Source organism: Pristiophorus japonicus, chromosome 6 (assembly GCF_044704955.1).
Source record: "Pristiophorus japonicus isolate sPriJap1 chromosome 6, sPriJap1.hap1, whole genome shotgun sequence".
In the NCBI taxonomy this organism is placed as follows: Eukaryota; Metazoa; Chordata; class Chondrichthyes; family Pristiophoridae; genus Pristiophorus; species Pristiophorus japonicus.
In genome coordinates this window covers 103,190,406-103,320,949 of record NC_091982.1, presented here as the reverse complement: position 1 = coordinate 103,320,949, position 130,544 = coordinate 103,190,406, and the positions used below count along the sequence as shown (strand labels likewise).

At 45.0% G+C, this 130,544-nt stretch overlaps 1 protein-coding gene across 2 annotated transcripts; it reads left to right on the top strand.

Moving 5' to 3' along the window:
• Positions 1 to 30,049: 30,049 nt before the first annotated feature.
• Positions 30,050 to 108,409, top strand: LOC139265195 (sodium- and chloride-dependent neutral and basic amino acid transporter B(0+)-like). 2 transcript variants are annotated; one of them, XM_070882121.1, is made up of 14 exons: positions 30,050 to 30,121; positions 30,375 to 30,528; positions 44,475 to 44,606; positions 46,725 to 46,892; positions 51,863 to 52,001; positions 54,311 to 54,443; positions 55,108 to 55,248; positions 56,390 to 56,618; positions 70,464 to 70,589; positions 73,266 to 73,384; positions 82,586 to 82,685; positions 83,699 to 83,808; positions 83,916 to 84,086; positions 108,272 to 108,409. In XM_070882121.1, the coding sequence occupies exons 1-14, from the start codon at positions 30,050 to 30,052 to the stop codon at positions 108,407 to 108,409; spliced, it is 1,932 nt and encodes a 643-aa protein (XP_070738222.1). The 2 variants fall into 2 exon arrangements, with proteins under 2 accessions (XP_070738222.1, XP_070738221.1); XM_070882120.1 differs by having other exon boundaries at positions 30,050 to 30,125; positions 30,349 to 30,528.
• Positions 108,410 to 130,544: the final 22,135 nt, after the last annotated feature.

Genomic DNA, 130,544 nt, shown 5'->3' with positions numbered 1-130,544 from the left:
TGGACCTGGGAGGTCTAAAGCATTTCGGGGCCTCCGAAACAGGCATTAGATTGGTCGTCCAGCACCATGTAGTCAAGGGTATGTTTCGAGGTAGATTCAACATAGAACGATCTTACAACAAGATTGTGCAAAAGGGCAAGCCAGGTATCTGGTGCACTTTGTGTTGGCCTCGACGGTCTTGTGTTCCTCTACTGGCTTCTGGCTCTCCCCGCCATTCTGTCTTGACATCGCGTGCATGAAGGTGGTATGCTCTGTGCCCTTGCATTTCTTGCATTGCACGCAGGTCTCGCAATCTTTTATTCTGTAATTGTTACCGCACTTGAAACACAGGCTTTTGGATTTGCAGAACTCTGTTCTCTCTTGAATAGGCTTTCTGCTGAAGGCGATGCATTCGGACATATGATGGCCCAGGCTAGCATGGTCGAGGCATTTCTCTGTGGCTGGCAGTGGGGTTGCCAACTTGGTAGGTACAGATGTTGCCAAGACGCGAAGGGAAGAGCTGTGACTTCTGCTCATTTTTGTCCTCTTCGAGGTTGACTGACAGTCCTGGCTCAATAGGCATGGTTCGAGGTCACCGCGGATCGTTTTTCAGGAATTTAGCCATCACGGCAAAAGGAGGGTAGCTGCCATTATTGGTCTTATGTTTTGATACGTGCTTCCTCCATGCATTGCATATGATAGTGGGGAAGTTAAACAGCCCAAAGTTGGGTAAGTCGTCCATCTGCGCTGCAATGTCCAAAGCCGGAATACAGGGCAGACTTAACTGACCTGTCTGTGAGGTGCCGAAATTATGAGGTATGGTCGTTTGAAGCCTGTTCTAGTGAGGTTCGGGCTCAAGGCCTCCGTGCCCCTTGCTTGGCTCGCTGCATTTCCTCTACCCTTGCTTGCTGTACAGCGGCGGTTTTCCTGGCTTGAAGTATCTGGAGGTCTGCCTTGGCCTTCACTCCTGCAACTTTCGACTCACCCATTTGTCTCGCTATGACCTCCTCAAAGTCTGTGTTCTTGGTGGCAGCGGCGGCATTGGCTCGAGTGTTGATCAAGGTAGTCCGACTTGAGGACAATGTTCTTGAGCTCATTGTCGAGTGTCCCGACCATCTGCTGACGGTTGACCTGATGCTCAACCGTGATTCTAGGGCCGCAGGGTGGAGCCGCTCCATCATGTGGGCGATGGCACTGTTCGCGAGTTCACAGTTGTCTAGGAAGATTGATTCAGTTTATTGGGCATCTTCCTTGAACGCTCCTGTTTTATCTTGTGCGTAGGGGTGGCTGAGCGCAGACCATAGCTCCTCATACATCCGGAGTGACGAGCGAGCCTCGTCCATGGCTGTTTGAAGAGTGGTCTCATTGCTTGGGGCATCTTGAAGTTCTTCAAGAATTGGTTCAGTTCTCCACCAGTGACGATGTAGTTTCTTATTTCTTGCTTCTATGTCATTGTTGAGGGCTTTTAGGGTGGGCTGTTTCTCTCTCCATGATCGACTTGGAGGATCTGGCTCATGGGGAGAGGTCTCCTCAAGCTCTAAGTGTAGAGTTTCCTCGTGGAGGGTGTTCACGCTATCGGGAACACCTGACATGCTGATCTTCTGCCTAGTGACCGGGATGATTACTCGGGGTAATTCTTAAGTCGTGTTTTAGTTACTTTTACTATATTGTTTCTGTCTGAGTGTAGCTAGCTTCAACACTACACCAAGAAATATGGCCATAGGTCAGAGCTTCAGAATCCAAATCCTTTAATAAATTCAGTGTAAAACTGTTGGTAAAGAATAAAGACAGATCTAGAATTTTTGTAATATAGCAGTAACAATCGCAGTAATATAGCAATAAAGAGAAGTTACTTATCTCTTACTGTACATCAAAGATAAAATACATTAATTCCAGAACGATTGGATAAGAAGTTACTTACATAACTGTACTTCTAGAAAGGTTCGCAAATACAGAAGATTTGTTTCTGATTAACAAAAGTTAAATATTGTTCTAGCTAAAATGGATGCTGGCTCCCTGCTTCTCTTTCTCTTTGTTTTCTGCCTGTCTGTGTCCAATCGGAAAACACCATCCAGTGGCGGGAAAATATCAAGACTGCTACAGTGGTCACAATCAGTCAAGAAGCTTCAACCATTACAAGGCTGAATATAAAAAGTGCAGAGGACATGAAAAAGCAAATAAGAGGGGCAAAGATACAGTACCAGAATAGATTGGCGGCTAACATAAAAAGGAATCCAAAGATTTTCTATACATATATTAACAGTAAAAAGTTATCAGGGGAGCAGTGGGGCCGATTAGGGACCAAAATGGAGATTTATTGGTGGAGGCAGAAGACGTGGCTGAGGAACTAAATTAATATGTTGCATTGGTGTTTATCAAGGAAGAGGACTTTGCCAAAACCATGGTAAACAGTGTATGAGATAAAAAATAAAGAGGAGGTGCTTGAAAGGCTGACATTACTTAAAGTAGGTAAGTCACCCAGTCCAAATGTGATGCATCCTAGGTTACTGAGGGAAGTAAGGGTAGAAATTGTGCAGGTGCTGGCACAATCTTCCAATCCCCCTTAGATACTGGTGCAGTGCCAAGAACTGGAGGATTGCAAATGTTACACCCTTGTTCAAAAAAGGTGCAAAGAATAAACCTGGCAATTACAGACCAGCCAGCTTAATGTCGGTGGTGGAGAAGCTTTTAGAAACAATAATCCAGGAGAAAATTAATAACCACTTGGACAAGCAGGGACTAATAAAGGAAAGCCAACATGAATTTGTTATGGGATAATTGTGTTTGAGCAACTTGATTGTGTTTTTTTGATGTGGATAAGGGCAGTGTAGTTGATGCTGTGTATAAAAGGGGTTTGATAAAATACCACATCCTAGGCATGTTAGCAACATTGAAACCCATGGGATAAAAGGGACAGTATCAGCATGGATAGAAAATTGGTTAAGGGAAAGAAAAGAGTATTGTGGTGAATGGATGTTTTTGGACTGTAGGGAGGTATACAGTGGTGTTCGCCAGGGTTCAGTACTAGGATCACTGCTGATTTTGATACAGATTAATGACTTGGACTTGGAGGTGCAGGGCAACATTTCAGAATTTGCAGATGACACAAAACTCAGAAATGCAGTAAATAGTGAGGAAGATAGTAAACAGATAGCAAGAGTTTCTATAGGTATATAAAAAGGAAAAGAGTGGCTAAAGTAAATGTTGGTCCCTTAGTGATCGAGACTGGGGAATTAGTAATGGGGAACATGGAGACAGCAGAAACTCTGAACAAATATTTTGTATCAGTCTTTATGATAGAGGACACGAACAATACCCCAACAGTGGATAGTCAAGGGGCTATAAGGGAGGAGGAACTTAACACAGTCACAATCACTAAGGAGGTGGTACTCAGTAAGATAATGGGACTAAATGCGGATAAATCCCCTGGACCTGATGGCTTGCATCCTAGGGTCTAAAGAGAAGTAGCGTCAGGGATAGTGGATGCATTGGTTGTAATTTACCAAAATACCTGGATTCTGGGGAGGTCCCAGCTGATTGGCAAACTGCAAATGTAACGCCCCTATTTAAAAAAGGAGGCAGACAAAAATCAGCAAACTATATACCAGTTAGCCTAACATCTGTGGTTGGGAAAATGTTGGAGTCCATTATTAAAGAAGCAGTAGCAGGATATTTGGAAAAGCATAATTCAGTCAGACAGAGTCAGCATGGATTTATGAAAGGGAAGTCATGTTTGACAAATTTGCTGGAATTCTTTGAGGATGTAACAAACAGGGTGGATAAAGGGGAACCAGTGGATGTGGTGTATTTGGACTTTCAGAAGACATTTGACAAGGTGCCACATAAAAGGTTACTGCACAAGATAAAAGTTCACGTGGCTGGGGGTAATATATTAGCATGGATAGAGGATTAGCTAACTAACAGAGAACAGAGAGTCGGGATAAATGGTTCATTCTCGGGTTGGCAATCAGTAACTAATCGGGTGCCGCAGGGATCAGTGCTGGGACCCTAACTATTTACAATCTATATTAATGACTTGGAAGAAGGGACCGAGTGTAACCTAGCCAAGTTTGCTGATGATACAAAGATGGGAGGAACAGCAATGTGTGAGGAGGACACAAAAAATCTGCAAAAGGACATAGACAGGCTAAGTGAGTGGGCAAAAATTTAGCAGATGGAGTATAATGTTGGAAAGTGTGAGGTTATGCACTTTGGCAGAAAAAAAAATCAAAGAGCAAGTTATTATTTAAATGGAGAAAAATTGAACGTACAGCGGGACCTGGGGTTACTTGTGCATGAAACACAAATGATTAATATGCAGGTACACCAAGTGATCAGGAAGGCTAATTAAATATTGGCCTTTATTGCAAAGGGGATGCAGTATAAAAGCATGGAAATCTTGCTACAGTTATACAGGGTATTGGTGAAGCCACACCTGGAATACTGCGTGCAGTTTTGGTTTCCATATTTAAGAAAGGATGTACTTGCTTTGGAGGCAGTTCAGAGAAGGTTCACTAGGTTGATTCCTGAGTTGAGGGGGTTGACTTATGAGGAAAGGTTGAGTAGGTTGGGCCTCTACTCATTGAAATTCAGAAGAGTAAGAGGTGATCTTATCAAAACGTATAAGATTATGAGGGGGCTTAACAAGGTGGATGCAGAGAGGATGTTTCCACTGAAGGGGGAGACTAGAACTAGGGGGCATAGTCTTACAATAAGGGGCCGCCCATTTAAAACTGAGATGAGGAGGAAATTCTTCTTTCATAGAGAGTTGTAAATTTATGGAACTCGCTGCCTCAGAGAGCAAACACCAAGGAGTTGAAATTCGGTTTCTTACTGAAGAAACGGTTTTGTGCCCTATGGTTTCGAGCCGGAGAGGGCCTGCTAACGGGCGGCTAAGTACATACCGTCAGCGCCGACCAGGTTCCTGGGCTTTCGGAAGATTTAGCTGGGCAGTGGGGGCTGCCATCACACACGTGGTGATGTCATCGAGCATGCAACGCCCCCTTGCCACCCGCCGCTGGGAAATTAGGTGAGTACGGTGGCCTTTGCGGCAGCCATCCATACAGCTTGGGTAAGGTAGTGGGACATGGGGGATTCTGGGACAGTAGTGTCCAGGGATCAAGGTAAGTGTTTATGTTTATTTTTGTTAACCTTTCGGTATTAATGGGATCAGTGGGGAAGTGTGGATGTGGGTGAGGGAAAGTGTCGGAAACTTTTTTTTCCTATTTTTTTAAACTCGCATGCTGGCAGCCTACCGATGGGAAATTCAGTTGGCCTCCTGAGATGCCGCTCCATTGGCGCCCGAGGATGAGTGTGCAATGCCACTTTTAGCGCTGTTCTCTCATCTTTGGGCGGGAAAACTGCATTTTGTAGTTTGAGGCAGCACCGATTGTCTGCCGTTAAAATCAGCACTCAGCCGGTGTCACCGCCTCAAAAATGGCGGGACCAAATTTCAACCCCCAAATTAGCCTGGCACTAATTTTTTCAACTTTTAAAAGATAGCACCCCAAAGTAGCGCTCCTGAATTTCTCCCCATCGAGTACAAAAGCCATGAGTTCTGCTAACCTATATAAATCATTAGTTCAATTCCAGCTGGAGTATCGTGTCCAATTCTGGGCACCACACTTTAGGAAGAGAGTACAGAAGAGATTTACTAGAATGGATCCAAGGATGAGGGATTATAGTTACATGGATAGACTGGAGAAGCTGGGATTGTTATCCTTAGAGCAGAGACAGCCAAGAGGAGATTTTACAGAGGAGTGTAAAATTATGAGGAGTTTAGATAATGTAACTAAAGAGAAAGCTTCCAATGGCTGAAGGTTCGCTAACCATAGAGCACAGAATTAAATCTTTACCTGAGCATCTGGGGGAAGCACATGGGCTGCATAACGGGTCCCCATCCTGAAATTTTCAACAGCATGTTCTGCACTGTGTGTTTGTGTGATATATTCTGACGACATCACTAACAAACTGACTCTACAAGATGGCTCCAATACAGAAAACCTGTCATCATGTGACTTTGTTACGTGACCTTTTTATTATTTACATCAGTAGTTGCATTACCACATTAGTCCACTTGCAGGAGCTCTCTATTGCACTTCTTCCTCCTTAATGAAGAAGTAATCATAACAAACTAATCATTAAACATATCTTGCATGGTTATACACAACAAAAGATATGAGGCTAGATTTTCCACATTTTTTGCATGCTTAACACCCACTTAACGTCCATTTTACCGCTGAAATGACGTATAACACCCATATATCGCCCATTTAACCACAAAATGGAAACTGATGGGCATTTTTCAGAAACTTATCACCGAGCGTTACTTTCCCCATGTGCGTAACACCGGGAATAATACCGTCTGCCCACTTTTTTTGGGCAGAATCATCAGAATGGGCAAAATCAACACCCATAATATTGTCCAACGTTACTTTCCACACGGAATTAACGCCGAGATTCAATAATACCACCCGCCCATTTTTTTGATGTAAAGATGTAAATATCACATTTGCCGAAACTAACGCCCAGGAGATCGCCCATTGTTACTTTCACCACGTCGAACACATATCGCCCACAATATTGCTCGCCCAAAAAACCGCCGGGAAAAAGTGGAACTGTTCTGAACTAAAGCCAGCGGTGTTAGTGCCATTTTTAAAATCGCAGGTCGCTTCATTCAAAAGGCTGCTTCAACTTCGGGGGAGTTTGGATTGACTCTGGAGTTCTTCTCAACAGACAATTTTTCAGAATCTGGACTATTGGGGGTTTACTGTAGGTGCATTTTAGTGAGGAAATTATTGCTTCTGATCAATCGCTATTATACTTTGATTGCAAAGGGGCCAGCCATTTCTCAGCCTGCATCGATTAATATGCAGATGCTGCAGAGTGCAGATGGCTCAATGTGTGACGCACATCATTATGTGCCCAATTTAAGATATACAAGAATGAGGAGGAGGGCCAGACCATACACACCCCGCACTTACAAGGGAAGAGGTCTTACCTTGTCATGTCCGACCACAACTGCCTTTGGAGACTGCGCTTCCACAAGGTGGTGATCAATGAAATTATGTGAGCTCATCAGGCCACATATGCAGCCTGCAATCAGGACATCAGTGTTGGTCGAGGTCAAGGTCACCGCGGCACTGTCTTTCTATGCGTCCGGTTCCTTTCGGGCCTCCGTGGTCGAGATTTGCCCTCTGTCTCACCATGCCACCTATCGCTGCATTAGACAGGTCACAGAGGCCCTGTATGCGTGAAGGATGGACTTTATCAATTTTCCCATGACCACGGAGGCTCAGACTGACAGGGCTGGAGCATTCTACTTCATTGCTAAGTTCCCCAGGATGAAGGGAGCAATACAGTGCACTCACATCACCATGCGGCCACCTTCCCAGGACCCGGAGCCTTTTCGTAACAAAAGGATTTCACTCCCTGAAGGTCCAACTAGTTGTCGACCACAACCACATCATAATGGCAGTGAATGCCAAATGTCCGGGCAGCTTCGATGAGGCTTACATCCTGCGTGAGAGCGCTGTCTCTGACATGGTTAAGAGTCAGCCACAAGGACAATGCTGGATACTTGATGATAACCGATATGGCCTAGCCACCTGGCTGATGACCCCCCCTGTGTGACACCCACACTGAGGCCGAGAAGCGATAGAACCAGAGCCACAGAGACACACGCAATGTGGTCCAGAAAACAATAACTGTGCTTAAGCAGTGCTTCAGATGTCTGGACCACTCAGGAGAGGAACTACAATACAACCCTGAGCAAGTAGGTAAATTCGTGGTCGTGTGCTCCATGCTGCACAATCTGGCTATCAGGAGGAGACAAGAATTGCCAGAAGAGATTGATGCTCCGCCTTAGGAGAGAGAGAAAGAGGACAATGAGAGGTTTGATGCTGACCTAGGGCCAGACAATCAGGCTGGCTATGCAACCATGCCCACTGTTATATATGAATAAAGAGTCTGACTGGATATTGTAAGCTCAAAGTAAAGTGTGACCGTAGTCTTTTATTGCAGGTCTCCAGAGTGCCTCTCTAGCCTGAGGCCTCCTTAAGTACCTGTGCACCCAAGGGATTGTGGGATCCCTTGGGACTCCAGGGGATGAGCCCTTTGGTGGCTGTATAAGGTATATACAAGTTTACATACATAACAACACTCCCCCCCCCACAAAGTCAACAGTGTAACTATTTATAAGGTGAGTCGATCTAGGACCTTTCTTTCCCTGGTTGATCATCTCGGTGCAAATAGTGGTTTTGGTGAATCGTTTTTTGGACCCTCGCTGGGCTGCTATGCAGCTGGCCTTGCTGGGTTGCCTGGTGTGGTAAGTCCTGCTGGGCTGTTGCGGGTGATGGGTTCTGCTTCGTGGAGAAGCGTGGTGTCGGTTGTCACTGGTGTGTATGTTGGCGGGTCAAAGAAGGTAGGGTCCAAAGTGGGTTGCTCAGGATAGTCCGTGAATCTGAGTTTGATTTGGTCCAAGTATTTCTGGTGAATGAGTCCATTCGAAAGTTTGACCCGAAACACCCTGCTCCCCTCTTTGGCCACAATAGTGCTGGGAAGCCACTTGGGACCTTGTCTATAATTCAATACAAATACAGGATCATTGATTTCAATTTCGCATGACAATTTGCGCTATCATGATATGTACTTTGTTGAAGCCACCTGCTCTCTACCTGTTCATGTAGATCAGGATGAACGAACGAGAGCCTTGTCTTAAGTGCCCTTTTCATGAGAAGTTCAGCAGGTGGAATCCCAGTGAGCGAGTGGAGTCTCGTGCAGTAGCTATGCAGAACTCGGGATAGGCGAGTCTGCAGTGAGCCTTCAGTTACCCTCTTCAACCTCTGCTTGATAGTTTGCACCATTCTCTCTGCCTGACCGTTGGATGCTGGTTTAAAAGGGGCAGATATGACATGTTTGATCCCGTTACGGGTCATGAACTCTTTGAACTCGGCACTGGTAAAACATGGCCCATTGTCGCTCACAAGGACATTAGATAGCCTGGGCGTGGCAAACATGGCTCGCAGGCTTTCAGTGGTGGCAGCGGATGTGTTTGCCGACATTATCTCACATTCAATCCATTTGGAGTACACATCTACAACCACAAGGAAAATTTTAGCCAAAAACGGGCCTGCATAGTCGACATGGACCCTGGACCACGGTTTGGAGGGCCAAGACCATAAAATTAGTGGCGCCTCCCTGGGTGCATTGCTTAACTGCGAGCATGTGTTGCATCTGTGAACGCAGGACTCTAAGTCCGCATCGATACCAGGCCACCACACATGGGATCTGGCTATCGCTTTCATCATTACGATGCCTGGGAGGGTACTGTGGAGGTCACTGATGAAAGTGTCTCTACCCTTCTTGGGGACCACTACTCGATTGCCCCACAGAAGGCAGCCTGCCTGTATAGACATTTCATCTTTGTGTCGCTGGTACGGCTTTATCTCTTCCTGCATTTCCACTGGGACACTGGAGCAGCTCCCGTGAAGCACACAATTTTTTACTAGGGACAGTAAGGGGTCCTGGCTCATCCAGGTTTTGATCTGCCGGGCAGTGACGAGTGATTGCTCACTCTCAAATGCTTCCATAACCATGGCTAGATCTGCGGGCTGCGCCATTTCCATCCCCGTGGTGGGCAATGGCAGCCTACTGAGAGCATCGGCACAGTTTTCTGTGCCTGGCCTGTGGCGGATGGCGTAGTTGTATGCGGAAACGTGAGAGCCCATCTCTGGGTGCGAGCCGATGTATTCGTATTTATCCCCTTACTCTCTGAAAACAGGGATATTAGTGGCTTATGGTCCGTTTCCAATTCCAATTTTAGCCCAAACAGATATTGATGCATTTTCTTTACCCCTTGGACACACGCTAACGCTTCTTTTTCAATCATGTTGTAGGCTCTTTCGGCCTTAGACAGACTTCTGGATGCATAAGCAATCAGTTGCAATTTCCCAGATACATTAGCTTGTTGCAATACACACCCGATGCCATACGACGGTGCATCACATGCTAGTACCAAATACTTACATGGATCATACAACACAAGCAATTTGTTTGAGCATAACAATTTTCTAGCTTTTACAAAGATATTTTCTTGGCCTTTGCCCCATACCCATTCGTCCCCTTTACGCAGTAAGGCGTGCAGTGGTTCTAACAGTGTGCTGAGACCCGGTAAGAAGTTACCAAAGTAGTTCAGGAGTCCTAGAAACAACCGCAGCTCCGTCACATTCTGTGGCCTCGGTGCATTCACGATTGCCTCCGTCTTCGATTCGGTGGGCCTGATGCCATCCTCCATGATTCTTCTCCCCAGGAACTCCACTTCAGGCACCAGAAAAACACACTTCGAGTGTTTCAACCTGAGCCCCACTCGGTTGAGTCGACTAAGAACCTCCTCCAGGTTCTGCAGATGCTCGACTGTGGCCCGATCTGTAACCAAGATGTCGTCCTGGAAGACCACCATGCACGGGACCGACTTCAGTAAGCTTTCCATGTTTCTCTGCAATATCGCCGCAGCTGATCGAATTCCAAAAGTGGCATCTGTTATAAATGAAGAGATCTTTGTGTGTGTTGATGCAGGTGAGGCGCTTCGATGATTCCTCCAGCTCCTGTGTGATGTAGGCCGAGGTCAAGTCCAGCTTCGTGAACGTCTTTTCTCCTGCCAGCGTAACAAAAAGGTCATCAGCCTTTGGTAGTGGGTATTGATCCTGCAGGGAGAAACGATTGATAGTTACTTTGTAATCACCACAGATTCTGACGGTGCCATCTCCCTTGAGGATTGGAACAATCGGATTGGCCCACTCATTGAATTCGATCGGCGAAATGATGCCTTCTCGTTGCAGCCTGTCCAGCTCGATCTCTACCCTTTCTCTCATCATGTACTGTACTGCTCTCGCCTTGTGATGGATGGGTCGCACCCCCGGAATCAGGTGGATCTGCACTTTTGCTCCTTGGAACTTCCCAATGCCTGGTTCGAACAGCGAAGGGAACTTGTTTAAGACCTGGGCACACGAAGTGTCGTCAGCGGGCGAGAGCGCTCGGATGTCGTCCCAGTTCCAGCGTATCTTTCCCAGCCAGCTCCTGCCGAGCAGTGTGGGACCATCGTCCGGTACCACCCAGAGTGGTAGCTTGTGCACCGCTCCATCGTAGGAGACCTTTACAGTAGCACTGCTGATTACGGGAATCAGTTCCTTTGTGTAAGTTCTCAGTTCCGTGTGAATGGGAGTCAAGACTGGCCTTGAGGCCTTGCGGCACCACAATTTTTTGTAAGTCTTTTTGCTCATAATGGACTGGCTCACGCCCGTGTCCAGCTCCATTGACACCAGGAGTCCATTTACTTAAACCTTCAGAATTATCGGGGGACACTTTGTGGTAAATGTGTGCACCCCATATACCTCTGCCTCCTAAGCCTGAGGCTCTGGTTCATCGTGATCCGCCGTGGATCTGTCCTCCTCTGCAACATGGTTGTTTGCAGGACTAACAGGGTTTTCACATTCTTTGGAGGTGTCCCATAGTTCCACAGCCCTTGCAAACGTACCCCTTGAATCGGCATGAATGGAACAACAATGTGTAAATGGCCTTGCATTCATCACCCTTGATGGTGGACTCTGAGACATCTGCGGACGTGCAGCTGCAGGCAAGTGAGGCCTGCCCTGTGTGTTACGATTCAAAAACCATATCACTTTGCTCATAGTACTTGTAGCAGCACTTGTGTGCTGAGAGATTTGCTTAGTATTGTCACTGGTGGCAATGAATGTCTGGGCTATCGCTATGGCCTTACTCAAGGTTGGGGTCTCTACAGTCAAAAGTTTGCGAAGTATCACTTCATGGCCAATGCCAAGTACGAAAAAGTCTCTGAGCATGTGCTCCAAATGTCCTTCAAATTTGCAATGTCCTGCAAGGCGTCTTAGCTCGACGACATAACTTGCCACATCCTGGCCTTCAGACCTTTTGTAGGTGTAGAACCGGTACCTCGCCATCAGAACGCTTTCCTTCGGGTTCAGATGCTCCCGGACCAGTGTGCACAAATCATCGTATGATTTCTCTGTGGGTTTCGCTGGAGCAAGCAGATTTTTCATGAGGCCATAGGTTGGTTCCCCGCAGATAGTGAGGAGAATCGCCCTTTGTTTGGCAGCGTTCGCTTCTTCTTCCAGCTCATTGGCCATGAAGTATTGGTCGAGTCACTCCACGAAGGATTCCCAATCATCTCCCTCTGAAAATTTCTCCAGGATGCCCACTGTTCTCTGCATTGTTGGATTCGTCATCTGTATCTCGTTGCCAGTTGTTATATATGAATAAAGAGTCTGACTGGATACTGTGAGCTCAAAGTAAAGTGTGACCGTAGTCTTTTATTGCAGGTCTCCAGAGTGTCTCTCCAGCCTGTGAGGCCTCCTTAAGTACCTGTGCTCCCAAGGGATTGTGGGATCGCTTGAGACTCCAGGGGATGAGCCTTCTGGTGGCTGTATAAGGTATATACAAGTTTACATACATAACACCAATGACCCCCGCCAGACCGCAGGAAAGGGCCCGTGGTAGCTACATAGCTGCAAGACTCTTACGTGAGGAGCTGATATCTGAACGATTTGCCTGAAAGAACGTTGCTATGCGTGACAACGCTGACTCACTGCTGTGTGTGTGCAGCTCAGACATCAATGATGTCCATCACCTTGGTGTCAGTTAACGTTTATGTTGATTGAAGTTAAGTTTTATTTAACCCTTTCATGTTAAGGAATCACCAGTGTGTAATGGTCCAGCTATCTGAGACAATGCGCAACAAGGTTATGTACAATAAAACATTTTTTATACCAACATTGGTCTGAAATCATAAGTATCACGGCCAAAAACACCCAACCCCCGCCCACACCCCACTTTTTCCACCATTGACTTCAATAACATGTTCAACATGTCCAGCAACACAGAATACAAAGGCAAAGCAGGAGGGTGGTACCCAGTCCCCATACATTACAACAAATTGCATACACCCAGATGGAGATATAACACAGCCATCACCTACGGCCATGCACCATACTTTCCTTCCCCACTCTCCTTCTCCCCATCTCTACCCCTTCCCCTCCTCGCTCCACAGCGCCTGGCTGAAGAGCTCCTCAGGCGGTGCCTCATTGGGGGTGGGGGATGAAGGCAGAGGCAGTGGTTGCACGGATACGGGAGCGGGGGTGCCAAGGGGACAACATTCTCTGATGCAGAAGCAGGATCTTGGTCCTGCCTCTCATCTGTCATTCGCAATGGTGGTGCGGAACCTAGGGGAGGATGCCATGCTCTGGGACCACTGGGAGGCCTGTGCCAGCAGTGTTTCTGGCTATCGCCTCCAAGGCCTCTGCCATCCGTGAAACGTACTCAGTCATGGTGGCCAGCTGTTGGGATATGCCCCCCCCCCAATGCTTTGAGAAGCTGGTCGCCAATGTCTACAGTCCTCCTGGATAACTTACCATCTCTTCGCTCTCATGTGGTGCTCGTGGACCAGACCTGCCGCATCCACAAAACCTCCGTGGGGTCGGCGCCACCCTGGGGACAAATGGGGTGCCCTGCGGTGAGGTGCTTGGGGCTGGTACCTCCAGAGTGGAGGCAGGAATGACCAGAGAAGCACTAGATGGCCTTGGGGTGGAATGGCTTCTAGAGCGTGGCGATGCAGGTTCCTCGAAGTCGGTGCTCTCATCCGTGGCTAACAGACCCAGTGGATTGACGGGTGAGAATCGGAGCTCCTCAGCAGATGTAGAATCGTCCAGCGAGTACGGCCCCGCGACCCGCCTTCTGGCCTCTGTGATCTTGCCTTGGGCTGCGCTGCTGGCTGAGCTGCAAAACACAAATGAGGTTATTAGAGGAGAAGGGGATGCTAGGTTCACAAGGTGATTCCAGTGCTACACACAGCATATGCATGACAAAAGCACCACTGCTATCAAAATCATCACAGACATCACATTTCATGACCATCAACACATTTGCATTGCAATGATTTTAATTAGGCCAGCCTTATTTCTAGGACAGTTTTAGAAATCATCTATCGTATATTATTGTTCGGATATGAGTGGGTATGGCATCTATTGACTTTACATCATGCAATGGTGTAAACTTTACTCACATCACTTCACTTCAGGGTCTGCAGATGCTTCCGTGGCTGTGCGGGTGTGCTTCCCCATGAGTACCAGCACCTGTTCCTCCATCTCAGTGATGTCGCTGGGAACTGGTGGCCCCCCACCTGTTCACCTCTGCACGGACCTCATCGTCGATAGCTTCTTCTGTAAAAGGTGACAGGATGACATGGCTTGAGACCATTGCATGATATCATTGCTAGGTACTGTCACAGAGACTGATACAACTCATAACCGACAGATGTAATCATGGTTATTATGATTATTATCATTCTTTACCTAAAGACATACACTATGACCGCAGGCTTTGACCACAACATTCCTGGTGAAAGTGAAAGACCTCACATCTGCTGTTAGTCACTCAAGACAGTTACAAATCAAATTATATAAATACATAAGCACATGTAAATAAATGTAATACTTACTCTTGCGGACCGTGCCCTCATGCATTTGGTTGGTCGCCGACGAGACCACTTCTGCTGTCTCGGTCCATAGCTTCTGGTCGGCCTTTGAGGTGGGCTTCCACGCCCTCCCTGTGTCAAATCACCCCAGCATAATTTGACCTCCTGCAGGAGGGAGGCATTTGCCTCGTCCGAGAACCTCCTCGCTCTTTTGCGCCCTCCAATGTACTCCTCTCCCAGCTCACTGCTCTCTCCAGCATCAGTCTCCACAGTGTGCTGTGTTGCCTCCTCCTCTCCCTCCATTATAGGCCAAATTCGGGCAAATATGTGGCAGGTAACAGCTAATTTTTGTTTCCCTATTTGCTCTAAAGCTCTAAACCCTCCCTCCTTCCTCCCAAAGCAGCCACACCACACCCACACACGCCTTCAGTCCCTCTCAGCTCCCTCTCTCTCTGTCTCCTCTTCTGCACATGTCATGATGACCCTTGACCTCTTGAATCGCAGGAATCGATCGTTGCCATGCCATTGCTAAGGGCGGTGACACTTTACGGCAAAAGGTCAGAGAGATTTAATGCTACCGCCTATTTCATATCGCTCACGGTAATGCCCAATTTCAAAAATGGAGACGAGATGCTTTGAAAATGGGTGAGAAGCCGGCGAGCTGAAAACCCATTTTTACCGCCCACGCCGGAAATAACGCCATTTTTGGGTGATCTGCACAAAAGTGTAAAATCCAGCCCATGGACTTATTTTGCCATATTTACAAATCAATACTAATCACTGGTTTTCTGTTTCGAAGAGGATAGCTTTGTCCTCGAACAGAATTTTCTAAATTTGGTGTCAAACTTAGACTCATTCTAGGCTGAGCCTGAGGAGAGTTTTTCTCCAAGGGCAACCCTTGAACTACATCTCTACAACTTCAAGCTGTTTGTTTGCTTGACTAAGATCCAGACTTAGACTTTAGTGCATCTGATGTAGGATTTACTACTAGTAGTCTACTTGTAACAAGACTATCTGACTCACCAGAAATAATCGAATCATTCCAACTTTCAACTCCTTCCACAGCTGTAGGTAAAATATGATCACTGTAAACAAACCTAACCTTCTATGATCAAACATCTTGACCAAATATGTGCAAGGACCACATATCTTCACTACTCTTCCTGATAACCAATTTAATCATTTATGGTGAGGATTCTTTATTTTAACCTTCAGATTCAATTTCACACTTCTCTCTCTTACTCTACCTCTATCCTGATTCTCTTTCTGTCTTAATTGTTTCTCTTCGACTGACTGTACCAAGTTTGGCTTTAACAACGAGAACCTGGTTTGTGGCATCGTTTGAGAAACAACTCTGCTGGTGTTGTACCAGTAGTTGTATGAGGAGTTTTACGATAAGTAATCAGAAAATTTCCTAGATTGTGCTCCAACCACAACTGCCATTTTCTTGGATTTGGAGCCAACATTTGCTTGATGAGGGCACGTTTTACAATTAGCTCTGCTGCACCATTTGAAGCAAGGTGGTACAGTGGAACTTTAGTATGTTTCACACCATTTCTGCTCATGAATTGTGCAAATTCTTCTAAACAAAATTGCGGCTCATTATCAGACACAATTTCTGCTGGGAGGCCATATGAAGAAAACAATCTGTGCAAATTGTCGAGTGTTTTACTTGTTATTTTCCACATCGGAAACACCTCTACCCACTTTGAATGGCTATCAATCACAATAAACAATTGTCCTTCTGGCTCAGCAAAATCTACATGTAACCTTTGCCACACCCTGGGAGGCCATTTCCATGGCTGTAATGGTGCTGATGGTGGTTTCTTGCTCACCAATTGACATGTTGTACACTGACTAATGATATACCCTATATCTTTATCTAAACCTGCCCACCATAAGTAACTCCATGCAAAACACTTGGTTAAGCACATTCCTAAGTGCTGGTCATAAACAATTTTAAATTGAACTTATTTGGAATAACTACTCTTGCACCCCACATTATACAATCTTTATCCACTGACAATTCATTCCTACAAATGGATGAATATCTTTCTCTGATACCTGGTTTGGCCAGCAATTTGCTACGTAATCATACACCTTTGACATAACTCTGTCACGCTTGGTTGCTCTACCAATCTCTTCAGTTGTGACTGGCAGTTCATCAATTAATGAAAAATAGAACACTTCTTCCCTATTGGGTGTAACTTCTGATGGGGATGGCTCCCTGGACATAGAATCAGCTTTACTGTAGTCAGCATTACTTAGATCTACCTCAGTTTCTAGTCTTTTGAGTTCTTGCTCAACTTTCTCCTTGAGTGCGTGTGGTACGGGACGTGGCTTGCAGTAAACTGATCTAGCATCCTTCTGCACTCTGACTCTCGCCTTGAAGCCTTGGATCGGATTGACTGTTTTGTGGAACACCTTCGGATACTGCTTGATGACCTCATCTTTCGATGCAAATTTAGTTTCTATACGAAAAATCCCAATCCAGCTTCAGTGATCCAAACCAATTTCTACCTATCAAGGCAAGCTTGGCTTCTGCATTACTATGAGAGGCAAGCTCTGAAACTGATCCTTATGTTTCACCGGTATGGTGATATGTCCTACAACAGGGCTTTGCTCTCCTGATTAGCCTTGCAGCTGTATCTTCGATTTCTCCAGTCGAAAAGCATTCAACTTGTCGAGGGTGCGGAATTATTAAATGTATTCAGGAGAACTTCTTTCGCCAGTATGTAACAAGCCCAACAAGGGAGGGGGCGGTTCTGGACTTGGTTTTGGGAAATGAAGAGGGGCAGGTGGAAGGGGTATCAGTGGGAGAGCATTTTGGTAATTCAGTAAGATTTAGGGTAGTTATGAAAAAGGACAAAGGTGGACCTGGAAAAAAAGTTCTCAATTGGGGTAAAGCCAATTTTGCTAAGCTGAGATGGGATTTGGCCAAAGTGGACTTGAAAAGGCGATTTGATGGTAAATCAGTGTCGGAGCAGTGGGAGGCAAACAAGGAGGAGATCCTGAGGGTACAGAGCAAATATGTTCCCTTAAAAAAAAAGGTTGGGGCAACAAGTCTATTGTCCCCTGGATGTCAAGAGACAGACAGATAAAGGAAAAAAGGGAAGCTTTTGACAGATACCGAGAACTCAATACTGCAGAAATTCTAGAGGAGTATAAGAAATGCAGGGGTGCAATTAAAAAAGCTATCAGGAAAGCAAAGAGAGAGCATGCAGGAATGTTGGTAAGTAAAATCAGGGAAAACCCAAAGATGTTTTATAAATACATTAAGAGCAAGAGGATAACTGGAGAAAGAGTGGGGCCTGTTAGAGACCATGAAGGAAATCTGTGTGTGGAGGCAGAAGACGTGGATATGATTCTTATTGGGGCAGAAATCCCAGCCTCCCTGGGACTGTACGGAGTGTGTGCAGACCCGGGAAGGCATTGCAAAAGCTGGTTTTCGGCGCGCATGCTCTGGCTTGACAGATCGTCCATATTCCTACAGCCAGGACATTCACACGAGCAAGATATATTTACCCATCTCTTGCCCAGCAAATGTCCTGAAAACTCTTGTGCCTGGTAAAAGCAGGCGTATAAGCTACTTTTACCAGCATAGAGACATAGAAACATAGAAAATAGGTGCAGGAGTAGGCAATTCGGCACTTCGAGCCTGCATCACCATTCAATGAGTTCATGGCTGAACATGCAACTTCAGTACCCCATTCCTGCTTTCTCGCCATACCCCTTGATCCCCCAAGTAGTAAGGACTACATCTAACTCCTTTTTGAATATATTTAGTGAATTGGCCTCAACAACTTTCTGTGGTAGAGAATTCCACAGGTTCACCACTCTCTGGGTGAAGAGGTTTCTCCTCATCTCGGTCCTAAATGGCTTACCCCTTATCCTTAGACTGTGACCCCTGGTTCTGGACTTCCCCAACATTGGGAACATTCTTCCTGCATCTAACCTGTCTAAACCCATCAGAATTTTAAACATTACTATGAGATCCCCTCTCATTCTTCTGAACTCCAGTGAATACAAGCCCAGTTGATCCAGTTTTTCTTGATATGTCAGTCCCGCCATCCCAGGAATCAGTCTGGTGAACCTTCGCTGCACTCCCTCAATAGCAAGAATGTCCTTCCTCAAGTTAGGAGACCAAAACTGTACACAATACTCCAGGTGTGGCCTCACCAAGGACCTGTACAACTGTAGTAACACCTCCCTGCCCCTGTACTCAAATTCCCTCGCTATGAAGGCCAACATTCCATTTGCTTTCTTAACCGCCTGCTGCACCTGCATGCCAACCTTCAATGACTGATGTACCATGACACCCAGGTCTCATTGCACCTCCCCGTTTCCTAATCTGTCACCATTCAGATAATAGTCTGTCTCGCTGTTTTTACCACCAAAGTGGATAACCTCACATTTATCCACATTATACTTCATCTGCCATGCATTTGCCCACTCACCTAACCTATCCAAGTCACTCTGCAGCATCATAGCATCCTCCTCGCAGCTCACACTGCCACCCAACTTAGTGTCATCCGCAAATTTGGAGATACTACATTTAATCCCCTCGTCTAAATCATTAATGTACAATGTAAACAGTTGGGGCCCCAGCAAAGAACCTTGCGGTACCCCACTAGTCACTGCCTGCCATTCTGAAAAGTACCCATTTACTCCTACTCTTTGCTTTCTGTCTGCCAACCAGTTCTCAATCCATGTCAGCAGACTACCCCTAGTCCCATGTGCTTTAACTTTGCACATTAATCTCTTGTGTGGGACCTTGTCGAAAGCCTTCTAAAAGTCCAAATACACTACATCAACTGGTTCTCCCTTGTCCACTCTACTGGAAACATCCTCAAAAAATTCCAGAAGATTTGTCAAGCATGATTTCCCTTTCACAAATCCATGCTGACTTGGACCTATCATGTCACCTCTTTCCAAATGCGCTGCTATGACATCCTTAATAATTGATTCCATCATTTTACCCACTACCGATGTCAGGCTGACCGGTCTATAATTCCCTGTTTTCTCTCTCCCTCCTTTTGTAAAAAGTGGGGTTACATTGGCTACCCTCCATAGGAACTGATCCAGAGTCTATGGAATGTTGGAAAATGACTGTCAATGCATCCGCTATTTCCAAGGCCACCTCCTTAAGTATTCTGGGATGCAGGATTGGAACTGATGTCCTAGGGGTAACATTGCTAATGCAGTTTTGGAGTGTTTAAACTAATATGGCAGGGGAATGGGAACCTATGCAGCGAGACAGGGCGAAGTAATATGGAGTCAGAAACAGATGGTAGAAAGGTAAAAAGCAATAGTGGAAGGCCAAGTAAACAAAGGCAAGAAACAAAAAGGGCCACACTACATCATAATTCTAAAAGGACAAAGGGTGTTAAAAAAACAAGCCTGAAGGCTTTGTGTCTTAATGCAAGGAGTATCCATAATAAGGTGGATGAATTAACTGTGCAAATAGATGTTAACAGATATGATGTGATTGGGATTACAGAGACGTGACTCCAGGATGATCAGGGCTGGGAACTCAACATCCAAGGGTATTCAACATTCAGGAAGGATAGAATAAAAGGAAAAGGAGGTGGGGTAGCATTGCTGGTTAAAGAGGGGATTAATGCAATAGTTAGGAAGGACATTAGCTTGGATGATGTGGAATCTATATGGGTAGAGCTGCAGAACACCAAAGGGCAAAAAACGTTAGTGGGAGTTGTGTACAGACCTCCAAACAGTAGTAGTGATGTTGGGGAGGGCATCAAACAGGAAATTAGGGGTGCATGCAATAAAGGTGCAGCAGTTGTCATGGGTGACTTTAATATGCATATAGATTGGGCTAACCAAACTGGAAGCAATATGGTGGAGAAGGATTTCCTGGAGTGCATAAGGGATGGTTTTCTAGACCAATATGTCGAGGAACCAACTAGGGGGGGAGGCCATCTTAGACTGGGTGTTGTGTAATGAGAGAGGATTAATTAGCAATCTCATTGTGCGAGGCCCCTTGGGGAAGAGTGACCATAATATGGTGGAATTCTACATTAGGATGGAGAATGAAATAGTTAATTCATAGACCATGGTCCAGAACTTAAAGAAGGGTAACTTTGAAGGTATGAGGCGTGAATTGGCTAGTATAGATTGGCGAATGATACTTAAGGGGTTGACAGTGGATGGGCAATGGCAGACATTTAGAGACCACATGGATGAACTACAACAATTGTACATCCCTGTCTGGCGTAAAAATATAAAAGGGAAGGTGGCTCAACCGTGGCTATCAAGGAAAATCAGGGATAGTATTAAAGCCAAGGAAGTGGCATATAAATTGTCCAGAAATAGCAGCGAACCTGGGGACTGGGAGAAATTTAGAACTCAGCAGAGGAGGACAAAGCGTTTGATTAGGGCAGGGAAAATAGAGTACGAGAGGAAGCTTGCAGGGAACATTAAGATGGACTGCAAAAGCTTCTATAGATATGTAAAGAGAAAAAGGTTAGTAAAGACAAACGTAGGGCCCCTGCAGTCAGAATCAGGGGAAGTCATAACGGGGAACAAAGAAATCGCAGACCAATTGAACAAGTACTTTGGTTCGGTATTCACTAAGAAGGACACAAACAACCTTCCGGATATAAAAGAGGTCAGAGGGTCTAGTAAGAAGGAGGAATTGAGGGAAATCCTTATTAGTCGGGAAATTGTGTTGGGGAAATTGATGGGATTGAAGGCCGATAAATCCCCAGGAGTTTTAAAACATAATAAAAACATATAAAAATAAAATTTAAAAACAAATTTTTATGTTAAAAACCCTGCCCACGAAGGTAAGTTTATTTTTAACCCTAATTACTGAACTTTTTTAAAAATTGGAAAAATATATACTTTTTATAATACATTTATGAACTTTAAGTTCAATTAATTTTAATTAGGTGAGGTGTGTTTTTTATTTTTTATTATGGTGTTTGGTGCGTTTGTTTGTTTTTTCTCATTAATAGCAATGAGAACTCGTAGATATGGAGTTCTCAATGCTATTAATGAGAATGCTGTGGAATACTTTACCTGATTGGCTGAATAGTCACACGTGACTGCACCATCTGTGCCCAAACCTCGAGGACGGGAGCAAGCTTTTCAGCGCGGGAAGAGAAGACACCCCCACCAGAATCCGAGGTGCCTCCGGGACCACCAGGTGCTTTCGTAAAAATTCTCCGGTCGGAGGCGTTCGTCCGAAAGAAGCTTCCGACCAGAATTTCAGGACCAATGAATATTTCGCATCTGTTTTCACAGAGGGGCGATGTAGACTTTGCAATGAGGGAGGAGGAGTGTGAAATATTAGATGAGATAAACAGAGTGAGAGAGGCGGCATTAAGGGGCTTAGCAGCTTTGAAAGTGGATAAATCCCCAGGCCGTGATGGAATTTATCCCAGGCTGTTAAGAGAAGCAAAAGAGGAAATAGCAGAGGCTCTGATTATCATTTTCCAATACTCTCTGGCTACAGGTTTGGTGCCAGAGGACTGGGGGACTCCTAATGTTGTACCTTTGTTTAAAAAGGGATAGACTGAGTAATTACAGGCCAGTCAGCCTAACCTCAGTAGTGGGGAAATTATTGGAAAAAATCCTGAGGGACAGGATAAATCTTTATTTGAAAGTCATGGATTAATCAATGACAGTCAGCATGGATTTGTTAAGGGAAGGTCGTGTCTGACTAACTTGATGAATTTTTTGAGGAGGATACCAGGAAAGTCGATTAGGGCAGTGCATATGATGTAGTGTATATGGATTTTAGCAAAGCTTTTGATGGTGCGTGTCTGATGACATCATCGATGACCGACACGGACACGATGGGCCAAATGGCCTCCTTCTGTGTAGTAATTTTCTATGATTCTATGATTCTATGACATTTCCAGCATTCATATTTAAAGCAGCCTTGCACTCAACTCATTTGAAGGTTGCTAGAGGAGGGTGGGACCTGACAAACAAAGGCCTGATTACTGTTATAAAGTAGTAAGGGCGGATAGCCAAAGGCAGAGGGCTGCACCACCCTTTTCATACTCATCGCTGCATACTCTGGTGAAGGCTGGCAGAGCACACAAGGAGGTCCTCTTCTCTGCTGATAGGTGCAGGATGCTCCAAGTTCTGCTGAGCTGCATACAAATGCTGAACCTCGAGGGCCAAAGAGAAAGAGGGTGATCTTGGAGGAGCAGCAACAATTGCATGAGGTTCTGGAGTTTTGTAACTGCGATGTCTGCAAATGTTCAGAAAATGGAGAAGTTCATCCCCAACATGAGCACCACCATGTCGCAGGTGATGGCAACAATGTGCTTTTCCATGGAAAGAATGGCCACCTGCATGGATCAGCAAATGTGTCACTCACATGAGCACATGCTAGCTGTGGACAACTGATGGCAGGCGTCCATTGACCTCATCTCGAGGAGGGATATACATGTAAACTTAGGCGTTCATTGACCCATTAATATGCAGCAAGGTGCTCTCCAGCTCCTTGAGAGCAGGGAAGTGCAGGTGGCCCATGAGAGGGATGATGGTGAGAGGGTACATGGAAGTGGCAGTTCCTCTCAAAGCGCTCATAGTTCTCCCCTGTTGCCTACCCCTCAGTCAGAGCCCCAGATGCTTCCTCAGATCCCGATGGCTGTCGCAGGAGGAGCAGACTTTGGCGGGGCCCTCACAGGCTCCAAAACCCCAGAGGATGTCCGCCAAAAGTGTCTAACCAGTCATAGCAGGGAAATGAGCAGCCTGCCTCTACCTCTGCTGAAGCCACAGGGGTTGCACCTCGTAGAAGCACTCGGAAAAGAGAAGTGAAACCAAAGAAGATACACACGGGTATGCACATGAGTGTATGAACAAATGTTAGTGTCGAGTTTCAGTTATTTTAATGACATATATAATTGTTTTTCTTTGCATCACTTTCTTGTCCATTTTTGTCTCAAACCTTGGATATAGTTTTGTCACTTGGAGTGAATGGTACAATATTACTTAACCTTGAGCAGTGGGGCTTTGGGTGAGAGGAATGGCTTGGTCATTGGTCACTTTATTGTTTTGTTGAGTGGGGGGGGGACTTAGTACAGCATGTGGCAGGCAGGTGGCTGCATTGGAGCAAGCTAAATAAATCTGGCCATGATGAGGACATCATGGGCCTCCTGGACTGCAATGTGCATTACTGCTGATGGCATCTCCACCTCAGAGTCCTCCTCCTCCTCCAGTTCCTTGTGTTCTACCAGTTCCGCCTCCTCCTACTCCTTTGAAGAGGCTGTGTGCTCTGCACTCTGCTACTCTTGCAGCTCCAATCCTTGCTGCTGCGCTCTGTGGTGCAGCAGACGGCAATGATTCTGGAGACCCTGGCTGGTGCATACTGAAGGGCTCGGTAATATAGAGCTCCAACTAGTGGACTACTGTGGTGATGCAGCCACTACGGTATATACAATAAAAGCAAATTACAGATTGAAACCATCTTGAGTGTGTGTGCTTTAGTAATGTCGTAAGAATATATTACATTAGTGACCGAAGATAGGATTTCTAGATACCCCAGCTGAAATTTTGTGTTGGTGGATGATTCCTGCCAAACAACAGAGAGACTTGCAGAGGTTCTTTCTTTTGCAGCACAACTAAAAATCCAAGGTAAATTTCAAGCACACTTGGCTGAACTGAAGAGTCCAGATGGCTGCGCCTATGGGAATAATAGGGCGATTGGGTGAGGTCCATCGTGACCAAAAGACTTTTGGAGTGTATGTGGAGTGGCTAGAAATGGTTTGCATTGCAAATAGTATCGTCAAAGTCCCCGATGATGAAAACTGTTACCGGGTGCTGTTAGAAAGAAAATGGGCTATTTTCCTGACTGAAGCAGGCCTCGAGGTTTATGAAAAATGTGTTTGTTCCCGTCAAGCCAAAGGACATGCCACTGATGGAGATTCTCAGTACTACAGTCCTGAGCCCCTGGAAATTGCTGAAAGTTATTGTTTTGGAATATGAGATCAGTTAACCGACAAGGGTATCAGTGAGTACATTGTAGCTTTAAAAAAGGTATCTATTCACTGTCATTTCGGAAACTTTCAGGACCAAGCATTGCGTGACTACTTTGTCTGTGGGATGAAAAATGAAGCAATCAGAAGAAAGTTGACTTTTGATTTCACTTGTCCGACTGCTATGTCGATGGATATGGCCGACCAATACTCCCGAGAATTTCGTGCCATTTCCAGTTGTTTGACAACCGAGGTGAATCGCCTGCAGGCTAAAAGTAAAAGGCAGTTGGGCCCCAAAGCCTCAGCAACTGGCCAAGGTCACAGTGCATTGAAGTCGTTCTTTTGGTGCTTGGGACAACATATCGCTCAAAGCTATCCATATGTGAAGACAGAGTGTTTCTTCTGCAAGAAAACTGGGCATCTTGCGAAGGCATGCCAACTGAAGAGTAAACCGATGTTCAATGCTATAAGTAGAAAGCATCAGACACTACATAGCATTGAAGGGAAGCAACAGGACGAAGAGGTTTTGGAGACACATGTCATCAGGAGCACAAAGGTATCTTCCACTGACTAACCAGTGATTTTCCAGTGGAGAAGTCGAAGATTGAGCTGCGAGGCTACTCAGGCAAACAAATCCCTGTGGAAGGGCGTATCACCGTACTGGTGAAGTACAAGGATCAGTTTCAGAGCTTGCCTCTCTTAGTAGTGGCAGGAGACAAGCCTGCATTGATAGGTAGAAATTGGTTGGGATCGCTTAAGCTGGATTGGAATGATATTTTTTGTATTGAAATGAGATTTGCATCGAAGGATGATGTCATCAAAGTATCCAAGGGTGTTCTGCGAAACAAGTAGTCTAATCCAAGGTTTCAAGGTGAGTGTCAGGGTACAGAAGGACGCTAGATCGGTTTACTGCAAGCCATGTCCCGTACCATACGCATTGAAGAAGAAAGTGAGCAAGAACTCAAAAGACTAGAAACATAGAACGTTATCTCTAAGATAGATCTAAGTAATTTGTCTACACCCATTGTTGTTGTACCTAAGTCAGATGGTAATGCTGATGCTATGTCCAGGTTGCCATCCATATCACAAGTTACATCCAATAGGGAAGAAGTATTCTTTTTTTTATACATTGATGAGCTGCCAGTCACAGCTTTAGAGATTATAGAGCAACCAAACATGACCCCATTATATCAAAGGTGTATCATTACATAGCAAATGGCTGGCCAAACCAGGTATCAGAGAAAGATATTAATCCATACTTTGTTCGTAGGAATGAATTATCAGTGGATAAAGATTGTATCATGTGGGGTGCAAGAGTAGTTATCCCAAATAATTTCAGGTCCAAATTGTTCGGAGATCTTCATGACCAGCACCTGGGAATGTGTTTGACCAAGAATTTTGCACGCAGTTACTTATGGGGACCAGGTTTAGATAAAGATGTAGAGTACATCATTAGTCAGTGTACAACATGTCAATCTGTAAGCAAGAAACTACCATCAGTACCATTACAGCCATGGAAATGGTCTCCCAAGGTGTGGCAAAGGGTATATATAGATTTTGCTGAGCAAGAAGGACAACACTTATTTATTGTGATTGATAGCCATTCAAAGTGTGTAGAGGTGTTTCCAATGCGGTAAATAACAACAAGTAAAAAGTAGATAATTTGCGAAGATTGTTTTCTTCATATGACCTCCCAAAAGAAATTGTGTCTGATAATAGGCTGCAATTTTGTTCAGAAGAATTTGCACAGTTCATGAGCAGAAATGGTGTGAAACATACCACGGTTTCACTGTACCACCGTGCTTCAAATGGTACAGCAGAGCACACAGTACAAATTGTAAAACGTGTCCTCAAATGTTAGATCCAAATCCAAAGGAACAGTAGTTGTCGTTGGACCACAAATTAGCAAATTTTCTAATTACTTATCGTAATACAATTTATACAACTACTGGTAGAACACCAGCAGAGTTGTTTCTCAAACGATAGCCACAAACCAGGTTCTCATTGTTAAAGTCAAACTTGGCACAGTAAGTAAAAGAGAAACAATTAAGACAGAAAGAGAATAATGAAAGAGGTAGAGTAAGAGAGACAAGTGTGAAATTAAATCAAAAGGTTAGAGTGAATAACTATCACCATAAATGGTTAAAGTGGTTACCAGGGTGATGAGGATATGTGGCCCTCACACATATTTGTTCGATATTTGATCATGGAAAGGCTAAGTTTGTTCACATTAATCATATTTAACCGACAGATGTGGAAGGAGCTGAAAGTTGGAATATCTTGATTATATCTGATGAGTCAGATTGTCTTGTTACAAGTGGTGTACCAGTAGCAAATCCTACGTCAAATGCACTAGAAACAAGTCCAAGAGAAAATCAGAATGTAAATCTGAGTCCAGGTCAGGCAGATAAACAGTCTGAAGTTGTAGAGAGATCAAATGTAGATGAAGGGCATCCCTTGGAGAAAAACTCTCCTCAGGATCAGCCTAGAATGAGTCCAAGTTCGACACCAAGTTTGGAAAGTTTTGTTCGAGATTGAAGGTATCCTCTTTGAAACAGAAAACAAGTGGTTAAGTTTGATTTGTAAATATGGCAAAATGTTCATATCTTTAGTTGTGTAGCATTATGCACATTATGTATGATGATTATTTTGTTGTGAATACTTCTTCATTAAGGAGGGAGAAGTGTAATATAGAGCTCCACCTTGTGGACTACTTTGGTAATGCAACCACTGCTGTATTTACAATAAAAGCAAGTCCCAGATTGAAGCCATCTTGAGTGTGTGTGCTTTAGTGATGTCATTAGAATATATCACATGCTCCTCCAGATCTGTCAAGGCATCCGAAGTGCATCTTCAACATGCCTATTGCTTTCTCTATGACACATCTGGTGGTGCTGTGGCTCTCATTATAATGCTTCTGGCCCTCAGTACTTGGTGTCCTCAAGGGTGTCATCAATCACATCTTCAATGGCTTGCTCTTGACTCCAAGCAGCCAGCCAGTGTGTTTGGAGGTGCGAAGAACAGAGGGTGGGTGAACTGGTGAAGGATGAAAGAGTCATGAAAGCTGCCAAAGAATCTGGCACTCATAAACATAATTAGCTCTTTATGGTTGCAGACGAGCTGCTCATTGAGGGAGTGGCAGCCCTTGCTATTCACAAACATGTGTTTTGGGGTGCCCTGATGGCCACATGTGTGCAGTCAATGACACCCTGCACTTGTGGGAAGCCAGTTAGAGCCGCAAAGCTGAGCACCCGCTCAGTAACACCGGCCTCATAAATGGTAAAGTTGATATAATTGGCTGAGTTGTGAAACATGGCATCGGTGACCTGTGTGATGCATCGGTGGGCGGCTGACTGTGAGATGCCGCAAATGTCTGCTGCAGATCCCTGGAAGGAGCCTGAGGCAAAATAGTTGAGGACGGTGGTGACTTTGATAGCCACTGGTAAGGAGTGTCCACCTGCTCTTCTGGGCAATAGATCTTGTTCCAGCAAGCTGCAAATGTCTGTGATGACCTGGCACAATAGCCTGTGCCTCCTTTGGCACTGCTGCTCAGTCATGTTGAGGAAGCTCATCTTCTGCCTGTATACCCTGTGTGGTGCTGCCCTGTGTTGACACCCTCTCTCCTGTGGTGCTCCAGGTTGTTGAGGATAAGGCAGCTGTTATGGGTGCTGCAGCTGCTGGAGTTGTGGCTGGTGATGTTGGTAGTGGGGCTCGTGCTAAGGGATGTGGTGGGTTCGATGCTAAGGAACAAGGTGAGACTGTATAAGTGGCACCCATGCTGATGAAATAGATTGGAGGTGCAGATGAGAGGGCAAACCCTGAATGTTGTGATAGTGAGCAGCAATGTGGTGAGAGTGGCTTCCAAGGTAGCACGAATGACCTGCAAACTACTGACACCTAAATCTGTGGACAAGATGGAGTGAGCAAGAGCCTTTCCATAAGGCAAGTAACCAGGTGTAATTTTGGAGTATTTATGTGCTTTTCCCAGCTCTCAATGAATGGACTCAGCAATGGCCACTGAGTTTCCACATGCCCTTCACAGGAGAGGTAACTGAGCTGCGTAAATCCCGTGCCCCTGCAGTAAAAGTCAAAAGCTGGCGTTAAAATCACTCTTCAGGGTCTCTAAACTAGCACTTAATGATTGCAATGAGGTCGCCCGCCTCTGCGGATCGGGTCAGTCTTGCGCATGCCGCCTCACTCACGCCTGAGTTAATGCGCGAGGTGGCAGGATGGCGGTGGATTCCCGATGCGCTCGCTATTTCCAGCAGTTTTACTGCCAACCCACCTCAAAACCCACACACTCGGCAATGAGAAAATTCTGGCCAGTATGTCTTCAATTGGCTTGACAGTGGAGGAGACTAGTCAGATAAAGTAGATATTCAGTAGAAGGAGTCAAGAAGGAATTATGTTGGTCTCTCTAAAGAGCAGATTGTGAAGAGATGATGTCAGCAAAGCGCAAATCACAATGTCACAGTGTATGAGGGAGATATTTGAGTCATTCACAGTATGTTGTTTACGCTTCTTTTCTCGAAAAGAACTGATAATTCTCAAGGCACAAAAGTTCCGTGTTGCTGCAGCAACTCCAAAAGTACAAAGTGTGTTGAACTGCACCCACACTGAGCCGCATCAGTCATTCATTTTATATAACTCATGTTCCTGCATCACTGAGCAGGAAAACTTTCAACATTGAGACTTCTGGGATGTCCAGGACGATTAACTTTATAATTTAGTGATTCCAGCTCTGAGCTTCACACAACTGGAGCGGCTATCAGGAACTAGAGTGTGAATGACTGTGTCCCTGATCTGTGACCTGCACAATTCCTATCCAATAATTTTAATAAACACCTCCACTAATACAGCAGATAGAGGGAACTTGTTAATTGCCTGTTCGCTGATATTACCCATAGTAATTTCTACCCATAGTGTGAAGGACAGTTGGTTCCAAGATCTCATTAGTGCTAATAGTGCAGCGACACTGCACATCCAGTGTGTCTGTGACATAACATAAACCTCACAGGTACAGCTGAACTGACCTCAGTCTGTTTATTCATGTTGGGTGTGAGACCACCTGCAGCAGATACTCTGAGTGTAACTGGAGCAAAAACAAATATTCAAAGTACAATTTAAAAGTGTAAAAATAACTCAGGCAGTCCAATAGATTGCTTTAAGTTGCTGTCATTAGAAAAATATGTCCAATGTTTAAGGAAACACATGCAGAGTTTTGCATTGCCTGAGCTCTTGATTGGTGCAGGTGCACTTGGTGCTGTCCCCTTTAAAAATGCCGCTGATGTTAAACCTGTAGATGCAGAATAAGTGCACTTTGGTACTGAGTGTCCTGAAACTGATACAGATAATCTGAAATAAGAATATTTAGTCTGCCAGATTCACCCATTGACAGCAGAACTATTCTGGGAACTTGGCTGGAACCATGACCTGTGTGAACAGAGCTACACTCATTTTAAATCACATGTGGAAGAGTCATTGTACTTTGCACTGCTCTTGGACTTGGATTCAAAACTCACTTGTTTAGCCAGAGTACTGCAGCACTGTGACATCTTCAAACTGGACATCCATACTCTCAGTAAACAGAAGAATCGTTTATCATTGACCAAACATGGACCAGAGAGAATTGGCTTTATTTGAGTTCTCACAGAATGACCATCACACACAATCTCCCCAGGACACGGTGAGTATTTTATCAAAACTTGACAATTAAATCATGTATAAACCTGAGAGATGCTGATGATTTGGGGATTTTGGTTGTTGTGAATTGCAGAGGCTCTCTGTGAGGTTCGGGGTGTTTCCAAACTACCAACCGATTGCTGCTAACTAGAGAACAACACAGCGTCTCTGTAATTGGTGACAACTGTACTTGTTTCTTGAGTTCTAGTCTGACAAAGTCTAACTTCTGAGTCGGCCATTTCATGTTTTCCCCCCAGGCTGCCAGCAATGAACATGTGGGTGAAGGTGATGAGAATGTGGAGAGAGGCAACTGGTCCTCGAAGACTGACTACTTGCTCTCAATGATCGGTTATGCTGTGGGTCTGGGCAATGTCTGGCGATTCCCTTACCTGGCCTACAGAAATGGAGGAGGTACTGTAGTTAAATCCAAAATACAGAGGAGAGAAAGAAGAAATAAAGTCATCAATTTATTGATTTATAAGGAATATTATATTGAAGGCAATAATAAACAAAGGAACCCTGATATTTAACTGTGGAACTCTTTGCCCCAGAGAGCTTTGGAGGCTGGGTCATTGAAGGTAGTTAAGGTGAAAATAGACAGGATTTTTGACGATAAGGGAGTGAAGGATTATGGGGAGCGGGCAGGGAAGTGGAGCTGAGCCCAAGTTAAATAATACAGGGATGAACATTGCTGATCTATGGAATGAAGAATACAATCATACAACATTAAACTGTTGGCCAGACTGTGTAGAAGTGGTAGCTCCTCTTCTCGTCATATTGAACCAGTTGGGTTTTGACAACAGTTCACCAGTTGGTATTTTCATTGTTCTGATGCCAACCCAGATGTTGCCATATTTATTGAATTCAACTTCACAATTTATCTTCATCAGATTTAAGAACATGAGAACATAAGAAATAGGAGCAGGAATAGGCCATTTGGCACCTCGAGCCTGCTCCGCCATTTAATAAGATCACGGCTGATCTGATCTTGGACTCAGCTCCACTTCTCTGCCCGCTCCCCATAATCCTTCACTCCCTTGTCGTCAAAAATCTTGTCTATTTTCACCTTAAATACCTTCAATGACCCAGCCTCCAAAGCTCTCTGGGCAGAGAGTTCCACAGATTTATGATCCCCTGAGAGAAGAAATTCCTCCTCATCTCAATTCTAAATGGGCAACCCCTTATTCTTAAACTATGCCCCCTAATTCTAGATTGCCCCAGTTATTTGAACTCGTGAGCTATAGGTTCCTAGTACAGTACCAGAAGAACGACACTTATATAGCATCAAAAGAAAAATAAATAAAGTACTTGCACTTATATGCAGGCTTTCAGGACCTCAAGAAACTCCAAAGTGCGTTGCAGCCAATCAAGTACTTTTGTACTGTAGGAAGCATGGCAGCTAATTTTCACACAGCCATGTCCCACACACCGCAATGTGATAAAGACCAGATAATCTGTTTTAGTGCTGTTGGTTGAGGAATAAATATTGATCAGGAATCGGGAGAGAACTCCCAAGCTCTTCTTCGAAATAGTGCCACAGTTTCTCTTATATCTAGCTGAGAGGGCAAACAGGGCCTCGGTTTAACGTTTCATCTGAAAGATGAATTAGCTGGAAAACAGAAAATGAATAAAGAGATTAATCCACTGATGAGCTCAGTGAATATCTGCGAGTGAGATTTCTATTTTCAGAAAGACTGAGACTGATCACAGACCCATTTAAAGAAATGTGTTTCTGGTTGAGTGAGATACATCAAAGTGAATGAACCTGGCAGGTGTGTAGAACTGATGATTTATTACTTTTGAATACTTTTGAAAGTGTTATTGTTTAAAATGCATGAACTGATCACATCAGGTACGTTTAGTGCGCAATATCCGAAATCCTCAGTAATCAGTCTCCCAGTCAGGCCCTGGGATCAGGATGTAAGTTGGGATCATACCTGCTACTATCAGGTGCTCTTCACAACCCCACAAAACTGGATCGATGGAAACCGAGAGCAAAAGTGTAAAAATATCAACTGGAATTTGCGGTCCGGGTGACGACGAACTGGCAGAATTAAGTGGAGCATGTGGCAACTTCACAGTAATCTGTAACCATCCTCCCTTCTCCACAGAAGTGGCCGAGGACCAGTTGGTGCCTCCTCATTAGAAGCACAGACTACAGCCCTTGGGGCCTTGGGGAATAAGCTTGAGAAAAATGTCTTCCTCTTTTGATACAATTCGGGTTGGATTACAAGAAATCCTATCTCAGGATTTTCAAGATTTTGTGGGAACCATTACATCAGACCGTCCCAATGATCAGAGGCCATCCCAAACTGGGGTTCAGTACTACTAGCATGACAGGACTCAACAGACATGATGTTGTTCTCTCTCAGAGTAGCATCATATGGTAGCCCTCACACCAAGTGCCTCAGAGAATGACTCAAATTGAATGATGGAGGCAAGGTCAAGTTGTCCAGGGAACTGCAACATGGGTCGAGCCCACACTAGATCATTTCTAGTACTCAGCTGCCATGAGCCAAGGATTACCTCAATCCCAAATGCTCTTGGTCCATGAGTGCAGCCAATCATCTCTTGTGGCACTGGCCCTCAGGTGGCTCTCAGGAGAAGCTGTGGAATAGGGGCAGGAGTAGGCCATTTGGTCCCTTGAACCTGCTCTGCCATTCAATAAGATCATGGCTGATCTGATCTTGGCCTCAACTCCACTTTCCTGCCCGCTCCTCATAACCCTTGACTCCCTTATCGTTCAAAAATCTGTCTATCTCCACCTTAAATATATTCAATGACTCAGCCTCCACAACTCTCTGGGGTAGAGAATTCCAAAGATTCACGACCCTCTGAGAGAAGAAATTCCTCCTCATTTCTGTTTTAAATGGGCGACCCCTTATTCTGAAATTATGCCCCCTGGTTCTAGATTCCCCCATGAGGGGAAACATCTTCTCCGCATTTGCCTTGTCAAGCCCCCTCAGATTCTTATACGTTTCAATAAGATCACCTCTCATTCTTCTAAACTCCAATGAGTATAGGCCCAACCTGCTCAACCTTTCTTCATAAGACAACCCCTTCATCTCAGGAATCAACCTCGTGAACCTTCTCTGAACTGCCAATGCAAGTATATCCCTCCTTAAATAAAGAGACCAAAACTGGATGCAGTATTCCAGGTGTGGTCTCACCAACGTCCTGTACAGTTGTAGCAGGACTTCCCTACTTTTATACTCCATCCCCCTTGCAATAGAGGCCAACATTCCATTTGCCTTCCACTTATTTGCTGTACCTGCATACTAACTTTTTGTGTTTCATGTACAAGGACCCCCAGATCCATCTGTACCTCAGCATTTTGTAATCTCTCTCCATTTAAATAATAATTTGCTTTTTTACTTTTCCTACCAAAGTGGATAACCTCACATTTTCCCACATTAAACTCCATCTGCCAAATTTTTGCCCACTCACTTAGCCTATCTATAGCGTGGCTAACTAAAGAAATAAAGGACGGTATCCAATTAAAAACAAGAGGCTACAAAATGGCCAAAACTAGAGAGAGGACATAAGACTGGGAAGCTTTTAAAAGCCAGCAAAGAATGACTAAAAAAAAATTAAGAAAGGGAAGATAGTCTATGAAAGTAAACTAGCACAAAATATAAAAACAGATAGCAAGAGTTTCTATAGGTATATAAAAAGGAAAAGGATGGCTAAAGGAAATATTGGTCCCTTAGAGGACGAGACCAGGGAATTAGTAATGGGGAACATGGAGATGGCAGAAACTCTGAACAAATATTTTGTATCAGTCTTTATATGGTGAGGACACTAACAATATTCCGATAGTGGATAGTCTAGGGGTTATAGAAACATAGAAACATAGAAAATAGGTGCAGGAGTAGGCCATTCGGCTCTTCTAGCCTGCACCGCCATTCAATGAGTTCATGGCTGAACATTCAACTTCAGTACCCCATTCCTGCTTTCTCGCCATACCTCTTGATCCCCCTAGTAGTAAGGACCTCATCTAACTCCTTTTTGAATATATTTAGTGAATTGGCCTCAACAACTTTCTGTGGTAGAGAATTCCACAGGTTCACCACTCTCTGGGTGAAGAAGTTCCTCCGCATCTCGGTCCTAAATGGCTTACCCCTTATCCTTAGACTGTGACCTCTGGTTCTGGACTTCCCCAACATTGGGAACATTCTTCCTGCATCTAACCTGTCTAACCCCATCAGAATTTTAAATGTTTCTATGAGGTCCCCTCTCATTCTTCTGAACTCCAGTGAATACAAGCCCAGTTGATCCAGTCTTTCTTGATAGGTCAGTCCCGCCATCCCGGGAATCAGTCTGGTGAACCTTCGCTGCACTCCCTCAATAGCAAGAATGTCCTTCCTCAGGTTAGGAGACCAAAACTGTACACAATACTCCAGGTGTGGCCTCACCAATGCCCTGTACAACTGTAGCAACACCTCCCTGCCCCTGTACTCAATTCCCCTCGCTATGAAGGCCAACATGCCATTTGCTTTCTTAACCGCCTGCTGCACCTGCATGCCAACCTTCAATGACTGATGTACCATGACACCCAGGTCTCTTTGCACCTCCCCTTTTCCTAATCTGTCACCATTCAGATAATAGTCTGTCTCTCTGTTTTTACCACCAAAGTGGATAACCTCACATTTATCCACATTATACTTCATCTGCCATGCATTTGCCCACTCACCTAACCTATCCAAGTCGCTCTGCAGCCTCACAGCATCCTCCTCGCAGCTCACACTGCCACCCAACTTAGTGTCATCTGCAAATTTGGAGATACTACATTTAATCCCCTCATCTAAATCATTAATGTACAGTGTAAACAGCTGGGGCCCCAGCACAGAACCTTGCGGTACCCCACTAGTCACTGCCTGCCATTCTGAAAAGTACCCATTTACTCCTACTCTTTGCTTCCTGTCTGACAACCAGTTCTCAATCCATGTCAGTACACTACCCCCAATCCCATGTGCTCTAACTTTGCACATCAATCTCTTGTGTGGGACCTTGTCGAACGCCTTCTGAAAGTCCAAATATACCACATCAACTGTTTCTCCCTTATCCACTCTACTGGAAACATCCTTAAAAAATTCCAGAAGATTTGTCAAGCATGATTTCCCTTTCACAAATCCATGCTGACTTGGACCTATCATGTCACCTCTTTCCAAATGCACTGCTATGACATCCTTAATAATTGATTCCATCATTTTACCCACTACCGATGTCAGGCTGACCGGTCTATAATTCCCTGTTTTCTCTCTCCCTCCTTTTTTAAAAAGTGGGGTTACATTGGCTACCCTCCACTCCATAGGAACTGATCCAGAGTCAATGGAATGTTGGAAAATGACTGTCAACGCATCCACTATTTCCAAGGCCACCTCCTTAAGTACTCTGGGATGCAGTCCATCAGGCCCTGGGGATTTATCGGCCTTCAATCCCATCAATTTCCCCAACACAATTTCCCGGCTAATAAGGATTTCCCTCAGTTCCTCCTCCTTACTAGACCCCCCGACCCCTTTTATAACCGGAAGGTTGTTCGTGTCCTCCTTCGTGAATACCGAACCAAAGTACTTGTTCAATTGGTCCGCCATTTCTTTGTTCCCCGTTATGACTTCCCCTGATTCTGACTGCAGCGGACCTACGTTTGTCTTTACTAACCTTTTTCTCTTTACATATCTACAGAAACTTTTGCAATCCGTCTTAATGTTCCCTGCAAGCTTCTTCTCATACTCCATTTTCCCTGCCCTAATCAAACCCTTTGTCCTCCTCTGCTGAGTTCTAAATTTCTCCCAGTCCCCAGGTTCGCTGCTATTTCTGGCCAATTTGTATGCCACTTCCTTGGCTTTAATACTATCCCTGATTTCCCTTGATAGCCACGGTTGAGCCACCTTACCTTTTTTATTTTTATGCCAGACAGGAATGTACAATTGTTGTAGTTCATCCATGCGGTCTCTAAATGTCTGCCATTGCCCATCCACAGTCAACCCCTTAAGTATCATTCGCCAATCCATCCCAGCCAATTCACGCCTCATACCTTCAAAGTTAGCCTTCTTTAAGTTCTGGACCATGGTCTCTGAATTAACTGTTTCATTCTCCATCCCAATGCAGAATTCCACCATATTATGGTCACTCTTCCCCAAGGGGCCTCGCACAACGAGATTGCTAATTAATCCTCCCTCATTACATTATAGGGGGGGGGGAGGAACTTAACACAATCACAATCACTAAGGAGGTGGTACTCAGTAAGATAATGGGACTAAAGGCAGATAAATCCCCTGGACCTGATGGCTTGCATCCTAGGATCTTAAGAGAAGTAGCAGCAGGGATAGTAGATGCATTGGTTGTAATTTACCAAAATTCCCTGGATTCTGGGGAGGTCCCAGCACATTGGAAAACTGCAAATGTAACACCCCTATTTAAAAAAGGAGGCAGACAAAAAGCAGCAAACTATAGACCAGTTAGCCTAACACCTATTGTTGGGAAAATGTTGGAGTCCATTATTAAAGAAGCAGTAGCAGGACATTTGGAAAAGCAAAATTCGGTCAGGCAGAGTCAGCATGGATTTATTAAGGGGAAGTCATGTTTGACAAATTTGCTGGAATTCTTTGAGGATGTAATGAACAGGGTAGATAAAGGGGAATCAGTGGATGTGGTGTACTTGGACTTCCAGAAGGCATTTGACAAGGTGCCACATAAAAGGTTACTACACAAGATAAAAGTTCACGGGGTTGGGGGTAATATATTAGCATGGATAGAGGATTGGCTAACTAACAGAGAACAGAGAGTTGGGATAAATGGTTCATTCTCTGGTTGGCAACCAGTAACTAGAGGGGTGTCGCAGGGATCAGTGCTGGGACCTCAACTATTTACAATCTCTATTAATGACTTGGAAGAAGGGACCGAGTGTAACGTAGTCAAGTTTGCTGACATTACAAAGATGGGAGGAAAAGCAATGTGTGAGGAGGCCACAACAAATCTGCAAAAGGACATAGACAGCCTAAGTGAGTGGGCAAAAATTTGGCAGATGGAGTATAATGTTGGAAAGTGTGAGGTCATGCACTTTGGCAGAAAAAAATGAAAGAGCAAGTTATTATTTAAATGGAGAAAGATTGCAAAGTGCCGCAGTACAGTGGGATCTGGGGGTACTTGTGCAAGAAACACAAAAGGATAACATGCAGGCACAGCAAGTGATCAGGAAGGCCAATAGTATCTTGGCCTTTATTGAAAAGGGGATGGAATATAAAAGCAGGGAAGTCTTGCTACAGCTATACAAGGTTTTGGTGAGGCCACACCTGGAATACTATGTGCAGTTTTGGTTTCCATATTTATGAAAGGATATACTTGCTTTGGAGGCAGTTCAGAGAAGGTTCACTAGATTGATTACGGGGATGAGGGGGTTGACTTATAAGGAAAGGTTGAGTAGGTTGGTCCGCTACTCATTGGAGTTCAGAAGAATGAGAGGTAATCTTATCGAAACGTTTAAGATTATGAGGGGGCTTGACAAGGTAGATGCAGAGAGGATGTTTCCACTGATGGGGGAGACTAGAACTAGAGGGCATGATCTTAGAATAAGGGGCCGCCCATTTAAAACAAAGACGAGGAGAAATTTCTTCTCTCAGAGGATTGTAAATCTGTGGAATTCACTGCCTCAGAGATGTGGAAGCTGGGACATTGAATAAATTTAAGACAGAAATAGACAGTTTCTTAAATGATAAGGAGATAGGGGGTTATGGGGAGCGGGCAGGGAAGTGGAGTGGGTCCATGATCAGATCAGCCATGATCTTATTGAATGGCGGAGCAGGCTCGAGGAGCCTTATGGCCTACTCCCGCTCCTATTTCTTATGTTCTTATGTTCTTATATCCCTTTGCAGATTATTTGTGTCCTCCACACAACTTGCTTTCCCACATATCTTTGTATTATCAGAAAATTTGGCTACATTACACTCAGTCCCTTCATCCAAGTCATTAATATAGATTGTAAATAGTTGAGGCCCCAGCACTGATCCCTGTGACACTCCACTAGTTACAGTTTGCTAACCTGAAAATGACCCATTTATCCCGGCTCTTACCCCCAACCCCGTGAGCTCTTATTTTGTGCAGTAACATTTTATGTGGCACCTTCTGGAAATCCAAATACATGACATCTACTCCTTCCCCTTTATCCACCCTGCTTGTTACATCCTCAAGGAACTCCAGAAAATTTGTCAAACATGATTTCCCTTTCATGAAACCATGCTGACTCTGCTTGACTTTATTATGATTTTCTAAATGTCCTGCTACTGCTTCCTTTATAATATACTCCAGCATTTTCCCAATGACAGTTGTTAGGCTAACTGGTCTATAATTGTACATCCCTGTATGGCGTAAGAATAAAAAAGGGAAGGTAGCTCAACCGTGGCTAACAAGGGAAATTAGGGAAAGTGTTAAATCCAACGAAGAGGCATATAAATTGGCCAGAAAAAAGCAGCAAACCTGAGGACTGGGAGAAATTTAGAATCCAACAGAGGAAGACTAAGAATTTAATTAGGAGGGGGAAAATAGAGTATGAGAGTAAGCTTGAAAGGAACATAAAAACTGACTGCAAAAGCTTCTATAGATATGTGAAGAGAAAAAGATTAGTGAAGACTAATGTAGGTCCCTTGCAGTCAGAATCAGGGGAATTCATAATGGGGAACAAGGAAATGGCAGACCAATTGAACAAATACTTTGGTTCTGTCTTCACTAAGGAAGACACGAATAACCTCCAGAAAATACAAGGGGACCGAGGGTCTAGCGAGAAGGGGGAACTGAGGGAAAACCTTATTAGTCAGGAAATGGTGTTAGAGAAATTGAAGGGACTGAAGGCCGATACATCCCCAGGGCCTGATAGTCTGCATCTCAGATTACTTAAGGAAGTGGCCCTAGAAATAGTAGATGCATTGGTGGTCATTTTCCAACATTCCATGGACTCTGGTTCAGTTCCCATGAATTGGAGGGTAGCTAATGTAACCCCACTTTTTAAAAAAGGAGGGAGAGAGAAAACAGGGAATTATAGACCGGATAGCCTGACATTGGTGGTGGGAAAATTGCTGGAATCAATTAATAGCAGCACTTTTGGAAAGCAGTGACAGGATCGGCCCAAGTCAGCATGGATTTATGAAAGGGAAATCATGCTTGACAAATCTTCTAGAGTTTTTTGAGATTGTAACTAGTAGCGTGGATAAGGGAGAACTAGTGGATGTGGCGTATTTGGACTTTCAAAATGCTTTGACACGGGCCCACACAAGAGATTAATTTGCAAAATTAAGGCACATGCTATTGGGGGTAATGTATTGACGTGGATAGAGAACTGGTTGGCAGACTGGAAGCAAAGAGTAGGAATAAATGGGTCCTTTTCAGAATGGCAGGCAGTGACTAGTGGGGTGCCGCAGGGTTCATTGCTGGGACCCCAGCTATTTACAATATTAATTAATGATTTAGACGAAGGAATTGAATGTAATATCTCCAAGTTTGCAGATGACACTAAGCTGGGTGGCAGTGTGAGCTGTGAGGAGGATGCTAAGAGGCTGCAGGGTGACTTGGACAGGTGAGGTGAATGGGTAAATGTATGGCAGATGCAGTATAATGTGGATAAATGTGAGGTTATCCACTTTGGTGGCAAAAACAGGAAGGCAGAATATTATCTGAATGGTGACAGATTAGGAAAAGGGGAGGTGCAATGAGACCTGGGCGTCATGGTACATCAGTCATTGAAGGTAGGCATGCAGGTACAGCAGGCAGTAAAGAAAGCAAATGGCATGCTGGCCTTCATAGCAAGAGGATTTGAGTATAGGAGCAGGGAGGTCTTACTGCAGTTGTACAGAGCCTTGGTGAGACCACACCTTGAGTATTGTGTGCAGTTTTGGTCTCCTAATCTGAGGAAGGACGTGCTTGCTATTGAGGGAGTGCAGCAAAGGTTCACCAGACTGATTCCTGGGATGGCAGGACTAATATATGAGGAAAGACTGGATAGGCTAGGCTTATACTCACTGGAATTTAGAAGAATGAGAGGGGATCTCATAGAAACATATAAAATTCTGACAGGACTGGACAGGTTAGATGCAGGAAGAATGTTCCCAATGTTGGAGAAGTCCAGAACCAGGGGTCACAGTCTACAGATAAGGGGTAAGCCATATAGGACCTAGACGAGGAGAAGCTTTTTCACCCAGAGTTGTGAACCTGTGGAATTCTCTGCCACAGAAAGTTGTTGAGTCCAGTTCGTTGGACATATTCAAAAGAGAGTTAGATGTGGCCCTTACGGCTAAAGGGATCAGGGGGTATGGAGAGAAGGCAGAGGTGGGGTACTGAAGTTGCTTGATCAGCCATGATCATATTGAATGGTGGTGCAGGCTCGAAGGGCTGAATGGCCTACTCCTGCATCTATTTTCTATGTTTTTATGTTTTCCTGATTTCTGTCTCCCTCCTTTCTTAAATAGGGGCATTACATTTGTGGATTTCCAATCCGCTGGCACCTCTCCAAAATCCAGGAATTTTGGTAGATTACAACCAATGCATCCACTATTTCTGCAGCCATTTCTTTTAAGATCCTCGGATGCAGGCCATCAGGATTTGTCCACCTTTAGTCCCATTAGTTTGCCTTTTACTTTCTCTGTAGTGATAGCGATTGTTTTAAGTTCCCCCTTCCCGATAGCCCCTTGATTAGCAATTGGGATGCTTTTAGTGTTTTCTAACGTAAAGTCCGTTGCAAAATATTTGTTCAAAGTCGCTGCCATTTCCTTGTTGCCCACTATTAATTCCTCAGTCTCATCCTCTAAGTGACTAACATTTACTTTAGCTACTATCTTCCTTTTTATATAGCTGTAGAAGCTCTTACTCTCTGTTTTTATATTTTTTGCTCGTTTACTCTCATGAACTATCTTCTCTCTCTTTATTATTTAGCTATTCCTACAGGATTAGTTGATCCTGGTGACCCACAATGCCTGTCTTATATGGTCGTTTAAAAACCCGAAAATCCAGTCCAATAATTGGGCCCGATTTTGCTGCAGCAGGGCATCTAACAGTGTCTACTGTGAGTAACTTGCCCATGCAACCTTGAAGTCAAAATATTTTGTCCACTAAGTTGCTGAAAGTGCGAGCTGATAATGGTGCCGCGAGGGAAGGAGAGCATCTGGGACCTGAGTGAATAGGGCAAGAAACAGGGTATCTCCGTAACCAATCAGATTGAAGAATTGTGAAATAAACAACAGAAGGACCGAGAAGGAAGTGTAAATTAAAGTGGGTGAATTCAAAGTCAAACCCAGGTATAGAAAGAGAATTAAAAATAGGGAAAGAAACAATGGATTAAGAGAGAGAAAAAAAAGACAGAAAGAAAAAGAAAATAATTAAAATTTAAAATATGACATTTTTAAAATCTCTTAAAACAATTCACAACCTGAAGGAGTAAGACTCCACACTTGTAATAGTTCATCTTCAGTACCAGAGCCATTGTCTGGCAATCATTAACACTTATTGGCCCTGAAATTCTGGTCGGAGGCTTCTTTTGGACGAACGCCTCCGACCGGAGAATTTTTACAAATTTACCAGGTTGTCCCAGAGGAGTCTGCGATTCCGGTGGGGAGGCCTTCTCTTCCCGCGCTGCAAAGCGCACTCCCGTCCTCCAGGTTCGGACGCAGAAGGGACAGTCAAGTACAGTATTCCACATCTACGAGTTCTAATTGCTATTAATGAGAAAAAAAACACTAAATACCATAATAAAAAATAAAAAACACACCTCACAAAATTAAAATTAATTGAAATTAAAGTTAATAAATGTTTTAGAAAAACAATTCCAATTTTTAAAAAAGTTTTTTAAAATATGGTTCAAAATAAACTTACCATAGTGGGCAGGGTTTTTAACAATAAAATGTGTTTTTTAAATTTTATTTTATTATGCTTTTGTATGTTTTAAAACTCTTATGCCTGTGAAAGTAGGCTATGCGCCTGCTTTTACCAGGCTCATGAGTTTTGAGGACATTTTCTAGGCTATATATGGGTAAATCCTGCAATCTTGCCCTTGCAAATGCCCTCGCTCCCGAGATACGGAGGATCTGCCAAGCTGGAGCTTGACAGATTGGAAAAGCCGGTTTTCAGCGCATGTGCATTGTGTGCTGAAAAACGGCTTTTGCGATGCCTTCCTGGGTCCGTACACACTCAGTACAGACCCGGGGAGGCCGGGATTTCCAGGCCATTATGTTGTCAAAAGATTATTTATGCTTGATGTTACTAGACCTATACAACTGCAGTAGATTTGGTTTGTATCTATTGCACAAATACAGCAACATCACAACATTTAATGCTTTTCCATGATGAGGCAGATAGTGATATGCTGTTTTTGCAAAGCTAATGTTGGAGCAGCATAACTTTTGGATTTTGGCATTTAACCGCACATCTGCCCTTTGCCATTACGCATAAATAACAGCAAGCGCCATTAACCTCCCCGGTGTTTTTACAGCAAAATCTGACCATTTTTACCCTTTTTCAGGACTAACTATTGTCCGAGTACTCGCTATCAGTGATTAGAGCTTCCTAAAACTTCGTAACCTGTATGCAATAGCATGCCTTTAATTAAGTTCCCTCATTAAGCTGAATCCCTCACCACCAACATCCTGGGACTAGGGGGTCACCATTGACCAGAAACTTAACTGGACCAGACATATAAATACTGTGGCTACAAGAGCAGGTCAGAGGCTGGGTATTCTGCAGCGAGTGCCTCACCTTCTGACTCCCCAAAGCCTTCCAACATCTACAAGGCACAAGTCAGGCATGTGGTGGAATAATCTGCACTTGCCTGGATGAGTGCAGCTCCAACAACACTCAGGAAGCTCGACACCATCCAGGGCAAAGCAGCCCGCTTGATCGGCACCCCATCCACCACCTTAATCATTCATTCCCTCCTCCACTAGCGCACTGTGGCTACAGTGTGTACCATCTACAAGATGCACTGCAGCAACTTGCCAAGGCTTCTTCGACAACACCTCCCAAACCTGCAACCTCTATCACCTAGATGTACAAGAGCAGCAGGCGCATGGGAACACCATCACCTCCAAGTTACCCTCCAAGTCATGCACCATTCTGACTTGGAAGTATATCACTGTTCCTTCATCGTTGCTGGGTCAAAATCCTGCAACGCCCTCCCTAACAGCACTTTGGGAGTACTTTCCCCACACAGTCTGCAGCGGTTCAAGAAGTTGGCTCAACACCTTCCCAAGGGCAATTAGTGTTGGGCAATAACTGCTGGCCTTGCCAGCAACATCCACATCCCATAAATAAATTAAAATAAATAAAGAACACCGTAGTGCGCGGAAATAATTCGGACTGATATGAAGGGCTAGAAATTGCGTAGTGTCCCATTCGGGGCAATAACTTTTGAAGAAATGCAAAAGTATTGCTGGACGAAAAAGATTTGCTGCTGCTGGGAACTTCCAGTGCTGTCAAAGAAGCTTTGGAAGTTGCTGCAGACACAGTGCGCCGATGGTGGAGGGAGTGAATGTTTAATGTATTGGATGGGTTGTCAATCAAGTGGGTTGCTTTGTCCTGAATGGTCTCGAGCTTCTAGAGTGTTGTTGGAGCTGCACTTATCCAGGTAAGTGGAGAGTATTTCATCACACTCCTGACTTGTGCCTTGTAGATGCTGGAAAGGCTTTGGAGAGTCAGGAGGTGAGACACTCGCCACAGAATATCCAGCCTCTGACCTGCTCTTGTTGCCACCATATTTATTAAGTTTCTGGTCAATGGTGATCCCCAGGATGTTGTCCGTGGGGCATTTGGAGATGGTAATGCCATTGAATATCAAGGGCCAGTATTTAGACTCTTGCTTGTTGGAGATAGTCATTGCCTGGCACTTCTGTGGTTATAATCATGTCTTTATGCAATTTGACATTCTGTAGTTTTGGCAATAATGATCGATCGTTCATTTCCTAGAGCAAAATCAATGCAAGATGTTTTCCTTGGAACACAGAATATATTTTAACCTCCAGCACTGAACCCATATCGAATTCCCTGTTATCTGCTTTACTGGTGTTGGGAGTAATGTTATAGGATAAGTGCCTGAGGGCTAGAAAATCATCTGGGACCATGACACAAAACGGGCAGTATTGGATCAGCGACCTGCTATACGCAGCGCCTGATATTCAGTTCCACTGCAGTCAGTGGTAGTGAATATCAGATGCTGAGTAAACTTACAGTTACCATGTTCTGTCAAAGACAACATTTCGTTCCTGTGTTGATATGAAATGGAAATTTTAGTTGTTTAACATCCACTGCAAACTGGCCACATAAACCTGGTCACTCTAACATCCATACAATCTTTTCCAGCTTTCCTTTACTATATTTTCCAGGTGCGTTTCTTATTCCCTACGCACTCATGCTGGCACTGGCTGGGATGCCAATGTTTTTCTTGGAATCTTCCTTTGGACAGTTTGCCAGCCTCGGACCTGTTGCAGTGTGGAAAGCCGTGCCAATGCTACAAGGTTAATGTTTATTCAACAACACAAGCTTAGCACCAGTTTAAATGAGTTATAGTGTTAAATTTATATTAATATACTGGTGGTTTAACCAGCCTTATTGAAGTACTGTTCGTAATCTGATCTGTAGTACACTTTAAAAAGACAGATAAAGACAGTGACGAGACACAGCGAGTGACATGTTTTCTTTCCTTGTTTCAAATTTAGTCAGATATTCAAGGTAATACCTGCAGAACTCTCTATCCGTCATTCAGTTATTAACACTGAGGTTGATTTCATGTTTCATTTTTATGGTTTATGAATACGGTTGGTGGTGGAGAAGAGAAGCCAGGGGTTATCTTTGCATTCCAGGATGATCTTTGAATAGTGAGCGGTTTTAGTGATGGAGAGCAGGACCCGATAGTGCTTTATGTGGTCCAGCCATATCTGGTGATGGATGGTTAAACCAGTTGTCTGCCATAGACATTCATATCTGCATCACTTGGACTTAAGGGAGTGGAAATGTGGGGTACACTAGGGATACAAGTGAGCAGCGACAAGTAAGAGATCGTGTTCTCTGACACCGTGTATAGCACCACAGGACAGCAGTCAATGTTTTATTAAAAATTGTACATCTGCACATATTTCTGGCTCCAGACCTGACTTTATTTTGTCACATATTTGTCACAATGCGTGGCAACATGTTTTCCCTTATAAATTCTTGGGCCCACATTTATAATGAATTTTGCTTACATAAAGTCATCTTTCTGAATGTGCATTTGGCCACTGAGTTCATATCAATCATTCAACATGCTTTGTGAAACCGTTCTTAGCTACAATTTTTTCCTTGGAAGCAAATGTCTAAAATGAGGGTGGAAACAAAATCAAAATTTCAAAGATTGCTTATTTCATAGTAACATGAATTAATTAATGCATTATATTTCTTGTGTCATTGAATGCCTTCATTAAAGTTTTTATTTGAAGCCCTCAGTGCCGTTCATTCAGTTGTAATGCTGAGATATTTGTCTCTAGTTTCTAGCACTTTCTGGTTAACCCTTTTACAAAAGTATATATTGCTCAGACCACAGCTTCTAAATAAAAACATATTTTCCCACAATCTTTCAAAATTCCACAGTGTACTGTAGATTTAAGTCCAAAGCACATTTTCAAATGGAGAAATTTATTCAGGTGTAACTGTGTGAAATAACATCCAACCTGGACAGACCAAACAAAAAGATGGATTGTCATTAATTAGAATCCAAATTGTTCATTTAACTGGGCAAGAGGCAAGATGCCATTTCAATTACTGTGTTTCAAATGATTCAGATTGGTCAATCAGGATATTAATCGCATCAATACTATTCACCATAATGAAGAAAGGCTGGAGCAGATTGGGATTTTTAAGCGTATTTATAATTTGAGGCCAATATTAATATTTCTATACTTCTATTTTTAGTTTATTCAGGAAACAAAAAAGAACAAATTGGTGGAACTTTCAACTTTGGCGGGGATGTAAAACAAGCGATGGTGGATTGGCTGCCTGTTATACACCCGCCGACTTTCTTTATCCATTGACTTTGGGTGACTCAGCCACTACCACTTGCTTTATCACCCTGCCAACGATGAACATTATACTCAATGTGTCAGAAACAACTCTCCATGTCTTCCACTGCTTATGAGCAAAGCCATTGGAGATCAGCTTTAATTAATAGAATCTGTCTGTTCACTCTGGTTTACTCTGCAAAACGCTTCCCCCTTCATGAATTTTTAAAGCTTTTTAAATTTCCTCTGAGCCTGTTTTCTTATGAATTTGAATAGTTTCTCCAGTTCCTGAGTGAATGATCTGCTCACTTCCCATGAGCAATGCCAGGGGCCCTCCACTGGCACATTTAAAAAATGTATTGTATATGTAGCAAATTGTGATATCTTATTTGTAATAAGATGGTTTGCAAAGTGCAGCTTGGGCCTAAATCTACAAAATAATTCTGGAGAATTATCTAAACATAAATAATATGGTAATGGTTACTGTTCCACTGATTACAAGTAAAAGAAAATGGTTTGTCTGACCAGCTGAATCCAAATGAAATAATTTACTTCACATCAAAAGTCTCTAATCTAAGCTCTCTCCCTTCAATTCATTTTAAGGTGTGGGGATGACTATGGTCCTTGCATCAACATTTGGTATTATTTCCTACTGCTGCATCATTAGCTACAGCCTGTTCTACTTGTTTGCGTCCTTCCAATCCTCCCTGCCGTGGTCAGACTGCTTCAGTTGGTGGGGTGCAGATGAAACATGCAGCAGGTCTCCCAAAGGTACTGTGTTAACTTCTATTGGGTAGAGTATAGACATCGACAATTCATTTTTCATTCTGTCGGCCTGAGTGAGTGAGAAAAGTTGACAATATTTTCAGTGGCCATCTTCATTTTGATTGTGCAGCAGAAATACTTGGATAGAAATCAGCAGCACGATTGTCACTGAGTCACTGGTTTTCAGGACTATCGGTATCAACTGTTTTTTATTGAATGGGAAAATATGTGAAATAAATTAGTTTATCTCCCATGGTGTTGCTCATGGGCAATAGTTTATTTTAAAAAGCATTTCTTTCTTCCTATAAATGTCTTTCTGCTTGTTACCTGTTCTTTAATTCTTTCTGTTGTGCTTTCTCAATCTTTCTGTTTTTCTTTCACTATTTTATCTCCTGCTTTCTATCTTTGTGTTTGTGTTTCACAGATATTGCTCTTGTACATGCATCTCTGTGCTTGGCCAGGGGTTTTTCTCATTATTTCTTCCTTTGTATAAGGTTCTCCATGTTTGTTTCCCATCTTCTAGATATTTCTATCTCACTCTGTACGCCTCTGACATAGGTTTTCCATTTTTATCTGTACATTGTTCTACCTTTCTAATGTATTGCACTCTTTCCTGTAACTGAAGGAATGAACTTGTTTCTGTCTAGGAGCAGGTAATTGGGCATGTGTGTGACAAATTGGATTATTTAGCGCCACCATTAGTCCCCACAGGGGTGCTAACAAGCACCTCCTGCTCGAGCACCGCGCTGTCAGCGCCTGCCGCGAACTTCAATGAAGGTTTAGTGGCGGGGTGATGACATTTTGCGCTGCTCTCGCTAGCCCCGCCCACTCAGTGACATCACCAAGTGTGCAATGCCCCTATAGCCCCGTGTTTGCAAACTTGAGTCTTTCGCCTGCCTGGCAGTCGGTCCAGCGATGATCCCAGGGCAATATCGTCCGGTGTGCAAGGTAAGTGTTGAAATTTCACTTTTTCAACTTTTATTTATTTGTTGCAGTAGTGGGGAAGTGTGGGTGAGGTTTATTAAAATTTTCAACAGGATTTGTTTTTCATCTTTAGTCGCTAGGATTCTGGCATCCTAGGGAACAAAATTGAGTAGGCCTCCTGCGCTATTGCTCTGTTAGCACCGGAAGAGGAGTGTGGAATGCTTCTCTTAGTGCTCCACTCTCCTCTTAGGGCGATATCCCACTTTGAGGCGGTAGACATCGCCCGGTGCTAAAGGCAGCGTTCTGGTGGCATCATTCCCTCAAAGCGGGCGATACCCACTTTCTAGCATAAGTACTTTTGTCTGGCTTTGATTTAAATACAGTCAAGAGTACAAAAAAGGGTGGAAGATCTGTTGAGCCAACATCCCAGTGTAAATGTTGGGATTTACTAACCCAGAAACTGTCCCTACCAATGTTCACAGGTCCTTAATTTTTTTTAAAACCTGGGCTGGTGTCCATGCCACTAGATGTGCAACTCAGGCAACCCGTGCCAAAGGATGCAAGGAAGCCTTGAGCGAGCCAGGTCTACTGGGCCTGCTGGGGCCTACTCCCAGAAAAGCCCTTTATAAGGGGGCCTCGGAATAATGGAAAATGATCCCCAAAAAGTCAGTAACAATCTTCTAATCCCATGTAGCAAATGTTACTTAGTCTGTATAATCCAACGGCCCGAATTGTACGCAGACAGACTCACAGGGCCCGAACTTGGTGAACGCTAAGGCCCGCCTATTTCTCGGCGATCTCCGGCTGGACAGTATCTTTCTGCCGCCCGCTGCCGCTGGGGCCAGTCGCAAGCGACTTTTGCCGCGATTGTGTCGGCAGGCCGCGGGCATGAGCGGGCTTCAGCGGGCGGCGGCAGCAGTGGGCAGTAGGTGCAGGCCTCTCAACTTGTGACACTTCGGAGGCCATGCACCGCGCATGCGCGAGACTTGGGGAATTTTTTTTAGTTTTCTTTGGCAGATGACGTCACTTTTGCTGCGATTGGAGCTGATGGGACAGCTGTGCATGCTCATAAGTGCTGAGCACTCCCTTGCATCTGCCAGTTGGAGAGGGGTCAGTTTTAGAAAGAGAGAGATAAAAATTAATCATCAGCCATCCATCAAGGAAAGTAAAAATGAGCGGACAAAAAGCTTCCAAGAAGACTGATAAAGCCAAGCCCAGAGCTCGCTGGAGGAGCTTGTATCTGAAGTGGTGTGCAGGTATACAAACCTCACCCAGGATGGTCATGGCAAGCCTGCACCACCCCATTACAAACACATTTGGAGGGACATTGGTGAGGCTGTGTCCTCAGTGGGCAACATAGTGTGGGATGGAGACCAGTGCCGGAAACGATGGAACGATATGGTGGTGTCAGCAAGAGTGAATAAATATTTATTGGACCACTCCCGTACGACTCCCAAAGGTTCTGTGCCAGTTGTGTTTGTGTGTGCTGCTTGAGCAAAAGGTTGCAATGGTTCTTTATGCAGACGGAAAAAACATCCAAGGCATCAAGCCTGAGTGCCACCGGAGGGGCCTAGCAGATGTTGAGCAGCCTGGAGGAGCATGCCATGGCATTGGTGGGTGACCACCGTTGTGCCACCACAAAGGGTGATGCAGATCCCGTGCTGGAGCATGGTAAGTTTATATCAATCTCCGGTGTGCATGACGCTCATGAAAGGTCATGCAATGTTAAGTCAAATGCCTTTTAGAGCACAGCTTGTCAGCCATTAATGGTGTGCCCATGTGGCAATGGAACTCCTTGATGTCACAATGTGAGATGTGATGGCTCACATGTCAGCTTGACCAACCCCACCCCCCAGCTATAGACTGAAATGTTGTCCTCTACTTGCAGATGGTGATTCGGACAGCACCGAGCAATGCACACCATCCACCTCTGGCACACAAAGGAGGAATGTAATCCCAATGTCTCCCATCCCGACGTTGTCACCAGCCCAACACACCAGCTCCTTCCTCCACAGCACCCCCGCCCCCACCCCACCAAGATCACCCATATCCACCGCACCCACCTCCACCACCCAGAGTCAGAAGACCAGGAGAGAGAGGAGGGAGAAGTGCCAGTGTTCAAGCCACTGGAGCTCGAGGAGCTGGAAGAGGAGGACACCAGCTTCCTGGCATGTGTGCCACCTGTCCGGACAACATTGGTGTCGGGGTCCAATTTCATGGGAACTGACTTAGATGAACCAGGCACAAGTGCTGGGAGGCGCAGAGGCCGTGGCGGAAAATCAACCAAGCTGCATTCACACACAGACCTGAGGATGCAGGACGGCTCACAGCTATTCAGACCATCCAGCTGTCGAGGACGAGCGTCAACCTAGGTCATGATCTGCTGCACACCATGGCTGGGAGAGCTGCCATCATCACAACCTTTGCTCAGCACCATACTGCCAGCATGGACTGGCTCATTAGTGCGGTAGAGCACAACACCGAGTCTGTTGAGGCGATGAGGCTTCTGGCCAAGCCCCCGACCCCCCATCTTTGAGGCAGATAGATCCTGAGGAGCCAGAGATGCCGGCGCCTTCAATCATGCCCCCTACCTTTTCGCACCTGCAGCAATTCGGCTGTCCTCCTGTACAACCTGCTGGACCAAAGGTGGTGAGGGGCAAGGGTGTGACACGCCATGTTGAAGGCGGAGCGAAGAAAAGGACGATGGGCCTCATATCGAGGGGGGAAAGAGAGGTGGTGGTAGCGGGTAGAGGGGTGGATGTTGGTGGTGGATATGTTCTTTAATCTTCATTAAGCTCTGTCGCTTGTTTCACATGGTTTGTGGTCAATGTCACTTGGAAGAAGTGTAGGTTTTTTGCATAAAAGTGTTTGCATGTTCAGTCACTTTTGGAATGCAGCACTAGTCAATACAGTCACATTGTTCACCGACTCTTGGTCAGTGTCTCATGTTTACATAATGTGTGGTGCGTCCTGAGAAAAACACACATTTCCTTCAGGTGTACTGCTGTATGAGGAATATCTTGCCCTCCACATATGATGCTACTGTATAATGGGTCCTGTCATCAGGCCATTGCGATACGGCAAGGGTGACTAATGCAGGCAGGCTGCCATTCAATGCGAGTCAATTGCACTACTTGCAGGACACACATGAAGGCTTGCATTTCAGTCCACTTTTTCTTACGTGGAGTCCCACCCCTGATGAGACATGTTCCTCAGTGACCATTATGTCTTTTTCCATCTTCTATACCTCATGGCATGCTGTCCTCACTATCACATGCAGTGATCTGCCAGAGCTTTACATCTTCTCATTTTAGCATATTTACTCTGACATAAGCTCAAACCATCTGCGCAGTCACAATCTGTGAGTAAATCTGTTCCGCCTGCAATGGTATAAAAACTCTTGTAAGGCATCTCCATTGAGCCTTTACCATATGTCGCTACTCATTGCCGCTTCCTCTAACACACCTTCCCTTCAACGGAGTAATTTTCATTTACATATCCCCACTCTTTCTGTGTGGGTTATGGTCGATCAAATAACTATCTCTGAGCATCTGATAATGTTGAAGCATGTGGACGATACCCGGGTTATGCAGCGCTGCAGCACTCTGCGTGATTCTCCCTGCCACCTGACTCACAGCCAGCTCAGACCAGCTTTTTGCCAGCGGTCCTTCTGGCGGGCGGCAGCACGATCTTAGTCGATCATTCGTGAGGAAAATCCCGGATTTCGAGCCTCCGGCATGGGCAGGCGGCAGGAAGTTGCACCGCCAGAACCTTAGCGAGGAATCTCCCGGTGAGTGACATTTGGGTGGCAGATGGGCGGTACGGGAGGAATCGGCAAATATAATAATTTTTTGAGCAGAACCTCGGCGGCTGTGGTGGAACTCTCTCCAAGTTTGGGCCCACAGAATCGCAGAATCCATTAAAAATACTATATAATAAAATGGAATGGACTGATTCTGTCAGAGTGAAACAGTAGCCCTGATTATATGACCAGAAATTACAGCATTGTTCCCAATGAAATGTATTTCTAAAACACATTCCACATTTTCTAGATCCACTCTGCAATCTCACTCTGGATGGTGGATATTTTGAAATAGTTAATACATCATGGCTGCAGGCAAACAATGAAACTTGCAGAAATGGATCAGAAATCTATGTTCCTCACCAGGGTCCAAGTGAGCAATACTGGGAGTAAGTAAATTGCTACAGATCGCTGCACCTATAACCTGCACAGCTGTACCAGTAGCTTTCTCTTGGGAAGGTCAGTTGGGTGAATGTCCTGATTAATGAGTGAAAAGCTATTTGATTTAGATTGAGATAGTGGGCTGGACTTTATGAACCTCTGCGGGTCTGTGGTGGGCGACATTGTTGGCAGGTTCCGACCCGGCTGCTGTCTCCATCCTGGCCTCCGAAATGAATTTTTCCCTTACTAGCCCACCCAGCAAGTTTCCAGGCCAATTAGAGGAAGTGAGTCTGGTGACATCATTTGATGACACGTCATCAGCCGGTTTCCTTAAAGGGACCATGGCTAATTTTATTTTGACATTTGTGCTCTCAGTGTTCTACAGCATTGAGGTGCTGTAAACACTGACAATCACTGCACAGAGGTGCACGGCTGCATCCAGGCTCTCCCATGACTCCTTTCCTATGCTTATGGAAGGAGTCATAGCACAGGGAGGTCCTCTTCCCTTTCGATGGGCGGAAGAGACCTCCCCAGGACACTAACACAGCCTGGTTGCACATTGCTCAAGCAGGGGTGTGGTCAGAAGTACCTGGGTGCAGTGTGGCAAACATTTCAATGATCTCAGTAGATCATAAAACATTAGTACAAAGCCACACCAACTTACCTTTCACCTCCACCCATCCCTCTCTATCTACATTATCACATCTGCATCTCACTAGCCACCCCTCACACTCACCTTCATCCTAGTACTATCATATTTCCTGACAGTACACAAGGGTAGGCACTTGGGTGTTTTCGCCAATGTTGATGTTGAGTGTGAATAAGACATAATGGTAACCCCCGCAATGGTGATGAGTGTGAAAGGAATGGCTTTGGAATTGTAAGGATGCTTTATGGTGTTGGTGTGGGATGGTGCCAACCTGGTGCATCATGTGGGAGCCAGGTTGTACAGAATCAAGTGAAGTAAATGTGGCCATGGTGAGGCCATCCCTGGCCTCTCAGGCAGCAATGTGGTCAGGTGCTGATGCCCTCTGTCCTGTTGATTGCGGAGAAGGTTGGTGTTGTTGTTGGTGCTGCTGGTATGCCTGATGCTGCTGGTGTTGGGGCTGATCATGATGGGATTCTGAGAACTAAGGTGAGATAATTTCAAGGGCACCCATGCTGATGGAATAGATGGCAAGTGAAGTAGAGATCACAGAAGCGATCTGTCAATGGTGGGAGAGTTAATGAGGTTAGACTTGTGTAAAGACTTTCAGCATTTGAATCTGTAGTGGAAATTCAGGTTAGAGAAGCTAGTGGTTAAGGGAACATTTATCAATCATCTGGGAACTTTGACTTGACATTTGAAGCTGACAACTCATCAGCTGATTCAATGGCAGTGAGCTCCCGCCTCAACTTCACAGATGAGGTCTAGACACTGCAGAAACCCAGTGGTCGATCTGTCAAATCCAAAAGCTGGGGAAAAAACATTGTTACGTGGCAGTAAGCAAGCCATTAATAATTTTAATTGCCTCTCCCGCTCAGCGCTGACAGACCTGACATTTGGGAAAGGCCCGTGGTGGCGGGTTCACAGCGGGGTCTCGAACTGCCGGGGAAACAAAACACTTTTCCACCCGACCTGCCACTGATCGCGCCCACTAACCCCCACAAAATTCAGCCCAAATTATTTACATCATACATCTGTTACAAAATAATATCACAACAACGGCCCTTTCATTAGTTAACAGTGTTCTGGTTACTAACACTCTAGGATTATTTAACAATATTTATACAGTGAAACCTTTATTGACCATTTTTTATTTCCTTTTCTTCAAGAGATTCATCACTAGAACTCCTAAACATTAAATGGTTCAAATTATCCATGACTGATATCCCTTTCTCTGTGTTTTAATTGAATACAGTATTGTGTTTAACCCCCAGACTTGGTAACTGTCTAGGAACAGGTCCCATGTTTAACAATATGAAGGAGCTGAATTCATTGGGAGATACAGTGACTAACCCAGGCAGTTTTAACAGTGCTTTGTAAGGCAGTCAATGAAGCACTGTCAGGAACTCCTTCAAATCATCTCTCCAGGGAATCCCATAAGCATTCAGTGTTTAGACAAAGCTTTATATTTTAAAACATCAATAGAAATAGAGAAAATTCAAAAAGATGTGAATTTTAATCGCATTCTTTGCAAGAATTCATTTCTAAAGCAGAACAGATTCTCTTTAACTTGAATATCTTTTAAATCCATGCATTTTTGACTAAATATTCTTATATATTGCATTGAATAGTGACTATGTGTATGATGTTTTCTGTTGTTATTTTATTTAGTAAAGTGGCTTTACGCCGTACAAGTTCAATGGATGAGACTGGGGAGATAGTCTGGCATTTAGCCCTCTGTCTGCTTCTGGCCTGGCTGATAGTTGGGGCAGCGCTATCTAATGGAATCAAATCTTCAGGAAAGGTAAAATGATTGATGATGGATAGAGTTAAAACTCTGCAACATATGTGAAGTGGGCTGATTTATCTCACAGGTGATGTTAACAGTGACTCTTTGGGGAGTGTGAGATGCACAATTTATGAGCACCGCAGGCCTGAGTAAGATCTGAAGATCTTTCTCCTGAGTGAAAGAGCAGCAGCGATTCCTCAAACCTCTGAAATGTGCCCCTCATTCTAAGGGGTTCAGTTGCTGATACAGGGCTTTGGGTGAATTTCCAATTGTGCTGGAAAGCTGGGCAGGGCTGGCTAAGTGAGTGAGCAGATTAGAGTCATGGTTTTATTTGAGTGAGATGTGATTTGTCTGGACAAAGAGAATGGCAAAGTAACCCGAGGAGTAAAAGTGAGGAGTTAAATATATTCATCACACTCTGATCTATTCTCCTGTTTAAATGTGTTACTGCTCTGAAAATGACATATCAGTACGTTCAAATAATATTGTGCTATTTAAATTCAGTCATAATATGCAGCTCAGTGTTAAATATACCCTTCATGTAGTTATTATTCCTCCAATTCTGCTTCAATCTCTGCTTTGATTATGATCCTATTCATTTGACATTCAATTGGATTCAATACTATAAATGTTGTACCAGCAATACAGGAAAATCTAACAATCTACTCTCCATGGCCAGGTGGTGTATTTTACTGCAACATTCCCTTATGTGGTTCTGACCATACTTCTGATCCGAGGAGTTACCCTGGAGGGAGCCTATAAAGGAATTGAATTCTACATTGGAAGCCAGTCCGACTTCTCAAAACTGGCTGATGCTGAGGTAAATACGAAAATATAATTGATTGAATTGCACGGATATTTTTCAGTCAAAATGTTATATATTTCAGTTTTATTTATTTTGCTGCATGTTTGACGATTCCACGTTAATAATGGAGTATTGCTTTTTGGTTTATGTTCACACATGGGGAAACTAATTTCAATCATTGCATGTTAGTTGGAGGATGAGTGTATTTTATGACTTTTGACACCTTGTTTTTGTAGATGGCACAAGATGGCATAGAATAGGATGGACAGGATGGGATAAATGGGTTTATATAGGATAGGATAGGATATGGTGGACGGGATGTGATGGGATTGGTTTGGACAGGATGGGGTGAGTTGGAATAGATTGAGGTAGGTTGAGATGGGAATGGATAGGACAGAATGGGATGAGATGGAATAGATTGAGGTGGGATGCAATGCGATGAGATGGGATAGTGTAGGAAACAATAGGATGAAGTGTGATGGATTGAGATGGGATGCGATGAGATGGGATTAGATAGGGCATAATGGGTTGAAGTGTGATGAATTGAGGTGGGATGCGATTAAATGGCATAGGGTAGGACAGGATGGGATGAGATGTCATGAAGTAGGAAGGCAAGGCATCAGATGCAATGGATTTGGTTGGGGTGAGATTGAAAGGGACAAGATGGGACAGACTGGAGTAAGATGCAATAACTGCCTTATTTTTGTAACCTATTTTGGTTTAGCAACTTGTTAGAAATTAATTCATTAAATTGCCAAATAACAATCTCTGTGTGTAGGCTAGTTGATTTTAACATAGTAACATGCAAATTGGAAATCACAATTATAGAAAGGTGTTGATAAGGTAAAAACAGGAGTCCATTGGGCCTCAGTAATTAGATTTAAGGATTGCCACTCACTGGAAAACATGGCTGATGGTGGATAGCATCAAAGCTCCTGGAGGGAATTTGGCAGCCAGTAGTAGACAGGGAGGCAGACCGATGGCCTGACTATTTAAGGGAGACACTATTGACCAGAGGGAGCTCATTCAGTCAACTCACCATTGAGCGACTAAACCACCCCTTGTTCCTCATGGTTAATGTAGTTTTATCTACCACAGTTGATTGAGTTCAAGGAAAATCTCCCACTGCTGACTAATTCTATCTTCTAATAACTAGGTCTGGAAAGATGCTGCAACACAGCTTTGCTTTTCGCTCGCAGTAGCTATGGGAGGTTTAACGGCACTTTCATCCTACAACAAATTCCACAACAACTGTTACGCAGATGCCATCATTGTCTGTGTTGTTAATTGTGCTACGAGTGTGTTTGCTGGATTTGCCATCTTCTCCATCCTTGGACACATGGCACATGTACAAGACAAGTCTGTTTCAGAGGTTGCACAGTCAGGTAAACCAGAACTGGTAAAAATATCAACTAGGGTCTCACAGCTTTAACCATCTCTCTGAAATCAATCATCTGTTAGATATGAAATTACACACAATTGTTCCAGTGTACAGACACTTACAATAATAATAGTTGGATCCACAGCAGTAATTCCAGTGGAAAATAATATTCAGGCCATAAAGTACATCACAATAAACAATAGTTGGATTATACTGGACAGGGATTGAAGCTGAATAATGAGCTGGAATATCTGGAGATTACAGACTTTTTTGTTCAACCTTTTCTCTTAAATGTGAGAACTTTGAATCAGCACAATACAGGATGTCACAGAACAATTTATTATGAAGTCAGATTGGTGAAAGGGTGAAACAGGCGCTAAAGGAGTGCTGTTCTAATAAGACATGCCTGTAATAAGACACGTCTAGTTTTTGCCTGCAATTTTGAGGCTAATCGATTACCATGATTTAAACATGCCTGTAGCTGCTAAAATAGACGCCTGCTGATTTAACACTCAAGCGCTGTTTAGAAACAATTTTAGTGGAGGTGTATATATAGCCTCCATGCACCCACTTTCATTGAAGGCATGGAGTGCGCTGGCTGACACACAATGGAGTGTTTCAGGATGGCTCAGAGACAGGTAGCAGGCGCACAGGTTCTCGGATGCAGAGGTTCTGGTGGAGGAGGTCCAGAGGAGGAGGGAGGTCCTGTACCCTCAGTGGGGGGAAGAAGCCTCCTGTCCCACTCAACTCCAGCATCTGGTGCTGCTCTACCTGAACCCCTCCTCTCATTCCTCCTTCAGACCAAGTGGGGCCACTAGCAAGATACCCATGACCAACAAAAAACAACAAATTGTATTTATATAATCACTCCCTTTCTCCTGATTACGCTTATAAGGTGTCCATTAAGGTAGAGTGGAACAGCAGTCACTCTCTTTAGGTGAAATTGTCAGAGAAATTCTGGAATAAGTGTTGCTAGAGTGTTGGTGAAGTCTTGACAAAGTGTCCCAGAAAGTCTCCTGATAAGACGCAGAAGTCCATTTCAAACACAGTGTAGTCAGTCCACCACAATCTACAGTGTAGTCAGTCCATCTCAATCTACAGTGCAGTCAGTCCATCTCAATCGACAGTGTAGTCAGTCCACCTCAATCTACAGTGTAGTCAGTCCATCTCAATCTACAGTGTAGTCAGTCCATCTCAATCTACAGTGTAGTCAGTCCACCTCAATCTACAGTGTAGTCAGTCCATCTCAATCTACAGTGTAGTCAGTCCATCTCAACTTACAGTGTAGTCAGTCCATCTCAATCTACAGTGTAGTCAGTCCACCACAATCTACAGTGTCGTCAGTCCATCTCAATCTACAGTGTAGTCAGTCCACCACAATTTACAGTGTAGTCAGTCCATCTCAATTTACAGTGTAGTCAGTCCACCACAATCTACAGTGCAGTCAGTCCATCTCAATTTACAGTGTAGTCAGTCCATCTCAATCTACAGTGCAGTCAGTCCACCACAATCTACAGTGTAGTCAGTCCATCTCAATTTACAGTGCAGTCAGTCCATCTCAATCTACAGTGTAGTCAGTCCACCACAATCTACAGTGTAGTCAGTCCACCACAATCTACAGTGTAGTCAGTCCATCTCAATGTACAGTGTAGTCAGTCCATCTCAATGTACAGTGTAGTCAGTCCATCTCAATCTACAGTGCAGTCAGTCCATCTCAATCTACAGTGTAGTCAGTCCATCTCAATCTACAGTGCAGTCAGTCCATCTCAATCTACAGTGTAGTCAGTCCACCTCAATCTACAGTGCAGTCAGTCCATCTCAATCTACAGTGTAGTCAGTCCATCCTCAATCTACAGTGTAGTCAGTCCATCTCAACTTACAGTGTAGTCAGTCCACCTCAATCTACAGTGTAGTCAGTCCACCTCAATCTATAGTGTAGTCAGTCCATCTTAATCTACAGTGTAGACAGTCCACCTCAATCTACAGTGCAGTCAGTCCATCTCAATCTACAGTGTAGTCAGTCCACCTCAATCTACAGTGCAGTCAGTCCATCTCAATCTACAGTGTAGTCAGTCCACCTCAATCTACAGTGCAGTCAGTCCATCTCAATCTACAGTGCAGTCAGTCCATCTCAATCGACAGTGTAGTCAGTCCATCTCAATCTACAGTGTAGTCAGTCCACCACAATCTACAGTGTAGTCAGTCCATCTCAATCTACAGTGTAGTCAGTCCATCTCAATCTACAGTGTAGTCAGTCCATCTCAATCTACAGTGTAGTCAGTCCATCTCAATCTACAGTGTAGTCAGTCCATCTCAATCTACAGTGTAGTCAGTCCATCTCAATGTACAGTGCAGTCAGTCCATCTCAATCTACAGTGTAGTCAGTCCATCTTAATCTACAGTGTAGTCAGTCCACCACAATCTACAGTGTAGTCAGTCCATCTCAATCTACAGTGTAGTCAGTCCACCACAATCTACAGTGTAGTCAGCCCACCTCAATCTACAGTGTAGTCAGCCCACCTCAATCTACAGTGTAGTCAGTCCACCTCAATCTACAGTGTAGTCAGTCCACCTCAATCTACAGTGTAGTCAGTCCACCTCAATCTACAGTGTAGTCAGTCCACCTCAATCTACAGTGTAGTCAGTCCACCTCAATCTACAGTGTAGTCAGTCCACCTCAATCTACAGTGTAGTCAGTCCACCTCAATCTACAGTGTAGTCAGTCCACCTCAATCTACAGTGTAGTCAGCCCACCTCAATCTACAGTGTAGTCAGTCCACCTCAATCTACAGTGTAGTCAGTCCACCTCAATCTACAGTGTAGTCAGTCCACCTCAATCTACAGTGTAGTCAGTCCACCTCAATCTACAGTGTAGTCAGTCCACCTCAATCTACAGTGTAGTCAGTCCACCTCAATCTACAGTGTAGTCAGTCCACCTCAATCTACAGTGTAGTCAGCCCACCTCAATCTACAGTGTAGTCAGTCCACCTCAATCTACAGTGTAGTCAGTCCACCTCAATCTACAGTGTAGTCAGTCCACCTCAATCTACAGTGTAGTCAGTCCACCTCAATCTACAGTGTAGTCAGTCCACCTCAATCTACAGTGTAGTCAGTCCATCTCAATCTACAGTGTAGTCAGTCCATCTCAATCTACAGTGCAGTCAGTCCATCTCAATCTACAGTGTAGTCAGTCCATCTCAATCTACAGTGTAGTCAGTCCATCTCAATCTACAGTGTAGTCAGTCCATCTCAATCTACAGTGCAGTCAGTCCATCTCAATCTACAGGTGTAGTCAGTCCACCTCAATCTACAGTATAGTCAGTCCATCTCAATCTACAGTGTAGTCAGTCCATCTCAATCTACAGTATAGTCAGTCCATCTCAATCTACAGTGCAGTCAGTCCATCTCAATCTACAGTGTAGTCAGTCCATCTCAATCTACAGTGCAGTCAGTCCACCTCAATCTACAGTGTGGTCAGTCCATCTCAATCTACAGTGTAGTCAGTCCACCTCAATCTACAGTGTAGTCAGTCCACCTCAATCGACAGTGTAGTCAGTCCATCTCAATCTACAGTGTAGTCAGTCCACCTCAATCTACAGTGTAGTCAGTCCATCTCAATCTACAGTGTAGTCAGTCCATCTCAATCTACAGTGCAGTCAGTCCACCTCAATCTACAGTGTGGTCAGTCCATCTCAATCTACAGTGTAGTCAGTCCACCTCAATCTACAGTGTAGTCAGTCCACCTCAATCTACAGTGTAGTCAGTCCACCTCAATCTACAGTGTAGTCAGTCCACCTCAATCTACAGTGTAGTCAGTCCATCTCAATCTACAGTGTAGTCAGTCCACCTCAATCTACAGTGTAGTCAGTCCACCTCAATCTACAGTGTAGTCAGTCCATCTCAATTTACAGTGTAGTCAGTCCACCTCAATCTACAGTGTAGTCAGTCCACCACAATTTACAGTGTAGTCAGTCCACCTCAATCTACAGTGTAGTCAGTCCACCTCAATCTACAGCGTAGTCAGTCCACCTCAATCTACAGTGTAGTCAGTCCATCTCAATTTACAGTGTAGTCAGTCCACCTCAATCTACAGTGTAGTCAGTCCACCTCAATCTACAGTGTAGTCAGTCCATCTCAATCTACAGTGTAGTCAGTCCATCTCAATCTACAGTGTAGTCAGTCCATCTCAATTTACAGTGTAGTCAGTCCACCTCAATCTACAGTGAAGTCAGTCCATCTCAATTTACAGTGTAGTCAGTCCACCTCAATCTACAATTGAACAGTGAAATCGCTTTAAGTGGCACTCAAAATCCTCAGCAACAACTTGTTTACTCCTGTTCAGCTGGTCACTGTTAGGAGAGGTCGTTAATTGAAGCGCTTGCCACCAAAATGCTTTGCAGCCTCTTTTTTTAAGTATGTAAAAAGAAAAAGATTCGTGAAAGCCAATGTGGGTCCATTTCAGGCAGTGACAGGAGAAATTATAATGGGAAATAAAGAAATGGCAGAGACATTAAACAACTGCTCTGTCTTTGTGGAAGAAGACACAAAAAACATTCTGGAAATAGCAGGGAACTATGGGTCAAGTGAGAATGATGAACTTAAAGTAGTATTAGTAAAGAAATAGCACTGGAGAAATTAATGGGATTAAAAGTCAACAAATCCCTTCGACCTGATAGCCTACATCCTAGGGTTTTAAAAGAGGTGGCTACAGAAATAGCGATGCATTGGTTTTGATCTTCGAGAATTCCCTATATTCTAGAACCGTCTCCACGGATTGGAAGATACAAAATGTAAACCTGCTATTCAAGAAAGGAGGGAAAGAGAAAATAGGAAACTGCAGGCCAGTTAACCCAACATTAGCCCAACTGAAGTATATTAGGGATGGTTTTCTAGATCAATATGCCGAGGGACCAACTAGAGAGCTGGCCATCCTAGACTGGGTGATGTGTAATGAGAAAGAACTAATTAGCAATCTTGTTGTGCGAGGCCCCTTGGGGAAGAGTATGGTAGAATTCTTTATTAAAATGGAGAGTGACACAGTTAATTCAGAGATTAGGGTCCTGAACTTAAGGAAAGGTAGCATCGATGGTATGAGATGTGAATTGGCGAGAATAGACTGGCGAGTGATACTTAAAGGGTTGACGGTGGATAGGCAATGGCAAACATTTAAAGATCACATGGATGAACTTCAACAATTGTACATCACTGTCTGGAGTAAAAATAAAATGGGAAAGGTGGCTCAACCGTGGCTAAAAAGGGAAATTAAGGTTAGTGTTAAATCCAAGGAAGAGGCATATAACATGGCCAGAAAAAGCAGCAAACCTGAGGACTGGGAGAATTTTATAATACAGCAGAGGAGGACAAAGGGTTTAATTAGGAGGGGGGAAATAGAGTATGAGAGGAAGCTTGCTGGGAACATAAAAACTGACTGCAAAAGCTTCTATAGATATGTGAAGAGAAAAAGATTAGTGAAGACAAACGTAAGTCCCTTGCAGTCAGATTCACGTGAATTTATAATGGGGAACAAAGAAATGGCGGACCAGTTAAACAAATACTTTGGTTCTGTCTTCATGAAGGAAGACACAAATAACCTTCCGGAAATACTAGGGGACCGAGGGTCGAGTGAGAAGGAGGAACTGAAGGAAATCCTTATTAGGCGGGGAAATTGTGTTAGGGAAATTGATGGGATTGAAGGCTGATAAATCCCCAGGGCCTGATAGTCTGCATCCCAGAGTACTTAAGGAAGTAGCATTAGAAACAGTGGATGCATTGGTGATAATTTTCCAACAGTCTATCAACTCTTGATCGGTTCCTATGGACTGGAGGGTAGCTAATGTAACACCACTTTTTAAAAAAGGAGGGAGAGAGAAAGTGGGTAATTATAGACCGGTTAGCCTGACATCAGTAGTGGGGAAAATGTTGGAATCAATTATTAAAGATGAAATAGCAGCACATTTGGAAAGCAATGACGGGATCGGTCCAAAGCAGCATGGATTTATGAAGGGGAAGTCATGCTTGACAAATCTTCTAGAATTTTTTGAGGATGTAACTGGTAGAGTGGACAAGGGAGAACCGGTGGATGCAGTGTATTTGGACTTTCAAAAGGCTTTTGACAAGGTCCCACACAAGAGATTGGTGTGCAAAATTAAAGTACATGGTATTGGGGGTAATGTACTGACGTGGATAGAGAACTGGTTGGCAGACAGGAAGCAGAGAGTCGCGATAAACGTGTCCTTTTCAGAATGGCAAGCAGTGACTAGTGGGGTGCCACAGGGCTCAGTGCTGGGACCCCAGCTATTTGCAATATACATTAATAATTTGGATGAGGGAATTGAGTGTAATATCTCCAAGTTTGCAGATGACACTAAGTTGGGTGGCAGTGTGAGCTGTGAGGAGGGCACTAAAAGGCTGCAGGGTGACTTGGACAGGTTAGGTGAGTGGGAAAACGAGTGGCAGATGCAGTACAATGTGTATAAATGTGAGGTTATCCATTTTGTTGGCAAAAAAACGAAGGCAGAATATTATCTGAATAGTGACAGATCAGGAAAAGGGGAGGTGCAATGAGACCTGGGTGTATTGGTACATCAGTATGTTGGACTTCATAGCTAGGGGATTTGAGTATAGGAGCAGGGAGGTCTTACTGCAATTGTACAGGGCCTTAGTGAGGCCTCACCTGGAATATTGTGTTCAGTTTTGGTCTCCTAATCTGAGGAAGGACGTTCTTGCTATTGAGGGAGTGCAGCGAAGGTTCACCAGACTGATTCCTGGGATGGCAGGAAAGACATATGAGGAGAGACTGAATCGACTGGGCCTTTATTCACTGGAGTTTAGAAGGATGAGAGGGGACCTCATAGAAACATATAAAATTCTGACGGGACTGGACAAGTTAGATGCAGGAAGAATGTTCCCGATGTTGGGGAAGTCCAGAACCAGGGGACATAGTCTAAGGATAAGGGGTAAGCCATTTAGGACTGAGATGAGGAGAAACTTCTTCACTCAGAGAGATGTTAACCTGTGGAAGTCCCTACTGCAGAGAGTTGTTGATGCCAGTTCATTGGATATATTCAAGAGGGAGTTAGATATGGCCTTTACGACTAAAGGGTATGGAGAGAAAGCAGGAAAGGGGTACTGAGGTGAATGATCAGCCATGATCTTATTGAATGGTGGTGCAGGCTCAAAGGGCCGAATGGCCTACTCCTGCACCTATTTTCTATGTTTCTATTTCCCATACCTCGGGAGCCTCTTATCAACAAGAGCTGACACTGACGATGAGATTCAACACCAGCGTGCCAGTGCAGCCCTTGGCCGCCTGAGGAAAAGAGTGTTTGAAGACCAGACCCTCAAAACTGCCACCAAGCTCATGATCTGTAGGGCTGTAGTAATACCCGCCCTGCTGTATGGCTCAGAGACATGGACCATGTACAGTAGACACCTCAAGTCGCTGGAGAAATGCCACCAACAATGTCTCCACAAGATCCTACAAATCCCCTGGGAGGACAGATGCACCAACATTAGCGTCCTCGACCAGGCAACAGCCCCAGCATTGAAACACTGACCAAACTTGATCAGCTCTGCTGGGCAGGCCACAGTGTTCGCATGCCAGACACGATGATGAGCCCAACATCAATACTAAGGAAAATGTTAAAATCTATTATTAGGGACGGGGTAACAGGGCACTTAGAAAATCCCAACATGATTGCGCAGAGTCAACACAAATTTATGAAAGGGAAATTGTCATTGACAAAACTAATAGAGATTTTTGAGTTTGTAACGAGTAGGATGGATAAAAGGGAACGAGTGAATGTGGCATATTTGGATTTTCAGAAAGCATTCGATAAGGTGCCAGGCAAGAGGTTATTACAGAAAATTAAGGTTCATAGGGTTGTGAGTAATGTAAAGTCCTGTCCCCTCAGTACAGATTCACACGAGGCATGTAGTGAAGTCAAGGTCACTCTGGACCTGCACCTTTATTTCACAGCTCTGGAATGCTGCACTTGCCTGAGACCTGTCCTTATATACCTGTCTCTTGCAAGTGGTAAGGTATGCTGGTGGTTATAGGTCATAACTTATTACAGTCATGTATAGCATGTTAGGATACAGTTATATATAATAATGTAAGATACATGACATCACCCTCCCCCAAGGTCTTATTGTCTTTATAGGTTCAGTCTCTCAGGTGGTCTACGCTATCGCGTGGAGCGTCTGAGTTGTGGTTCAGTTGTTTGCTTTGGTGTCTCTTTTTCTTTGGGTGTGGTTGCTGGTATCTCGCTTGGGCTGTCTGTTTCGATTGGTGTGATTGTTGTTGACTCGCCTGGGCTGTCTGTTGGGATTGCCCTTTCCTCAGGTTGTTCCCTCTGTCTGTCCACCAGGTGTGGTGCAAGTTCCACATTGTAGTCTGCCTCTGGTTCCGCAGTGTTGTTGGTAAATCTGCTTTTGACTTAGTCTACATGCCTCCGGCAGGTTTTGCCATTGTCCAGTAGCCTGTTTCCTTCCTTGCTCGTTACTGTCCCTGCAAGCCATTTGGGACCCCTGCCATAGTTTAGTACAAACACTTTGTCCCCTATCTCATTCCATCTCCCCCTCGAATTTCTGTCATGGTACTCAGTCAGCTTACGGCACTTTGCCTCAACGATTTCGTGCATGTCTGGGAGGATTAATGAGAGCTTGTTTTTAAAGTCCTTTTCATCAACAGTTGCGCGGGGGGGATCCCAGTCAGTGAGTGTGGACGAGATCTGTATGCCAGCAGCAGTCGCGACAGGCAACCCTGCAGCGTGGGACCTTGGATTTTAAGCACGCCTTGTTTAATGATTTGCACTGCTCTCTCCACCTGGCCGTTGGAGGCCGGCTTGAACGGTGCCGTCTTGACGTGATTTATACCGTGGTCAATTATAAAGTCTTGGAATTCTGCGCTGGTGAAGAACGGGCCATTGTCACTGATCAATACATCAGGGATTCCATGCGTTGCAAACATGGTTGCGAGGCTCTCCACAGTGGTGGAGGTTGTGCTCGAGTTTAAAATGGTGCATTCGATCCACTTTGAAAATGCATCTACAACTACAAGGAACATTTTGCCCATGAATGGGCCCGCATAGTCTACGTGCGCCCGCGACCACGGTTTGGTAGGCCAGGGGCTCAGTGGAGCCTCCCTGGGGCCATTGCTGAGTTGGGCACAAATGGTGCACCTTCGGACGCAGAGCTCCAAGTCCGCGTCAATACCAGGCCACCAGACGTGGGATCTGGCTATGGCCTTCATGAGAATGATCCCCGGGTGCTCGCGGTGGAGCTCCTGGACAAATGCCTCTCTGCCTCGCAGAGGCATGACTACTCGGCTGCCCCACATCAGGCAGTCTGCTTGTAGTGATAGCTCATGCATGCGCATGTGAAAGGGTTTTAATTCCTTGGGGCAGGCATCGCGAGCCTCTGCCCAGTCACTGGTTAGGACACATCTTTTTACTAAGGATAACGAGGGGTCGCTGGCCGTTCAGGCTCTGATTTGGCGAGCCATCATGGGCGAACCTGTGGACTCAAAGGCATTGATTGCCATGACTATCTCACAGTCCTGTTCGTCAGACCCTTCCGTAGTCGCCAGGGGTAGCCTGCTGAGCGCGTCGGCACAGTTGTCTGTGCCTGGTCTGTGCCTTATGGTATAGTCGTAGGATGCCAGCATGAGTGCCCACCGTTGAATTCGCGCCGAGGCGTTGGTGTTTATTGCCTTGTTCTCGGATAGGAGGGACGTGAGGGGCTTGTGGTCAGTTTCTAATGCGAACTTGGCCCTGAAAAGGTATTGGTGCATCTTTTTGACACCGTACACGCACGCGAGCGCCTCCTTCTCTACCATTCCGTACCCGCGCTCCGCTCGCGAAAGTGACCTGGAGGCATAAACTATGGGTTGTAATTTGCCCGCACTATTGACATGTTGCAAAATGCACCCGACCCCATACGCTGACGCATCGCATGTGAGAACTAGCTTTTTACCTGGGTCAAAGAAAGTCAAAACACTGTTGGAACACAGAAGGTTGCGTGCCTTATTGAAGGCGCGTTCCTGGGCGTCCCCCCAAAACCAATCGCACCCCTTCCTGAGTAGCACGTGGAGAGGCTCCAGCAGCGTGCTTAAGTTCTGCATAAAGTTCCCAAAGTAGTTGAGTAGCCCGAGAAAGACGTGCAGTTCTGAGACATTCCGGGGCCTCGCAGAAGCCTGTCTAGTTCGTGTTCAATCTTTTCCCTCATCACATAGGGTACAGCTCTGGCCTTGTGATGGACCGTTCTAGCATCCTGTGTGATGTAGATTTTGACTTTGGCCCCTTTGAAAGTGCCCACACCTGGCTGAAAGAGATGTTCAAATCGCTTTATAACTGTTGAGCAGGAGGTCCGTTCCTCTAATGACATTGCATGGACATCATCCCATTTCCAGTTTAGTTTTGCCAGCCAGCTTCTCCCCAGCAGTGCTGGGGGGTCTCCGGGGACAATCCACAGGGGAAGTCGGTTCACTGTACCTTTGTGTGTGACAGAGAGCATGGCGCTGCCGAGGACTGGTATGATTTCTTTGGTATAGGTCCTTAGTATGGTGTCGACCCTTGTGAGTTTTGGTCTGTCTCTTTTATGCGGCCACAGTTGTTCAAATTGTTGAGCGCTGATGAGAGATTGACTCGCTCCCATATCCAGCTCCATGTTGACAGATATCCCGTTGAGTAGGACCCTCATCATTATAGGAGGCGCCCTGTTGTAGGAGCAGCGGTCATTGATCGTGTTGACCTGCTGTACATCGGTGTCCCGGGTACTGTCCCCACCATCTTCTGGTCCGCTTTCCGACCCAGCCGATTCGTATACCAGCCGAGCTGCCGTTTTTTTGCACATGCGGGCCAAATGACCTGTATATTCACAATTTCTGCAAACAGCCTGCTGAAATCGACATCCCCTTGACGAGTGCCCACCCCACACCTCCAGCACAGACCTGTTCTATTGTTTAAAGTGTTCCCAAAGAATGAGCTGCGTCTGGCTGATCTCTCTTGAGCTTCTCTCAGTTTGTAGTTCATTGCTCGCATTGTGGGTTGATGAGGTGTGAATGGCCGTTCCTGTGGCCCTTGATGGCTTCTGCCTGCTGTCGAGAGCCTGTTCTCCCGGTTTTGTCTGTGTGTGGGGGTAGCAGCTTGTTTAGTGCTGTGAATTTCTTCCGCTATTTTATTAGTTGTCGTACCTGCATTGTAAATCAACCTTGTTTCTTCTTCCCCTACCAAGAATGTCTGTGCAACCAGTGCTGCTGCCTCTAAGGTCAGGTTCTTGGTCTCTATGAGCTTTCGGAATATGCCTGCGTGGCCTATTCCTTCAATGAAAAAGTCTCTCAGCATTTCTCTCCTCAGTTCATCGGAGAACTCACATAAACTAGCCAACCTCCGAAGTTCCACCATGAAGTCGGGTATGCTCTGGCCCACACAGCGTCTGTAGTTGTAGAACCTGTGTCTGGCCATGTGTAGGCTGGTCGCTGGCTTCAGGTGGTCTCTTACCAGTGTGCTCAATTCTTCAAACGACTTGCTTGCTGGTTTCTCGGGTGCCAACAGATCCTTCATTAAAGCATATGTTTTCGAGCCACAGCTGGTCAAGAGATGGGCTCTTCTCTTGTCTGCCTTATCATCGCCTAACCAGTCTTTGGTTACAAAGCTTTGCTGGAGCCTTTCTATAAAGTCCTCCCAGTTGTCTCCCGCATTGTACTTTTCATCTGACCCGTTGTTCGCCATTCTATGGATTCTGTGATCCCGTAACTCGTCGCCACTGTAAAGTCCTGTCCCCTCAGTACAGATTCACACGAGGCATGTTGTGAAGTCAAGGTCACTCTGGACCTGCACCTTTATTTCACAGCTTTGGAATGCTGCACTTGCCTGAGACCTGTCCTTTTATACCTGTCTCTTGCAAGTGCACCCCTGGTGGTAAGATATGCTGGTGGTTACAGGTCATATCTTATTACAGTCATGTATAGCATGTTAGGATACAGTTATATATAATAATGTAAGATGCATGACAAGTAATATACTAGCGTAGATTGAGGATTTATTAATGGAAAGAAAACAGAGAGTTGGGATAAACTGGTCATTTTCGGGCTGGCTGTAACTAGTGACGTATTGCAAGGATCAGTGCTTGGGCCTCAGCTATTCACAATATATATCAATGACTTAGATGGGACCGAGTGTAATGTATTCAAGTTTGCTGATGACACAAAGCTAGGTGGGAAAGTAAATTGTGAGGAGGATGCAAAGGGGCTGCAAAGAAATAAAAATGGGTTTAATTACTGGACAAGAACATGGCAAATGGATTATAATGTGGAGAAAGATGAAGTTATCCACTTTGATAGGAAGAATAATAGAGCAGAATATTTTTTAAATGGTGAGAAATTGGAAAATGTTGGTATTCAGAGTGACCTGAGTGTTCTTGTAGATGAATCACTGAAAGTTAACATGCAGGTACAGCAAGCAATTAGGAAAACAAAAGGATTGGAATATAAGAGTAAAGAAGTCTTTCTGCAATTATATCGGACCTTGGCAAGACCTGGAGAATTGTGTACAGTTTTGGTCTCCTTACCTAAGGAAGGATATACATGCCTTGGAGGGTGTGCAACAAATACACACCACACTGATTCCCGGGAGGGGGGAACTGTCATATGAGGAAAAATTGAGAAGATCTGGCCTATATTGCCTTGAATTTAGAAGAATGAGAGATGATATCATTAAAACATATAAAATTCTTACAGGGCTTGAGAGGGTAGATGCTGGTTGGGTGTTTCCCATTGCAGGGGAGTCGAGCACAAGGGATCACAGTCTCCGAATAAGTGATCCACCATATATGACTGAGATGAGGAAATTTCTTTTCACTTAATGCTTTGTGTATCTTTGGAATTCTCTACCCCAGGGGGCTGTGGATGATCAGTCATTGAGTAAATTCAAGACAGAGATTGCTATTAAGGGAATCAATGGATATGGGAATAGTGTGGGAAGTTGGAGTTGAGGTAGAAGATCAGCCATGATCTTATTGAATGGTGAAACGGGCCGAATGGCCTACTCCTGCTCCTATTTCTTATGTTATTATGTTCTTAATGAGTGCCAGCAGGTAATTTAGTTGTTAATCAGACCTTTAACGATCCTCCAGATGGCTGTTACTAGCGTGCCGGCAACTCCTTTACCAAGATGGGGTCTTGCGCTTAACGTGGGCTAAACCGGCATTGCAGCTCAAGACCCCACCTTAGCCACCTCGGAGGCTCTTTAGTGCCTAAAGTGTCCAGGGACAATCATCCCCTTTATATAGTGCGGGCCTTGAATTTTTAGAATGATATTCCAAATCTCCTGCAGTAACGTCAGTGGGAGATCAGCGCTACCCGTGTCCCGACAGGTGCACCTTATGGTAGCCTGGCACTGCAGTTCCTTGTTTGTCCACCATCAGAGTTTGCCCAACCCCACCTTCAGAGACTGATAAAGTCCCCCTGCCATCTATGACGTAAACTGTGCGTAAAGGCTCCATCCGCACTTGGCCTTCCTAGAAACCTCACTGTAAAACCAGGACCTGGTGTAAATGGATCCCAGCCTAGTTTCTGGTCATTAGATTAGGGATCTGCCAGAAGAGTCTCACATTTTTGAGTGCTGGGTGTGTTAAATGCAGTTCCCCAGCACTGACATCACTCACCTTGATGAGTAGAGAAAAGTCACAAAATCTCAGACCAAATACACAAGTACTGAACAAAATGAGATAAATTTTAACAATCTGGATTCTAAGTTAATTAGTGGGTTTTAAATAAATAACATCAGTTTATAGTATCTCTCTTTTAAGCACCATTAATTGCACCATTTCAATTGTATCCATTGTTTAGGTTTCGGATTGGCTTTCATTGCCTACCCAGAGGCTCTTGCACAGTTGCCATGGGCACCTTTATGGTCCATTTTATTTTTCTTCATGCTGGTCACCCTGGGACTCGACAGTCAGTTTGCAAATATTGGTAAATGTCTTCGTATAACCCACCTCTATCTATCTTTTATTAAAGGAAATTATATAAAGTATTTAGGTTTATAATATAAGGTGAGAAATTACTGTTGGTGATGTTCCTGGACAAATAATTATCCACAATTTCAGCATCCTCTGTACAGAGGCTGCCCATGGATGGACTCACCGAGAGAAGGCAGGCTTAGTGTCCCAGTCACTACTGTGGGGTAGTGCCCCTCAGTGGGATCATTGCTTGGAACATTGCCTCTCCCTGAAACCTCTTGCTGGGTATGAGGAAACAATGTTCCTCCCATTCCCCTCCTTATCCTCCTTACTTCAGCTCACAGAAAGACCATCAGGGTACTGAAAACATCCACTAGTCTCATTGACACTGGTGACCTGGAGAGAAGGCTGCAATACCCTGCACTGAGGATACTCTTGAGCTTTTGCCCTTCTCCCCATGATGGTACAGCAGCACCAACCTCTCAGATGGAACTCGCTGCAAATGGCTTCAATGCACAGCATAAGAAAGGAGGCACTGAAGTTATCAACCTGCTCCACCAAGGTCAGATCACCAGATTAATATAATTACATTGAAATTACGATATGGAGACAGACTTTTCAGCCCAGCCAGTCCTTGTTGGCATTTATTCTCCATATGAGCAGTGGCCCTAATCCTATGTGCCCCTCTGTTCTCATGTCCTTTTGTTCCCTTTTTCTTCAACAACCTATCTAACTTATTCTTAGGCATTGACATGGTCTCGACTTCAAATATCTAATTTCAGTAGAAAATTTCAACTCTTTAAAAAAGTTTCTCCTGTGTCAGATGTGGCTCAGCGGTAGCACTCTCACCTCTGAGTCAGAAGGTTGTAGGTTTAAGACCCACTCCAGAGGCTTGAACACAAAAATCTAGTCTGGTACTCAGTGCAGTACTGAGGAAGTGCTGCACTGTTGGAGGTGCCATCTTTCGGATGAGATGTTAAACAGATGTTTGCTCTCTCAGGTAGGTGTTAAAGATCCCATGGCACAATTTCGAAGAAGAGCAGGGGAGTTATCCCTGGTGCCTTAGCCAATATTTATCCCTCAGTTAACATCATAATAAAAACAGATTATCTGGTCATTATCACATTGCTGTTTGTGGGAGCTTGCTGTGCACAAACTGGCTGCTGTGTTTCCTACATTACAACAGTGACAACACTTCAAAAGTATTTCATTGGCTGTAAAGCATTTTGGGGCGTCCTGAAGTTGTGAATGGCGCCAAATAAATGTAATTCTTTCTTTCTGCTCTCTTACATTTAATCTTAAATCTAGGTCCCAATCTTTAAATCCCTCAACCATAGGAAACAGTCTCTTTCTATCTGCTGTGTCGTGTTCCTTTCATAATTTGAAATATCTCAAATCACCCTGTAATCTCTATTAAGGACATTCTTGCTATTGAGGGAGTGCAGCGAAGGTTCACCAGATTGATTCCCGGGATGGCAGGACTGACTTATGAAGAAAGACTGGATCGACTAGGCTTATATTCACTGGAATTTAGAAGAATGAGAGGGAATCTCATAGAAGCATATACAATTCTGATGAAATTGGACAGGTTAGATGCAGGAAGAATATTCCCGATGTTGGGGAAGTCCAGAACCAGGGATCACAGTCTAAGGATAAGGGGTAAGCCATCTAGGACTGAGATGAGGAGAAACATTTTCACCCAGAGAATTGTGAACCTATGGAATTCTCTACCATAGAAAGTTGTTGAGTCCAGTTCATTGGATATATTCAAAAGGGAGTTAGATGTGGCCCTTACGGCTAAAGGGATCAGGGGGTATGGAGAGAGGGCAGGAATGGGATACTGAAGTTGCATGATCAGCCATGATCATATTGAATGGTGGTGCAGGCTCGAAGGGCTGAATGGCCTGCTCCTGCACTATTTTCTATGTTTCTATTCTCATGTTACATCTCTAATTTTTGTATTTGTATTTCCCCATATCAGGCAGCTTCCAAGTCAATCAGTGCTATACCCTCTTTATTGCCTCTATTCCTAGCGTTTGGAGCCCAAAACTGCACACAGTACTCCAATTGTGGTCTAGTATTTTATATAGATTCACCATCACATCTCAGCTTTTATATTCTATCATCTTGCCCTAAAACCTAATTAGATTCTTTTTATGACCTTTTCCATTTGAGATGCTGTTTTTAACAGCTTGTGAACATGAACCCCTAAATTCCTCCGCTCCTCCTCATTATCATCTGTCACCCATTCGAAGTATAATTATTACTTTGCTATTTATCAAAATGTACCATCTCACATTTACTGACATTAAATGCCATCTGCTACTTTTTGCCCATTCTACCATCTTATCAATATCCCCTTGCCACTTCCATTGGGCCTCAGAATGGTTTACTATGCCTCTTATTTTAATATTGTCTTCAAATTTTGTAATGCTCCCCCTATTCTTGTGTTCCTGGTGCACACACAGCTTAAACACAAGCAAGCCTTGTGGTGATGTTCTGCTTATAATCTTGTAAATCAACCTGACAAGTCTTGCTAATGTTTCAAAGAGCGGAATCATTCATTAAGCAAGATGTCCTCATCTGCTCCTCTAGACTTCAGGACTTTAATCTCTCCAGGGATTGCTTTCTCTGTTACTGGGTAAATTATTAATTAATTATTGATCTCATTTAACATTTTTTTTATCAGAAACAATTCTAACAGCCCTGCTGGACCTGTTCCCTCAGTTTCTGCGATCAAAGCGTCTTTATCTGACAACTGGCATTTGCTTGTTATTTTATTTCCTTGGGCTTGTATGTGTAACACAGGTATGTTGTTCTTTAATAGTTTTCTACGTTTCCACATGTAGTGTTGTTTATAACTCTATGAAGTCTGAAATTTCACAGGATGAAGTAGCAAAGAAGGCCCTTGTGTGTTGGTCATGTTGTTTTTCCATTTATTTAATATTGTGCAGTGACGGTGTGGGACTGACTGACCCTTCCCCATCTGCTATTAATAAATACAGGGTCTGGTTAAAGAGATGAAACTCAGCTTTTTTATCACCCTGTGAATCAGATTCACAATGTGTTCATTTTAAATCAGCAGGATATTGTTGGAAATCTCTTTCAGTGTAGGTATGTCTCAGTACCAGCATGGCTCAGTTGGTAACACTCTCGCCTCTAATCAAAAGGCTGTGGCTTGTAAACCCCAACCCAGGATTCAAGCACATAATCTAGACTGACATTTCAGTGCAGTACTGTGGGAGTGCTGCATTGTCAGACATGCCATCCTTTGGATAAGAATGAATCTAAGGCTCATCTGCCCATTCAAACCAGGAAATCCGGTACCCTGTGGGGCTTTAAATGCAGAAGTTCAGTTAAAGGTATCTCAGAAGCCCCATGATAAAATTGGTTGCAGGAATCATTCAGAGACATTTGGGACATTTGTACTTGGAAGCAGGTAAGACATACTTTATCTGTTTAATTGGAATTGTTAAATTCCAGCGTGAACTATTTGCTGTGCATTTTTTTGCTTGCATTTTACATGCCTTCATCTGTGACAGCCTTCCTGCTGCTCTACAAAGCTGGGATGACACCAGTCCCTCCTATGGAGTGAAGCAGGGCATCCAGCTTCAATGATGGGAATCCTGACATATTGCTACAGACTGAGCTGTGCTAGTTACTGCTCAGGGAGAGTTGGCAGCAAAGGTAGGGAGCCAGAGTGTGTGACAGGAGGTTGCTGAGTGTATAAACTCAAGCAGCACTGTACACAGCACCTGGCTACAGTAGAGAAAGAAGTTCCACAACATCTCCAGAAGGAGCCACTAACTGGCTGAGCTACACCACAAGCACCACTTTGAAGGAAGTAGAAAGGGGAAGCAGCGTGGTCACAAACACACAATTTGGTATAAATAAGGCACTGTCAACTGTTAACTGAGCATTTTGTCTGTGGCGGAGCAGGGTGAGCTTGTTGTACCCAGAAGAATGATGCCATGGGGATAGGAGGAGAGCACTTTGGGGGCTGTTTAGCTAGTTTTTTAATGCAGGTGGGATGGAGTATTTGTTTGGTCAGTGGGTGGAGGATTGTTGGTCAGTTGTAGAAAAAGAGTATTTACACCCCTGGAAAATATGTCCCATATCAGGGCTAGATGAATGTTTTAGCAGCTGTCAAGGGAGCTTGTTGTTCTAGTTCTTCAGTGGTTTAGAGTCATAGGCTTCCTCTCTCAGGACCTCCTCTACAGTGTCTACCTGATGAGCCTCTTGTAGTAAATCACTGTCTGTTGTCAGATGAGGTACACAGCAACACTCTACAGTGATGTGAGATACTTTAGCTGGATCCTTACATTATGTTCTATTTACCTCTGGCTGTAGAATGGACCTCATTATAATAGCAAACCCCTGGTATCCTGGGATAGCTCAGAATTGTCATCAACCATAGCAGCACAAATCTCCCTAATCCCCTCAAACAAGCCCTTGACTTACTTGTTATCCACAAAGACAGCAAGATGTCTCAATTGCTCAGAGTAACAGCACCATGCATGCACCCTGCATAAGAATGCACATCCTGTGCCATGTGGGAACTCCAGGACATTTCTCGAGTCCTGGACAACCACATATGCAGGACGTGTCATAAGCTGGAGGAGCTCAAGTTCCAGGTCTCAGAGCTTGAGTAGCACCTGGTGTCATTGCAGCGCATCCCGGATGCTGAGAGCTATGTGGATAGCAGGTTTCAGGAGGTGGAGTGGGTGACTGCCAGACAGAAAAGGAGGACCAGGCAGGTATAAGAATTAAGAACAGGAGTCGGCCATTCGGCCCCTCGAGCCTGCTATGCCATTCAATAAGATCATGGCTGATCTTCTATCTCAACTCCACTTTCCTACACTATCCCCATATCCCTTGATTCCCTTAATATCCAAAAATCTCTCGATCTCTGTCTTGAATATACTCAATGACTGAGCCTCGACAGTCCTCTGGGGTAGAGAATTCCAAAGATTCACCACCCTCTGAGTGAAGAGGTTTTCCTTATCTCAGTCCTAAATGGCCAACCCCTTATTCTGAAATTGTGACCCCTGGTTCTAGACTCACCAGCCAGGGGAAAACATCCTCCCTGCATCTACCCTGTCAAGCCCTGTAAGAATTTTGTATGTTTCATTGAGATCAACTCTCATTCTTCTAAACCCTAGAGAATATAGGCCTAGTCTACTCAATCTCTCCTCATATGACAATCCCCCCCCATCCCAGGAATCAGCCTGGTGAACCTTCGTTTCGCTCCCTCTATTGCAATTATATCCTTCCTTAGTTAAGGAGACCAAAACTGTACATAATACTCCGGGTGTGGTCTCACCAGGGCCCTATATAATTGCAGTAAGACGTTGTTACTCTTATACTTAAATCCTCTTGTAATAAAGGCCAACATACCATTTGTTTTCTTAATTGCTTGCTGTACCTGCATGTTAACTTTCAGTGATTCGTGTACAAGGACACCCAGGTCTCTCTGAACACCAACATTTCCCAATCTTTCACCATTTAAAAAATATTCTGCTTTTCTATTTTTCCAACCAAAGTGGATAACTTCATATTTCTCCACATTATATTCCATTTGCCATATTCTTGCCCACTCGCTTATCCTGTCTATATCCCCTTGAAGCCTCTTGCAACTTGACAACTTACATTCCCACCTAGCTTTGTATCATCAGCAAACTTAGATATATTACATTTGGTCCTATCATCCAATTCATTGATATAGATTGCGAATAACTGGGGCTATTTTGGAAGATGACAACCAATGCATCCACTATCTCTATAGCCACCTCTTTCAAAACCCTAGGATGTACCCATCAAGTCCAGGGGATTTATCGACTTTCGGTCCCATTAATTTCTCCAGTACTATTTTTTTTACTAAAACTAATTTCTTCCAGTTCCTCATTCTCGCTTGACACTTGGTTCTGCACTATTTCCAGGAGGTTTTTTGTGTCTTCTTACATGAAGACAGACACAAAGGGGTGAAAATTTGGTTGTCGAGCACCTCAGATAGCGGCCCGGAGGGGCGTTAGTTTGAGCGTAATAGCTTAGCAACCGAGCACGCAACTTGCAGCACTCCGCCAGAAAACTTAGTTGAGGTTTACCGGCAGCTAAAAACGCTAGCGCCTGGCTGCTGATGATCAGTACTGTGCAACGCCCATGCTTGCGCCCTGCTCGCTAAATGTGGTGTGGCTGCCTCGTTTATCGACCGCCACTGATCACGTGTGAAAACACAGTCGGTGCCACCTTCCATAGTGGTTAATTGGTGGCTACTTAAAGAGACGAGGAAACGCTTCCCTCGGACATCACAGTCGGTGCAACGTTTACACAGAGCATGGTGCGTGAGCCTCAGAGTTTGCAGCGACAGACAAACCAAACAGTGCAGCTTGATAACAAGTGAAGTCGAAAACGTTAATGGGGACGTCACTAGTTCGCCAGCGTCGCATTCTACATTCTCTAGTAAGGCAGCATCAACAGAGAAGGGCTGTTGGCCATGTCGATGGCCGAAGGAGGAGAGCCCCTAGACATTGGGGCAGGAGGCCTTACCCCCCCATGGCTTTACCGGCAGCAACACTCATACCTGGACATGTTCGAGGAGCAGTGTATCAGAAGGCTGCGCTTCTGAAAGGAGGTAGTTAAAGAGAAATGCCATTTCCTGCTGCCGGAACTGCAGCCTCACATCGGCACCAGGACTGCGCTGCCCGTCCCAGTGAAGGTCACGGTGGCATTCACCTTCTATGCCTCCGGCTCCTTCCAGACTGCATCAGGGGATATATGCAGTGTCTCACAATTCGCAGCACATCGCTGCATCTGCGACATCACACAGGCCCTCTACATTAACAGAATGGGCTTCATTATCTGTCTGATGACCAGGGAGAAACAGAATGAGCATACATGTGGGTTTGCCAGGATAGCGGGCTTCCCGAGGGTTGAAGGAGCAATTGACTGCATACATGTGGCCTTATGAGTACCATTCGAGAACTCCGAGGTCGTCAGAAATAGAAAGCAATATCACTCTCTAAATGTGCAGCTGGTGTGCGACCACACGTGTGGCTTCGACCTGTGATGTCATGGCTGCTGCCACGTCAACAATGGCATACGCCATCACCTCTAGGACTCCACTGTCACTCATTGAGCCCACTATCCCAGTTTAGCCGGGCAAGGATGGGCTCAGTGGACTGCTGAGAGGCATGGGCAATGCTTGAGGTGGCCTCCACCACACTCACAGCAAGTTCATCCACGCTGTGCGGCACCCTCCCCAATGCCCTCAAAACTCGCGGTGCATCTGCATGAACATAGCCTCCAAATTCAGGTCCTCATCTGCCTATCTCTGAGCAGGACACCTGTGCCGACTTACCCTCCAGAGAGCTGACCCCCGAGCTTTCCTTCGCGCTGGGCGTTGTGGCAGGCCACTGGGGCAGGAGTGTTTGGATCTGGGAACCCCAGGAAAGTGGGCTCCTCCACCGAGCTGGTCTCCCCACTCGCTGGCACTGAGGACAGGTCCCACTCTGTCGCCACACTGGTCTTGGTTTCCAACTCATCTTCCCCATCATGTGAAGAAGACGGCTAACGGGCAGGCTGCCGCTCAACTGGCCCATCATCTGTAAGCACAAAGCAACAGAAGTAGCAGTTGGGGAGGGGGCAGGAAGGCAAGAAGGAAGGGGCATCATTATTTTTGAACCATGTACGGCATGTGGGCTCAAGGGTAAGGGGTCTCACAGAAAACGCCCATCTCATTCACAAACTGGCACTGTCGAGTGAGGGCTGTGCCTCGTTGGCCGCTACCACCACAACTGGTGCACCCATGAGAGTGGACACTCCCTCCTCCACCTCGGTGAGGTCCTGGAGGTCAGACTCCCCTCCTCCCGTCTGCTGCTGCTCTCACCTGTTGAGGGTGAGTTTGGCCTGCAATGACCAAAACAAGAAGTTGTCACTGGGTCTGTAGCTACATGTATCTGCAGTAAGTGAGTCGTTACTAATGCGAATGTAATACAGTTCCACCTAGTGGACTAATGCTCCACCCAGTGGACTACTGTAGTAATGCAGCCATTGCTGTTTACAAGAAGAATAAAAGGAATTGAGCCATCTTGTAAAGTCTGAGTGTGTTGTGATGTTGTAAAGAATATATCACATTGGCGATGAAAGATAGGATTTCTGGATACCCTAGCTGAAATTTTTGTTGGTGGATGATTCCAGCCAAACAACAGAGAGACTAAGAGGTTCTTTGTTTGCAGAACAGCTAAGAATCCAAGGTAAACTACAAGCACACTTGGCTGAACTGAAGAGTCCAGATGGCTGCGCCTATGGGAATAATAGGATACTTGCGTGAATTCCATCATGACCGTGAAACTTTCGAAAGCTATGTGGAGCAGCTAGAAATGTTTTTCACCACCAGTAGTATCATCGAAGTCCCCGCTGATGAAAACTGTAATTGGGTGGTGTTGGAAAGAAAACGGGCTATTTTCTTTACTGAAGCAGGGGCCGAGGTGTATGAAACCCTGAAAAATGTGCTTGTTCCTGCTAAGCCAAAGAACACATCACTTACAGAGATTCTAAGCAAGTTAGAACAGCACTACAGTCCTGAGCCCCTGGAAATTGCTGAAAGTTATCATTTCAGAACACGAGATCAATTCATTGACGGAAGTATCAATGAGTACATTGTAGCATTAAAGAAGATATTCACTGTCAGTTCGGAAACTTTAAAGACCAAGCATTGTGTGTGGGATGAAAAATGATGCGATCAGGCGAAAGTTGTTGACAACCCCTAAGTTGGCTTTTGATTTAGCTTGTTAGACAGCTTTGTCGATGGACCTGACTGACCAATATTCCTGAGAATTTCATACCATTTCCAGTCGTCAGACAACTGAGGTGAATCGCCTTCAAGTTAAAAGTAAAAGGCAGTTGGGCCCCAAGGCCTCAGCAACTGGTAATTGTAACAGAGCATTGAAGTTATGCTATCAGTACCTGGGACAACACATTGCTCAAAGTTGTCCATTAGTGAAGGCAGAGTGTTTCTTCTGCAGGAAAACTGGGCATCTTGCAAAGGCATGCTGACTGAAGAGTAAACCAACTTTCAAGGCTATAAGTAGAAATCCCCAGAAACTACATAGCATGGAAGAAAAGCAACAGGACAAAGAGATACACATCATCAGGAACACAAAGGTATCTAACAGCGATTCAAAAAGTATCATCATCCAAGTAGATGTTGCAGGAACTAAGATACACATGGAAAGCGACACTGGTGCATCCATGAGTATAGTACTGGAATCGCTATATTTTGACAAATTGCATGATTTCCCATTGGAGAAATCCAAGGTAAAGCTGCAAGGCTACTCAGGAGAGAACATTCCTGTGGTAGGTCGTATCACCGTACTGGTGAAATATAAGGATTAGTTTCAGAGCTTGCCTCTCTCAGTAGTGGCAGGAGACCAACCTGCCTTACTAGGAAGAAATTGGTTGGATCACTGAAGCTGGATTGGAGTGAGATTTGTCATGTTCAAACGAGATTTGCATCGAAGGATGATGTCATCAAAAAGTATCTGAAGATGTTTTGTGAAACAGGCAGTCCGATCCAAGACTGCAAGGCGAGTCTTAGGGTACAGAATGATGCTAGACCAGTTTACTGCAAGCCACGTCCCATACCGTATGCAAAGAGAGAGTTTAGCAAGAACTCAAAAGACTAGAGACTGAGAGCATTATTTCTAAGGTAATTGTCCTACACCTATTGTTGTTGTACCTAAGTCAGATGGTAAGGTAAGGTTGTGTGGTGATTATAAAGTAACTGTAAACCAGGTTCTAGAGGGTAATCTCCTCAATACATTGCCAAATGTAGAAGGTTTGTTTACAATGCTGACAGGTGGTTAGATCTTCTCAAAGTTAGATCTCACAAATGCCTACTTTCAACTTGAGCTAGATGAGGGGTCCAAGTCATGCTTGACTATGAATACTCATCTAGGCCTATATCAATTTAATAGGCTACCATTTGGAGTGTCTTCCGTCCCCGCTATATTTCAAGGGGTGATCAACCAGATTTTGCAAGGCATTGAAGAGGTAGTATGTTATTTAGATGACCATACACCAAACAGGCACATCCATAATAACATATTGAATGAAGTGCTCAAATGGCTGGAGAAGCACAGAGTATGAGTGACTGTTCGCAAATGTGAGTTATTTAAAAGTTCAGTGGAGTACTTAGGGCTCAGAGTAGGCAAAGATGGTTTACATCCAATCAAGGGAAAGCTGGATGCAATTAGAAATGCACCCATTCCCAAGAATTTCATAGAACTTCGTTCATTTTTGGGTCTTTTGAACTGTTATGGGAAGTTCCTACCAAATTTGGCTACAGTGTTACATCCACTGAATGAGCTGTTGAAAAAACAGGTCCATTGTAAGTGGTCAGAAGAATACGATGCAGCATTCAAGGAGTGTAAAAGCCAGTTAGTAGAGAGTACCATGTTAGTTCACTGAGGTATCTAAGGAGATTAAGCTAGCATGTGACGCCTCTCCATATGGAGTTAGGGTGTTGATCTCTCCTGTATTACATAGTGGAGAGGAGAGACCAATTGCTTTTGCTTCACGCACTCTCAGAGCCAGTGAGCGTAATTATGCGCAAATCAAAAAGGAAGTTTTGGCATTCACTTTTGGGGTCAAGAAGTTCCACAAATACTTATATGGTTGTATGTTTACCATCATTATGGACCATAAGCCCCTGATGGCAATCCTCCATCCAAAGATCCCAGTTTCAACATTAGCTGCAGCCCAAATGCAGAGATGGGCTTTAATTTTGTCAGCATATACATATGACATTGAGTACAGATGAACAGCTGGTCACAGCAATGCGGATGCTATGTCTAGATTGCCATCCCCATCACAAGTTACACCCGATAGGGAAGAAGTGTTCTATTTTTCACACATTGATGAACTGCCAGTCACTGCTAAAGAGATTGGTAGAGCAACCAAACGTAAATCAGTTACGTCAAAGATGTATGATTACATCGCAAGTGGCTGGCCAAACCAGGTAACAGACAAAGATATTCATCCATACTTCGTTCGTGGGAATGAATTATCAGTGGATAAAGATTGTATCATGTGGTGAGCAAGAGTGCTTATATCAAATAAATTCAGGTCCAAATTATTAGGAGATCTACATGACCAGCACCTGGAAATGTGCTTGACCAAGAGTGTTGCATGCAGTTACTTATGGTGGCCAGGTCTAGATAAAGATATAGAGCACATCATTAGTCAGTGTACAACATGTCAATCGGTAAGCAAGAAACCAACATCAGTACCATTACAGCCATGGAAATGGCCTCCCAGGGTGTGGTAAAGCACATAGATTTTGTTTTTATAACAGACTTACTGATGTTGTTGAGATCTGCAGTGGTCCCTTAGAAGAAGCTTGAGCTATCGAAGGTTAAAGCCATTGTGACCCTAATTGTAGGTGCAGTTACAAACTGTGAACATAAACGCAGCTTTCACACAACAGATCATATAATTCGATACCATTTTCATAGTCACCATCTGCATTATTGTTGCCCCTTGTAACTCCTGCACTGCCTATAGAATCTGCCAGGTGTTATGGGCTGAGCCACATAATGTGGTATCCGTTACCATCTCATTTAAGTAAGTCTGCTGCTTCAGGCACATGCAAATGCAACAATAGGAATACCCATAGAAGAGGTTTGGGCGCAGCTCATATCAAGTGTAGAAGTTGCACAATGGGGTCTGTGTTCATTTGTATAATTCATATCAAAATATGTGTTCTTGATTCATATTGTAATGAGATATGGAAACGATTTTGGATCTGGGAGAATAGGGTAGATTTTCCTGAATGGGCATCCTCTGGGAATTTGACAGGTGCAGCACACCTGAGGAACAGGGACCAGGAGCTCTGGATTCTCCTGCCCTGGGACATTTGCATGGTTCAGGCTCTGTCCCCCATTATTTTGAATATTAGAGTATCATGTTTTTCTCATGCAGTACATTTTTAAATTTTCTATTTAATTTTAGGCTGGGATTTACTGGATAAATTTAATTGATCATTTTTGCATTGGATGGGGCCTCATTGTAGCAGCTCTGCTGGAACTCATCGGTCTCAGCTGGATCTATGGTAAGTGCAACAGGAAAAGCACTGAAACAAAATGAAATAATTAAATCAAGCAGGTTTTTATGGGGAAAGTTTTCAATTTACTGCTGGGCATAAAACTGTCATCCGCTGAACAACGTTCCATTATTGCAACCGGATGATTACCATTAACGTCGGTTTCAACAGAAATGAAAATCAGGTAGTCTCTTTCTCGAGTGGTCAATCACTAATGGCAGAATTATGCCCAGCTGCAAACAAAAAAAAAATCAACCATCTCTTTTCAGAAGAAGCAAAAGAAATGAATAGGGTAATGTGATGTAGATAGTCCTTTGTATCTGAAGATGATGGGAATTCAAGTGCTCTCCTTAATTGTCAACAATCTTTCCCCATTTGGTTCCAAAGGCCAATATGAGATAGGCAGTGCATTCTGTATCCTTCCCCCGTGGTCCCCTTGTTCTTTCTGGGTTACAGCTGGTTGTTGTTGGGGTGAATTTTGCTGCAGCCATTTTCCTGTTAATTGCTGATGGGATGTTGTTCAAACATCCTCACCCCGTGTGGAACAGCTGTTTGTCACTTGACCAGTCAGTTACCAGTTTCTCCCAATTATCCAGGCACATGGAACAACAGGACAAGTCCTGCTTCAGCTTGTTCATGATGTTTCTTCTAACCTCATGAAATCAATTTACTATGTTTTAGCTCAGGACAGAGGGCTGACTTTGATAGTCCACCCTCCCCATTCTGATAAAAGGGGGCCTGCCCATCTCAGCACAGATCTGATCCATGAGCCTTTCCCAGAGGGAGCACCTGTTCTTTGGGATTTTATACAAACATTTTTTGATTCAAACATTTTACCTTCATGGGGAATCAGGTTAGGGAGAAATTACTTAATCCTGTTTGAAATGCTGAGTGATCCCTTCTCTGATTTAACCTGTTCATTCGTGACACCCAGTACGAGATGAACTTCTACAACAAACAAGCTGCCCTAAAGCCAGGACAAACCAAGTGATTGTGTATCTCTGCTTTCTTGTTGTTCACAGGGGTAAATCGATTCATCAAGGACATTGAGATGATGATTGGGGAAAGGAATTGGCTCTTCTGGCTGTGGTGGAGAGCATGTTGGTGTTTTATTTCCCCGTGCTTGCTGGCAGTAAGGAGACGTTACATCTTTTACTGATTCAAACTGAAAATAATCAAGCTGCAGATAGTCTATCTCATTCTGTTTCTGAACTTGTTTTGTGCATTCATTTCATCCAGGTAATCTTAATCTGGTCCTTAGCAACATTTGCCCCACCAACATATGGACCTGTTGAGTATCCTGTCTGGGCAACAGCCCTTGGCTGGTGTATGATGACCTTCTGTATGATGTGGATCCCCATTGTCGCCATTGTGAGAATTGTCCAAGCTGAGGGCGCCACCTTGTGGCAGGTAAGGAAACATCTTACATGAGCAAAATACTGCGAATGTTGGAATCTGAAATAAAAACAAAAAATGCTGGAAATATCAGCAGATCAGTCAGCATCTGTGGCGAGAAACAGAGTTAATGTTTCAGGTCTATGACCCTTATTCAGAACTGGAAAAGTTCGAGATGTAACAGATTCTTAAGCAAGAGCAGGGGCAGTGAAAGGATGGAGGGGAGGAAAGAACAAAAGGGAAGGTCTGTGATAGGGTGGAAGGCAGAAGAAATTTAAGAGACAAAAGCGATAATGAGCATAAATTAAATGGTAATGGCATGAGTTAAGAAACAAAAGTTGAGTCGAGATGGGGTGTGAGTGGCGGAATAATCACCAGCTGCCATAGGAAAGAGAAAAAAAGCAGGGGGGTGGGTTGTAAAAAAAAAGGTGAGGGAAAAGAAATATGGGCAGAGGTATGGTCTGAAATTGTTGAACGATATTGAGTCCAGAAGCTTGTAAAGTGCCTAAACGAAAGATGAGGTGCTGTTCCTCGAGCTTGTGTTGCGCTTCATTGGAACAGTGTAGGAGGCCGAGGACAGAGAGATCAGAGTGGGAATGAAGAATTAAAGTGACAAGCAACTGGAGGCTCGGGGTCATGTTTATGGTCTGAATGAAGGTATTCTGCAAAGTGGTCACCCAATCTGTGTTTGGTCTCCCCAATGTAGAGGAGACCAAATCGTGAGCAGCGAATACAGTATACTAAATTGAAAGATATACAAGTAAATCGGTGTTTCACCTGGAAGGAGTGTGTGGAGCCCTGGACAGTGGGAAGGGAGGAGGTAAAAGGGCAGGTGTCCTTGATACCTTAATATCTTTCAACAAGTCAGTAAAAGAATTTCTGAAAGTCTCCCAATTCTCACCATTTCTTTTGTGGAGTCTATAGAAATAGCGTTAACATTTTTTTTAGGCAATTAGTGTTTGCCCAGTAATTCTGCCAATCATTTAATGTTGGTGTTAATTTATTTATTTTAAATCGATTCATGCTATCATGAAAATAATGTCAATCAGAAAACCTAGGCTCCAGTGTCAACATTAGGCACTCCCACTTCAGGTATATTGCAGCCACAGACAGATGCACCCCCCGCCCCCCACTCTAGTCAGTTGTAACAATGGTATTAGGTACAATCTCTGCCAATGCTTTCCTGCTCTCTCTCATAAACACACCTGGTGTAGAGCTTCAGTCACTGGTAACTGGGTTGAAAATAAAACAAACAAATTTTGCTCTTACAGCCACCAATTTCATCGCATTGTTTCCAGAGATGAATGGATGCTTTGGAATTCCACTGGGACACTTAGTCCTTAGGAGATAGATAAAGTTACTGAGCTACATTGGCTGCCCTGAATACTGTGGGTCTGGTGACAGAGACATGTACCCTCATGTTCATTGAATAGTTTAGGATGGGATTAGTGGAATGAATTGCCATAATGCTGCAAAGGATTTCCTCAATTTCTGTGTGTGAATGGATGAAGACACTAGATTATCACAGGGAGACAGCTGGACACACAAATAATGACTGTTCAAAGGGTACAGAGATAAAATATTGATTCCTACCTTCAAGAATTGACAGTGTAAACCTAATGCTGTAGAGTAGATGTTGTAACACTAATAGTCAAAACATTACTTTGTGTTTTAATTATATAATTAAATCAGAAATACTTCATCTGCAAAGAGCTCAGTGAGCCCACCATTGTGCCTTTCCACACGAGTCCAAGCAGATGAATTTAAATATAAAAGGATGGAAAATCCCATCTAGCCCATCAATCCCACCCCATGTACATACGGTGCAGCCACATGTATCAATGATCCCCCCCCCTCCCCCAGTCTGCATCCTCCTGGGAGAGGTCAAAAATACCAGGCCAACTGGGGAAGACTCTGGGAATTCCTCTCTGATCCCTGAGGACAATCAAGTAAACCTCCAGGAGATAGTGAGAACTCAGAAATCCTCCTACTGTAAGCAAGCTCACAACTTACCATGTATAACCGGAATTGTTCTCTCCTCTCTAAATGGAGACTACAGGAAACATAGCCACAACGTTAGAATTGATCATTACAAACACACAGAAAGACACAGCAGATAATTCTGTTCATTACCTTTTCAGCAGTTTTGTTTTTTGACTCTTTATAGAGTCTATGTAAATTAAAATTGTAGCTGACCTACAATCCGATTCAGGATGCAGACTTACTGACATTTGATACAGATTGAAATGCTCAATGACGCAAGTGCCAGTATAACTCTGCAGTCAGGTCCTGGTCTGACTGCCCAGTGTATTAGGGCCCATTAGATTTCCTGGGTACTTTCTAAACTCATTTTTCAATGTTTTTAACATTAGGAGAAAGCAGAAACTTCCACTAACTCACCTAAGAATTAGCAGAGCTCTGCGATGCGAGCCAAGCATGCAAGCGCAGGGCTCTGTAATGGTTGATGTAAGTACAATCTGAACTGAAGCGCAGTTAACAATATAACTCCAGTCTGCCAGCTGTGCATTGCATATTAGACACCAATTTGTGATTGGTAGCTATATCAGGGCCAATTTTAACCCCCAGTGGGTTTTGGGGGCTGGGTGGGTGGGTGAGCAGTTCAGGATTGGGAGCGCAGTGAGTTTTTTGCGCACTCACTGGCTGAAGTTTGAGGCCCCAGGCCTACATTTTAATTTCTGGGCCTCAGCTAACTTGTTACATGTCAGCTGCCTGCCCAGAGAGGGCCAAAAGTGGGAGTTGGCTGGCGGGAAGGAGAGGAAGCTCAAGCGGTGGAGGCCAGTGGCCAGCACCAAAAGAACGCTCTCCAGCCAGCTGGTGAGTCACGGGGAAGGGGGTTTCAGGAGGGTCTCATAGGAGGGATCACAGGAATCCAGGGCAGGGCAGGCCACTACGTTCCTTGGTGGGACTGGAGGATGACTCCTACTCCTCCTGGCCCCACAACAGAATCTCTGTCACTTACCTTGGAGGGCTTCTTCTGTCTGGGACCAGATGCTAACCTGCTTTATCCTGGGAGGAAAGCCACAGTGGTTTCCATGCTCAGACCCCAGTTAAAATCAATTGGAGTCCTATTAATGTATTAGACATGCCCCATTTGCATCAATTCACGACAACCCCAATTGATTTAGGCGGGCTCCTCATTCACCTGTAGAACCCTGCAGGTTAAAATTGGAAGTGTCAAGAAAGGGGCAAGTCACGAGTGAATTTTTAACAGCCCGCCCACCTGGTTTCCACTGGGCGGGTAGGATTAAAATCAACCTCAGTATAACTACAGCCTCATTGTTAGGATCAGGATTTTGTACTTGTGTTCGCACTGAGCTGATAAACAGTGAGATAAACACTTCAAAAACTAATCTGATCACAATTGTACATTTCCTTGATAGTAATGTATTTGGTGGATAGAGGGTTTTGTAGCAGATACTTCTATAAATTAATTTATTGGTACTGCGTCCACCTATATTATTAAAAACCTTGCCCCTGTGCATTTCCTGCCTGCAGAAATTGACTTCCTGTTTTCATCACACTTTTTGTGTCAACTTTTCCCCATTCTAAATTCCGATGTTCACATTTATAATGGGATTTGCTGGTGTAAATTACTACGATTTGCATAATTTGGCCACTGGGTGGCCTGGGAAGCAAATCTGAACTTTCCCTCTCCGGTCCAGTGCTGTGTGAGCTGCTTTCCTGACTGATTTGCCCCTGAAGTGAGGTCCTTTGAATGGTACTTTAATTTCAATTGTTTAATTTTATATATTTAACTAGTAGATCTCCAATGCTGTTGCTTACAGTGAGTCAGTGGTCCCGCAGTTTACCAACAATAGAGGCGTTTAGGCCATCGGGCCACTGATTTACAGTGACTGAGGAAGAGAAATTCAATTTTTCAGCAAATTTATTCAGGGATATTTACTGATGCATTGGGAATTGAGTTTCACAAGTTTTCATTATTCTGAGAAATTTGTGAATGAATGTCATATATAGTAGTTAAAGATGGATTTGGATCAGTTTGGAGACCGGTCCCCAGCGCTATCCCGCAGGGATCGGTGTTGGGACCGTTGTTCTTTACTATTTTTATTAATGATCTAGGTGTAGGGATTGGGGGACACAATCTGCAAGTTTGGCGAAGATACTAAGATCTGTGTCAGGTCTGTAGATGATTCTCAACTACTTCGGACAGATCTTGATTCAATGGGGGACTGGGCTTGTTGTTGGCAAATTATGTTTAACTTGGAAAAGTGCAGTGTTGTGCAGGTGGGCAGGGTTAATGCTGAAATTACATATCCACTTCAAGGAAAAACATTAAAGCAGGTAGAGAAAGAACGAGACCTGGCTGTTCCAGTGCAAAGATCTCTAAAGGTTCATGAGCAATGCCAAGAAGCGATACCGTGAGGGAATAGGGTGTTGGGGTGCATTTGTCACACCATTAACAATAAGACAAGTCATACTATTTTGTCCTTGTACAAGACCTTGGTTATGCCACATTTAGAATATCATGTCCAGTTTTGGACTCCTGACATGGTGGATGATATTGAGAACATAAGAACATAAAAACATAAGAAATAGGAGCAGGAGTAGGCCATTTAAGCCCTCGAGCCTGCTCTGTGTTGTGTTCATACTCTATTTGTTTGCTACACGACAGGCATTAGGACCCTGCGGGAGCTATTCACACACTGCTGTAAACATGCTGGTTCATGCTGGTTTGGGGACACCATTTTGGGAGTTGCTATAAAGGACACAGTTAAGTTACATTACTCCAGTTCCAGTTAGTCTGTTTATTTACGTACGCAACATAATTTTTTCGATGAGGATGAATTAAATTAACATCCCTACCACCCCCGCCCCCCACCCCCACCCCCACCCCCACCTTTTCTCTCCATATCCGGGGATCCTCCAATCCCGTGGCCACGATGAATAAAAAGCTTTTCTACATACATCATGGTGAGCGGCTTAGACAGCGACAACATAACATCAGCTTGCCGCCGTGCAATGCTTATTCACTGCCTCGGCACCGAAGGCCAATGCACCTTTGGCCAAATCAAATATATGGAGTCCTACGACAAAGTGGTAAGCGCCCTAGAGAAATATTTTGGGCCAAAGAAAAGTATCATGATGGAGAGATACAAATTTCGTCAAAGAGGACAAGGGAATGGTGAACCAATCAAACAGTATATCATTTCATTAACTGAACTAGCTGCTATGTTTAACTTTGGAACACTCATAGAGGAAATGATCAGGGATCAAATTATTGAGAAAACAACGATCCCCTGCATTCGGGAACGCTTGCTAATGGAGGATGACAAATTGACATTGGACAAAGCAACTAATTTGGCATCCAAATCGAATCAGCACTTTGCAATTCAAAAGCAATCAGTTCCCCTGCTCCCCCTGTGCAGCAGATTGCAGCTACAGCCCATGTGCAAGTCGTTCATCCAAAGCGGAAATCACAGCAGAGACCCGGGTTAGTAATAAGCCACCCACTATGGACCCCCTTGCCACTGTATCAAGACCTCGCTCATTCAAGCCCGTGTGATAGCCGGTGTGCAACAACCACCCCACGTTAAAAGAACTCACGGACAGGCATCTTCCACTCCGTTAGCATGAAGTTCGGGATTGGAACGTCAGGACCCTCATGGACAGCCCCAACAGCGACAGGCTGGAACGCCGCACAGCCATAGTTGCCCGGGAACTTAGATGCTTTGAAATTGACATCACCGCCCTAAGCAAGACCCAGCGGGCAGGGGAAGGCCAGCTCAAGGAACAAGGTGGAGGTTGAACCTTCTTCTGGAAAGAGAAACCAGAGGAAGAACGCTGCCTTCACAGAGTCGGCTTCGCCATCAAAAACGAGCTGGTTGACCAACTCAAAGACTCCCCCTGTGGGGCTAACGAACGCCTCATGACTCTTCGACTCACCTTATCCCAGAACCAGTGCGCCACAGTCGTCAGTGCGTACGCCCCAATACTCGATGCAACTGATGAGGCCAAAGAGGATTTTTACACCAACCTCTAAAAATCCCCGTTCTGCGTCCCCACGGGCGACAAACTGATCTTCCTCGGTGACTTCAATGCCAGGGTTGGCAAGGACACAGAACTCTGGGGGGGGGGGGGGGCGGCGTGATTGGCAGAGGGAAAGCCAACTTCAGTGGTACCCTACTCCTGACAAAATGTCTAGAGCACGAACTTGTCATCACCAACACCTTGTTCCGCCAGAGGGACAAATACAAGGCATCGTGGCAACACCCTCGCTCCAAGCACTGGCACCTGCTCGACTATGTCATCGTCCGAGCCAGGGATCACAATGATGTGCGCATCACCCGCACCATGACAGGAGCTGACGACTGCTGGATGGACCACTGCCTGATCCGATCCATCATCGACATCAACATAGCCCCAAAGCGAAGGGGGCAGCAGAAGCAGCACCACAAAAAAGTCAATGCCAGAGCACTTAAGGACCCAGCTAAGAGAGCCCTATACAGCCAACGCCTCACAGCTAACCTGGCGTGCCTTGACGACCCAGAGACACAGAATGCCCACAGCGTTTGGTCTGCCTTCCAGGTCACCATAACCAGTGCCTGCAAAGAGACGCTCGGTTACTCAACCAGGAAACACCAGGATTGGTTTGATGAGAATGATCAGGAGATCCAAGAACTAATAGATCGCAAGCACAAGGCATTTCTGAGCCTTAAACAACAACCCAATGTGGGAGCAGCAAAGCAGCATTAAAGACGGCTCAAGGCTGAGGTCCAACAAAAAATCCAGGACCTGAAGAACAGGTGGTGGATGGAGAAAGCACAGGAGATACAGCAGCTGGCCGACAACCATGATGTGCGAGGATTCTTCATCGCAGTCAAGGCCACCTACGTACCAAACACCCAAGGCCCCACCCCACTGCTGGCCAAGAACGGGGAAACACTCATCAAGGACACCGAAGCAGTCAGGGCCTGCTGGAAGAAGCACTTCGAAGATCTCCTCAATCGAGACTCTGCCCTTGACTCGAGTGTTCTCGACTCCATCCCGCAGCATGCTACCCGCCAATACTTCAGTGAGACCCCAACACTGCACGAGGTAGAAAAAGCCATAAGACAGCTTAAAAACAAGGCTATGGGTGCGGACGGAATCCTTGCTGAGGCATTGAAGTATGGCGGAGAGGCACTGCTGGCGCGAATACACGACCTCATCTCTCTCATCTGGAGGGAGGATAGCATGCCGAGGGATCTCAGAGATACAGTAATCGTGACCATGCTTAAAAAAGGGAACAAGTCCGACTGCGGCAACTACAGAGGAATTTCCCTGCTATCAGCCACAAGGAAAGCCGTCGCTAGAGTCCTCCTCAACCGTCTTCTTCCCGTGGCCAAGGAGCTCCTCTCGGAGTCACAGTGAAGATTTCATCCCCTAGGGGGCACAATGAACATGATTTTTGCAGCGCGACAGCTACAGGAAAAATGCAGGGAACAGCGCCAGCCCTTATACATGGCCGCCTTCAATCTTACAACGGCCTTTGACACTGTCAACCGCGAGGGTCTATGGAGCGTCCTCCTCCGTTTCGGATGCCCCCAAAAGTTCATCACCATCCTATGCCTGCTCCACGACGACATGCAGGCCGTGATCCTTACCAACGGATCCATCACAGACCCAATCTACGTTCAGACCAGGGCCAAACAGGGCTGTGTCTTTGCCCCAACCCTCTTAATCTTTCTCACCGCTATGCTCCACCTCACAGTCAACAAGCTCCCCGCTGGAGTGGAACTAAACTACAGAACCAGTGGGAACCTGTTCAACCTGCACCGTCTCCAGGCTAGATCCAAGACCACCCCAACCTCTGTCGTCGAGCTACAATATGCGGACGATGCCTGCGTCTGCGAACATACAGAGGCTGAACTCCAGGACAGAGTTGACGTATTTACTGAGGTGTACGAAAGCATGGGCCTTACGCTAAACATCCGTAAGACAAAGGTCCTCCATAAGCCTGTCCTCACCGCACAGCACTGCCCCCAGTCATCAAGATCCACGGCACAGCCCTGGACACCGTGGACAACTTCCCATATTTCGGGAGCCTCCTATCAACAAGAGCAGGCATCGAAGACGAGATCCAACACCGCTTCCAGTGCACCAGTGCAGCCTTCGGCCGCCTGAGGAAAAGAGTTTTTGAAGACTAGGCCCTCAAAACTGTCACCAAGCTCATAGTCTAAAGGGCTGTAGTAATACCTGCCCTCCTGTATGGCTCAGAGACATGGACCATGTACAGCAGATGTAATGTCCTTACACACTACTATAAATTCACACGAGGCACATTCTGCAGAACCTTTATTCACAGAACCAAGAAGTGATGATCCTGCGTGGGACCTCTCTTTATATACCTGGATGACCAGGTGAGGAGTGTCTCCCACAAGTTCACCCCCTGGGGTCAAGGTGTGCATTTCTTAGGTGTATACTTAATGCAGTGTTGTTATGAAGGTTACAGTTACATGAAGGTTACATACATGACATCACCTCCCCCCTCCAACGACTTATGGGGTCAAAGATTAAGACTTTCAGGCGGTCAACGCTTTCTCGTGAAGTTGGGGCTCTGGTTGTTGAGCCTTGGCATGCGTCTCTGTCACCTGTGGTGATTCTGGCTTGTCCGGGCTGGTCGCAGGGACTGTGCATGCTGCTGAATGTTCTTGTTGCTCGTTCACTGGCGGTAGTGTGGGCAGCATCTCATGATCTTCCTCAGGTTCCTCAGTGTCCATGCTGAACCTTTTTTTTACTTGGTCCAGATGCTTGCGGCATTTCTGTCCATTATTAAGTCTGACCACTATGACCCTATTCCCCTCTTTGCCAATTACAGTACCCTCAAGCCACTTGGGCCCCAAAGCGTGATTAAGAACAAATACAGGGTCATCGATTTCTACATCTCCCTTTTGAGTTATGGTCATGGCACTCATTTTGGGATTGGCGCTTGCCCTCAACAATGTCTGACAGGACAGGATGAATGAGGGACAGCCGAGTTTTAAGTGTACATTTCATGAGTAGTTCCGCGGGCGGGACTCCTGTGAGCGAATGCGGTCGGGACCTATAGACCAGCAGGAGGCGCGATAGGTGGCATTGAAGGGAGGGTCCTTGAATCTGGAGCATACCCTGTTTATGATTTGGACCGCACGTTCCGCCTGGCCATTAGAAGCCGGCTTTAACGGTGCCGTCCTGACATGTTTGATGCCATTACCCGGCATGAACCCCCGGAATTCATAGCTAGTGAAACACGGGCCGTTGTTGCTAACCAGGATATCCGGCAAGCCGTGGGTCGCAAAGACCGCACGCAGACTCTCCACAGTCGTGGATATCGTGCACGAACTCAAAATGATGCACTCGATCCATTTCGAGTACGCATCAACAACAATGAGGAACATTTTTCCCATGAACGGGCCCGCGTAGTCTACGTGAATGCGTGACCAAGGCTAGTGGGCCAGGGCCACGGGCTGAGTGGGGCCTCCTGGGGGCATTGCCCAGCTGGGCACATGTCGTGCACCTGCGAACACAGTGTTCCAGGTCTGAGTCTTTGGTGTACGTCCGTAGTTGCGTGTCAATGTGTTCTAGTTTGGGTCTGCTAGCTCTGAGTGGCCATAGTTTCTCGAATTGTCGGACACTCATAAGTGATTGGCTAGCCCCTGTGTCCAGCTCCATGTGTACCGGGATGCCGTTTAATAGGACTTTCATCATCATAGGTGGCATTTTTGTATATGAGCCGTGGATGTTTGCCACTTGAACCCGCTGAACTTCAGCGTCCATTGCTTTGTCCCAAGCATCAACCTGTTTTGCAGACCCCTCTTCTGGTTCGTCTGCCTCGTAAATTAGCCTCGCTGTGGGCTTCCTGCACATTCTGGCTAAATGTACCTTGAAGTTACAATTTCTACAGATGAATTGTTGAAACCTACAGGTTTTTGCAGCATGTCTGCCCCCGCACCTCCAGCATGAGCTGAGATCGTTGTGAACAAAAGGGCTGTTACCAGGCATTCCTCTCTGATTGTCTCTTTGATTACTCTTGAGCACTCTGTTAATGGGTGTCAATGGCCCCATCCTGGGATGCATTGTCCACCGTGATGGCGCAAATGTCCGTTCAACCTGCCATTGTCTCTGTTGAGGACCCACTCTAGAGTCTGTTGCTGCCTGGGTGGTGTCGAATTGCCCTTGCCTGCCTGCGGGTTTCTGAGTCGCGTTTACAATGTTAACTCCCTGATCCATCGCCACATTCGAAGCAGAGTTGCGCACGTATATTATCTTGGTTTCCTCCTCCCCCGCCATGAAGGTCTGAGCCATCAATGCCGCCGCTTCGAAGGTCAAGTCCTTGGTCTCAATTAGCTTTCTGAAAATCCCGGCATGACCAATGCCCTCAATAAAGAAATCCCTTAGCATCTCCCCCCTGCATGCGTCTGTGAACTCACAGAGGCTGGCCAAGCACCGAAGGTCCGCAACGAAGTCCGCTATGCCCAGCCCTTCCCGACGCCGGTGTGTATAGAATCGGTGTCGGGCCATGTGTATACTGCTCGCCGGTTTGAGGTGCTCACCGATCAGTTTGCTTAGCTCTTCAAAGGTTTTGTCCGCCGGCTTCTCAGGTTCGAGCAGGTCTTTCATCAGCGCATACGTCTTAGGTCCATAGCTGGTCAGTAGATGCGCCCTTCGCTTGTCAGCCGCTGCATCTCCCAGCCAGTCCTTTGTGACAAAGCTCTGCTGGAACCTCTCAACGAAGTCGTCCCAGTCCTCACCAACACAGTACCGTTCCTCTGTGCTACCGGTGGCCATTCTCGTGAGTCTTGATTCCTGTTTCTCGTCGCCAAATGTAATGTCCTTACACACTACAATAAATTTACACGAGACACATTCTGCAGACAAGGTCACTCTGTGACCTGAACCTTTATTCACAGGACCAAGAAGTGATGACCCTGCGTGGGACCTCCCTTTATATACCTGGATGACCAGGTGAGGAGTGTCTCCCACAAGTTCGCCCCCTGTGGTCAAGGTGTGCATTTCTTAGGTGTATACAGTATGCAGTGTTGTTATGAAGGTTACAGTTACATGAAGGTTACATACATGACAGCAGACACCTCAAGTTGCTGGAGAAATATCACGAACGATGTCTCCGCAAGATCCTACAAATCCCCTGGGAGGACAGGCGCACCAATATCAGCGTCCTCGTCCAGGCTAACATCCCCAGTATTGAAGCACTGACCACACTCGATCAGCTCCACTGGGCAGCCCACATAGTTTGCATGCCAGACATGAGACTCCCAAACCAAGTGCTCTACTCGGAACTCCTTCACGGCAAACGAGCCAAATGTGGGCAGCGGAAACGCTACATGGACCCCCTCAATATCTCTCTGATAAAGTGCGACATCCCCACTGACACCTGGGAGTACCTGGCCCAAGACCGCCCTAAGTGGAGGAAGTGCATCCGAGAGGGCGCTGCGCACCTCGAGTCTCAATGCTGAGAGAATGCAGAAATCAAGCGCAGGCAGCGGAAAGAGCGTGTGGCAAACCAGTCCCATCCACCCCTTCCCTCAATGACTATCTGTCCCACCTGTGACAGGGTCTGTAGCTCTCGTATTGGGCTGTTCAGCCACCAAAGAACTCACTTCAGGAGCAGAAGCAAGTCTCACTTGATTCCGAGGGACTGCCTATGATGATGATGACATGACTTGCATTCCGAATGGCTAGAAATCGCTACAAGTTCAGTGACCTCATCAACGATCGTCACTATTCTGCAGCGTATGTTCACAGTGTGGCCTCCCAGAGGTTATAATCACTGTCAATGGGCCACAGTTTGTGGCCGACCAGTTCGCAGATTTCCTCATTCATCATGCTATCGAGCATCGCCTTACTGCTCGGTACAATCCTCAAAGCAACGGAGGTGTTGAGCGTTTTAACCGCGTCAAAGAGGGTTTGAAAGCCAACCTCGCAGCAGGCCAAACATTCAACGCAATGGTTCACATCATTCTCCGCACATACTGTTCGATAAAGCGCTTGCTGATGGGGAAGACACCCACTGAGTTCATGATTGGGTGGAATCTTTGCTAGCTACTGGACAGTCTCAAACCCCCAGCCAAACTTAGCGAGAAAATAACCAAACTCACATCCCAGATTTCGGAACGGCAATGAAAAGCAAAGTCTTACACTGACACAAAACGACATGCTCAAAAGCCCCAACTGAAGAATGGAGATTGGTTCAGAGTTAAGCACCCAAACTGGAGTCATAAGCTCGCATCTTCACTTTCGCCTCCAAAGCAGATTGGTTGAAAGTTCAGCCCTCACATCTATGAGCTCAATGATGGAACTCAATGGAATGCTCGTAGACTGATCCCAACTCACAGGCCAATAGACCAGCAGGATGGAACAGAGGCACTGTTCTGTTTCCCAACCGAAAACCTCAATCAAACACTGCAAGCTCCATGCCGGTCTCAGCGTATCAGATCACAACCTGGCTAGCTCAAGGAATTTGACTGTTCATAGACTCTATTTTTCAGAAGGGGAGAAAAATGCTGTGTTCATACTCTATTTGTTTGTTACAAGAACGTTCACTAGACAGGCATTAGGACCCTGCGGGTGCTTTTCACACTGCTAGGAACCTGCTTGTTCATGCTAGTTTTGGGACACCATTTTGGGAGTTGCTATAAAGGACACAGTTAAGTAACACTACTCCTGTTTCAGTTAGTCTGTTTATTTACGTACACACACTTTTCCATTTAATAAGATCAAGGCTGATCTGGAAAGGCTTAGGAAAGGGTGCAGTAGGAAGGCCACTAGATTAATTCCCAGTTTAATGTATCTCAGTTACCAAGACAGGCTAAAGAACTGTACGCTCCTGCTCACTGGAGATTCTACATAAGGTCATATCTGAGCTTAGAAGTAATCGTTTTTGAAAACCTTTTCTTTTTCCTTTGGTGATTGATAGAGGTGGATTTTCATTAGACAGACTGAGGGCCAGTTAGGCAACAAGGAATGTTTGTCCCTCCCCCATCCAGTTTGAAAGGTTCTTCTTTATCAACCTGGAGTTTTCACCATGGGAATTCCTCCCTTCTCCAAATGAATGGCAGAGGAGGATGTGGAAAGCAGAAGGGAAGAAACATGAGTTGTTCTTGTCCAATGTACAACATGTTTACGACTGGACTTTGCCAATAAAAACCCCATGATTACGGCTCAGAGCAGTCAGAGTTATAAAAAAATCATTCTGGTGATATAGCTTCACTGGCAAGGCTGACATTTTATTGTCTGTCCCTAGTTGCCCTTGATAAATTGCTGATGGGCCTCTTGAAGTGCTGTGGTGAAGATGTTCCCATAATGTTGTTAGAGCACAATGAGGGAGAAATTCGTGATCGTTCATTTTCTGTGCCTCACCCGCACAGTGTCAAATGGTGAGGTCCAAGGAGCCCCGGAATTTGGACCTCAGATCTCATCATACTGTAAACGGTGCTGCGGGAGGAGCCCACACAGCTTAGTGATTGGGTTGGATCATGGGGGTCTGAAGGAGGACCATGTGGGTCTTGGAGTCTGTGACAGTTCATGGGATATCGGGTGGGGGGGGGGCGGCGGTGCTGCGTGGTGGGAGTCGGGAGGGAGGTCGGAGACCACGAGATCAGGAGCAGCTGTGATTATGGTACTTACCTTTTATTACCTGGTGTGTGGAGTTGATTTACCCAGAGGTAACCAACACTGGCGTGGGTGCGAAAGGGCAAAACAAAGTTGCAGCAAGGACCAAAAGCACGCGATAGGCTCTTATTTGCACATGCAAATCGGTAGCAGCTGCTTTAGACGTGGGTAAAGGACGCCTCTTGTTTGTCCTTTACCAAGGTGGCATTGGAAGTGTGTGTGAGCATCTTGAACCCCATTTTCGATATTTATAAAAACATGAGAAATCAGAGCAGCAGTAGACCCATTTGGGCCTTAAAGCCAGCTCCACCATTCAATGAGATCATGGCTGATCTTCTACCTCAACTCTATCTTCCTGCACTATCCCCATATCCCTTGATTCCCTTACTATCCAAAAATCTATCAATCTCTGTCTTGAATATATGCAAAGACTGAGCTTCCACAGCCCTCTGGGGTAGAGAATTCCAAAGATTCCCAACCTCTGAGTGAAGAGATTTCTCCTTATCTTAAATGGCCGACCCCTTATTCTGAGACTGTGCCCCAGCCAGGCGAAACATTCTCCCAGCATTTACCCTTTCAAGCACTTTAAGAATTTTACATGTTTCAATGACATTACCTCTCATTCTTCTAAATTTGAGGGAATATAGGCCTAGCCTCCTCAATCTGTCCTCATACAAGAGTGCCCACATTCCAGTCTGCTGAGCCTTCGTTGCACTATCTCTATTCAAGTATGTCCTTCCCGAGGGAAGGAGATCAAAACTGTACACAATACTCCAGATGTGGTCTCACCAAGGCCCTATATAATTGCAGTAAAAAAGGCTTTTTTTACTCTTATACTTCAATCCTTTTGTAATAAAGGCTTTCCTAATTACTTGCTGTATCTGCTTGTTAAATTTCAATGATTTGTGCACAAGGAAACCCCGGTCCCTCTGAACAACAACATTACCCAATCTGTCCCCATTTAAAAAACATTCTGCCTTGGAACGTTTTATTACGTTAAAAGCACTCTACAAATTACAAGTTGTTGTTGCTTTACTATTTTTCCGACTGAAGCGAATAACTTCACATTTCTCCACAATATATTCCATCTGCCATGTTCTTGCCCACTCACTTAACCTGCCTATATCCCTTTGCAGCCTCTTTTTATCCTCCTCACAACTTACCTTCCCAACTAGCTTTGTTATGTCAGCAAACCCCTGATAAATTACACTTGGTCACCTCATCCAATTCATTGATAGAGATTGTAAATAGCTGAGGCCCAAGTATTGATCCTTGCCGTACCCCACTAGTTATAGCCTACCAACCCAAAAATGACCCGTTTATCCCTACTCTCTGTTTTCTGTCCATTAACCAATCCTCAATCCGTGCTAATATATTACACCCAATTCCTATGAGCCATAGTTTTGTGTAATAACCTCATGTGACACCTTATCAAATGCTTTCTGAAAATCCAAATACACTACATCCACTGGTTCCCCCTTATCTACCCTGGTCTTTACAACCTCAGAAAAGTCTTACAGATTGTCAAACACTATTTTTCTTTCATAAATTAGTGGGGACATTAGCATAGTGGTTAAATTAAGGGACTAGTAATTCAGGGGCCTGGACTAATAATCCGGAGATGTGACATTAAATCCTACCACAACAGCTGTGGAATTTAAATTCAATTAATTAAATAAATACGGAATAAAAAGCTAGTGTGACCATGAAACTACTGGATTGTCATTAAAAAAATACATCTGGTTCACTAATGTCCTTTAGAGAAGGAAATCTGCCTTCCTTACCTGGTCTGGCCTATATGTGACTCCAGACCCACAGCAATGTGGTTGACTCTTAAATGCCCTCTGAAATGACCAAGCAAGCCACTCAGTTGTAACAAACCACTATAAGAAACAAGAATAAGAACAAAACTGGACAGACCACCCGACATTGACCACGGCATCGGCTACAGACACGACAATGGCACACCCAGCCCAGTCGACCTTGCAAAGTCCTCCTCACTAACATCTGGGGACTTGTGGTAAAATTGGGAGAGTTGTCCCACAGTCTAGTCAAGCAACAGCCTGACATAGTCATACTCACAGCATCATACATTTCAGCCAATGTCCCAGACTCCTCTATCACCATCCCTGGGTATATCCTGTCCCACCACCAGGACCCCGATCCACCAGGGGTGGCGGCTCAGTGGTTTACAGTCGGGAGGGAGTGACTCTGGGAGTCCTCAACATTGACTCCGGACCCCATAAAGTCTCATGGCTTCAGGTCAAGCACGGGCATGGAAAGCTCCTGCTTATTACCACCTACCACCCTCCCTCAACTGATGAATCAGTACTCCTCCATGTCAAACACCACTTGGAAGAAGCACTGAGGGTAGCAAGGACACAGAATGTACTCTGGGTGGGGGACTTCAATGTCTATCACCAAGAATGGCTCGGGAGCACCACTACTGACTGAGCTGGCCGAGTCCTGAAGTACATAGCTGCCAGACTGGGCTTGCAGCAAGTCGTGAGAGAACCAAAACTGCTTTGGAGGCAGTTCAGAGAAGGTTCACTAGGTTGAATCCGGAGATGAAGGGGTTATGAGAAAAGGTTGAGTAGGTTGGGCCTCTACTCATTGGAATTCAGAAGAATGAGAGGTGATTTTATCGAAACATATAAGATTATGAGGGGGCTTGACAAGGTGGATGCAGAGAGGATGTTTCCACTGATAGGGGAGACTAGAACTAGGGGGCATAATTTCAGAATAAGGGGCCGCCCATTTAAAACTGAGATGAGGAGGAATTTCTTCTCTGAGGGTTGCAAATCTGTGGAATTCGCTGCCTCAGAGAGCTGTGGAAGCTGGGTCATTGAATACATTTAAGACAGGGATAGACAGTTTCTTAACCGATAAAGGAATAAGGGGTTATGGGGAGTGGGCAGGGAAGTGGACCTGAGTCCATGATCGTATTAAATGGCGGAGCAGGCTTGAGAGGCCGTATGGCCTACTCCTGCTCCTATTTTTTATGTTCTTAGGAGGGAAAAAAACCTCGTCCTCACCAATCTATCTGTCGCAGATACATCTGTCCATGACAGCCTTGGTAGCAGTGATCACCGCACAGTCATTGTGGAGAAGAAGACCGTCTTCACACTGAAGACACCCTCCATTGTGTTGTGTAGTACTACCGACGTGCTAAATGGGATGGATTCAGAGCAGATCAAGCAGCTCAAAACTGGGCATCCAAGAGGCTCTGTGGGCCATCAGCAGCAGCAGGATTGTATTGCACCACAATCTGTAATTTCATGGCCCGGCATATCCCTCACTCTATCATTACCATCAAGCCTGGTTCAATGAGGAATGCAGAAGAGCATGCTAGGAGCAGCACCAGGTGTACCTAAAAATGAGCTACCAACCTGGGGAAGCTGCAACACTGCATGCTAAACAGCGGAAGCAGCATGCAAGAAACAGAGCTAAGCGACCCCACAATCAAAAGGATCAAATCAAAGCTCTGCAATCCTGCCACATTTAGTCGTGAACGGTGGTGGACCATTAAACAACAGGAGGAGGCAGCTCCATGAATATCCCCATCCTCAAAAGTGATGAAGATCAGCACGCAAGTGAAAAAAACAAGGCTGAACTATTTGCAACCATCGGACTCCTCCTGAGATCTCAACATCACAGAAACCAGTCTTCAGCCAATTTGATTCACTCCACATGATATCAATGAAGCAGCTGAGAGCACTGGATACAGCAAGGCTATGGGCTCCGACAACATTATGGATGTCGTACTGAAGTCTTGTGTTTCAGAACTAGCGGTGCCTCAAGTCAAATGTTCCAGTACAGCTGCAGCACTGGCATCCAACTGACAATGTGGAAAACTTCCCAGGTATGTCCTGTCCACAAAAAGCAGGACAAATCCAATCCATCCAATTACCGCACCATCAGTCGACTCTCAATCATCAACAAAGTGATAGAAGGTGGCATCGACAGTGCTATCAAACGACACTTACTCACCAATATCCTGCTCACCGCTGCTCACTTTGGGTTCTGCCAGGACCACTCATCTCCAGATCTTATTACAGCCTTGGTCCAAATATGGACAAAAGAGCTGAATTCCACAGGTGAGGTCAGAGTGACTACCCTCGACATCAAGGCAGCAGTTGACCAAGTGTGGCATCAAGGTGCCCCAGTAAAATTGAAGTCAATGGGAATCAGGGGGAAAACTCTTCACTGACCTAGCACAAAGGAAGATGGTTGTGGTTGTTGGAGGTCAATCATCCCAGCCCCAAGACATCGCTGTCAGAATTCCTCAGAACAGTGTCCTAGGCCCAACCATCTTCAGCTGCTTCATCAATGACCTTTCCCCCATCATGTCAGAAGTGGGGATGTTTGCTCAAGATTGCATAGTTCATTTCCATTCAAAACTCCTCAGAAAATGAAGCAGTCCATGCCCGAATGCAGCAAGACCTGGATGACATTCAGGCTTGGGCTGATAAGTGGCAAGTAAGCTTTGTGCCACACAAGTGCCAGGCAATGACCATCTCCAACAAGTGAGAGTCTAACCACCTCTCCTTGATATTCAACGGCATTACCATCACCGAATTCCCCACCATCAACATCCTCGGAGTCACCATTGACCAGAAACTTAACTGGACCAGCCACATAAATACTGTGGAAATGAAAGTAGGTCAGAGGCTGAGTATTCTGCGGCGAGTGTCTTACCTCCTGACTCCCCAAAGACTTTCCACTATCTACAAGGCACAAGTCAAGAGTGTGATGGAATACTCTCCACTTGCTTGGATGAGTGCAGTTCCAATAATACTCAATTAGTTCAACATCATTTAGGACAAAGCAGCCCGTTGATTGGCACCCCATCCACCACCTTCAACATTCACACCCTCCACCACCAGCGCACAGTGGCTGCAGGGTGCACTGCAGCAACTTGCCACGGCTTCTTCGGCATCACCTCCCAAACAAGGGTAGCAGGTGCATAGGAGCACAATCACCTGCAAGTTCCCCTCCAAGTTGCACATCATCCTGACTTGGAAATATATCGCTGTTCCTTCATCGTCGCTGGGTCAAAATCCTGAAACACTCTTTCTATCATCACTGTGGGATTACCTTCACCAAACAGACTGCAGCGGTTCAAGAAGACGACTCACCAGCACCTTCTCAAGGGCAATTAAGGATGGGCAATAAATGCTGGTCTTGCTAGTGATGCCCACGGAATGAGCAAAAAATAACAATCGACATTGACTCCCCCAATCATATTATGATTTTCTAAGTGCCCTGATACCATATTCCTAATAGTATATTATAGCATTTTCCTTAGTACTAATGTCAGGCTAACTGGTCTTGTAGTTCCCTGTTTTTCTCTCCCTCCTTTCCTGAATAGCGGGGTTACATTTCCTTCCTTTCAATCCAGGGGATCATTCTAGAATATAGAGATTTCTGGAAGATCAAAACCAATTCATCCACTATCTCTGCAGCCATCTCTTTTAAAACCCAAGGAAGTAGGCCATCAGGTTCAGATGATTGGTCATGTTTTATTCCCATTAATTTCTCCAGTACTATTTTCTTCACTAATAGTAATTTCTTTAAGTTTTTCATTCTCACTAGACCCTTGGTTTCTCAGTATTTCTGGAATTTTTTAATGTTTTCTTCCATGAAGACAGATACAGAGTGTTAGCGCAAATGTTCCCTCCAAGAATCACTCGTCACTCTGGGTCGGTTCCATACACCAAAACGGTTTATTACGCCGGCGGGGAGATGAAGCCACTGGTTCATCCAGGCACCTCTCTCCACTGAACAAAGGATTTCATGGATATTTATATGTTTTACAACAGTTTACTGCAGTTACATCAACCTATTTCGGCTGGACATATCCAATCATATTGATTATAGATTACATATAGATTCAATTAAACCAATAGAATTGGTCTCTACATCAGGTGGCTGCATGATTGCCTCATGTGTTGCTAAGGGTTACTCATGGTCTTGTGACATTGTCCAGGCCCCCCCTTATCTTACTGTCCTTGGGTGCTGTCTTTGGGTAGTTTCCTTATCTCAATCCTGTTACAGGAGTACTATTGTTCTACCGTTCTACCGGGACATCTTGTCAGGGCACTGGAAGACTGTTGATTAGAGATATCTGCTGAACTCGTCTTTTCTGTGTATTCCTGTGTGAGAAACGACAGTTATCAGTAACTAGGAATGTAGTCAATTCTGCTAGCTGTACTCCCTTAGTGCTTTGCTGAATCACTGGCAGCCATCTTCATACATCTCCTGCCACCATTTTACACACACATATTTAATTCTAACATTACACACATATTTAATTCTAACATTATGCCACAGGTGCCTTTGCTCTATGGAAACGCTCTTCAACACAGAGTATTTGTTTAATGTCTCTGCCATTTCCTTATTCCACATTATAAGTTCTCATGTCTCAGCCTATAACGGATCCATGTTTACTTTTGCTAATCTCTTCCTTTTTATACATCTATATCAGCTTTTACAATCGTTTTTATGTCTGTTGGTCATCTACTCTCATGTTCTTTTTTCTCTCTATCAATTTCTTGGTCCTCCATTGCTGAATTCTAAAATCCTCAGGCTTACTACTTTTTTTGGTGACATTGTAGTCTGGAAACACAATAAGGCCTGAAAACGGGCGGTGTAACTTCTAGGCAAGATTTAAACCTGCCTGTAAAAAAAAATCGCCATCAGCACCTTATTTTGAGGCCTGCTGATTTAAACGATTTCAGGCACAGTCAAGCGACGAATGCGCTTCTTTAGGCTGTGTGCTCAGCATGAGGATCATGCTGAGTCCCTGGAGTGAGGCAGCCCTTTCTTAAAAAATTAATGTCATTTTAGGAAGAATCCTTAGCGGGGAACTGCCTTCTGAAAACAAACATTAAAAATCATTCGAAATTTGGCAGTCGTCACCTCTTAAAGCTAAACTGCCTGCTGCACATAAAAAAAGGTAAAAGAGCTTCAGCACTAACACAAATGGCTCAACAGGACACGGAAAAGGGCATCCAAGGTCTCGCAAGCAGCGCTCCAGTTATACGCAGGAGGTCAAAAGTGGAAGAGAGGTCCACCATTCACCGGGGGCCAGGAGGCCCTCCAAAATTAATCTAAAGAGATATGCATAGACTAAGTGAGTGGGAAAACATTTGGCAGATGGAGTATAATGTGGGAAAATGTGAGATTACCCACTTTGGTAGGGAAAATAAAAAAGCAAATTATTATTTAAATGGGGAGAGATTACAAAATGCTGAGGTACAGAGGGATCTGGGGTTATTGTACATGAAACACAAAAAGTTAGCATGCAGGTACAGCAAGTAATTAGGAAAGCAAATGGTATGTTGGCCTTTATTGCAAGGGGGATGGAGTATAAAAGTAAGGAAGTCCTGCTACAACTGTACAGGGTATTAGTGAGACCACGCCTGGAATACTGCGTATAGTTTTGGTCGCCTCATTTAAGGAGGGATATACTTGCATTGGAGGCAGTTCAGAGAAGGGTCACAAGGTTGATTCCTGAGATGAAGGGGTTGTCATATGAAGAAAGGTTGAGCAGGTTGGGCCTATACTCATTGGACTTTAGAAGAATGAGAGGGGATCTTATTGAAACATATAAGATTCTGCGGGGGCCCGACAGTGTAGATGCAGAGAGGATGTGTCTCCTCGTGGGGAAATCTAGAATTAGGTGGCATAATTTCAGAATAAGGGGTCACCCATTTAAAAAGCAAATGTGGAGGAATTTCTTCTCTCAGAGGGTGTGAATCCTTGGAATTATCTTCCCCAGAGAGCTGAGGAGGCTGGGTCATTGAATATATTTAAGGTGGAAATAGACAGATTTTTGAATGATAAGTGAGTCGAGCGTATGGGTACAGGCAGGAAAGTGGAGTTGAGGCCGAGATCAGATCAGCCATGATCTTATTGAATGGCGGAGCAGGCACGAGGGGTCAAATGGTCTACTCCTGCTCCTATTTCTTATGTTTTTATGTTCACATCGGGTCAGTGGCAGCCGAAAATGAGCTATCCAGCCTTATCCCACTTTTCAGCTCTTGGTCCATACCCTTGGAATTTATGGCACTTCAAGTGCATATCCAAGTGCTTTTTAAATATGGTGAGGGTTTGTGCCTCTACCACCCTTTCAGGCAGTGAGTTCCAGACTCCCATCACCCGCTGGGTGAAAAAGGTTCTCCTCAACTCCCCTCTAATCCTTCTACCAATTACTTTAAATCTATGCCCACTCTCTGCTAAGGGAAATAGGTCCTTCCTATCCATTCTATCTGTGTAGCTTTAAGATGCGCTGAAGGCACCTATGCAATACTGCTGCCCGCACATTCCTCCGAGCATGGTAAGGAGAGGACGTTATAACCTACAGCCGCCATTTTTTGAAAAGATATGCCATAAACGGGCAGCGCTAAGGTACAGAATTCCTCAGCCTCAAAGTCTCTTCCTTTAATCTAATACTATCTTTAACTTCTCTTGTTAGCCACGGATGAACCATTTTTCCTGTGGTGTTATTATTTCTTGATGTCATTGGTTCCTATATGGATGATGACGACAGATCCTCCCCCCTCCCATACCAAGTTCTTCTCCAGACACGAGGAGATATCCTTTTCCCTGCCACCGGGCCGGCAACACATCCTTCGGAACTCCTGGTCGCAGCTGCAAAGCACAGTATCTATCCCTCTGACTATACTGTCGCCAACCACTAGCACATTCCTTTTCAATCATCCCACTTGAATGACCTTCTGTACCACGGTGCCATGGTCAGTTTGCTCATCCACCCTGCAGACTTTTACCTTATCCACATAGATAGCAACATCCTTGTACCTGTTGGACAAGGGCAAAGGTTGAGGCTCCTCCAGCACTACACCTGGGGTCCCTTTACCTGCCTGAATCACAGGCACACCCTCCTGTCCCTGACCACTAACCGGACCTGTACCACTACCTAACTTAAGGGGTGTGACTGCCTCCTAGATCAAAATGTTTGGGTAAACTCTCCCCCTCCCTGATGCCCCACAACGTTTGCACCTCAGACTCCAGCTTATCAACTCTCAGCTGAGTTTCCTTGAGATGCAGACACTTACTGCAGAAATGGTCGTCCGGGATCGCGATGCTCTCCACATACTCCCACATTCTGCAGTTGCGGCACACCACCTGCACTGCCCTGCCTGTATAATCTGAGCCCAGAAATTGCAGTTGGCGGCTTCCCATGGGCGGATGCCTCTGACCTGAAAAATTTCTGCGAATCTACCTGGTGGTCCGGGAAGTTCGGTAACTTGTGGCCTCTACGCAAAGGACGGTGGAGAGGCAACTTATCCCAGGTACTTAGGTGCTTTGCACATGTCCCTGGGATCATGTGGGCCGGCCCAACCAATCCAATTAGGGGTATTCCCATTCATACTTATGGGGATGATGTATGTACAAAGTCGCCATATTATGAATGGGAATACCCCTAAAAACACACAAACAATTAAAATAATTTTTTTTAAAATCACATATTTAAAATTCATCAAAATGGAATTTAATTAATTATTTAAAACAAAAATTTAATTTTTTGATAAACTTACATATATTAAAGGGTCTAAAAACTTTAGCCGTTTAAATTATTGAAAAAATTTATTTTTCTATCCTTTAAAAGTCTTACGTTGATAAAAGCATGCAAATGGCCCAACTCTCCACCAGCAGAAGCCCTTTACTTCTGATGCATGCGATCTGTCAAGAGAATTGACAGATCGCAAGTTCCGGCTTTAGGTGCATGCGCTTCGCATACCTAAACCCGGAACTTGCGGGGGTCCCTACAGGCGTGTGTACACCTCGTACGCACCCGTTGGGGCTGCAAAATCGGGGCCCTCATTTTACTTAATAAATTAATTAAAGTTAATGATTTCATTAACTTATAGTTTTATTTTTTTAACTAATTACTTGATCTCATTTAAGTTATTGGTAGATGAAATTAAATGTATACCTGTAACATAAACCACTACAAGAATTGGAGCAAAAAGCAACACCTCCCTTCCCCTCTGCACAGAATTCCCACTCTCTCCAAAATCCCAACTTTTACACTCTGTTTACGTGCAATCCATTCAAGACCACTCTGTGCAGACCATGAAAAAACGTCACTACACGGCCCAATTTAGTCCCATAGTGTTTTCAGAGATCTGGACATAGATAACAGCTAAGTAGTGATGTTTCCTATTTCAAATAGTTATGTTTTAGATGTCCTAGCTTTTTTTCAAGGGAGCATATATTATTGACCCAACAACTCTCCTTCAATTGATGTGACAGCAGCTGCAGTAAAGTATTTTCAACAGTGATTATTTAGATATACCACACTTTCCTTTATTGTATCTTACTGCCAGTGTACTGCCTGATAAATTAAGAGTTTAGACATGGGCGTGTAATCTCTGTGATAAACATACAGGCTAAATATTTTTAGGTACAATATAAGTTGCCATGTGTTAGAATGAATGAACTGCAGGATAACCTGCTTAGGAGAAGAGCTTTTTCTAGATAGAAATTAATAGTCATTAAAAGTCAGGAAAAAATTGTGAAACTTTTCAATTTTCTTTTCACAGAAAATTTCTGCCGCTTGTACACCAGCTCCTGACTGGGGTCCATACTTGGAACAACACAGAGGGGGAAGATACAGAAACAGGCCTGATTCTACAGAAGCCCCGAACTGTGTGCAACTTCTTACTACGCCCAAGATGTGAACATTTAAGGGAAAATTATTTGTTAACTTTGTAAATAATGGCCCTAAAATTCCACCGCCATTCTGGTGTACTCCCATCGTAACTTCAGTGGGAGTTCCCTGGAACAGCCAAAAAATCAGCAGGGACCCAGATAAAACTTTGGCTGAAATTTCCTCTGCCCACTGCAACCATGGGCAAAAATTTGTAGTAGGTTGGGGCCAGGTACAATTTCTGAGCATTAGAGTTACCACATCATGAGCCTTGAGTCATGCTCCACCCAATTCCTGGTGCTAATACATAGAATTCCAGCCACTGCACATTCTGCTCTCACAACAACTCTCACCTACAGACGACAGTGGCTGGGTTCCTTATCATTAGCCGCAGGATGTGAGTAAGATTGGCACAGAGGGACCTGATCCACACTGATTTTTGTCACCAAATGCTGACGCACTGACTCAAAGCAATGACTGTCCATGTGTAATACTAATGGTTGGTATGTTTGCTATCAAGGATCAGTCATGACTTGTCTACTGGGTCGAACTCTCCCCAGGAATTGAGTTTTAAAGTCAGGCATATCATTAAATCATAGAAATTTACAGCGCAGAAGGAGGCCATTTCGGCCCATCGTGTCCACGCTGGCCCTTGGTCAGCAGCCCTAAAGGTTACATATAAACCTATGAACAATGACGGAGAGGCAAAGAGCACCCAGCCCACCCAGTCCGCCTCACACAACTGCGGCACCCCTTATACTGAAACATTCTACACTCCACCCCAACTGGAGCCATGTGATCTCCTGGAAGAGGCAAAAACCAGAAAAAAACCCAGGCCAATTTAGGGAGAAAAAAATCTCGGAAAATTCCTCTCCGACCCATCCAGGCGATCGAAACTAGTCCAGGAGGTCACCCTGGCCGTATTCGATTACCTACAGTACTTACCATTATATCTGCGCCATCCAACAAAAGGTCATCCAGTCTAATCCCAATTACCAGCTCTAGGTCCGTAACCCTGCAGGTTACTGTACTTTAAGTGCCAATCCAACCATCTCTTAAAAGTGGTGAGGGTTTCTGCATCCACCACTCTTCCAGGCAGCGCGTTCCAGATCCCCACAACCTTCTGCATAAAGAAGCCCCTCCTCAAATCCCCTCTAAGCCTTCTACCAACCACCTTAAAACTATGCCCCCTCGTAATAGAGCCCTCCACCAATGGAAATAGGTCCTTACTATCCACTATGTCCAGGCCCCTCAATATTTTATACACTTCAATGAGGTCTCCTCTCAACCTCCTCAGATACCAACCATATCTGATCAATTCTTCTTGAGTAATTACTTTCTTCTCTTTACTTTTCAGGTGGCATTTGTACAATTGCTACAAAATTCTTCATTCTCATTTAGCATATATATTTATAACCTGTATTAACACTGCACTCTACATAACAGATTGTGTGCTTTAATCAAATTTAAACCAAGCTCAAACTGGGCTCAAGAGCAACACTGTTCAATTGTGGAACTTATAATGGAAAATATTAACTGGACAATTTTCACAGTGTCCATCTGGTGCTGATCTGGCACTGGGGAAAATGTCAACCCAGTACTGGGCCAGTCTGCAAACACTTCCTGAGGCAGTGCCAACCATTCAGCAGTAAGGTTATCCATTCCATCTGGATCTGTGTTATCAGCTGAACCCACCTTATACTTGAGCAACAATATCTGAGCTGGCTTAACACTCACCTCCCTCTGATCTCTGACACTTATTAAATGAATAAACACAGACTCAGATCACTACTATATTTAATACTCAGTGTCAATTAATGTTGATTTATGGTGTTACACTGAATGTCCTGCATAACTTCAGCTACTCATCTGTACACATTACTCTGCTTGTAACTGACTAGTCCTGCCTCACAAGTTAACCCGGTTAATCATAGGAACATAAAAGTTAGGAGCATAAGTAGGCCATATGGCTTCTCGAGCCTACTCCACCATTCAATAAGATCATGGCTGACCTTTGACATCACCTCCACTTTCTTACTTTATCCCCATATCCCTTGAATACTCTAGAGTCCAAAATTCTATCCCTCTCAGCCTTGAATGTACTCAACAACTGAGCATCCACAGCACTTTGGGGCAGCGAATTGCAAAGATTCACAACCTAGCCGGGAATGGAGCATTTGGGGGTGGTAGCGGGTGATGACCCTGGGATAACACGCAAATTTACCAGCTGCGCATCATTTAAATAAAGCTTTTGGGTTTTGTGTCAGGATATCATGTCTGCGACATGTCATCCACCCCACGCTATATAATTTTCCCATGGCTACTTAAAGCCTCAGTCCTGTTCTGCAAGGGAGACCGAGGGATAGGAGTTCCTCGAGTTGACATTGGAGAAAAAGAACAGTGACATGCCTGGAAAGAAAGGGAAGGTGGACTCCTGATTTTTAGATGTTTCCCGGGTGGTCATACTGGGTGCAGTATTGGCCAGGAAGGATGAGCTGTTCTTCACAAGTGGGAAGAAGAAACCTGCTACCACCATGAAGAAGGCTTGGATTGAGGCGGCTGAGGAAGACAATAACAGGAGCATCACATCAAGGTCCTGGATCGAGTGCAGTAAACATTTCAATAACCTGACTAGATCAGGAAATGTCACCATATGTCCTTCACCCAGCTCCTACAATGCACCTCCTTCCATTCGCTTTTGTTCAGCCTACACCATTAATAGCACTCCTCACTCCTGTATCACTTTCCTCAGCACCAATCGCAACAGTATAATCCTCACTCCTTACACATGTTCACCTGAGGGCAGTGTCCTAGGCCCAATCACTTTCAGCAGCTTCATCAATGACCTTCCCTCCATCATAAGGTCAGAAGTGGGAATGTTCGCTGATGATTGCACAGTGTTCAGTTCCATTCGCAACTCCTCAGATAATGAAGCAGTCCATGCCTGAATGCAACAAGACCTGAACGACATTTAGGCTTGGGCTGATAAGTGCTAAGTAACATTTGCACCACACAAGTGCCAGGCAATGACCAGCTCCAACAAGCGAGAGTCTAACTACTGCCCCCTGACATTCAATGACATTACCATCGCCAAATCCCCCACCATCAACATCCTGGAGGTCATCATTGACCAGAAACTTAATTGGACCAGCCACATAAATACTGTGGCTACAAGAGCAGATCAGAGACTGGGTATTCTGCGGCGAGTGTCTCACCTGACTCCCCAAAGACTTTCCACCATCTACAAGGCACAAGTCAGGAGTGTAATGGAATACACTCCACTTGCCTGAATGAGTGCAGCTCCAACAACACTCAAGAAGCTTGACGCCATCCAGGAAAAAGCAGCCCACTTGATTGGCACCCCATCCACCACCTTCAACATTCACACCCTCCACCACCGGCGCACCGTGGCTGCAGTGTGTATCATCGATAAGATGCTCTGCAGAAACTCACCAAGGCTTCTTTGCAGCACATCCCAAACCTGCAACCTGTACCTCTGAGAAGGACAAGGGCAGAAGGTGCTTGGGAACATCATCACCTCCAAGTCCCATTCCAAGTCACACACCATTCTGACTTAGAAGTATATTGCTGCTCCTTCATCGTCGCTGAGTCAAAATCCTGGAACTCCTTCCCTAACAGCATTGTGTGAATACCTTCACCACACGGACTGCAGTGATTCAAGAAGGCGGCTCACCACCACCTTCTCAAGGGCATTTAGGGATGGGCAATAAATGCTGGCTTTGCCAAGTACACTCATATCCTGAAATGAATTAAAAAAAACAGTCGCTTCCTCCTTTCACTGCTGCCAATAACCCCATCCTTATCTCATCTGCCCTGTTCGACCCACTCTCAGCAGATGTCCTCAATTCGCACTGTAGTCAATTTTCGCAAACGCTTGCGATTCCTACTATTTTTACATCAGCTGAATCTCACTTTCATCACATGCACTCCATCCAGAGAAAGCAGTCATCCTTGCTCACTTTCACAGCACTGTCCTAACTCTTTTTCAGGATAAGAGAGTGCAGTATGTGAGGGAGAAGGCCAGAACCGGTGGAGGACCAGCGGAGTTTGTGCAAGTGTCCCTGGAGGAGGAGGAGTGACTGGAGATAAGCAGCACCTCCAGCACTGGTGATGGCATGGTTGGTAGACCAGTGGAGCAGGGTGACTGATTTAACCTTATACTCACTCATCTCCCACAAATCAACTGTACCTTCAGCTGACTTCAACACTTCAGCCAGTCTGGTCAAGTGCCTCATGCACATTAACATTTCTAAATACCATTACTAAATCTTCAGCCTTTCTTTTTTCCTCCAGGGCACTCACAGGAACACAAACACTTGCCCACAGAAGAAGAAGACTCCTTGGAATACCTCAACACTCCAGAGGACGCAATGTCGCATGCTATGTGTGTTACTGGGACAGCGCAGATACTGACAAATCGGATGGACGTGTTAGTCAGATAGATGGGTCAAACACATGCTGAGTCTCACACCACACGTGAGCAGGATTGGATAGCGATGGCAGGGACAGCTGAGGAGAATTCAGAGGGTGCCGTCCTCTCCAACCTCTTAAGCAAGACACCCATGTAGAACCCCATCTAGCTGATGAACATGTCCACTTGATTCCCTTAACAAAGAGGTCAATAACTAGGGGGGGAATAGATTTAAAGTAATTGGTACAATGATAAAAGGGGAGATAAGGAGAACTTTTATCACCCACAGTGTGGTGGGGGTCTGGAACTCACTGCCTGAAAGTGTGGTAGAAGCAGAAACCCTCATCCCATTTAACAAGTACATGGATATGCAAGAACAACAACAATATTTTTGCATTAATATAGCGCTTTTAATGTAGTAAAACATCCCAAGGTGCTTCACAGGAGTATTATAAGACAAAAAACTTGACACCAAGCCACATAAACTGCAAATGTAACGCCCCTATTTAAAAAGGAGGCCGACAAAAAGTAGGAAACCATAGACCAGTTAGCCTAACATCTGTGGTTGGGAAAATGTTGGAGTCCATTAGTAAAGTAGTAGCAGGACATTTGGAAAAGTATAATTCGGTCAGGCAGAGTCAGCATCAATTTATGAAGAGGAAGTCATGTTTGACAAGTTTGCTGGAATTCTTTGAGGATGTAACAGACAGAATGGATAAAGGGAACCAATGGATGTGGTGTATTTGGACTTCCAGAAGGCATTTGACAAGGTGCCACATAAAAGGTTCCACTTCCCTGCCCGCTCCCCATAACCTTTTACTCCCTTATCGCTCAAAAATCTGTCTATCTCCGCCTTAAATATATTCAATAACCCAGCCTCCACAGCTCTCTGGGGCAGAGAATTCCACAGATTTACAACCCTCTGAGAGAAGAAATTCCTCCTCATCTCAGTTTTAAATGGGCGTGAGTAGCGAGTTGGTCTTACCGCAGGTGAAGGGTCCACAGGGAATGGAAGACCAGCAGAAAGAGCAGTACAAGGAAGGTAGTGCATGGGTCCCCTGCGGTCATCCCCCTGCAAAACAGATACACCGCTTTGAGTACTGTTGAGGGGATGACTCATCAGGGGAGGGCAGCAGCAGCCAAGGTCATGGCACCGTGGCTGGCTCTGCTGCACAGGAGGGCAGGAAAAATAGTGGGAGAGCGGCCACAACCGAGACTCTAGGATGGTATGTTGCCTCCCTGGTGCAAGGGTCAAGGATGTCTCGGAGCAGGTGCAGGACATTCTGAAAAGGGAGGGTGAACAGCCAGTTGTCGTGGTGCACATTGGTACCAACGATATAGGTAAAAAAAGGGATGAGGTCCTACGAGACGAATTTAAGGAGCTAGGAGCTAAATTAAAACGTAGGACCTCAAAAGTAGTAATCTCAGGATTGCTACCAGTGTCACGAGCTAGTCACAGTAGCAATCACAGGATAGCTCAGCTGAATACGTGGCTTGAGCAGTGTTGCAGCAGGGAGGGATTCAAATTCCTGGGGCATTGGAACCGGTTCTGGGGGAGGTGGGACGAGTACAAACCGGATGGTCTGCACCTGGGCAGGCCGGAACCAATGTCCTAGGGGGAGTGTTTGCTAGTGCTGTTGGGGAGGAGTTAAACTAATATGGCAGGGGGATGGGAACCAATGCAGGGAGACAGAGGGAAACAAAAAGGAGACAAAAGCAAAAGACAGAAAGGAGATGAGTAAAAGTGGAGGGCAGAGAAACCCAAGGCAAAAAACAAAAAGGGCCACTGTACAGCAAAATTCTAAAGGGTCAAAGTGTCATAAAAAGGCAAATATGAAAGCTCGGTGCCTCAATGCAAGGAGTATTTGGAACCCAGGAGAGGGCTCTGAGCTAGTTAGAGTGGGTGAGAACTCAGATGAACAGGACCCCAAGAAAGAATGCAAAAGGCAGGAGGCAACAGAGCAGAGTAGCACTGGGGTAAGTGTAAACCACAAGGTGACAGGAAGGGACAATATGTATGAATATAAAGGGGCTACAGGAGGGGTCAAAACTAAAAATCACGGTTTAAAAACTAGTATTAAAACACTTCACCTAAATGCACGCAGCATTCGAAATAAAGTAAATGAGTTGACGGCACAAATCATTACAAATGGGTATGATTTGGTGGCCATTACAGAAACGTGGTTGCAGGGGGACCAAGACTGGGAATTAAACATACAGGGGTATCTGACAATTCGGAAAGATAGACAAGAAGGGAAAGGAGGTGGGGTAGCTCTGTTAATAAAGGATGATATCAGGGCAGTTGTGAGAGACGATATTGGCTCTAATGAACAAAATGTTGAATCATTGTGGGTGGAGATTAGAGATAGTAAGGTGAAAAAGTCACTGGTGGGCTTGGTTTATAGGCCCCCAAATAATAACTTCACGGTGGGGCGGGCAATAATCAAGGGAATAATGGAGGCATGTGAAAAAGGAACGGCAGTAATCATGGGGGATTTTAACCTACATATCGATTGGTCAAATCAAATCGCACGGGGTAGCCTTGAGGAGGAATTCAAAGAATGCATACAGGATTGTTTCTTAGAACAGTATGTTACAGAACCGACAAGGGGGCAAGCCATCTTAGATCTGGTCCTGTGCAATGAGACAGGAATAATAAACGATCTCCTTGTAAAAGATCCTCTCGGAATGAGTGATCACAGTATGGTTGAATTTGTAATACAGATTGAGGGTGAGGAAGTCGTGTCTCAAATGAGCATACTATGCTTAAACAAAGGGGACTACAGTGGGATGAGGGCAGAGTTGGCTAAAGTAGACTGGAAACACAGACTAAACGGTGGCACAACTGAGGAACAGTGGAGGACTTTTAAGGAGCTCTTTCATAGTGCTCAACAAAAATATATTCCAGTGAAAAAGAAGGGCGGTAAGAGAAGGGATAACCAGCTGTGGATAACCAAGGAAATAAGGGAGAGTATCAAATTAAAAACCAATGCGAATAAGGTGGCCAAGGTTAGTGGGAAACTAGAAGATTGGGAAAATTTTAAACAACAGCAAAGAATGACTAAGAAAGCAATAAAGAAAGGAAAGATAGATTACGAAAGTAAACTTGCACAAAACATAAAAACAGATAGTAAAAGCTTTTACCGATATATAAAATAGAAAAGAGTGACTAAAGTAAACATTGGTCCCTTAGAAGATGAGAAGGGGGATTTAATAATGGGAAATGTGGAAATGGCTGAGACCTTAAATAATTATTTTGCTTCGGTCTTCATAGTGGAAGACACAAAAACCATGCCAAAAATTGCTAGTCACAGGAATGTGGGAAGGGAGGACCTTGAGATAATCACTATCACTAGGGGGTTAGTGCTGGACAGGCTAATGGGACTCAAGGTAGACAAGTCCCCTGGTTCTGATGAAATGCATCCCAGGGTATTAAAAGAGATGGCGGAAGTTATAGCAAATGCATTCGTTATAATCTACCAAAATTCTCTGGACTCTGGGGAGGTACCAGCGGATTGGAAAGCAGCTAATGTAATGCCTCTGTTTAAAAAAGGGGGTAGACAAAAGGCAGGTAACTATAGGCCAGTTAGTTTAACATCTGTAGTGGAGAAAATGCTTGAAACTATCATTGAGGAAGAAATAGCGGGACATCTAGATAGGAATAGTGCAATCAAGCAGACGCAACATGGATTCATGAAGGGGAAATCATGTTTAACTAACTTACTGGAATTCTTTGAGGATATAACGAGCATGGTGGATAGAGGTGTACCGATGGATATGGTGTATTTAGATTTCCAAAAGGCATTCGATAAGGTGCCAGACAAAAGGTTACTGCAGAAGATAAAGGTACGCGGAGTCAGAGGAAATGTATTAGCATGGATAGAGAATTGGCTGGCTAACAGGAAGCAGAGAGTCGGGATAAATGGGTCCTTTTCAGTTGGAAATTGGTGGTTAGTGGTATGCCACAGGGATCGGTGCTGGGACGACAACTGTTTACAATATACATAGATGACCTGGAAGAGGGGACAGAGTGTAGTGTAACAAAATTTGCAGATGACACAAAGATTAGTGGGAAAGCGGGTTGTGTAGAGGACACAGAGAGGCTGCAAAGAGATTTAGATAGGTTAAGCGAATGGGCTAAGGTTTGGCAGATGGAATACAATGTCGGAAAGTGTGAGGTCATCCACCTTGGAAAAAAAAACAGTAAAAGGGAATATTATTTGAATGGGGATAAATTACAATATGCTGCGGTGCAGAGGGACCTGGGGCTCCTTGTGCATGAAACTCTTTTTGAGTTTATTTGTAAAACAAAAAACATTAATCGGTGCCACCCGCCCTGGATGACACACCAGACATTTACAAGGCTCTCTTTTTTGGTTTTTTGGGGGTTTTATTTTGTGTTTTTCTTTTTTTAAAATTTTTTTTTTGGACACTAAAATCACCTTTTTTCCCCAGTGCCCCCTATAAAAGGGAAGGGGACACTAAAAGCACCGGCAATTAAAACAAATTCAACTTTAAAACGTAAAATCAAATTAAAATTTGGTTGCCGGGCGTGATGATGCACTCCAGTCCCTCCGGTGCCCACCTCTCGCGGAAGGCCGCGAGCGTACCGGTGGACACCGCGTGCTCCATCTCCAAGGACACCCTGGACCGGATGTAAGAGCGGAAGAGAGGCAGGCAGTCAGGTTGAACGACCCTCTCGACCGCCCGCTGCCTGGACCGGCTGATGGCACCCTTGGCCGTGCAAAGGAGCAGTCCTACGAGGAGGCCCTCGGACCTACCCGCTCCCCTCCGCACAGGGTGCCTAATCCTTGTGCATGAAACTCTTTTTGGAGTTTATCTGCAAAACAAAAACATTAATCGGTGCCACCCGACCTGGATGACACACCAGACATTTACAAGGCCCTCTTTTTTTGGTTTTTTTTGGGGGGTTTTTTTGTGTTTTTCTTTTTTTTTGTTTTTTTTTTGGGCACTAAAATCACCTTTTTTCCCCAGTGCCCCCTATAAAAGGGAAGGGGACACTAAAAGCACCGGCAATTAAAACAAATTAAACTTTAAAACGTAAAATCAAATTAAAATTTGGTTGCCGGGCGTGATGATGCACTCCAGTCCCTCCGGTGCCCACCTCTCGCGGAAGGCCGCGAGCGTACCGGTGGACACCGCGTGCTCCATCTCCAAGGACACCCTGGACCGGATGTTAGAGCGGAAGAGAGGCAGGCAGTCAGGTTGAACGACCCCCTCGACCGCCCGCTGCCTGGACCGGCTGATGGCACCCTTGGCCGTGCCCAGGAGCAGTCCTACGAGGAGGCCCTCGGACCTACCTGCTCCCCTCCGCACAGGGTGCCCAATCCTTGTGCATGAATCCCAAAAAGTTAGATTGCAGGTGCAGCAGGTAATCAGGAAGGCGAATGGAATGTTGGCCTTCATTGTGAGAGGGATGGAGTACAAAAGCAGGGAGGTCCTGTTGTAACTGTATAGGGTATTAGTGAGGCCGCACCTGGAGTACTACATGCAGTTTTGGTCACCTTACCTAAGGAAGGATATACTAGCTTTGGAGGGGGTACAGAGACGATTCACGAGGCTGATTCCGGAGATGAGAGGGTTACCTTATGATGATAGATTGAGCAGACTGGGTCTTTACTCGTTGGAGTTCAGAAGGATGAGGGGTGATCTTATAGAAACATTTAAAATAATGAAAGGGATAGACAAGATCGCGTCAGAGAGATTGTTTCCACTGGTTGGGGAGACTAGAACTAGGGGGCACAGCCTCAAAATACGGGGGAGCCAATTTAAAACCAAGTTGAGAAGGAATTTCTTCTCCCAGAGGGTTGTGCCCAAGGAAGCAGTTGAGGCTAGCTCATTGAATGTATTCAAATCACAGTTCGATAGATTTTTAACCAATAAGGGAATTAAGGGTTATGGGGAGTGCGCGGGTAAGTGGAGCTGAGTCCACGGCCAGATCAGCCATGATCTTGTTGAATGGCGGAGCAGGCTCGAGGGGCTAGATGGCCTACTCCTGTTCCCAATTCTTATGTTCTTATGTTCTAAGACTATGTCCCCTAGTTTTAGTTTCCCCTATGAGTGGAAATATCCTCTCTGCATCCACCTTGTTGAACCCCCTCATTATCTTTTATGTTTCGATAAGATCACCTCTCATTCTTCTGAACTCCAATGAGTCTAGACCCAACCTACACAACCTATCTTTATAAGTCAACCCCCTCATCTCCGGAATCAGCCTCATGAACCTTCTCTGAACAGCCTCCAATGCAAATGTATCCTTCCTTAAATACGCAGACCAAAACAGCACGCAGTACTCTAGGTGTGGCCTCACCAATACCATGTACAGTTGTAGCAGGACTTCTCCGCTTTTATATTCCATCCCTCTTGCAATAAAGGCCAACATTCCATTTGTTTTCCTGATTACTTGCTGTACCTGCATACTAACTTTTTGTGTTTCATGCACAAGGACCTCTGTACAGCAGCACTTTGCAATTTTTCTCCATTTAAATTAGAATTTGCTTTTCTATTTTTCTGCCAAAGTGGATAACCTCACATTTTCCCACATTATACTCAATCTGCCAAATTTTTGGCCACCATTTAGCCTGTCTATATCCCTTTGCAGATTTTTGTGTCCTCCTCACAATTTTCTCTCACCCATCTTTGTATCATCATCAAACTTGGCTACATTACATTCAGTCCCTTCATCCAAGTCATTAAAGTAGATTGTAAATAGTTGAGGCTCCAGCACCGATCCCTGCGGCACCCACTAGTTATTATTTGCCAACCAGAAAATGACCCATTTATCCCGACTCTCTGTTTTCTGTTAGTTCGCCAATCCTCTATCCAAGCTAATATATTACCCCCAATCCTGTGAACTTTTATCTTGTGCAGTAACCTTTTATGTGGCACCTTATCGAATGCCTTCTGGAAATCCAAATATACCACATCTACTGGTTCCCCCTTATCTACCTTACTCATTACATCCTCAAAGAACTCCAGCAAATTTGTCAAACATGAGTTCCCTTTCATAAAACCATGCTGATTCTGCTTGATTGAATCATGCTTTTCCAAATGTCCTGGTACTGCTTCCTTAATAATGGACTCCAGCATTTTTCCCAATGTTAGGCTAACTGGTCTATAGTTTCCTGCTTTTTGCCTGCCTCCTTTTTTAAATAGGAGCATTACATTTGCAGTTTTCCAATCCGCTAGGACCTCCTCAGAATCCAGGGAATTTTGGTAGATTACAACCAATGCATCCACTATCTCTGCAGCCACTTCTTTTAAGACCCTAGGATGCAAGCCATCTGGTCCAGGGGACTTGTCTGCCTTTAATGCCATTATTTTACTGAGTACTACTTCTTTAGTGATAGTGATTGTATTGTTCCTCCCTCCCAATAGCCCCTTGATTATCCACTATTGGGATGTTTTTAGTGTCTTCTACCACGAAGACTGATAAAGTCCAGTTATGTATGTGTAAGAAATGTTTGGTCAGTTTAAAGAGCTGTGAATGTAAGTAAAGGATGAAATGAGGCAATGAGTGTGCATAGACACAGATGGTTTATGGCTCCATCCTGCCCTAAGTGCTGGTTTGCAGAGTGTGCACAAAGGCTGTTATGTAAGAATTGTGGAAAGATGTGCTCACTTTGACCACAAGACTGAAGTCATTGAACTTGTTTCTGCACTATGTTGGCATCCAGTCTGTGGCCGAGGTGCTCACAACTTCGGCAACCACCTCTGCCCAGATGGCTCAGAAGACGTGGGAAACAGGCCTCCCAGATGGAGACAAAAGGATCTGCCTCCTGGCCCCCACCAGTGGGTCTAATTCCAGGGCAGAAAATCTAGCGGCCCTTGTGGAGCATCGCCCTGCTGCCATAACCAACCTTCTTTGACAGTAATGCAGAGTTGCAATCATGAGAATTACCAGAACCTGCCTGAACCGACATCCCCTTTAAGAAGGCCAATGACCAGCTGCCTCGTTATCACTCAATGATACTCAGATGAAATTAGATGCAGTTGTTAGCAGCGCCTCGTGGAGGCCATTTGCGCCTCCCACATCCACTCCATTTTTTGAAACTAAGTCCCCAGTGTTGCAAAATTCAGCAGTCCATCTCACCGGGCACTAGTTCATCATATAATTCAAACTGTGCACCCCAAAATGGGGCATAGGGCAATTTGGCCCCGTGTGTAAGCAATAACCCAGACAGGTTGAGTGAGAAAGAGGACTGCAGTCGACAAATAGGGAAGTTGGATAATAACCAACAGTAAGGATGAGGCATAGAGTGCAGATATCTGTGGGAACCAAGGTCAGATGTAGCTGAAATGGAGTTGGAACGTTATAATGTCTGTCAGTGAGTTAAAAACAGGCCTTTTCACAGGACCATGAAGGACGCAATATCTCTACAGTATGGAGGTACATTCTTTTGGGTTTCTATAACTACCCCAGATAGGAGTCTTGGTGGCCAAAAACAGATGATGTCAGGGATGGTAAGACTAGAACCTCAGGAAGCAGATGTGGACGTGGCATCTTTATCATTGGATTTTGGGGAATTAGGTGCAAGCCAGTGATTGAAGTCTTACTGAACCAGAGGTATCAGAAGGGGGTCTCAACAGCCACAAAGTGTAGAAGATTTCTGGAAGAATCAAGGAGATACCCGAGAGATAGATCGACGAGAAACAAGAGACATAGGGTGCAGCTTACTCACGGTTGCAATTCTACCTAGGGGATAACATGATATAAGTTGCAATTATAGTCTGTAGACTGCTACTCGAATACTATAATATATTATGTCCTTCTTGTGCTGAATTAAGCTAACCTCGAATCATTCGGAACCAGGGTCCCTCTGGGATCCTACAGACTGTGTGGATTTAGGTGTGGGTGGGTGTGTGGTTAAATCCGGCAAAAATGCGAGCACGCCTGGAAGCCAGCTCCAACTCATGTTTCACTCAGGCGGGCTAAGCTGGTTGCGCGCAAGCCCCCTCGGGCGTGGCGGGTTACCTATTAATATACGCTAATAGGTAATCCGCCTCTCCTGAGGGGGTATAGGTGCGGGCAGGGGGTTTCAATTCAGCAAAAATGAATGCGTCCAGACGCCGGCTCCAAGTCACTGACTTCCACGTTTAACTCGGGCGAGTTAGGCTGGTTGCGCACAACCCCCTCGGGAGAGGCGGGTTACGTATTAACATATACTAATTACTTAATTGATGTGATACTTTAACACCGTTTGAAATGATACGGTGAATCCAAGGGTTTCCCCATCCGGTCCAGGATGTCCTTGGAGATGGAGCACGCGGTGTCCACCGGTACGCTCGCGGCCTTCCGCGAGAGGTGGGCACCGGAGGGACTGGAGTGCATCATCACGCCCGGCAACCAAATTTTAATTTGATTTTACGTTTTAAAGTTTAATTTGTTTTAATTGCCGGTGCTTTTAGTGTCCCCCTCTCCTTTTATAGGGGGCACTGGAAAAAATTTGATTTTAGCGCCCAAAAAAAACCAAAAAAAAGAAAAAAAAAGGGGGCCTTGTAAATGTCTGCTGTGTCATCCAGGGCGGGTGGCACGGTTTAATGTTTTTTGATTTGCAGATAAACTCCAAAAAGAGTTTCCAAGGGTTTCCCGGGCTTCCTAAAACTCGCTACTGAAAGCAAGGCAATTGGAGGCTGATTAAAACTTATGAAAATATTGCAGCTACTTTATTACCCACTAGTGGGGAAAGGTTTATTCTCAATACTTTTGCTGAAAGTTTACTTTCTCCAATTTGGAAGTTTTCTGAATCAGATCAGGATGGATGCTGCCTTAGATTGGACCACAGACGAGGAGCAATATGACCATTAGCAGCAGCAGTCTGCAGTTGAGAGTCCTGCAGCTGGACAGCTGAGAGGGGAGCGGCAGAAATGGGAGGAGCGGCAGAGGGACTATGCACAAAACAGGGTGTAGAGGCGGAGGCTGAGCATCCTTGACATGTCCGAATGGCAGTTCTTCCGGAGGCTCAGGTTGTCACATCAAGTGGTGGCAGACATCTGCAGCCTCCTATAAGACGACCTAGGGGCCGTAATTGCCCCTTTTTATAGTCCCGTCAGCACCTCCGTGGGGGTGCTGACGGGGCACAATGGCGTTTTCGCCCGGGGGGGGCGTCTCCGACCCCTTACTGCCCCACACCAACCCCTCACCGCCCCACAGGGGAAATTGATCCGCAGGCCGCGAGGCTGGAGCGGATGTCACTCCTTAAAGGCCATTTTTATTTGTCAGCCGACTCTTGCGTCGGATCGACAATGGCAGCCCTCGCATCGACCGGGCTGCCATTGTGCAGCCTGGCACTCCACTTTGGGTTCCGGGCTGCTGGCCTGGTCAGTCGCCTTCTTCGTGGCCCATTGGCAGCCACCAAAGGGCCTGCAGAGTGCACAGCGGCCCTCCCCTTTAATTGAAGGGGAGAGGCGTTGTAGAACATCCGAGTAGCGCTGGCCATTTCCGCATGCCGCTGAACTCAGCGCCACGCTGCTGCCCTGGGAGCGCCCCTCCAAGGAAACGGAGTACCGGAGACAGGGCTCCGCTCCCTTTGAGGGGCACACGGATCAATTCCCCATCGGCGATGGGACTTCTGGGCCAGGCGCAGGATCTCCCGGCCCCAGAAGGTTACCGCCCCCAATCGGGGCGAAGGACAATTTCCAGATCCTCCTCCCTGCTGGACCTGATGGCCACACATTTACAATGGCTGTCAAGTGAGCACTCCCCACAACCTTTTTACCTCTTGATCCTTCCAGGGCTCTGCTGGAGACATATCCAGGATCTCCCCGTCGATTCATAAGACAGGTGACTGATGGCTTCTTTGCCTGGGCCAACAATTATGTCAACTTCGCCTGTGATGACGCCAGTCAGAATGATTGGGCACTCAGTGTTGCAACTATTTTAGTTGAAGACAATAATCAAGTGCCCCCTGCACTCAGTGTTGCACCTCTGGGTGGCTTACCACAGCTGTAGGACGTCATCATTTGCACACACATGGCAATCCGTGCACCTCCAGATCAACCAGGAATATTTGTGAACCACAAGAATTACACTCCGTCAATACTCATCTGCTGTGTAACCACAAAAAGATATTTCTGCAGGTGTGTGCAAGTTTCTCAGGAGCTGTCATTAAGTTTTCATACTGTGGCAGTCCAAGCTCCCTGATGTCTTTGGACCTGCAAGAACACTTATAAGGGGTTGCTGCTCAGAGGCAAGGGATACCCACTTCTTACTTGGCTGATGATACCCGTGAGAAACCCGACCAATGAAGCTCAAGAGCTCTACAATGAAAGCCGGACGATCACCATATGTGTCACTGAGCAAGTGATAGGCATGCTCATAATGCGCTTCAGGTGCCTGGACATATCTGAAGGTGCCCTTCAGTACGCACCAGCCAGAGTGTCCAGAATGATTGTGATGTGCTGCACACTGCACAACGTTGTGCAGCAGTGAGGTTTGGACCTGCAGGAGGAACAATATGAAGACTCAGATCCTCTTCGGATGATTCCACTGACACAAAGCAGTCCTGCAATCAACCAACCATTCCTTGAATATCCCCCCATTGGTCCCCGTCAATTCATATCTTCCCATTCATCATCAAACAAATTAAAGATGACTTGCCATCCAGCAGCCAAGAATTGCCAAGACGGAAAAGTAATACAAACTAATAAAATTTATGTGATTCTACCAGAGAACGGAAACTTCACAACATAACATTTTCTTATACAGCCATGTGCATACCCTTGTGCAATTACAAACCTTTATTACTCCTTTTCCTACTGCTCCTAAGTGGTGCAACCCCTGTGGCTTTCAGCAGAGGTAGAGGCTGGCCTCAGATCCCTGCTCTGACTGCTAAGATGCGCTTGGCTGACGACCTCTGGGTTTTGGAGCCCAGGGGGGCCCCTCCAATGACTGCTCCACCTGCAACTGTACAGGGGCAGACTCAGCCATTAAGAAATGAAGCAGTATGTTGGGTACTGACGGAGGATTGGAGGCGGGGTCATTACGTGAGAAAGGAAACGCTTTAAGTGGAGTCCCCACTTCCATGTCCTTTTTCACTATCATCCCTCTCATGGGCCAGCTGCACTTCTGCTGGACAACACGTGGCTGTAGATCAGCACAGTGCTGTCTGATATCTGTCATTCTATTTAAGGAGGCATACATGTTGGCATCCGGAGTCTGCACGGCTGTGATCAAGGCCTGAATGGTCTCATTTGATTGCCGTGTTTGATTTTCCACGGAGTTGGCCACTTTATCCATGCAAGAAGACATTGTCACAATGCCCTGCGTCATCAGCCTACTCATGCTTGAGGCGGACTCCTCCATTGTCTCTGTGATTGTGGTCAATGTGCTGGGAAGGCCTGTCAGTGCAGCGCACATTGTCTGCTGCAGTTCAATGATGCCTCTTTTCGTCAATGGACGCCAAGAGTACGGCATCCGTGTCCAGCTGAGCAGAGCTTGGAGAGGGCTGCGCCCTCCGACGCAGACTCGCCACAGCTGTCCCTGCCACCACCATCTGCTCTTGCTCACCTGTGAAACGTGAGTCACCAGCTGAAAACCCAACTGTCTGCCTGAGTGGTCCCACCGAAGTGAGCATAATCTGAGCTGGTGCACGGTCTGCATGAGCTCTGTGATGGAGGAGCCCTGTAATGGAAGAGGCCTGTGATGGGGGACATAAAGATGTCGCATCTCCTTACATTTGTGTGGGAGCCCTTCCAATCTAGACAATGGATAGTGAAGGTATAAAGTAAAACAGCGACACACAGGAATCAGTTCCTCAGAGGATTCATCCTCATGGTCCATGGACACCTGCTGCATAAAGCCTGCTTTTACCAGCGTAAGAGTTTAAAAAAATAGAAAAATAAAATTTTTACCACTCATTGATACATTAAAAATCATGTCCAATAAAGTAAGTTTATTTTTTGCCCCGTTAAAACATTAAAAAAAATTCAAAAAATGTAATTTTTGTTGAAAATATTTAATTAAATGGCTTTTAAATATGTAATGTTTTTAAAATGTATTTCATACGTTTGTGTATTTTTTAAAGATTCCTATTTATACTTATGGGGTTTCTGTACAAACGGGATCCCTATACACATGAATGGGGGTGCCCTTCTTTTATTGGTTGGGCAAGCCCATGTGATGCCAGAAGCGAACTGCATGCGCCCTTGGGATATGTGAGCCTTGGCCTGCGTGTACCCGGAGAGACCTAGGAGTGTGAATCTACAAACCTCCTGGACCTCTAGGTAAATTCATAGATTTTTTGTAGGTCGGAGGCATCCGTCCGCGGGGAATCCTCCGACTGCAATTTCTACCCCATGAATTCGTACTGGCACGGTAAGAATGTTGCAACTTATCATCATGAGGATGATCATATTTCACTTGCTGTTGAAATCAAATCAACATGACTGAATGTTTTATGACATGTGGGTCACTGATATTTAATTGTGTCATCAGGTAGCTGGGAGGATCCCATCTCTGATGGCCAGGGATGCAGAAATGCCAGTGATCACCAGTGCTTCCTCCTCTGCACTTGTTAGCTGGGACATCTGTGGAGGACCACCTCTGGTTCTTTGTCTCTCCCTAGTGTTCTGTGCTCTCTTCTCCTGCAACGATGGAAAGAACAGACTGTAATGGCTTGTGTTCACCCGATGGATGGAGTGCATTTGATGAGGGTGACTGTCAGGGAGAGGCATGAAATTGCATAAAGCAGAGTGTCAGTGGCAGTGGTGGATGGATAGATGGGGATGTGAGGAAGTGCATAGAAAGAGAAGGATGGGTGCGCTTGCAAGGTAAATGGGAGTGAGGAGTGATATGATGGAGTAAGCTTGAGAAGGCAGCGTGAGGTGATTGGGGTGATGCACACAGTAGGATGTAGATGAATGTGCAACTGGAGTCACATTTTCTGACCTGGTTAGGCCATTACAGTGCTTCCTGTACTGAATCCAGGAGTGAGGCACAATGCTCATGCTGCTGACCTCCTGCGACACCTCTAACCAAGCTTCTTTGTGGCAGCAGCAGGTTTCTTGCTCCCGTTGCTGAGGAAGAATATCTCGCCCCAGCTCGTCACAGCCTCCAGCAGTTCCTGAAGGGTGGCATCATTGATGAGGGAAGCAACCTTTGAGCCTCCTGAATCCATTGTCGCACCTTGTCTTCTCTTGCTTCTAGCTCCAAACTCCTCCAAATTCGATCTTTGGATTGGCTTTTTAAATACTGGAGTTGAGATCGCATTATACAGGCCCTCATCACACCTGCTGCTGTACAATCGACGTCAAACCTGGAAGTAAAATGATAGTAAGCTGATATCGGACCCCACCCCACTGCTCCCAATGTGCCTCCGAGTTAATATCGGGGCCTGTGTATCACTGTTTTACTATATACCTGCCCTATCCATTGTCTAGTTTGGAAGGGCTCCCACACAAATGAAAGGAGATGTGGCATCTTTATATCCCCTAAAGGCCTCTTTCCTGGATTTGTGCCTCTTCTAAATGAGGTTCTAACATTCTAGCGAGGAATGTCTATTTGTCTGCACAAGCCTTTATGGCTTTTAGTTTAGAAGCCCTTCTGGTTTCATTAGTTGAGATCCTTGTGGCCGTCAGAAATCTTGTGGTTTTAACTTGCTGATGTTGCCCAGCATTCAATTCAATTACTGTTCCATTATGTATGACCATGTTAAGCTGATGTCCATTTTAAGAGCACATTTTAAGCAATTTACAAGCTATTCCCTCTGTGAATCTTGAGGGCACAGTACTGGCAATTTCTTATGTTCTTATGTAATTGTGGGAGAACTTTTCCTACAAGCTGATGCCCTGCACTCCATCTTGGTCATCTCCACCAGGTTTTCCAGCCTGGTGCCTATATCAGGTGCCCCAGATGTGCCACTAGTTTTGTGGGTGATGGTCCTTGGCATTGGTGGGCCCAGTGTCAGAGGTCCCAATTGAGAATATGCCAGCACTTAGAACATGAGCACTTAGAACAAAGAAACAAACTGAATGGGTGAACAATAACTACGATCCCCTTCAACATTACATTTATTCGATGCTCAGGCTAACATCACAATACACACTCTAATCCTGTGGGGTTGCAGCATGGTCAACATGTTGGGGTCAATTTTCCCCAATGCCATTTTTTGGCATACTGCAAGTGTTACGCTTGTTTTTTTGGGCCCCGACTACTCAAAAAAAAAACTAGCAAGTTTCCCTGTTCTATTTTTTTGAATTTGGCGCCGCACAGCCTGCCCTTTAGCTTCAGGGGGTGGAGCCTAATGTCTGCGACAAAAAAAACGATGACCCCCTTCTGCGCATGCGTGGGAAAAAAAAGGACGTGATTGCTATGGGCGCGCATGCCCAGTACAGCTCCCGGTCTGCATTCGGCCATTTTTAAAGAGCCAGTTGTGTGTGAGAACTTTAATTCTCATTGGAAAAATCAAAGCTGCAATACAAGATGAAATGCGGCTCAAGGACCAAGAATTTCTTACAGGATGAAGTGGAGGCACTAGTTACTGTAATTGAAACCAGATGGCACGAGCTGGACACCAGCAGAGATCACATAAAAGTTTCACCAAAAGAAATGAAGAAACGCTGGAACCAACTTGCAGGTGACCACCCGAGGGCTGGAGGCCAGTGCAAGAAGAAGTGGCAGGACCTTGGTCAAGTAGTTAGTGTAAGTAATATTTTCATTTATTGACTGGAATTGCAATTGTAAATGTGACCATCTGCATGTCCCACCCAGCAGAAAGACACCCTTTCTAAAAAGTTATATTTTCATCTTTGCAGAGGAAGGTGGCACACAACAAAAGGGAAAGAACGCGAACAGGAGGAGGCCCGGCAAATCTGCACCCACTGACACCCTTGGAAGACAGGGTCACTGCTTTGATGGTTCCTGCCTGGAGAAAAACAATCATCACTGCACAAGCTGGGCCTACACTCGAGAGGGTACGTCCTGCAAAGTCCCTACCTCGCCCTCATGGCAGCCCTTCTCCCATTTATGCTTGCAGTTGACAGACCGAGTGGCAGTACACCCAGCACAGTCGGTAGTGATGAGTGATCTCACAGACCAGCTGGCATAAGTGCAGACATCTCAAATCGCAGCAGTGAGGACTTTGAGGGGTCAAGCTCTGCTGAGAGCATCCAGATCAGCCCATCGTTTGGGGATGCGACTGATGAGAAAGAGGAAGAGGAAGACACTGACGGCACCAACGCGTCACTGCTTCCACCCACATGCGCCAGCTCAGATACTAGGAGTGCGCAGTCTTATATAAGAACATAAGAATATGAGAAATAGGTGCAAGGGTAGGCCATTTGGCCCCTCGAGCCTGCTCCGCCATTCAATAAGGTTCAAGGACAGAATCTATATGGCTAGAGTTAAAAAAGTACCAGTACACTACTAAGTGTATTCTATAGGCCACCAAATGGTGGGAAAGATATAGAAGAGCAAATTTGTAGAGGAATTACAGAGAGGTGCAAGAACTATAGAGTAGTAATTACTTCAACTATCCTAATATAGACTGGGATCGTAATAGTGTTACTATAGAGAAGGAGAAGAATTTCTGAAGTGTTTTCAGGAGAACTTTCTTGATCAATATGTTTCCGGCCTGACGAGGGAGAAGGCTTTGCTGAATCTGGTTCTGGGGAGTGAGGTGGGTCAAGTGGAGTAAGTGTCAGTAGGTGAACATTTAGGGAACAGTGATCATTGTATCATAAGGTTTAGATTAGCTATGGAAAAGGACGGGAAGCAATCTAGAATAAAAATAGCTAACTGGGGGAAGGCCAGTTTCATTGGGACGAGAATGGATCTGAATGTCCTGGTATTGCTTCCTTAATAATGGACTCCAGCATTTTCCTAACAACAGATGTTATGCTAACTGGTCTCTAGTTTTCTGCTTTTTATCTGCCTCCTTTTTTAAATAGGAGCGTTACATTTGCGGTTTTCCAATCGGCTGGGACCACCCCATCATCCAGGGAATTTTGGTAGATTACAACCAATACATCCACTATCTCTGCAAACATTTCTTTTAAGACTCTAGGATGTAAGCCATCAGGTCCAGGGGACTTGTCCGTCTTTAGTCCCATTATTTTACCAAGTACTACTTCATTAGTGCTAGTGATTGTATTAAGTTCCTCCCTCCCTTTAGCCCCTTGATTATCCGCTATTGGGATGTTTTTAGTGTCTTCTTCCGTGAAGACTGATACAATATAGTTGTTCAATGTTTGCCATTTCCGTGTTCTCCATTATTAATTCCCCAGTCTCATCCTCTAGTGGACCAACATTTACTTTGGCCACTCTTTTCCTTTTTATGTAGCTATAGAAACTCGTACCTGTTTTTATATTTTGTGCTAGTTTACTTTCATAATCTATCTTCCCTCTCTTTATCATTTTTTAGTCATTCTTTGCTGGCTTTAAAAAAATTCCCAATCCTCTTGCCTCCCACTAGTATTGGCCACATTGTATGCCCTTGTTTTCAATTTGATACAATCCCTTATTTCCTTAGATAGCCACGGATGGTTATGCACTGGTCTGCACTGGATCTTGCACTGGGGCCTAGCTGGCTGCACCATGGTGGTGGGGCTAGGCAACCTCATGTGCCATCTTTGGGGGGGCCGAGTCCACAACGCAGTTCTGCTGTAGAGGACTCAGATAATGCCATCAGTGTAGCGGCTTATGAAAGAAGGGTAGAGGCCATGTATTTGCAGATGTTGGAGGCACTGACAAGAGTGCCAGAGAGGCTGTTGGAAA

Bases quoted from the DNA above. Each gene is read 5' to 3' on its own strand.
- LOC139265195 (XM_070882120.1), top strand. From the start codon at position 30,050: ATGGACCAGAGAGAATTGGCTTTATTTGAGTTCTCACAGAATGACCAT. The intron at 70,590-73,265 runs GTAAATGTCTTC...TTTTTTTATCAG, and splicing joins CAGTCAGTTTGCAAATATTG to AAACAATTCTAACAGCCCTG. The intron at 84,087-108,271 runs GTAAGGAAACAT...TTCTTTTCACAG, and splicing joins AGGGCGCCACCTTGTGGCAG to AAAATTTCTGCCGCTTGTAC.